At 37.4% G+C, this 144,179-nt stretch overlaps 1 protein-coding gene across 1 annotated transcript; it reads left to right on the forward strand.

Annotated features, from left to right (window-relative positions):
- The first annotated feature begins 28,097 nt into the window (after positions 1–28,097).
- On the forward strand, positions 28,098–104,675 carry RSPO3 (R-spondin 3). The gene is made up of 5 exons (XM_045843409.1): positions 28,098–28,220; positions 58,028–58,219; positions 58,695–58,841; positions 63,355–63,552; positions 102,429–104,675. The coding sequence occupies exons 1-5, from the start codon at positions 28,124–28,126 to the stop codon at positions 102,614–102,616; spliced, it is 822 nt and encodes a 273-aa protein (XP_045699365.1). The 5' UTR covers positions 28,098–28,123; the 3' UTR covers positions 102,617–104,675.
- Positions 104,676–144,179: the final 39,504 nt, after the last annotated feature.

Raw genomic sequence — 144,179 nt, forward strand, 5'->3', positions numbered from 1 at the left:
ATACTTGTAAAAGAGCTACCTTAAGAGAGATTCATCTCTGTTAACTGCTTGAGAGTAAGAAGTGATACTTTAACATTAGTTTGGGATAACTTAAAGGCCGGGCAAACCACTGTATGTACTTCATGTCATGTTTAAATTATATCTTAGGTACCAAAAAATATTGGTTTTATATAACTTTATTAAGGAGCCTATGCATGCCTTTTAAAAATAAACCCATTAATACCTAAGATACATTAAGTACATTATCTATCCTAAATGATAAGATATATCCTATTCCCCGAAATAGGGTATGAAGTGTTGATAACACTGTATAATGCTTAATTGATAAACTTTGAGTTTCACTTCAGTTGTCCTTCATCTCTGCTCCAATTCACACTTAGTTTATATTTGTATCCTCAGGATGTTTAGTACATCTGCCAGTCTCAAATGGTTATAATTTATAACTGAATGATGTCTGCATAGTTTTTTCAGTTATCACATCTATAATATTTCATTTTTTTCCAGGCCAGCACTGTAAGCCTTTTATGAAAAACTGTAGGAAATATGAATCATATCTACATGGTATTCTTTATAGAGCCACCTTGGAATGTTACAATTTTCTAATGTTGTCTTCATTATATTTAAATTAGGGCAGTCATCCTAAAATATAGTTTGAGAAAGATGCAGATAGGATGAAGGATCTTAATATGTAAATATAGAGAAGAAACAAAATGTGGAGACTTAAGTTGAATTTCAGGCAAAGAGGTAAAGAGATTAGTAAATTCCAGAGGAGCCCCTTGATGGGAGGAAACAGAAGCATCAGAGGTGACCCGAGGCAGACGGGCTAGCATACATTAAGCTGATTCTTTTTTATCACTTTAATGTTCCAAACAACTCAATCAATACAAAGGCACCACCCTATTCACTTCAGCAAATCCTTGCCAACACTCAGTAAATTTCAGTTTAAACAATCACACAGATGTTTACATTCAGTAGGGAAATTTGAGAATTTCCACCAGGATATGCAAAAATTGAGTCTGGAAGTTTGTGGTCAAACAAGTCCTCCTACTCAAAAGCAAAGGCAATATTGCTTTAAAGAACAAAAGGTATTCAATGGGGACAAAAGGCCTGAGAAGTTTCAGCGATGATGGGAAAGAGTGCACCCACCCTAACTAATCCATACTATGAATTAAGCTCTCTTTCTGGCCACACCAAATTGGCCAAAACCAGGTTTACGTGCTTACTCAACTTGATGTCACAGAAAAGAGAAATTGTTTATTTCAATAACTACACACTGGAATTCATGGTTTCGGTTTTTTCAGGACTGCGTGATAGGATCCTGGGTAAGTAGGATTCTTATTTCCATTGATGGAAGTTTTCCCGTAGAATTTACCTGGGTATATCTTGAACTGTAATTTTTCTTTTAGTTTATAATTTTTATGCTCCACTATCTATGCAGTAAAAGTCATTGATCACCTACTGTATTTAAAGCATTTCACTCAGCACAGAATACCAAATGATGAACAAAACAAAATCCTTGCCCTAAAGGAACTTAAAGTGGGCAGTTATCTCTGGAAACAGACCATCACAGAAGCAAACACACATTGCCACTCTAACAAAAATATTTAGGTTGTTAGCTGGTTTAACTTGCTATATGTATTAAGTGATTTGACCTATCAGAATAAAAGACATTTTATAAATATTAATATATATATACATAAAATTGTTACTATGCTTTTGCAAAGTTGAAAGTGAAACAAAATTGCAAGTGGTTTGGTTCATTCTTGTCATTAATTTTTTTTAATTGTAAGGTATTAGAAGCATAAAAACTAGCTTGGGTTAAAAAAAAATAACAATAGTAACTTCGGTTTTTCTATAACCATTATAATCCCCATTCTCCAGCCATGCATCTGGCACTTCAACTTGGTCATTCTTTTCTACCTGTGTTAAGGAGCTGCTACATCACTCTCATCTTATTGTGAGTTCACTGCCATCATGAGCTGCTTTTTTAAAAAAGTTGATGCAAAGAAAGTAATCTAAGGAAAGTTTCAGAGAGCATGGCCAGGATAGAGATAATGTAGCCATCAGACAGAATCAAACAATCATCTGATTTATTCATTGTTGGGGTTCACCCTTATGACAGGCATCCCTGTTGTCGTACACAGGATAATTATCACATTGACATGGCATGCCATAAACAAACTGCCACTAAGAAATCTGCCAAATGTCAAATGTCAAAAACATCCACGCTTAACCTGCCTGGGGTCAAATAACCCATACTGTTTATTCATACTTTAGGTTTACAGAATTAATTTATAAAAAATATTATCATGTTTTATTGGTCTAATAACTGTTCTGAGACTGTATTGCCAATAATATCCCTTCTCATCTCGATAGCCTCGCTAGTAACGGTACAGGGAGTGAGATAGTTGGGTTGACACTGACCAAATGTCTCCGTAGATGACTAGGACAGGACCAAATATCAAGAACATTTTGGACAGGACCAATTTCCACTGATCAGAAAACCTCCAAAATGCATCAATACAACAAACCCACGTACTTCCTTCTTAACACCCACGAAATATAAAGAAAGTCATATATTTGTGAAAATTGTAGCCCCTAAAAATGTCTTATTTCTGGCTCCACTTGGGTCTACAGTGTAGCACTTGGTCCCAATCTTGCCTCTCCCTCCTGTTTGCTCATATTAGGCGTTCCAAATTTTCCCACCTTTCCTTAGTCTCTGTGCTCCGCCCCATCCACTGGAGTCCCAGCAGCAGATTTCTTCCAAACTACCTCCCTACCATGTTTTTAGTTGTATAGTGACAGTGAGCTTCCTAAAATGTGATCCTTCCCTCCATTTGCATTGTTGGTGCTCTGGAAACAGTGATCATTTCTTTCCAGGACTATTGCGACTTTCTAACTGATTTCCTCACCTACCGTCTTTCCTTCCTCCGTCATCTGCCCTCTTATACACAACATTATTCATCTACTCTAATCCTTCATTCATATGCTGGTAACTCCCAAACCCACATCTCCTGTCCTGACTGATCTCCTAAACTACACATCTATAATTACAACTACCTTCTCAATATCTCCAAATGGAGTTTCAGCAGACTCCATGTGATTAACATGTCAGAAACTGATTTTTTTAATTCCCTGCCCTGCAATCTACTCTCCCCTGTACTCTTATTGACTTAATAGTGCAAGTTAGAATCTGTTACTTATTGTGAGCCCTTTCCTCTTATTCATCTATCTCCTGCAGACATCATATATAATTTATTGCAAAGCATTGTTACTATACCTCCCAAATATCTCTTGAATCATTTCTCTTCTCTGCAATCCTCTCACTAACATACAAGTTTTCATCATTTTGGGTTAGAAACATGAATCTAGCCTACTAACTCTTTTTGTTTATTCAGCCTCAATCCCCATCAATGCACCTGCCCTAGTGGTACCAAAGCAATATTTTTAATACACACATACACATTTCAGTATAAAAAGGCCAGAAGTCTCTGATAAATCTCACTATTTACCATCTAAAAGTCTATGAAAATATGACATAACACTGGGAATTAAGACTAACAATAATACAAGAATTGAAGAAGCATTTGGAAAAAAAAAATACCAATGAAAAGTAGCTGGCACTGTTCGCCATAAAAAAAAAAAAGGAATATATATTTGCTGATCACCTACCATGTATCAAGTAATCTAGTAGGTACTTTAGGTAGGAAACTAATTCATCACAGCTCGCTGGACAAGAAGTGAACCAACCAGAGGGAGTCCTTATATATCCCTCCTGGTAGGTGCAGGTTACCGAAGCCGGCAAAGGGTTTTTTCCCACTTTCACTTCCCAAGACCCCATGTGGACCTCCCTTTCCACATCTGTTCTAATCCTGCAAACTCTGAGCAACTAGGAAGAGAATAGTGTGTGAGCACAATAGTAATGACACCATTATTTCCAGAAGGTATACTTACTACAAATTAAGTCAGTACAGGTACAGGTAGAAACAAGATTTGTGGAAGCAAGGTATATTGAAGGTTATAGTTTTTAATATGTTTATGTGCTCAAAATGGCATCTAGCAGACAGTGGGATGTAGAAGTATATCACATATTCGATAGTAACACTAGGTTAACAGTTGCAGATAATGAAAACTGAGAAAAAACTCTGTGTCAACCTACCATTTTAGCCAAAAGTTTAAGAAGTAGACTTAACCATCACTAAAGTAAAAAGACTCTGAAGCCAAAGGGTAACACATACATGCAATGTTTTGATAAAACCCAAGAGTGAATAAATAGAAAAATAAAATAAAAGAAAGCTGGATCTCTGAGAAAAAAAATGTAATGTAACCTGTGAAAGGTTACATCAAATTTAAGGACCAATGGAAGAAAGAGAGCTTTAAAAAATAAATATGAAATGTAGGTGTTTTAATTAGGATACAAGATAGTAGAGCATTTGTGAAACAAGAAAAAGCCATAAGGGTCAGATGAAAATCTAGCAGAATCACAAGAACATTGATAGATTTGAGATAAGGAAGTTTTGATTTCTTGAGCTAAAATGAAGGCACAGAATTAAAATCCACACTGCAAGACTTTATTTGATTAAGATGATTATTTTCACACTGTGAGAAATCAAATCAATGATGTAGTGAGTGGACATGCCTGAAGTATTCTCCCAAGATATTATGAGAAAATAAAAAAACCTAAATGATGGATATGTAGGCTAGGTAGCAAATATTTAAATATACAATAATAGTAAATATTTACAAAACATTTTTCAAATGACTTTACATACATTCTACCCTCTAATTCTCTTAAAATATATCCTCATATTTATAGATATACAAACAGTGGGAAAATAGCTAGTTTAAGTTACACAGCTAGAAGGGAGAGAAAAAAATTACAACTGAGGTCATTTGACATAAAAAATTGCAATCAAGTTCATGTAACATATGCTATTACTCACTCTCATTTCCTATTCTTCATTGGTCAACTTTTCCTCACCAGGTAACTTGCCTGAACTTCTGACTTGAATTATTCATCTTATCCTAAGAGCCTCTGAGAAAAACATCTCATGCCCAATTCTCAGTGCTCATCTGAATGCAGAACCCTTGGTAGGAGGAAGAATTGGCCTGAATTTAGTTGAGCTGATGAGCCTGGTTGAGAGACCGCTGCAGGTCTGCCGTCATCAAGTGCAATAGAGCCTGAGTTCTTTCCAAGTGAACGTGAGACTCAAGTGATACTTGGGGAGGTGGCTTCACAGTGTGATGGCCAAAGATCTCCACTGAGCAAGTGGCCAAGACACCAGGAAGCAGATGGGGACACGTAAAGGTGGAAAGCTGTATGAATGTTTAGTCCACCATGACATATTAAATTAGGTAAATACACTAGTTACAGAATTAAAAATTAGAACTAAACAAATAGAAGTTATTAATATATATACTACCTTCAGTAATAAGTAAATAAAAAAACTAAGATTTTTTAAAAAGTATTTTCATCTTACTAGTAAACCACTAATAGAATTAAAACTAGAATGCTAACTTTCCAAATTCTTAGACAAGTAAAAACAAAAATATAGTTCATACAAAAACATGAAAGCATAAAACAAAATACTAAAAAGAAATACCATATATTTAAATTATACTACATGGTTAACTCTCCTATTATGAGACAATGATACATAGTATTAAAGCAAACAAATATCCAAATATTTATTGGCAAAAACTCCTCAGCAATTCTGAGATATCTCAGTGTAGAAACTAAGATATTACCTTCATCTAATGCAAAGTATTCCCAGCTGTAAATAGAAAGAAAGTCCAAACATGCATAGAGTTTGCACATAAAACCTGACAATCAGAGCTGAGCAGTTGGAAGTCTGCATCTAAAATCTTCATTAAATCATTTTAATAGCATCTGAGTTATCCATAGTTGTAGAAACATGACTCTATTTCTGTGTTTTCTAGCACAAAAAAACATCTTATTTTTCTAAATCATGGAAACCACAGTGGCATTGAGATGTTTTCATGGGGTGAGCGAAGGAAACATGAAGGAAAAATATGAATCCTTAAGCTGATGGAAAAGCTCTGATTTACTTCTCTATTTTTATATGTATTGTTAAAAATCTTCATACAATATTGAAGTATAAAGACAAGAAAAATTACTAGTAATAATTCAGATAAGACTTTCAAGAGAGTTCATTATGATTGAGATAAGTTGTTTATTTCTGTGCCTCTGCCCCAACATAGCTATTTTTCCTCCAAAACTTTTTAATATTTTTCTTCATTGTTGTAAATAAAACCTCAGTGTTTTTTCCTCTCTACTTCGAGGACATTTAGTGGGTTTCCCAAACTCTTATCTACATGTTTGAGAGAATTATTACACTATAGAAATGTATATATGCCTTCAAAGTCCTTACCATTAATCCTTAGGAAATTGTGCAGTAAGAGGAAAGATGTTTGTATGATTTTTTTTCTCTTCATTTCTATCCTTGATATGAGCTGCATCCAGAAACATATAAAATATGAAGAATAAAAAACATACACCCAAGATAAAAGCAGCAATGACTACCAAGAGCTTTTTCATGGCTCTAAGTATTCATTTTAGCAGCTTCAAAAAATATTTGAGTTCACAATACATAATCACATCAATTCATACGTTAATCCATACTTTCCAGCCATTAAAAGAATAAGAAATAAATTAAGGAAAAATCAGGAAGGAAGGAAGGAAGGAAGGAAGGAGGGAGGGAGGGAGGAAGGGAGGAAGGGGCAATCTAAAATCCTGAAGTACTGAGGGTGGTCAATTCTATGATAACTTCATAAAATGTATGTCTACTTTATTAATATTGCCATGTGCGTTATACTTTACCACCACTTACATCATTATCAATAGCATAAAGAGGCAACCTGAAACTGAAGAGAAAAAAAATGATACCAACCACATTATAAGAGCACATTGCAAGCCAGCAGATTCTTAGTAGAGCCACAATGGTTTAATACTCAAAATATTCCTGTGTAATTTAAAGACACATCTCAAACCGTGAAAGGAGTTATCAAAGCAGACACAAAAAGTAAGACTCAAAATCATAGCTAATGCTATTATCACTACTATGAAATTCTGTTCAGAGGTTTAATGTGAAGGATATAGTTGTTTTTTTCTGTCACATCAGCAGTTTGATTTTACATGAAAAATCTTCATTTTGCAATGAAGACCATAGAAATTAACCTGGAAGACAAGTTATTACAAGTCCTCTGCAGTCTATGTTTCTGTTAGGTATCTCACACTCCACACTGTTCATATTAATGGTACTCCAAAAGAAAAAACAAAAACAAAACAAAACAAAAAAACAACTTGAACAGAGCATAAATCCAAGGGACAGAACTAAATTACAGGCCACCATGAACTCCTACCAGAGCTCATCCTTGCTGATGACACTTATCTCTAACACTGTATTTCTATTTGGCCTTTAACATCAACCTTTTGATACTTTCTCACTCTGTGATTCATCTATAACCCTCCCTGCTGTATCACAATCAGGAATAAATTTCAGGTATATTTTCAGGTGGGGATAGTCCTCACTCCTGTCATCAGAGCAGTCCAGAGGAGGCACAAAGGGATGGGAGGGGAGAAAAATTAAACAATGTGTCTAAAGCTCTGCCTTCACCTTGAACCAAGCTGGAAGGTGAGGAGGCTTGCACCCAAGTGGAAGAGAGTCAACATGGGGTAGAAGAAAAAACACTCTCCCCACACTGACTGGGAAAGCCATATATAGTCATGGCATGGTAGTATGAATGGACATGATGATGTACAAGGCCTTCCAGTCCCAAAGTCTCAACCCCACCACTTGATATTGTATTATTAGAGGTCTATGCCTTCACAATTACCAATGGAGTGGATCCCACAGTGTAAGCAGATACCCAAGAGGAATGAAATGGCAGCTACTTGAAGATGGAAATACAGAAAAGCTAAAATATGGAATGAAAAGTTTGTGATGAAAAAGGCCACTGAGAAGGTAGGTAACTATAAATAAAACAATAAAGTAAATAAATAAAACAATAAAACAAAAAAATAAATTCCATATATGTCATTCTCCCTAGGTAAAATTCCATGCCCTGGTTAAGGAAAGGGAGCAATAAGAATCAAAGCAAATAAAATAATAAAATATGTATTAGGTACCTAATATATAACTACAATGTAGCTGTGGGCTGTAAGAAATAATATGTAGAAAGAAAAGTAGAAATATAAGAAAAAGATATAACAACAGAAATCAATGTTACAACAATAACTAAGAGACTGTGAGGCAAATTCCAAATACACGCCTTGAACAAAATGTGAGAATTTTCAATTCCATGTTCAGCCCTATCTGGAGACTTCACCCCGCTGTGATAGCATTATAAATTGGTGTCTGATGAGAAATATCCCAGCTACTCCTCATCTCTGAAGGCTACATTTACAAGAGACTATGTTAAAATATTTTTGAACTCTTGAAAATTTATATCTCCTGGAGAACAAAAATGGTGTTGTATGATTTCTTTAAAATAAATATATAAAACACCAAAGAAAAAGATACACAAAATATTGAGCTGGCCAAAAAGTCCATCATGTTTTTTTCCATAAAATAAAAGATATTTTTAATTTTCACCAATAACTTTATTGATTTGGATGTCTTGAGTATGTTGGCTATCTCCCATGTGGTAAAACGTTGATTGTTCTCAATGTCTTGATTTGATCACCATCAACTTCAACTGGTCTTCAACCCGACCATGGAGCATCATCCAGCAAGAAATCCCCAGCATGAAACTTCGCAAACCACTGCTGACACATTCGATCAGTCACAGCACCTTCTCCACACACTGCACAAATCTTTTTGGGTTTCAGTTGCATTTTTAATTTTCTTGAAATAATAAAACATAGGATGCCAAAAATGTTGTGTATTTTCTTTCATCTTCAATATTAAAATGGCTACACGAAAATTCACCAATTTTGATGTGTTTTTTTAATGAATGCTGATGTGGCAGCTGTTACAATACAATCTAACAAAATTGTTTTGAATGAAGTTAAAGACAACTAAGCGGTACTACAGCCATCTTATGGAGAACAAATGAACATTTTGGCCAACCCGGTATTTTCTCCTCCCTCAATTCCTAAAGTGAAAACTTCCTGAAACTATTCCTCACTGACACAGCAGGTGTCTCGGCATTCAAGTGTGCAGCCCGAACATCTGCAATGGGTGATACTAAAAAAGACTCCATGTCTCCTTAAACCACTTTTTAAAAATCATGTTCTTTTTCAATAGCTTTTTTTAATCCATCTGTCAGCAAATTTTTGTTGATCATCTCCACTGAGCAAACCAATTTGCTTAAAGTAAAGAATGTGAAGTTCTGATCACTTGATCCCTTTACTCAAGGAGCTTGAAGATTGTTGAAGAGGTAAGACATGACCAGAAAACACCTATAATGCAGGGCAGAAAATGGTAATGCCAAAAGAAAAACTAAAGCAAAATGCCAGGAAATTTCAGAGGAAGTAGAAATCATTCCCACCACGTTGGGAAGGACAGGTAGTTTTTCGTGGAGAACACAAGCAGTTGTGTCAGGTAGATAGAAGCTGAAAAAATTCCATGGGAAAGAAATAGTTCAATGAAAGAAGCAAATGTGGAAAAAAAACATAAGAAGTTTATGAGGAAATACATGTAGTCCAGTTGTGTATGTTGAGTATATTAAAAATGAAATGCTAGACTTCCATGATTTTCTAAGAGTTAGTGGCTTACACTCAGATTATCAAGACACATTTTTATACAAACTATCGGCTATCTTCTGCTGAAATAACATCATTAAATTTACATCTGGAACCTTCTAGCTCAACCCTCTATTTTAGCAGAATTGAAAAACTGAGTTTTGAAGAGGATAAATGAAATTTCCAAATCCATAAAGCTAATTAATGGCAGCACGGATACCCATATCAAAGTTTACTATTTCAGTCTTGGAGGAAGGATTTTCCCTGGTCCTTGAATACTCTCTTTACTCCATACCCTACTTTTCACATTCTCCCCATTTGTGCCAAATTATGCATTTGTTCACAGGGTAGCCCCAGCAATGTGACCGAGGAAGAGAATATTGTCTGTGTAAGATGCTAATTGCTTCACACAGAGAATTAGTCTCTACCTTGGCCTCATTCGCTGCAGGTTCCAACCAAATCCTTGCTGAACCCTTATTAAAAGGGTCACAAGAATGTTGTGACCAAGGAAAGAAATTTCTAAAAAAAAAGAACCAATAAACTATGAAATGTCCTAAAAAAATTAAAAATGGAACTGCCTTTTGACCCAGAGATTTCATTGCTGCAAATATACCCTAAGAACCCCAAAATACCAATTCAAAAGAACTTAAGCACCCCAATGTTCATGGCATCATTATTTGCAATAGCCAAGTGCTGGAAACAGCCTAAGTGCCCATCAGCAAATGAGGACATCAAAAAACTGTGGTACATTTACACAATGGAATACTATGCAGCAGAAAGAAGGAGCTCCTACCCTTCATGACAGCATGGATGGAACTGAACAACATTTTGCCAAGTGAAATAAGCCAGCCAGTGAAAGACAAATACTATATGATCTCATTTATAAGAGGAATCTAATGAACAAAATAAACTAATGAGCGAAAAAGAACCAGAGACATGGAAACATGGAGCAGACTGACAACAGCTTGAGGGGAGGGGTAGGAAGATAATGGTGGAAAGAAGGGGATGGGACTATCAAAGAACATGTACGAATAACCCATGGACATGGACAACAGTGAGGGACTGACTGTGGGAGTGGAGGTTGGTTAGGCGCGGGAGGGCAAAAAGGGAAAAACTGGGATAACTGTAACAAAATAACAAGTTTTTTAAAAGAATAAATTTTTTAAAAAAGAAGAACCAATAGCAGTTGAAATGCATTAATCATAACTTTCTTAGATTTGACTCCCTCTAGAGTATGTTAGAGGAAAATACTTGATTCAGTGAATTATTTTTCAATAATATTTTAAAACATGTATAGTACTTGCTACAATACTCCCCCTCGCCTGCAAAATCTACCAGTTTTCTTTTGTAAAAAAAAAGCAAAATCCAGTCTTTCTTAACTTTCTTAATGAACAGAGCTGAATGTTTCTATTGAGTAAACTGCAAAGTCATATCCCTTACTTATTCACCTAGGGATATCAGGACCAGAGATCTCTAAAATCAAGTCATTAAATATTGGCTTTGTGACTTAAAGTACCAAAATTCCAAATTCCAAACAGCTTTAGTGTGAGGCAGATAATGTTTTTTAAGGAGCTAGCATTTAATAAATGCTATCAAATCAAATAAACTTATCACAAAGCCTTAATTTCTACAATTTAAAGTTCACTAACAAATTTGGTAAGTTTCTGCTTTTCACATATATAATGAGCATACATTCATTTGTAAATGTGCATATGGATTGTAATATGCTCTTTATGGCAGATACGCATTGCATTAGTTCCATATTGCAAAAAAAGAAAACCAGGGATTTGTTTAATTCTCCTAAAATTTTAACATTTGAATATATTTGAGGGATTTCTTCCACATGTTTTGCATTCTCAACCTCAGGTAAATTTATTCAACATAATAGTTTTCTCCAGGTCACTGAAGCATTAACTACCACCCATCGATAATAATAGAAGTATTTATGAAATCCCTCATAGGAATAATACCCATGCTAGGAGAATCAAATTGCATCACAGTTTTATCCTTTCCCATTCTAGGGAACCTGTATAAAGGATGTGTAAATACACACTTTATAAATGTATATATGTGTACATACATAGGTATAGATGTAGTTATGGATGTAGATATATATTTTTGTGAGCTCTGTTAGTGAGCTTCTGCAAGTCTATGTCAGGTAGACACTATTACAGTGTTATTTTAGCACCTACCCCCTCGAAATTTAAATAATGTATATATAGAAACAGAAATAATATGGAAGAAGAAACCATAAATTACTTGAAAGTAATTTAACACTTCTCTGAATTTATGCAGGAATTCTACTGTACAGAAAAACACATTCCATTTTAGACAGCCCTTATGGTCCAAAATGTATGTCATTCTCTTTCAGTAATGCCAGTTAAGAAAGCTCTCATTAGACTTTAGGTCCCAGCTATTAGTTGATTAGTAAAGCACTTTGGCTTGTCTATTAATATTAATAATTAACTTGATTGATTAATATCTTAAAGGGTCAGCAGTAAGTCATGCTGGTGGGAACCTGTAACAGACTGGTTATTTATTTGAACACTATGGTGCATTAAGAGTTCATTTTGACTTCCTTGAATTCTGTAAAGCAGATAATTGCTCACTTTGTGCAGGATTATCACAAGTTGCAAAATGCAGTGAGTAATCCTTATTATATTGTATTACATAGTTGTGGGATGGCTCCTGATGTCAATAGACCATTTCCTATTCCTTAGACTGGACTCACTTGACTTTCGGTTTATTTAACTGACACTCTTGTTTGAAATTCTGGGTGCTTCTTATCCCTTTGAGTTACACACAGCGTCTGGGAACCTCTGCTCTGGCACTTTTAGCACCTCATTAATTACTAACTGTGGCAAAGTCCTGCTGTTTTGCAACTCCTCTCCCTTTGTTGGGAAATCACAACTGCTTGCTAGAATGAGAAGGCAGGACAATAGTTATCTGCCAAATGTCCAGCTTGGGTGCATATTACAAAGACTAATTATCTCAGGGTCTTGTAATTTTCCTAGATACTCAAACTTGATAAGATAATACCTTGTGTTTCTAAAGTATCTTTAGGTTTAACACCAGGGGAAACCCAGGAAACATTTGCATTCAGCTAACTAATATTCAGAGCAGTCAAATCATTGTTAAAGTTATAAGTGAGAATAGGTGATGAGATAGAACACACTCTCCTAGCCCACACAGGCATCTTTCAGAGGGAGAGCCCAAAGCAAAATACCCAAAGGCAAACACCACTCTCAACTTCTTCATCCTTAGAGTTTACTGTATGAAGCTCCCATTTGGCTCTCAATGCATACTCTGCTCCACTGTTGTTTATTTTTTCTGCATATAAGTTCTGACCCACCCCTTCAATGAATTTTAAGCCTTCCAGAGTCAGGAGCTGTATCCTTTTATATATATATATATATATACACACACACATATATATAATATTTTATATGTATTATCATTAGCAACTAGCAGAGTACTTCACATATTTCCATATGTAGATGTTTAAAATACATGTTATTTTTCCACTATGAAATATAACAAATAAAAGTACAAGTTATTCTATAAATCAGTGCTAGATCTTGAGTAACTGCTAACATAATTTTATAAAGAATCAATATGTTAAATCAACCTGATGACCGATGTCAAGATGGCAGATATAGTGAACAGATGCAGTAGGTGTAATCCACACCAGTATTAGAAATACATTATTGCCCTTCTTAGCACATTTACCAATAAAGAGATTAGACATTTTTGAAATCAGTATTCCTCAATCTGGGGGGTAATTAAGAGTAAAAGGAATCTGAAGGATAGTTTCCCACAGTCCTGAAGAATACCCACTCATTCCTTTCATATTGAGCCCTACGACTCTCAATCAAGTTAACTATTCATATTTGCTCTCTGTCTTTCTCTGAAGTCTTTGGTTATCTTCTCTGAACAGTTCCCTTTTACACCAGCTCTTGCCCAAACAAAGGTTTAAAATTGTCGACAATCATTCACTGATCCAGGTGCAGCACCTGATAAAGGAATGCAGACTGATTTGAGTTCCACCTCCACTTTGACTCTATCAGATATTTTAAACCTTTAGCTCATCCTCTATTCTCTCCTTTCCAAGTGCCCCTCCCTGCTCCGTGAGTCTACATCCTCTTGTCACGTGGTATTAGGATATAGGGGCACTGAGACAAAAATAAACTCCCACCAGGTCACTAGATGAAAGGACTGGGACATCATAGGATTAGCAGTTATTTCATAGGCTTCCTTGTTAACAAAGGGTATCTGGGTTGCTTGTTAGGTATGTAAATGAATAGGTGTCTCACTGGGAAATTAATTTCTAATAGGTGTCTCACCTGGAAATTAATTTCTGATTTGGTGGATTATGAACCAGGACTGGAATCTATTTTGCTAACAAGCGTTCTAAGTGGCTCTTACCTTTACACACATTCAGAAAAGAGTAGAGCAGTATGCTCAGCCCCAATGGTACACTAGAACCTCCTGAGTCACGTTTAAACCATACAGATGCCCAAACACCAGAGATTCTGATTTACTTGTGTTGAAATAGTCTTATTGATCAGTATTTTTAAAGCCCCTTTAAATTATTAGTATATCATTAAAGCAGCTCCTCAAACTTTTATGTGAATGCAAATCACCTAGAAGAATGGTTAGGATGATTCAGTAGATTGTGATTCATCAGGTCAAGGTCAGGGAACTGGCGTATGCATTTCTAAGGGATAATGTTCTGTGGATTCCAGAAGAACAAAAAGGCCAGTTTAACTGATATCTTTGAGAATGGAGCCAAAGCTAGAGCTAGCGCTTCCTCACTCACCTTCCCTCTCCATCTCCCTCTGCCACACACATGCACACACACACACACAGACACACACACATACACACACACACACACACACACACACATTATGTATGTGTTTTAGATTCCAGTGGTGAGTAAGATGAATAGCATGGAAGAGAAGACTGAGAATAACCTCTAACCTACACAGATGAAAGAATTGTCAGCTGAACACGTTGACAACAGGCCATGGTGCCTTGCATGGAGCCTGGAATATGAGCTCTCAGGAACTGCTGTTGAATGTGGATCTGGACATTCTGAAGGGGCACATACACAGAATGGGCCATTCACTTGGTTTCAAAGAAGTGATGGGAAAATTCTAGCCTAGATGTTTCCTTTGAACAGTAGTAATAACTTCAATACCTACCCTGTCTTTTCCCTGTGTTTCTATTAAACATGCTTCAAAATCTGGCTGACCACTCAGGTCTTCAAAGACTGAACTAACCTAGTTCTGCTCATTTTTCTATATTCTGAAGAGAATTTTAGGGATAAAAAATATAGAGCATAACATTTTCATTGTAGATATATTTCCTTATATCTTCTTCATGACTAAATTATGAGTTCCTGGAGAACTTTATCTTTCATTGCTTTGTTGTTACTGTCACAACATTTAAAAATGTATATAGATAGAAAATTGTACTGCAACAACAATTAAAATAAAAAAATGTATGTGCCCATTGCCCACATAATAGACACTCAGCACTCTCCCTAACTGACAGTAGAGAAGCAGAATCCAAGTAATCTATATACATTGCAGTAATTTGAAAATAAATGAATAAATTTCTGCAGTATTAGTATAGGGTAATACATGGAATAAATATGTTGCCTTATTTATTTGAGAATGTTATAATTATTTCTCTTAAGAATGACTTAAAAAAAAAGAAAAGAAAGCTATGGCATTGACTGGTGTGGTTCTGTTGCTTGGGTGTCATCCCACAAAGCAGAAGGTCACTGGTTTGATTCACAGTCAGGGCACATGCCTGGGTTGTGGGTTCTGTCCCCATTTGAGGCATGTACAACTCGCATCGATATTTCTCTCTCTTTCCCCCTTGCTTCCCTTCTCTCTAAAAAGAAGTAAGTAAAATCTTAAAAGAAAAAAGCCATGGCCACTTGTATAGCAAATTCATATTCAAGATCTCTATTATAAAAGTAAATGTGGGCTTCAGTTAAGAAAATGTTCAGAGAATATTAGATCTTCCTTCTCATATATTAGGAATTCACCTGACCCTAGACTTTGCAAATACACGTATACGAAAGTCAATGAAAAATTATTAAACGAACCAGAATTAAAGTATTCAACCCAAAGAAATAAATAAATCCATGGTTATTTTAAATCATATAAAGGGTTCTTCATTTGAAAACGGTAATGATGATCAAAAACAATTCCCAGAAAAAAGGAGTTAAAGGGATATTGGATAAAAGTGAATGAATGAGTTAAACTGGTAAATGAATGAGCTGTTTGCAAACACCATTGATATGAAACAAAAGGTGTGGATGGATTTCTAAAGTAGCACAACTGATGAAATAGTGGATATTGAATGCAATAGCACTCAGAATCCTGGTGTAGTCACAAATATCCTAGAAATGACAGAGATTGAGTTTTAGTCTCAGCTTTGCCAGTATCCCTTCAGGCAAACCATTTAATCTTTCAGATATCATCTACAAAATAAAATAATACATACTGGATGACCTTTAAGTGCCCTTTCAGTTCTAGAATTCTATGAATAGTGCAGGTCAAATTAAGCTAGAACTTTTATTAAGAATCAAAAGTTTTACCAGGTTTTAGACAAAGATTCCAGTGTGCTTTAGGAGTTTTCATTTAGTACAGAATCTTTAGGCTGGCATAACTTGCTGTTGGAGGGAAATGAAATTTGTTCTATATTTCTAAAAGCTTGCAAAGATTGGAAATTCCCTCCTCCAAACGTCTTTAAAAGGAGTACACTTTTGTCTCTCAGGGATGCTTTCAATGTCCTCCTATCTCGAGCCCACATGGAAACAGACCTCTCTATTGTACTCTTGACCCGGTCTACTGGCATCGACAGCAGAGAACCCTGTGTGGGAAGGACCCGGGGCCTCAAGACAGATAATGTGCACTTCAGAGGGAGGGAGTGGTGGCACCTTGACAGAATCTTTGCCAAATGTGAAAGATGCAATTAAATACCAAACCCTTCAAGTTCTCTAAAATGTGTGTGCTTCAACTGCTATTAAAGGTAATCGTTCTTTTACAATAGACATAAAATAAAATAATCCATTCTTGCATTTAATTTTTAAATACTTACTAATTTAACAACAGCAAACATATTTTATTCCAAAAGATCCTGCTGCACCATTTTTCAATCAATCTTACCCATTTTCAATAAGGACCTATCTAATCTCACCCTGTAAATTATCCATCACTTTCCTTCTTTGTTATTTTGGAGGAAATTGTCTATTTTTATTCCCTTATGTATTCTCCTTTGGCCCACATATCTTGATTCATACACTAGGACCTACGTGGACTGATAGAATCAGAATCTTACCTCGGAGAGATCTAGCCCAGTAACTACCAAGTGAATTTATCACTCATGCTGTATGTCCAATGCAACCAGCAGTGGGTGAGGAGTAAGGGGCACTCACCAGAGTCCCACAGGGACTTAGTCCTATAGAAGGTTCATTTTTTCACGTGCTTCTATAACCATCATAGCACCAGAAAGAGAATGTTGTAAACCTGTCCCTGGCTCTTAAAGCTTTTATCTTGCCATGACCAAGTAACACTTCTGCTCTTATTTCTTTCAATTTACATATTCTATGCTACATTTTAAAAAAGGGAGGGGCATGAAAATGAAGTCTCTACAGGTGTCCAGAAAGCATAGTGAAAAGAGACAGATTATTTGCTGAACAGCCGAATGGCCACTACATAAGGCCATGGCAGGGCCAGCATTATAGGGAAAATTCCTACAGTCACTTTTACACATACCTGAGTATTGTACAAGATGCCCTTGAATCATTATATTAGGTCCCACCAATACAGGGAGACATTTTAGTTCATTCTTGAACTTTTATTATAATTTCTTTATAGGCATTGTATACAAAACCCTGGATACCCATAATCGCTCTGCGCCTACTGTATGAAAAGGGACGTGGATGATGAGCTGTGCAAAGGAGACCAGACTATGACTTCCTTGTCCTACTCTCCCACTCTCTTCCTTCCAGTTCCAGAAGGATTCTTTACATCTTCTTCCCTCTGACAAGCCTATCTTTTGCATCTTGATTACTCGCTACATTATAACTTCCAATGAAACCCTGTATTTGGACTGCCAACTTTGGTTGTATGTACATATTTAAAAAAAAACTTTGGCATGTAGAAATTTCTTGTCTCTCAATAAATCCATGGCAAAACTAATATTAAATAGAAATTCAAGAAAATCACCTTTGAAGTTGAAGGCAGAGCAATACAACTATGGTCTAAGTAATATCTGTCCTAACCCCCCAATGATAAATGGTCTTAATTCAATGTATAGAGTAGCTGTAGGGAACATAATAGTCAGAGAATGAAAAATGCATCTGCTTAACATTTTCAAAACTGTTATCTTCAAATTGAGCAAAGGAGAATATTGAACTTCAGGGTTATCATTAAACAAAATGTTTTTCACCAGCAGGGGGTACGTTAAAATGTAGCACAAGAACTAGTACCTAACCAGAAATACCTGTGTTGTCACTGAGGGTTCCCTGTATGAAGTATTTAGAAGTCAGTCATGCAGAGAAATATCCTTTCATACAACTCTCAGTAACAAGTATCAACAATAGTAGCTTTTTCAATAACAATTAATTTTAAAAAGAAAATGGGTGAAGAGTAAAAATGGTACATTGTGTTTTGCTTCACCTTTTTGTGTTTGAAAAGTATACACTCCTCTACTTTCACCCTTTAAATGCACTTTCTGGATAATTTTTCTTCTTTCTCACCTCGTAGAACATGCCAACTCTTAGGTGAATCTACACCAGGGGAGTTTAAATTATTTTTATAACAATCCATTGTGTAATATTTATACAACTTACTCAAATGTTAGGGGAATTGCAATGAGGTGTCTACTTTAGATTTTTATTAATGCTTAACAGGACCATCCCTAGAAAACTAAGTTCACCCTTGAATCACTGACTCCTCCTCTTCTTCTGCTTTTCCTTGCAGCTTCTATTTCTGCCCTCCCGTGTCCACCTCCCATAATTACTCAACGCCCTTATCAGACATGTCTCCCATGACCATTTCAAAAGGCCCTGCACCAAGCAGACCTTTTCCCCTTGCCAAATACCAGGGATCTGTTAAGAAGAAAAAAGTCTAATCAAAGTAATTGGTTGATTCTTAACTTTCTTGGGAGCATTTGCATTTAAAATAAATTTCTAATTGTGATGATTTCAAGTAGTAGTACTTATGTATTAAAATTTATTACTTATCTAAGGCCCTGGCTGGCATAGCTCAGTGGATTGAGTGTGGGCTGTGAACCAAAGCATCGCAGGTTCGATTTCCAGTTAGGGCACATGCCTGGGTTGCAGGCCATGGCCCCAGCAACCACACATTGATGTTTCTCTCTCTCTCTCTCTCTCTCTCTTTCTCCCTCCCTTCCCTCTCTAAAAATAAATAAATAAAATCTTAAAAAAAGAAGTTACAACTTATCTATTACTTAATGCTTGTTATTATTGCTTACCTATTAGAAGTCAGACTGGCTTTGAATTTCTGACTCTTATACCTTGTATCTTTAACAAAACACAAAAGGTAACATACTTTATATAACTTACAATGTGACTAAGTAAAAGGTTGACTCTTATGATCAAAAATAATGAAAACTCACCATAAAGCCATGCAGAATCAATGTATCATTTCTAGGTTAGTCAGAGTATGCATGAACACTAAGGCAGACACCACCACTTTATTCCCCTCCTTTCTTAAACTCTTAAGGTAAATCTATTCTGTAGGGCCAAATTATTGAATCTATTTTATTAGCTCTTGGAATTTTGAAATGTAGTAAGATATTGACTTTATATTTCTGCATATTAGAATGGTAAGTTCTTCTGACCATTTTAATAGCCAAAAATAAAAAAGGACTCCCAGCAAGAAGGCATTTATACAGTAGTTATTTTTAATGAGGAGACTTCTAAGTTGCATTCACAAATCTTAAGTAATGCTATCCTAGCCCTTGAGACAAGAGAGAATGGAGGGAAAATAACAGGCTGAAGTTACCTCTATATTAGGGAAATCCTTGTGACTTCCCCCAAGATCAGAATGCCCCAACAATTTTTTTCTCAATGAGTTCCAAACCATAATGGCTCTCTACTTATGGACTTAAGGCCAAAAATTTGTCCCTGAAGTGGCCTGGAACTTTGTACTGATTTAATATTTTGAGGCCTCAAGACATTACTTGAAACTCAATTCAGAGAAAAAAATTAATCTAGACATGGAACACTCTTCACAGAGGGCCATATGGTAAACCTCAGTATTACTTTCTTGTCTGAATTCACTGTTAGCTTTTTGACTTCAAGGGGTTCAGAAACTTGACTGTATACAGATAAATAAACTGCTTATTAGCTCTGTGGGGGAATACAAAATCTCCAGTAATCTTTGCAGCTCCTCATATCAAATGGTAGAGACTGTTGAGTAAAACTTGGAACCTGGTATAGCCTTGTAACTTGCTTTGATCAACAGAATGTAGTGGAAATAAAACTGTAAAGCTTCCAAAGCATCTTTCAGCTTCCCCTTTCATGTATCTAGAACCCAGAGAGCTCTGTGCTCAGAGCATGAAAAACCACCTGAGAAGAGAGGCCGATTTTTTCTGCCATCTCAGCTCAGTCTAGATCTAGTGACCTGGTAGCCAGCTGATGTAACATATGAGTGGCTCACCTATTCGAGCATATAAGTGAAGCCCAAGAGAAAAATCAGTCAACTCACAAAATTGTGAGCTGTCCTAAGTCATTGACATTTTAAGCCACCAAGTTTAGGGGGGCTCATTGTATTAGCAATATGTAATAGACAGAAGCTCCCTGGGAAGAAAAGTCCTTTGTCTCCCTCCATCTTCTTGTAGAATACTTCTCACTGAGACAATTTCACCCATGAATATAGAATACCACCTGCCAAGTTGGCAAAAGTGGAGACAAAGCTAGCATCCAAGTGTCAGGACCACCAGGCAACCAGAACCTTTTCTATTCCTCATAATGGCTTGAAATTCCCTACCTCTGGGGCACAGCCCACAGGGCAGTGTGAATAAAAATATATTTGTAAGAAAGAAAGCATTATATGGGGGACAAGAAGGAGAGAAGGGCAGAGCTAAGCTAACTCTTCATCACTAACAAGTGAATTAGGGTTAGGTTCCAGAGTAGGGAGCTTCTAATAGTGGGAGGGTTATACACCCAAATGGCTGAGACACAGCAGGGGACTTTTGGATAAGGTTTGATGCACAATAACCGTCTGGGGAGAACAAGTTGCAAAGGATATTAGAATATGTGGGAGAATGGTGGAAGGTGAGGGTAGGCTGGGAGAGTGAAAGCAGCCGGACACCTAGGAAGGCCAACCCTCATTTCTTTGGTTACTCTAAATACTTGTAGGAAAGAGGAGAAATGAACATCGTGTTTTTTTCTCACAGGAGAGGAATTTACTCACAGTGTAGCTAGAGTAAATTGGTCAAATCATTAACTTACATGGACACCACACAGGTATCAGCCATTAACAACACTCCCGCATGGCCAACACTGAGCCACACTGAATTGCTGGAGGAGGAGGAGGAGGAGGAGGCGACCTGATACCACTCCCAGAGTACGGCTGCCTCCCTAGCAAGCGGTCACACAACCATGACCACTGACCTCCACGAAACAAGCTAGAAGAGCTTATCCCTCCACCTCTGAACCAGGGCCAGTCTAAATCGAAGGAAGAAATCCTTCCTTATCTGCATTAAGACTCACCATCAGTCCTTTAAAAACTGTACATCTCAGCTCTTTATCTTTCCCCCCCACACCCAACCATTGTTCGTCTTTCCTCTTCCCACAACATACCACACAGCCTCCATCACGTAGCATTTACTTGTGGAAGCTTAAATGGTTTATATGCCTGCTTTCCTCCCTCCTGAAGGGTGTTCTCCTTGGGGGCAAGGCCTTAGTCTTCATAGTTTTGTACCTCTAGAGCCTAGCATGGTATTTGCCACATGTTCAGTGGCTTTTGAAAGAAGAGTAACTTGCAGACAAAAATTAGCTACTCAAATGCATGGGTAGGGACAAACATAAACCACACTCATAAATAATAAGTAAGCATATAGACGGAGAGAATTTTGTTTTTTTTTTAATACAGCTGCTTTGAAGAGATGTTTCCAAAGCTTATTATTGAGCATGTCCTATGTGCCTCTTCATGCTATTTTATTTCTCTCATTAACTGTAACATTGCTTTTAACTATATACCAATACACCCTATAAAGTCATAATTTCAATATTCTTCTCCTCAAGGCCATGCATAAAACTCTGCTTCTTTGTCTAGCCTGGAGTCACCCATAGTAGGCACCTTCAACAAACACCTGTGAGATCAATGGATGACTGATTTACCTTACCTGCCACCTTTCACTATTCTTTCCAATAAGAAGGTACCTCTTACTCACCTATCAGTTGTGCATGACCCGTTTTTGACCTAGCAGGAAAGAATAAATAAGCAAAAAGTGACTTAGTCCAACAGCCTTAAAATCAGTGTCATCTTTTGCTACTGCTGTATCCTGACTGCATTGTTCCTTCTTTTCCTGTTTATCACCTTGTTTCTGATGCCTGGTTATTATTTTGAACACGAACTTGGCTTTGCTCCTTGCCATTCTGATTCTAGTTATTCACTCTGGCTTAGCACATGGCCTTGCTCTGAAGTCTGTCATGTGCCCACTTCCTTACTGGATAAGCTTCCTAGCTTGAAGTCCTCCAGTCTCTCTAGATCCCTCCCCTTCACCCATCTCAGTTTTAATCAGTGTGTATTCCTCTGGAAAAGCCAGATGACCTGGGAGAAAAAGCACTGGCTTTAAGTCACACAACCTTGTTTCTAGTCCCAGCTCTGGCGCTTATGTGACACTTAGGGACCCAGCAAGAATTTGTGGAAGGCACTTTTATAAAAGGACTACTTATAATAGTGCAGAGTTAAGGGAAACAACATTTGACATGAGGCCCCCAAGGACTCAGAACGGTGGGAAGCCACCTCCGCTCTTATACCTAAAGAGGCGAGAGGGTCAATAGTGGTATTGAAACCTGGTTGGGAGCTAGGCAATAGTTTTTACATAAGCTCAGGCAAGTGACCTCACCTTTCTGGGTTCAGTTGTCTCATCTAGAAAACAATGTGTTTTGAAGGTGTTCTGAGAGAACACATGCAAAAGCAACTGCAAAAGAATTACTCATAGCCCTGGCTGGCATAGCTCAGTGGATTGAGTGTGGGCTGTGAACCAAAGTGTCACAGGTTCGATTCCCAGTCAGGCCACATGCCTGGGTTGCAGGCCACGGCCCCCAGCAACTACACATTGATGTTTCTCTCTCTCTCTTTTTCTCCCTCCCTTCCCTCTCTGAAAATAAATAAATAAAATCTTTAAAAAAAGAAGAATTACTCATTAGAACTGTCCCTCATCTAGCTTCACACTCTACCTCTTACAGTGTTTTTATGTCTTTGTTAGTAACCCTTCAACCTAAAGCTGTGACCACAGCCACTCAGGCTTCACTGCTGATTTTCTGAAGAGTTTCCTGGGGCAGCAGAGAGAAGGATAAAAAGTTTCATCCAAAGATATAGACGGGAAAAAGAAAGGAATAGCAGAATAAAAAGAAAAGTTCTCACTAAATAAAATCCACATTTTTTCCTCACTTAGGATTTCTGATAACAAATGGAGATTAAGCAGGGCCTCCAGGGGGTGCAAAAGGCTTTTTCTCTATTCTCTCTAGACCTCTGCCTAAAATCCGAGATTAACATTTGTTCTTCCTTGTCTCGAAGTCTAAAGACATCTAGAAAGATTAAAATAGTCCTGGACCTAGTCATCAAGAATTCTTTTAATAAGTTAGACATTTCCAGAAAATCAACGAGTTTCTAAGAAGACTTCTAAGCCTGAACCTATTTAATTAAACACTATTCCGTAAGCAAAAGCTGTGATGTCACATAACTAGAAATAGCTTTGATATTTACAATCGCAAATCTGTCTTTCTTTTTTGGATATATTGCCACTATTCTCAGAGTTGAAAGGGACTTTGGAAATAGTGTAATTGAATTCCATCATTTTTCAGATGAAGAAACCTGAAATACAATGACAAATACAGAATAAGGACTCACCTCAATCCCTGGATTCCTAGCCTAGAGCCCTCCTTAATGTAACACACAACTTTTTTATGTTAAAGATCTACAATCAAACAAAAATTTTCTGAGGCATTACTTTTTATAGTAAGTACGATTGGATATTTACTTTGTAAATTTGCCCAGCAATGAACTGATTTGTGAAAACGGAAGTTATTACAAATAGGCACACCAGACAATGCTCACCACAGTTTTATAAGTATCCCATAACTTCATCTCAGAGAAAGAACATTCTTTCTTATTGCCAGAAAGTAATCTATCATGGATATTAATTTTCCCATTTTAATGCTATATAACCATTTAATCATTTTTCAAAGTGCTATAGTAATCCTGTCTCCTTGATTTCTCCCTCTAAAAATAGCAGTTTTTCTTCATCTACTCATTTCAATGGCTTTCCAATGCTGCTGTCTGCTCTATATTTCAGAGATGACTTCTAGCTGCTTCAGTTACACAGACCCCGCCAGCAGTACCCTGTTTGACTTACTCATGTGCCTCCAGATCTGAGTAACTGGAGAGCGGAGCATTTTCAGGATCTGCATGTCAGCTCTGTGGTATAATGACTGATGTCAGCCCAAACTTTGCCAAACATCTCTCATCACTACTAGTTATATCCCATTCCAAACTATGGGGCTTGCTCTCTCTTTCTGGAGCACACCCCCTTTCACATATTTGCAGTATGGATTCAACAATATGACAATCATTTTCTCTTCTTAAAGTGCCACTGCTGCAATGGACAAAAATAACTTGTTACTGTTGTCACTGCCGGGAGGGGGGCAGGGGTGGTGAAGGAGACAGGAGAAGTTTCACTAACTAATCTGGATGTGTTTAATCCACTCTCTTTGTTCAAAACTATTCTATTCTTCTGGCTTGACTTTCTTAAATGCCAGGTTATCCAAACTCCCTGGGACTTGAATGTTTTCTGGAGAAAAGAAACAAGCAAATGTTGACTTCTATGCTGAGTCTATGGTTTTTAACTTGCTTTAAGCTTGGGCCCTGGAAATCATTGGCAGCCACGGACTTCTGTGAAAGTTGCTTTCTTGATTTAAAAAAAAAAGTTGGGGTGGGGGTGGGGTACTATGCTGCACAAAGTAGACCATGGCACGCTTTCCATAAGCTGCTGGGACAGTTGAGGGAATGTAAGGCTCAGCCAGGCAAGTAAACACACATTTAATAGCACAGTAACATAGATCAGGAAAAAGTTCTAAAGCATAGCATCAAGAGAGAAAGAATACACTCGCCGTTTATTTAATGTTTTCCTTATGTTTCCTCAGAACAGCGCTTATTCCTTGACAAGCCTTTCCTGCCCACTGCAACTAGTACTTTTTTTCTGGGATGGCTCAAAAACTACAGCTTCTCCCTCTGTTTGTTTATTTATTTACACTGTCGTTCCCATTCTCATCCAAACTAACATACGTCTGCACAGCACACACAGAAAAGGACATGTCTTTCTTCATGTTTATTTCCCTGAAATTGTTCACCAAATTGCTTTTTTACATCCCTTTTGCAATCTCATCCCATCCCGTTCAAGTGTCCCGGGTGAGAATGGCCTTCTCTGGAGTCCTTTTCAAAGGGAACCTCCCACAGTCTTCAAACCCCCCACATTTTATGTGCAGATATTCAGGATCTGAGGTATTCAGTGAGAAGGAAAGGGAAGCTGACTGTGATCAGCACAGAAAAATCAAGTAGCTTCTTTTCTGGATGAGCATTATTGGAATTGCCCTGTTATCTGTAACTTTTCTGGTTCACAGTGATAAACTCAGTCATTTGCAGTGAGACATTATGCATCAGATAAAGGAGGAGAGGGTGTTCGTGCTTGTGGGTGTATATGTGATGCATACAAAGAGAAATATTCACATGGGAATTATTTAAAATAAGCCAAAAATCATAACCTTGATGGGATTATTACAGTTGTTGTCTTCCCCGTAATATAAAACCTAAAGAAAACTATTTCCCACCTTCCAAATTCCAATACAGGCTTGCAAAGTAATAAATGATACTCAATTAAGGAATTCGCATGGAAAGACCAGCCTCTCCGATTCTCATTTTTAGCCCCTTGAGAAGAATTAATGTTTTATGTTTCTTTCCTTTTGCATCCAGGGCACTTCACCTCCCCAGTCCTCACTTCTGGGGTGTATAACAGCTACACCATTACAGACTTCAGAGGCACACAACAATCTGAAACACTGCAAACTTGCAAAACAGGGTGGACACAGGCAATGACCTTTTTTCTCCTGTCATTTATCAACACATAAATTGAAGGCAATCCAGTAATAAGGGTTACAAATGGACGAAAGAGAGAGGAATGCTAACCTTATTGCTTTCCCCTAGGGCTTTTGCTATTTTCTAAACCTAAATTATTTAAGCATAATAATTAACAAGGTGTCTATGAATCAGGGACTTTTTCAAAGTGACCTCTCATTAGTTCGCGGCTGTGTAAAACTGTGAGGCCACACAGTGTAGTCCTGCAGATATCCCATTACAATACACAGGGCAGTCTGCATTATAATCACTTTGGAGGCTTGTGACTTTTAACTAAACACTTCTTCAGCAACTACTGGAAGCTCGTGGACTTGTGTTACTGGAGAAATGAGCTGGGAAGCTTACCATTGACTAATAACAGCTAGAAGTGCTGGCCCTTGGTTTCCCACCCCTGGGTGGACCAGAGAATGTTATTTTTTCCCTGCCATGGGGCCCCTACCTGCACAGAAGGAAGTAGTAGACACTCCCCTGCACCCTCAAGACCTGAACAATCTTTCCCAACGTCATTCAAAGTCCCCCAGATCAGAAACCAAATTGCACAACATCTCAAGATTGGGAGACGAAGGGTGAGGGCGCCGAGGGAGGGTAAGTAACTAGGAGGGAACTGCCTGAGGGGAGGAGGAATCTTCCAGGGCCGCAGCCAGGCTCAGTCTGGAAGAAAGCCGTAGCATAATTGAATTTCCAAAGGGATGGTCCTGAGCGCACACACCTCTGGGTCCTACCCCTCCGGGCAGGTAGCCCGCGGCCAGGCTGACCGCTCGCGGACCCTGAGCTTCCTCTGGACCACCCGCCCTGCACCTAACTGCAGCTACTTTTATTGAAAGAAAGGGAGCAAAGCAACAGAGAGGCTAAAAAAAGAGGGGGGGAATCTGGGAAGTTGTCAGCAGCAAGAAACCCTCCAGCAATCTGCCAAGCAGTCAAGGGGCAAGCTGCCTAGAGGCCAGTCGTCTCGCGCCGGCGCTGGGGGAGCAGACGCAGAGATGCAGAGCTCTGGGCAGGCTAGAGCTGGGTGCACGCAGCTTGAGACCGTGGAGACCAGCGAGACTCCGGAGTAGGGCGCCCGGGTCTCGCGCCCGCTGTGCGCGTCCACCTCTCCCCGCAAAAGCTGTCCTTTGGAAAGCTCTGCTCTGCTGTACTCTCAGTGCCTCCACAGCTCCCCCCTGCTCCTGTCCTCCCGCCTTCTCTGCAGCGTCCAGAGATGCTCCGCAGCAGACCCGGGACCCCTTAGGCGCCTCTTCCCGTCCCTCTGCCAAATCGCAACGCCTGTACTTTTCCAGCTCCCTCTTTCCCTCTTGAAATTGAAAGTTATTGAGGTCGCTCAGGGTTGTTGCTCCAGCAGTTTCCTTCTCCGCCCCCGAGCTCCCCCCGCCCCCCGCAGCCATACCCCCTCCCCCTCCCTCGCCCCGTCTTTCCCTCCCTCCCTCCCTCCCTCCCTCCTCCCCTCTGGGGTTCTCCTGGCAGTCCAGCCCTACTGGAGCGGCTCCTGCTCTCGGAAGGCAGAAGCAGCTCGGGGTCTCTCCACCGCCCCTTGGCCATGGCCGCGGTGCCGACGGCGCCCGCTCCTCTGCGCTCCCGGGGCCTCCGTCGCTGCCGCCGCAGCAGCCGAAACCTCTGAGCCCCAGGGGCCGCCGCCACCAGCCCGCCCGCACGGATCCCGCCCGCGGCCGCCGCCGCCGCGCACCATGCTACCTGCGGCCGCCCCGGCGAGGCCGCGCGCTGCTCCCGGAACCCTCGCTCCCGGCGTTGACAGCCACCCTTGCGGAGCCGCCGCAGTTCAGGGCTCGGACCATTTGAAAGTACAATAGTTGGTTTCCCTCTCCACCCGACCCGCTTCGTTTGCCATCCCAGCACGCCCATCGGATCTGAGTGGAGAAGTTGCCCGCTGCTTGGGTTGTCTTGCTTTCTCTCTACACGCCTAACACCTACATATATTTCTAAAACATTCAAAATAATTAACAATCAAAAGAAACAAGGAGAAAAGGAAGGGAAACATTACTGGGTTACTATGCACTTGCGACTGATTTCTTGGTTTTTTATCATTTTGAACTTTATGGAATACATCGGCAGCCAAAACGCCTCCCGGGGAAGGCGCCAGCGAAGAAGTAAGTGCAGGGGTTTTTACGCGTTTGCTCCCCTCCGCCCGGTTCACCTGTCGGGTCGCTTTGCCTGTGCGGAGTCGGCTCCCAGCTCAGCGGTCCTCCCGCCCTGCACCCTACGCCTCCGAAGGAGGTAACAGTTTAGGCTCCGGGATTGACGGTGTCCCACGCCTTCCTGTCCACATCCCTGTGTTACTCCGCAAACACGCGGGTGCGAGTCGGGCGGACCGGGCGCTCCTGTGTCTCCCGCCCCCTTATAACTTCAGGTTCGCAGAAAAGTTTGGTCTATGGTTTGACTAGCTATAGGAATTGGTGCTTTTCTTTCGAGACTCGGACGCGGACCTCGAATCCCAGGGATGCCCCTGACCGCAGAGGAGACTCCAGCGGAGGTGCGCTCGCCGTGGCGTCCTCTCACCTTGGGTCGCAGACTCGCGTGGAAAATCCTGGCTAGGACCTCCCTTGGCGATCGGCTGCTAAAAGCCCGTAGGGCAGCCAGGGAATTAGCCAGCAAAAGCCTGCGCGGCCGTTGCCCCTCTCCACGCGCGAGTGGAGCAGGAGGCTCGAGGGGTACTCAGGGTGCGCGTGTCTGGGCGCTTCTGAGCCGCTAGCGGTCCCAGTCTGCGGACTGTGAGGACCTCAGAACCCGCCGCTGAGAGCTCAGTTTCCAGTTACACCCCTGCCTGCCACGCGTGAGCGCGTTTACCTTCTGAGATTCTTTCAAGTGGGTCGGTCCCCTTGGGCAGACAAAAACCGAGGGTGGGTTCCCCCTAAAGACTGAAGCTCGCCTTCTCCCTGTCTCTTCCCCCTACTTCTGTTGCTTGGAAGGTTGGCGTGTGAAAGCTTCTTAAGACAGTGTCCTAGCTGGGATTACATGGGCACCCCAGAGACCCGCAATCCACGCTCGTCTGTGTGAAAGGTGGCGTGTTCCTGAGATGAGGGGACAGAGGTGAGAATGTCACCTCTCCCTGCTCCAGGTTAGCCCGCCGCAAGGGCCGCCCTCCTGTCTGTGCCCACCGTGGCCGTCCCTTTGCAAATAAGCAGAGCTGGGGGCGACCCTCATTTTAGTGTCAGGGGGGTTGCTGGGGAAAGAAAGGGAGAGAGACCTCCTGCACAGAGCTCTCAGAGGCGCAGAGCGCGGTGCTTTCGCCTTTGCCCTTCGGGTCTCCAGCGCCGGGGAGCAAAAACCTGTGGCGGTGCTTGATTGCGAGCGAGACACCCTCCCAGCCACTCGGGACAGGCGCGTGTGCTGCGCGGAGGACACAGCACAGGCTTGTGGAGATGGAGATTTAGTAAACACTTCTTCGCCCCAGTTTGTTTCTGCCCTACCCCTGGACGTGAGGGTCCCCTGAAAGCTGCCTTTGTGCCGCTCGCCTCCGGCAGACAAGGTTTGATTCACCTGAAAATTGCCTTTTAAAGACGTGGCTGGGCCAGAGTGCCAGGAGCCCAGGGCCGGCATCACTGCCTCTGGGATCGCGTAGCAGGGGGCAGGAGGACCTAAGCTAAACATGTCAGGGCATCCGATTTAGTGTTCTTGGCCTCTGAGTGGTTTATAGTCTTCGTAAATCCTCCAACCACCCTTTCACTCAAGCCTTGCGCTCCCGCCTGGCGGCCCCCCCCCCTCCGCCTCTTCTCTCCTGGGGTCCAGCCGTGCAATTAAGTCGCAGGTCCGGGGGGAGAGGGATGTCAGGCATAGGTACAACCTCCTGTTTGCCGTCACTCTTCCAGGCGGTAGCCCACCCGGCGCCCATATTCCATTCCCTCCCGCACCCCACTGAGGACCTTAAGGACTAGAAGCCACACAATTGCTGGGGCGGGACAGGGACCTGAGCGTCGGTGTTTTAAGTGTCTCCGATTGAAGTTTTGGGGCCCCTGTGTCAGAAAGAAGGCACAGGAAAGAAAATTGGCCACCCATTCATCCCTACCTCCCTCAACGAGGATAACGACGCGGGAAGCTGTCAAATGAGGCTGCCCCAAGGCTACGGTCAGCTGTGGGATAGATAGCGCACCCCTAGGCTGGGACCAAAGAGGAATCGCGGAGTGAAAAGGAGAACTGCTTTTCGACCTGCCTTAATGGTCTCAAGGCCAAGTCAAAGGCGCTCTCTGGTTGCGTAGCGGGAATAAGAGAGGGAGTAGGTGGAACTGGGTTGAAATTCCAATTATTCTGTGGGAGTGGGCTGGGAGAGAGCTCCCGTAGCTGGGGATGCTCCTTGCTCCTTCGCACACTCGAGTCTGCCCCAGCGGCTGGGTTTGCTGGAACAATCCTGGGAGAGGGGCGACCCCTTGCGTCCTCTGAGGGGACACGCCAGATTCTCTTGGCAGGTGCAGTATGGTTTTTTGGAGAATGGGGAAGGGGTGGAGGGTAAGGAGAGAGCTTTGCTGAATGTCCAGAAACTCAAGGCCAAATTGCATGTGCACATACTCATCTCTTTGGAAATCTCTGAGAGATTCATAAAAAGCGACCCTTTCTCAAATAAGGACTAGAAAAGTTTTTTTTTAGTGAAAAATAAGGTAATATTCAAGGGTATTTTAGAAAGAAGTGGTCTTTACTGTTTGTTTTTTTCAGAGACAACTAAAGCGAAAATTTAAGAGTATCTCTTCTTAGCCTGTAGTTAAGTAGCTTAACTTTCCTAAACTATTAAAATCTTAACTAATGACCTGAGAAGTAGAAAATGGAAGTGTAAGAACGTAGTGGCCTTTTCAATATTTTAGTAGAAACATGTCTTGCAAAATAAAGATATTCATTTGTAGCACTAAATATTGCCAAGTTTAAAAAGCCATGGCTAATCCTCAGATGGAGCAGATAAAGCCTATCAGGCGTCCCACTGTTGTTCTAAAACAACTGCTAGACCATTTTCTCAGTGTTGTTGAAAACCAGTGATCTTGTTTCCTCTTTTTCACAAAAGAAACATTTTACATGGGGATTTTATACTTTAAAATATATACTGCGAGTTATGGGTGGATAAATAGACAACTTTTTCACCGATTTGGATTCATATCCAGTTCCTAGAGATGGCTAAACTAAATTTGTTCATGATCAAAATGAAATGCAATCGTTATTTAAAAATTCCCAAGCAACAATGTTTTCAGAGGTAAGCCTTAGCTTTAAGTACAGGGTGCTAAATCAAGAACCTGAAACCTAGCGTTTACCGTAATTGATTTCCAACTCAGTCTTCACAACTTGGTACAATCGGCTTCTGAATTCCAGCATATCTGCTAATAAAGGTAGTGATCAAATTTGTCATAGTAATAACAACCACATACCTTACTATTATACCACATTTTCACTTGAATTATTCATTTTTGCCCCTAAAGAGCCATTTGAACTAAAGAGATAGGCTTCAATATTCCCATTTTACAGAGGATGAACCCAAGAAACACAGGCTAAGTAACCTATACAAAGCCATACAGCTAGTTAGTGAAACTTGTCTCCAGCTATTTATACTACATGCTGATTCATGTGCGAGAGGAGCTGTCAGGCATGTTAAATAATAAACCCTATGACCTCCAGACCATCATTTACACAGTATGTTTGGAGAATACGCTGTCTTGGTTTACTGGAAATTTTTGAAATGATATTTGTATGTATTATACATTAATGACCAATATCAAAGAGTTAAATACCTAATAATACTAATAGAGCTTATTAAATATATTATTTGGTTGTTCAGAAGAAATTGTAGGGTCACAGTATGCCAGAAGACTATTGTTAGAAACATTACTTGCCATTATAGTATTCCTTTTCTTTGTCGCCATGTATTAATTCAGTTTTAATTGTTTAGATTTCAGTTAAATGCGAGATTTAAAAAGCCATTGTATGCATAATAACTGCAAAGTATTCACTGACCAAGCTATAAAAGTTTTAAATCTTTCCTAAAGATATTTGAAATAAAGGACTAAGGTACAAAGGAACTATTTCAATAGCAATCAAATAAAAACTGATTTATCAGAATATACTGCTTATTGCTCATGACATTGTTTCAGATATTGAGCCATTCTTTGAGATTCTGATGCACTCTTGGTGGTTACACGCCAATTTTGGAAAATAACAAGTTAACAACAAGGTGGGAAAATCTTTCATTCTGCTATGCATTTTGTAATCATAGTGTTGAATGAAAGTATAGTTTGGATATTGGCTACAATGTGTTTTATCACCTGTCTACTTTTGTTACCAGTCTACCTTGTATTTGAAAGAAACATTGTTTGATAGATGGAGACATGAGTAAAATTTGCTGGAGAAAGTATATTCTGCAACGTATCAGGTAAAATCAAAGCCACAAATTCAAACTAATAGACACTAAGAGCAACATCTAAATATAAGAAAAAGACACTTATTTTTTTCAATTCTAGTTTAAGCATCATTAGACTATCAGAATTCTTTCTTAAAATACCCTTTCTTATGCTATTTTAATTCTTTGATACTTCAATAGAAGGATTTCACCAAGAACATTAAGAATGATATTTTTAAAATGTCACCTGGGGATATGTTTATTGATGAGAGAGAGAAGAAAAAAAGGGAGAGGGAGAGGGAACTATCAATGTGAGAAACATCCATTGATGTAAGAGAGAAACATCAATCAGGTTGCCTCCTATAAGCACCCGACTGGGATCAAACTGGCAACCTAGGTAGGTATGTATCCTGACCAGGAATCAAACCTGCAATGCTTTGGTTTGTGGGATGATGCTCCAACCAACTTAGCCACCAGGCCAGGGCAAGAATGATAATTTTTAAATATTGTCTTTTTAGTCTCAAGTTATTCTCTGTAAAGTACTTGATAATATAAGAATGAGTGTGAAATTGATTTCATGTCATCATTTCAATTGGACTTTAAGCATGAAATATGAACAGTATTTCAGCTTGTAGGTAGATAAGTTTTGCTAATTCATTTTTCCATTAACTATTTCCCTGGCATCTAATATTCTAAAAATTAAGTCCTCAGAAAGCTATGAATGGAAATTACATGTAGTTAAATTTGATATTCAAGTAATTTTGGGGAAACCCTTGCCACACTACTATAAAATAAATGTATTAGTCATCTGATCATTTTAGACTATTTGAATCTGAACAGAGATCTTCAGATTGCTACTAACAGTCTAAAATATTTTAAAATTAAATGGTTAATCTTTTTAATGGAAAAGTTTGCAATTCTGTGTGATGCTGATAGCAGACTATGTTGCGTTGTCCAACACCACGTAGGGTTAAAACCAAATGATCTCTCTGAAGTTATTAGAAGGAACTATCAAAAAATATAACTATTCTACCTATAGTGACTCTACTCAATCATCTTTCCCCTCCTTACCTCTATCCAAATGTTTCATTTTGGATATTGTGTTAAGCTCTTTTCCCACTTCCTTACTATTTACTCCGCTAACCCCCACCCCAAAATCCTTTTACAAGCAGTGAATTCTTGAAATGCCATCAGACTGGGGATTGTGTTTCATGAAATGTAAGAATCAGCTTTGGTTACCGTTAGGAAAACACCACTCAGTTTTGAGAGCATGGTGAGGATCATGTAAGACAGTGTGTTGAAACTATGTTTTACTTGGTTGGGACTATTTCTTCTCTTACCAATGCATTGTACACTGACATTCTTTTGAGAATGATCATTTGAAAAAAAGTGGTGAATCATAAATTACATAGATTTTTTTGGCCTTTGATTTGAGGAATAATGTGGGATTGTAAAATTTTCTTAAGTTATAAAATGATTAGAGTATCTTAAAATTTACCATCTGATGAACAGCTTAGTCAATTTGAAATACTTTGCAGTTATACCTTAACAAAATTATATAAAGTATAAAATATACATCTGCAGAAGATGATGACCGTTTTTCTAGATATTCAGTTCTGCTCATCAGATCTTTCCATTAAGGAGTGTTACTGGCATTCTGATTAAAGTACTCATCCAGCAATTCTGAAAGGAACGGAACGCTCCACCCCAAGAACGGTGGCAGTGCTGAGAATGTTCACCATCTACGTGCCGCTGAGCGCAAAGTAATCCCATTTTCTGCTCCCAAGGTGTTTCAGCGACATGAAACTTTTAAGCAAATCACCCAAATTCTCTTTATATGTGAAAAGTTTGAATGATTTCAAAAATTCATTTCTAAAATCATGGTTACAGGTGCCTCTTATCAGATAAGAGCATTTCCACCTTATTTGTAATCTTGGCAAGGGACCTCGTTACCATCTGCTGTTACTGAAATTCTTCTGGAAGTTTTTCAGAGGAAACTGGTACTGAAGGATATGAATGCCCAATTAAATATGTATTTTATGACTTTTAACTCTTTTTATGTCTCTTGCAAGAATCAAATCCACTATTCAAAACTCTACCTTATTAATGTTCTACATGACCTTCAAGAATTTGATGACTTGTGTCATAAGTTCATGGTAGAGACTGAGACCTGAGCCGCAGTTGGGGGAGGACCCCTAGTGTATGTCGAGAAAAGGAGACTAAGCAGCAGACTGCTAGATCCTGCACTGCTACTAATACCTGGTAACCCAGTCAAGTCCCTTTAGCGCACTAGGTGCAGGTCCTCATCTGTGGCATGAGGTGGTTGGTTAGAAATTTACATGTGATTCCTATAGTCTCTTCAACCTTTAGTCTTTTGGTATGCAAATACACATCATGACTAGGGAGCTAGACAGTCCTTCTGAACTTCGTTTGTCTTATTCAACTAAGTTTAGTAGATAAAGATTAAGAAAGGACAGCAAAGTATTATTTATTATAAGTAAACTCATCAAATAAAAATTAGCTAATAAGTAATTTATCAAAGTACATGCTGAATTAATTATATTCCCCATCCTTCACAATTTCTAGTGCCTGAAAAGCATAGCCCGTAGCCATCCCGTCCATCAGCGTACTCAGTCTTCTGCAGGGCCGTCTTGTCCTGGGACCTAGGGTCACAGGTTTGGAACACCAACTAGAGTGATGCTGCAGAACTCCCCTACCATGACAGGTTTTCAGAAGTGGCCTGTGCTAGGAAGAAAGTGGCAATTGCAGTGGCCCAGGTTTCCAGTAATAAGGCCCCGTGCTACAATAATTACTGATTGAGCAAGAGAGCACAGTGCATACAGCGCATAATCTATGTGAACAGATCCATTGGTCTTGGCAACAAATTGGATATTAAGTGAAACGAGGAAGAGTGCCATATTTGGCACCAAACTTTGGAGGATAAAGACTCAGGTCTGGGTGAAGGGAAGAACGATGATGATAAATGTAAAGATGGGGAGGAAGGAGAAGCATATTTGGTAAGAAATTTGTTTTTCTTTTGCATTAACTTTACTTTGAGGGTCAGCAGGGTAGTACTTAGTAACTCCAAATCAAAGTTTCAGAGAGTGTCAGGGAGTGGAGATCGGTATTTTGGAGTCACTCACATAAAGGGGATAGTTGAATGTATGATACAAAACCCAGTGGTGCCTTGTTATTAAAAGTGCTTTCAGTGCTGATGTGGAAATGAACTCTTATTGGTAGCATCAAAATTAGATTAACTACATTAAGTTACTTTGTCTATTTTAAAGAGTATAACATAATTTTTCAACTGTGGTTTCCCATTTTTATATATGGTACTCTCTGTATTATATGAGAATGGTCACTGACATTGTGAGATGCGATTTTAACTTGCCAAATCTTTAGAATTACCTGTGGGACTACATTACTTTGCCACAGATCATAGGAAACTTGAAAAACTTTATGGTAAAGAAAAATAAGTTTCCTTATGATGTAAAAATAATTTTTAATATAATTCCATTTAAGTCTAGCATCTACTTAGAACAGCGGCATTCTACTTTCAAGAACATTTCTCCACAAAGCGTGCTCTCTTAAATTAAGTGAATTTCAGGGTCAGATGAAACTGGAGGGAATCCAGCTCCTCTATACAGTGTGTGGATTACCTCTGCATCATCCCCACAGACTAACTGTCCAGCCCTAGTAACAACTCCACCTCCCTTTCTCCTCCCATTCTATTTGCACTTTCTGTATCAGAAGCAGGTTCTATTTTCTAGGGTGCCTATCCTCCTAGTTCTCCTCTGAGACCTTGGCATAAGCATGGGATTGGATTTAGTTACCTTAACACATATTTCTAAAATGAATACACAATAATGCAGTGCGCCATATTCACTCCCAAAAATTGTCCTCTGAAAACTAGCTGGTAAGCATATTTATAATTATACCCCAATACAAAGCACATTCCTGAGAGTAAGTGGTAAAGCAGCGCCCATTTTATAACCACATGATACAAACCACCACCACACAATATAAAATAACAGAATTTGTGAGCTGCTTATTTTAGAACACTGTTTTCTTAACATATGCTTGATAAGTTGGTAAGAAAACCAACAGCTAGTTTCTCATGATTATGTTCTCTTCTCGTACAAAGGGAACTCATTGATGTGAACACAGTCATCTCAACAGAGGCTGTCATATAAGGAGAGGACTTGTAGTCACATTTCGCTGATAGGAAAGAGGCAAGATGTTGTGCCACAGTGTGTGCATGCTTCATGGCAAACTATAGCTATTCCTAGTTGTCAGAGCTACTGTTGTCTTTATATACATTTTATCTTAATATGCATTTATCTGTACTTTTTGAAGTGAGTGTTGTGATAGTGGTTATTATTTAAAGAGTTGCTGTGTTTTAACCATCTGTGAGTGCCAGACCCTGTACTCAAAGTTTTTGCAGAGATAACTACCTGTTATCTCAGGTAGTTCTCACACTGACCCTGTAAGGAAGGTGCCGATAGTCCCATATTAGTTGCTTCAGATCAGTCAGTGAAGGTGTAGTGGGACTTGAACCCAGGTCTGACTCTAAGACCCATGTCCTCCCTTGGTTCCTTCTTGTCACCTCCGTTACTGGGATTGGCACTGAAGGCAATCATGGCAACATTTTCCCAAAGTCCACCTTACTCCTTTCCCACCCTTACTCTCTCTTTGCTCATTATTCCTTCCATTCCTTCCTCCGCATTTAACCACAAGTCTCTTTCAAACATTTACTGTAGAGGTTGCTTCTTGAATTGTGATTCTTCTCTCCCACACCTCTTTCTTTTCTTTACCCTTTTTGTCTCTTTCTTTAAGCCTGCCCTGTTGATGGTTTTATAAACATAAAGTGGCTGATATTTTTAATTGGAAAAAATAAAATAGCACAGTTTATATGAAATGCTCTGAGATTCTTCTTCCCATTTACGGTGTACATGTCCAAGAGAAGATTAACTTAGGCATGAGGATGTGGGTGAAGTCTATAATTTTACAGTTAAATATCGAAATTTTTCTATGTAATTTACAACCACAATAGATATTTCACTGGCTAGTTTTTGTTATCCAGAAAAGTTATCTTTATGGTGCTTCATAAAATCTGTTATTTATATTACTTTTACCATGAGCATTAACAGTGACCTCCACTCCAAATTCTTGTTTTATAGGCCTTTGTATGGTGATTTTCAACCCTGATTTCAAATTAAAATCATGTAGGGATCTTTTTTAAAAGGCAAACCAACGCCAGACTCCACCCTCAACCAAATGAAACAATTGCCGGCGCTGGGGCCTGGATATCTGTATTTTCAAAAGTAGTCGTGTTGACTGCAATATGCAGCCAGGGCTGAGAAGTACTGCTGGATCCTTAATTCGAGAACAACTATTGGTGCGAAGCAGTCCTTGAAAACAGTGCCAGTTCATGATGGTTAGATAGATGGCACAGACTTGTGTGGCATGTGATAAGAGATGAGGTTATAGGTCATTTGAACAGATAGTTTAAAATATAAAGCAGTTCGGTAGTCCCATATCGTTTATCAATCGAGTATAGTTACATTTGTGACACTGACTAGTGCAGACCGAGCTGATAGAGAATCATCCTCCGCCAAAGAGTCTAAGAAAAGAGAGCAAAGGCCACCCAGTGAGAGAGTGAGTTTTACAGATACGGGCTTCGGGCTTCATAGAATAACATCGGCGCTGTGGGGCGGAGTGATTGGGGTGAGCATGCTCTCTGCTGAACTCTATGCCATGAGTGAACGGGGAAGTAAAGCGGATGGGAGACAGGGTGTCAGCCACACCAAGAAGCTTTTCAAAGCTACTTGATAATAAGCAAATGTTTTTATGTCTTAGCTGAAAACTGGGTCCTCTTTGTTTTTAGAGAAAACGTAATGGTTAGGAAACTGCCTAACAAGAAATAAACATGCTTTTGTACTTTCTACAACTCCTGACCAATTTTAGATTGACTACTGACAATCAGTAAAACTACTATATAAATCGCATAGTTTTAACTCTATGGAAATGGATTGAGTTTTGTGGTGGGTTATTAATTGATGAACTTCATGTCTTTAGTTCTCTCCTAATGTGCTCTTCTTTGGGCATCTATCTTCATTAAATCTTGTTTATTATTTTTTCTTGCCCAGGAAGGATTTTCAGTCCCTGTCACAAACCAGGGAGAGCTCCGTGCATAGTGAAGTGGAAGTGCAGGCTTCCTGTCAGGCTCGATTTTGCTTGTTAAGGTGGCTTCTTGGGAGAATTTGGGTTCTAGTGAGTCACTAGGCCAAATCCCAATAACCGCAATTGCCAGAAGTAATTAGATTGAGGAAAGCCAGGCTCCTGGGGAGGGGAGTCATCACAGCGCACTTGAGCCATTGCTCCGTGGTCAGGCCCAGTTCGTTGTCCCTAAGGAAGGGGAACAGTCATGAGTTATGGAGAGCAGAAAGTCCACCAGAAAACAATGCTTCCCACCAGTTTTATTTTTCCCTCAATAGCTTATCCACCCTAAGCAAGCAAGAGATGGAACTAAAACATCGGTATTTGTGCACAGTTCGCATCACCGTCCTCACACAGACCACCTTGTCTGCCGGCGTGACTACAAACACACACACATGCAGAATTCCGGCTGCCGCTGCCGTCATTCCACGTTCTCCCCGCCCCTCCTGAGTAGATGAAAGGAACCCAAGGAATGTAGCCTATGTCTTTGTAAAAGAGGCGTCTGACTAGGAGGGAAAGGGAAGGGAAGGGACTCTTGTAAACATCCCAAGGTCAATTTACGCATGCTATTACTAACATAACCCTTGGAAATAAGAAAATAGTAGTACACTACACCCACCAGGACTGGAGTTTTAAAACCTCTAGAGCTAGGAAAAAGCCAAGAGCAAACTTAGGATTTCTTGTACTGAAAAGGATGCCATGTTGAAAGGTGGTACTGTCACTAACCAGGTAGAAATTATTAATAACTTTAGTGGTGCTCTAATTTTAAACTTACAATATGGTAGAAATCAGAAGAGTGTTAAACCTTTCTATAGGCAAATATTCAACTGGCATGAATATATGTAATAAATAACCTAAGTGAAAGTTCACCTTTGAAACTATTGGAATTGCCTTAATACCAAAAAAAGGTACTCTCTCACTTCACAGGTCTTTAATGGAAGGAAGACACAGAGCTCCCACTGATGATATTCTTAATGTGGAAAGCTTCACATTCCTTTATGACTCAGGTGACCTCAGTATATTTCAGTACTTTCATGACCTTAGACTCCTAGTTCTCTCCGTTTCAACCTGTGGACAGATGATATTGCTTATTTTAAATCCACTGACAGGCAAGCAGGCAGATTCACTTTCTGGCCAGCTTTCATTGGCAACTGGCAATCTCTAGGTAATATTTGGCAAATAAACTCTGACCTTGTGCACCGTGTACACCAAAGAGTCATAAGGAACCTGTTGTCAATATATTACCCATCTAATGGAAGTGTTTGTTTTTCCCTTCTTCTTGAATTTGACTATGAGATAATCTAATAGAAGAATCCTAATTTTTGGAAACTCAGCAACAAAACTGTTCCCTGTGTTTACTTATATGGCTACCTTTCCATGGCATGTAATTTCTGCCATGAAATCCTAAAGATATAGGCAAATGCTACTTGGCCACAAACCAAATAAGCACATACAGAACAGCTGAGTATTTGTTTCTTGCAGAATTCAGTCTTGTTTTCCAATTTAGGACCAATTTGTTGATTTAAATCTAAAAGGACTCTCACTACATTTGGTATCAAAAAATGAAGCCCAAAGGTGGTATCCTCAGCCCCTGTGGCCTCAATCCCCCCACTCATTTCCTGCCCTCCTCAAAAAGATAGCTCTTAGCCCCCTCCACACAAAGACAATTTAAAAGGTGCAGTCCCTCTTTCCTATAGCACATTTCTAAGACACCCATCCAACTTTTCAGTCTGTTCAGAGCTTGATGTAGATGCAAGCTTTTAACACAGATCAGTGGGATTCCCTTGGTAGCTGGTGGGCTTGCAGGGGACCATATGGATGGACTCTGGGCCCCAGTGCAATCAGCAGCGTGTGCCCTTCCACTCAGCCCAGAGCCCGGAACCCAGCCCTGATTCATGTGCATTTTCAGACTTGTGAGCATTACATGCTCATACCTCAAAATTTAATTTCTAAGAGAATAAAGGGGAGTTTCAGGAAGAGGCATTCCAAACCACTTCATGTTACCGCTCTCATTTTCAGCACCCTTATGGACATCTCACATTGCAGAAATTCATTATGAAGTATTTGCCTCTGAACTTAATATATTACCCATGCTATACATGGAGAGTTTACAGCCGCAGAAAACTTTATGTAATACTGTTTAACCAAACTACCTAAATCACTGGCTGTTGGCAGAAGTGCTATCATTCATCAAATAACACATTTCAAATGAAAATTGCCAAGATTTTCCAGTTCAGGATATTTTCTCCACCCTTCCTAGCCCAAACTCACTTCTTCATCCACTCCCTGAATGCTAAACCACTACTCAGATGAACTGAACAGTCATGATTTTAGAATCTTCCAAAGAAAAAACAAACACACTGATAGCCGAGTTCATTATAAAACACTGCTGCATTTATCTTGGCAGCTTTTATTCCTCTCCTTGCTAACTCTTGCATGCTGACTCTCGCTCAGCAGGTCATGGATGAACAAGTCATTTCTGTATGTGAAGCACCTTGAGGACCATTACACAGACTGAGTTTGGTGTTGATTCACACTTCTTGAACAGGTTTCTTTCCTCAGATGCAATTTATTTACTGGGTCTCTGAAACCTAAATAATCCATTTAAGTCTGAGACAAACGGAGAGTCATTTTTATAAGAGCAATAAATGAAAGTGGCTGTTCAGATACTTTCCTTGAACTGGTCTGCACACTGAAGTACCTTTTTGTTAATACAAACCCTTGATATTCCAGCAGGGTGCTCCCTGAAATTCTAAGGCTGCTTGGAATGATGTGACCAGTGACCAGGCATCTCCCCTCCCCCACACACCAGCCTCCTGCTTCTGGGAGTGTGCCAGCAATTTTGCAGGATTCATTCTGACAACTGTTCTAGTATAAATATTTAGAGAAATCCTTCCATTAGAGATTAAACAAAGTGTAAGTAACTGTTCCTAAATGATAGATCTTATTAATGTTTGCAACAGCAGGCTTTATGCTATCTGATGCACAGATTCCAGAGTTGCACACTGAAGAAGAGACTAAAGAAAGAGAATGATGGCAGAGATCACATTGAATTGTATGTAATCTGAACTGCAGAATATTATTTTAAGTTATCACTGCAGAGATGACTTATCTTTAAAGTGCATAGAGTATTGGGGAAATGAGTTCATTTAAACTGACAGTAGCAAAAATTTGCTTCTGGTGTCTTAATGGTTTAAAAACAGTGAAAGGCAATTACCATGCCAGTTCAAATGCAGTTCATAGCTAATTCTCCATAGTCCTACCAAGTGAGGTAATATATCTGAGATCCTGTCTGATGTAAGTTCTGGTTTCTACATAGTTATTCAAGAACTATTCAAAGATATAATGAGTGAGCTCTTCATATCAAATATCACTTGTTAGAATAGGGCGGTACTCTCACCTTGAGAGGCAGAAGCTCACCATTGTTCCACTTCTGTGCTTTCCAGGTTGTATGGCATTATCATGTGCTTGTTACATACTAGGAGATCCCACAGAAAGTAGTCCAAAGCATCGGAGACTCGACTGACAGAATTTCAACTTATTTCTGCAACATCAATGATTATTGGGGTACTTGACTAGAACGGGTGCACATCGTCTAGTTATTGTTTCCTCCTCCCCTTGACAATTTAAGGCAGACACTCAAACATGGAAGGCCATGAATTTTAATTCAGCGCCTTTATTCATGTCACAATTTAAGATTTCTCATTAATATATACTGTTTTTTCTTCTCCACAGGAGTAGGAATTCTTATTTTACTTGAGGTGAATTTTTTTTCAGTAGAAAAGCATTTTAGAAAAATAGATGTTAAAATACCTATAGTGGGATTTTCCTTTTCCTTCAAACATATAATGACAATCATTCACTGTTGAGTCTCCCATTGAATTCCACTTGTATCCTGCATTTGTTCATGGTTTTGCAAAGAAAATAATAAAAATAGATTTAAGGGAAATGAAATGGAAACTTCATAAACTTCATCACAGGAGAGTAACACCTTTCTAATTGCCTTCTTAGATTCGAGATCTTCTTGAGTTTGGACTATAGTTAGAGAAATCCCACATTAAGGGGCAGGTGGATTGAGTTCTAATTAATACTCTGCTGTAAAATTTAGACAAATCATTTAGTCTGTAGTTCAGTGGCATTCACTATAAAATAGGACTCATAATTTTTCATTTACCTGAAAGCAGGAGAGTGATCTTGAAGGCCTTCCAACTGTAAGATCAAAGAGCTTTTTGCCTTTTCTTCTTGTAGCATGCTTTAACCTTAGATAGTTGTCAGAACTTCAAGAATGTGGAGTTAGGGCTTGAATTCAAAGGCATAAGTTTCTGTTTCTACTTTCATAGAGTGTTTAGACCATAGTTTTAGAAAGCTAACAAGTGAAAAATAAGTTCTGTTAGGGGTAAAGTCTTGGAAAGACTTGAAATTAAACTTAGTTCTAACTAAAACAGCATAAATTCATTCATTCAGCAGCTGTTTATTGAATTTAGTATGTGCTGGGATTACAGAAGTGGGCAAAAATCACACATGAAACCTCCCCTCATAGCTTATCACAGTGGTTAAGGATAGAAAATATAAAGCCAGAATTAAATAGTATTTGGCTCAAGATAAACTAAAACTGTTAGATACTCTTTATAAGCTGTATCACATTTTTCAAAGGTTTGTTTAAATAGAATTACAAATTAATTGGTTTACAAGTGAACCTAAATACAAACCCAGACTCTTCTCTGGAAAACAAGGATACTAGACAGCACGGGGATCAGGCAGGAAGGTGGAAGGAAGATCAGCTGAAAACACTGAAGTTTATTGGGCCTCCCAGTATTTTCTTGTCTGAAAATTTATGGCAAGTGAACAGGAGTCATCATTTAGCGTGACGTTTGTGACAATCATAGGAAGTGTGCTATGTGCACTGTAAACGTAGTTGGCATTGTTAGGTAAAGCTTGTAATGGACTAGCATAGCTTGTCTGAGCGAATTTCCATTTTCGGTGCATTGAGTCATTGCTATAGTTGAACTTTTACACTAGTTCATTAAGTGGAATTACTTTTACTAAATAAACATTAAAATATTTGATGTTTTAAAATAGTGCATTTTTGTCTATCTCTCTGAGGCATTTTTTCAAATGTTTTATGATAAACCCTTGACCATTACATGCAACATACAATCCAATCTACTTAAAGCACCAGTTTGGCAAACACATATCAACAATTTATTTGAGTTTCTTATGTAAGCCTCTTGATGACATTTCCTAACATCAATTGATAGCTTTAAAGATGTCAGCTGCCAGACTTCCAAGTCCCGAAAAGAACATGATCCAGTTCTTTTCAATGTGTTATCACTAACTGAAGGGTGTTGAGTAAAGAAAGGTAACTATCAGGTCTTTTCCAGTTATTATTTCATGTAACCCTTACAACAATCTCATGATACATTGATAACTGTTTTATAAAAAAAGAAACTGAGGTTCAAAACAATTAAAGAATGGACCAACACAACATAGCCGGAAACAGAACTAAGTGTATACCCACATCTTTGTACCTAAAGCACGGTTTTGCCCGTTCCATCTTGCTTTTCTGTAAGTCTGCTACAGAAGAATGCCAGAGGGAGGTTAAATGATGGAGAGTTCTCTTTGCGCGGCTCAGAGTGAGCTACTAATGACTCCTTATGCAGAAGTGGTTACTTGGAAGTGCACTGAGAAACCTCTGAACTGTTTTTAAAGCAGGAGCCTGATAGGGTCATAACTATTATTCTTAAAAGATTACTCTAATTGCTAAATGGTAGTAGTAGCCATGATAGGAAATGGAAAGTTGGAAGCTCCATTAATTAAAGTTGTAAAATCCATAGTAAAGGGTGATTGGAGATGGGGGTGAGGAGGGCTTTTAGATTTCTGGCTTTAATAACCAGATGGTGTCATTTAGTGAAATAGAAAATATCAGAGAAAGAACACATGTGGATTAGGTGTTCAACATGTTTTAATAGGAAGATTTGGGGGAATAACTTATACAGCATAATCCCCTCATGTTACTTTGCAGGAAAAAGACAGGCCAGAGAAATTTCTTGATGGAAGTCCCTTTGCAGGGGAGCAGAGCAGAAATAACTCCCATGGCCATTCTGTAGCACCGAACACCACCTAGCAGGTGCACGGCTCAAGGACTGACCTTCCAGAGAGTGATCTATGGAGTTGCCGGCAATCTGATTTCTTATTTAGTTAGTGCTCATTTCAAAGAGAATTATCTGTTCACTGGATGAAGATTTATTTCCCAGACTTTTTATTTCCTTACTCCAAGAGATTCAAATCTTAAAAAGTTACTATAACCTGTTGCCTGTTCTAACATGACTCATGACAAGGCACAATTAAAAGAAAATCAGATACACATACTCTCATCAAATACGGATGTCAGTTTTCTCATCAAATGAGTTCTTATTCTATTCTTGGGAATGGTTAGATTCAAATCTGGCCCTGAGTTGTAAAGTATCACTATGCCTATTATTAACAATAACACAACATCATAATTGTATAAAGCTTATTTGATTTTTTCAATACCCTTGTGAAATAGAAAGAGCAGGTTTTACCATTCTCATTTTACAGATAAAGTTCAAAGACATTAAGTGACTTGTATAGTATCACAAAGTTAGTAAGTGGCAGAACTCAGCCTCAAATTTTTTGTTGGTGATATTTGTTTTGTTTTATTAGAAGTTCATAGCCTTTTCTGTATTGCTACTATCCCATTTATCTCCTGTGGAGTTCCTACTATTAGTATAATTCCTTTGGGCTTGACATTAAAAGCAGGTAAAGTAGGGGAAATTTTTGTTCAGGTGAGGTTATTCTTACTGGCTGATAAGGTGGATTGGTGAATTCATCCTTTCCCATTTGCATACCTATGTGTGAGCCCATCACAGGGAAAAGGATATAGAAAGGATAGGGTGCCAGATAAGCTATTTTAAAGACTGAGAAAAAATGCTTACAAATCTAAGAATAATATTTTAAGTCCACCCCTGGTTGGTGTGATTCATTTGGTTGGAGCATCACCCCACAATCCAAGGGTTGCAGGCTTGATTCCCAGTCGGGGCATGTGCCTGGGTTGCAGTCCTATCCTCAATCAGCACTATGGGATGTTTCTCTCTCTCACTTCCTCTCTCTCTAAAAAGCGATGAAAAAAGTGTCCACAGATGAGGATAAAAAATTAAGTGCATGGCTCCTCTAATAGTCCTTTTAAACCAAAAATAGCTTTAAAAAAAGACTTATAATGACACATTATTTTGTAAAATTATTAAGAAAAAAGCCCTGGCTGGTGTAGCTCAGTGGATTGAGCACAGGCCTGCAAACCAAAAGGTTTCTGGTTCAATTCCCAGTCAGGGCACATTCCCAGGTTGTGGGCCAGATCCCCAGTGGGGGATGTGTGAGACACAACCACACATTGATGCTTCTCTCCCTCTTTCCTTCCCTTCCCCTCTCTATAAAACTAAAAGTAAATAAAATTTTTAAAAATCTAAAGTTAAAAAAAAAGAAAAAGACTTTCGCATTTTGTTATTTCGTTGTCTTTAACCATTATTTCTGAACTAGGATCCTAAAATAACCTCCCTAATTAAAATTGGTCGGGGGCCTTTTGGTGATGCAGAGAGTCCAAAGCAACATGTTTGTTGGAGTTATCATGGAAAATGGGCCATGTTGGATCTTTCTGTAACAAAAGGTTTTGGCTATGTAGTCTCAATGTACAATGGTCATTAGTAAGGGACCACAGGAAAATTGGTTTCATCCTGTGGGGAAGATGGAAAATCAGAGGAATTGCTGTGAGGTGTCTCTGCTCCTACTTCGGGCAGTTTTCATGACTAACTTTCCAGACCCTGTCTCCACAATGACTGCTCAGCCAGAACTCAACATCAGGGATTGATCTCAAACAGTGCAAAACACAATGGGATACTGTTGCTTTAAGAAATTAAATTTAGCTCCTGCATTATAGCTCTGTGTGTCTTTGGAGAACTTGGATTCTCAGCCTAAACTAATGCACGCTCAGGTGTGATGGCTGAACTGCTGAGTTGAAAGCATCCCCTCAACTTTGTTTTCTGAACTCCTATAACACCTGAACACCTTTCTTTAAAATCCCACCACCTTTCAAAGCAGCGATGTTGCTTTGCTATCTTTACAGTAAACTTCTTAAGCAGCCTCTTATATTTTGTCTTAACTTTTCCTCCCCTCTGTTTTTCTCCATCAATTTTACATTTCAGTCCAACCACCCAACCAACCAAACAAACAAAAACCCAGCCAGAAGAGTGCCGCTAATGCTAGGTAATCCCAGTCAAGGCACCCAAACCTCATAAGCCTCAGTCTTGGTTTGGGAGGTTTTTGGTTGTTGTTGTTGTTTTTTAATATAAAATGAAGGTGGTTATTTACTCTTCATGATTTATTGTAAGTCTGTTAACGTGCCTAGTCCTGGGCTATGTGTTTGGGATCCAAAGTGGAAATAAGGCAAGTCCAAGCCCTTGGTACCTCAAAATAATCATTTTTACCTGCTTTCCTCTGTCCCTCAGTCAACTTTCTTCTAGTGTGATATCTGAATCCCCTTTTCTCCATTAATTACATTCTTTTGTGCCTGGTCTCCCAAGTTACTCCTTGTTTGCCCGTATAAATTTGATCGTCCAATCCTGTTTACTCTTCTTTGCAAATAACCTTGAAACCCATGCCCTCCTTTTCCATCGATGGATGCTCTTCTTATTCCACTAACAACAATGTCTGGCATAGAACATCACGTCCAGTGGCCTCTCTCAATGTTTAGTTTCTCCTCCATTGATTCTTCTCTCCATCATATCTGAAAACCAAACTAGATTATGTCACTGATTTGTCCATAAATAGTTCCTCTAAATTGTGTATCAGGTTAAACTCAAACACACACCCAGATTCCCCTTACTTTTTAAAACTCAGCTCAAATTTCAGGTCTTCCAGGTGGTTACTTGCCTGCTTTCTGCCAAAGTCTTGTAGATAATGTTCACCAACCTGATGTTCATTTTGTTTATGATCTCTCACCATACTTTGAACTCCTAGGTCTTAAACACCTTTCCTAAATCACCAAGCATTATTTGACAAACAGTCTTAAGGAAAAAAGAGAAAATGTGTTGGGTGCGTTCTATGGTAGTAGAACTTCCTGAAAGACAGGTTTACATTCAATACGGGGAGATGTTTTAAGATGTTCAATATAAGGAGATGCTGTAAAATAATTATATTAGCTACCTCCAAACACCATAATATTTGTTTTACTAGACATGATTAAATACACTGTTCTGCGGAAGATGTTTGAACGAAATTCCTCTGAAGTTCCAAAGGTTTATGGCTCTATCAGCTGGAAGCTAATTGACTGAACAGACCTCAGTGTTCTCATCTGAAATGCAAAAGGGAAGGAAGAACTCTAAGATCCTTTTAAATTCCACAGTCATAACCACCATTCTCCCAAATCTTCTATATGTTTTACACAACCACTCTTGTTCGTAACATTCTCTCTCTTCCCCCCTTTCCATTTTTCTAAGTTATTCTTGCATTTTGAGTCTTATAACTATTCCCAACTGTCTTCTATAGCCTTCACATACTTCAACCATCAGTAATTGCTCCTGCCTCTTAATTTCTGTTGCACTAAATTTGTAGTCTATATATTCGTATTTGTGGCCCTTAGAATATAAAAGGACTATTTTTACTGACTGTACTGTAGTCTTCTTTGTCAGAGGCCATATTGTACCTTTTAGTCCCCCAAAGAGTATTTCCGTTAATCACAGAATACTTATTTGTAAAGATGGCAAAGATGTGATGCAGCGCAGTACTTGTATCACCTGCCTCATGTTCACCTGGGGTGACTTTTTATAAATGCCGTTAGCCTTATTAAAAAGTATTCCAGGTTATTTTACAAACACAGTAAAGTTTTAGAACCACTGGTACGTCCCTTCAGGTTCTGTATACCATTTGGCATCATTTTTATAGCATGCCTTACCAGTTTCAGTCTCTTCAAGCAGGTTGCCGTCTTCAGTGTCGAGTCCCAGAGGACTTTTTGCTCAGGATGCTGTGTGAGACTACCATCGGTACCCATTAAAATCTGTGTACACAGTCCTTAAGAAGTAACTCCTCCCTATGACTATTAATGAGTCCCTGGCTCCCTGATGTTCTAAAGATTTCCTGTCCTAGAAAGAAGCATCAGCATTTGCCCTCTCTGCAGTCTCCTCACTTGAAAGTTTCTGAGTGAGTTATTAACGACAGCAGCTCCCAGCTACCTCTAATGAGTAGACATGGCTTAAGGTACTTCTTGAGTAAAACAAAATGTCTTATGCCTACTGACTTGTAATAAGTGCCTGCAAGAGTGCTAAGGTGCTTACATATGACCTCAGTTTCACTCCCCACCCCAGTATCTATCAAGCACATATTCCCATGGTACAGATGTGGAAGCGTCGGCTCAAAGAGGTCAGTGACTTTTGTGTAAATAAATAATCAGACTGTGAACTCCTGGACACAGATTACTGGTTTTATTCATCTTTGGATGCCCACTAACCAGCACAGTGTCTGAATGTTGCATAATTTAGTGATTTAAATGAATAGTGAGATGAAGAAGTAAATTTTGGCTTTTCAACTAGTAAATGTCAGAGCTCTGTATGAGTCCAAAGCCAGTTCTTCACCACCCAGCCCCTGCACTCCTCTGGGAAGTGTGCGGGGCCCATTTCTGAATAAGGTGGTGATTCAGTGAGTGTGCACATAAGTACAAAAAGGCATCACTCTCACAAAGGTGCATGTCAGCACCTCCTGTTCTCTCAGCAGTTTTGTGAATCTAGTAGAAAAACCCACTTATTTTTCAGCTCATGATTTTAGACGTGACACATAAAGCTGCACTTATTTCATGGTATACCCACTATTTGCACATCTTCTTGTGCCTGTTAAAATACCGCAAGTCCCTTGCCTGCTGTTTGCTTATGCTAAGACTTCAGCCATTAGATATTCTAGTTTAGCAGGCTGTGTGGCAAGAAGATCCAAGTTTATTCATAATATAACAAAGTGGAGTTTGTTTTTAGCACAAACTGAAGTTTGTTCCATTCAAGAATGCGAACTTAGTAGTTATAGAATCACACCCATGCAGATTCATTACCATTAAACTATCACATTTTCTGTTTATGTTGATTTCTAATTAATTCTCTCCTTTAAAAAAAAAAAAGGAATGGCGCTCTCAGCCAGACCAGAGCACATAATGATTCCCACTGTTGGATGAACACTGTTGGATCTGTCTCGTGAAAAATGCTGTTATTACCACCCACTAACTCATCAACAGGTCCTGGCTCTCTACAGAATCTGGGTCTCCGTCACCCCTATCCACACCCTCTTGTCCTCTATTCACCTCCATTTGGGAACATGGCCACTTGGAGAAGGGGAAGCTTTCCTCCCTTAGCAACAGCTGGAGATACTGATTCAGTACCTTACATTTTACACCCATGGCAGAGTGCATTAACTTATGATAGAATTTCTACTTGTGGTTAAGAAAAAAACACTATGTTTGGTTCCACAAATGCTTTTTGTTACAGTTTCAGCTGCAGAATCAACTGTAGCTGTCTGGTAGGTCACTGGAAAACTAATATGGTTTTCAATACTTTTGAAGAATCAACTTTGGAATTAGCCCTTAGGTTATTAACTCATTTGCTGGAAAAAAAAAGAACATGATTTTGAGATTTTAAAAGGAGATTTATTTTAGAAGTGAAACTATAGTGTTGTTCTAAATTATTTAGACTGTGTCAATATGCATCTCTAATGGCAAGAATTCAGAAAAAAGATTGTATACAACATTGCAAATGGTTTTACTTTTTATTCTCTGTATGCATTCTTATAACATTTTATATATTTCATAATTTTCCTGTTTCCCCTCACCACTACCACCACCACCACTATCCCTACACATATTACAGGAAGAGAGAATGAGAATTTGAAACCCCAAAGCAAACTAAAACTACTGCTAGAAAAAGATGGGAGGAACAAAGTGGAAACAAAGTGTTCCCAAGAGCAAAGAACATGTAGCAAGGCACAGTCTCTTCAGAGATTGTAATCTGAATGTAAAACCTGAAGTTGTGGCTAGTTAGAACATTCTCTAATATAAAAATTAATAAGAGAACATGTTTTCATGGAATCCAACATGCTGGTCCTGTTCCATGACCCATAAATTCAACAAAAATTAAAATGAATAAATAAATCAGGCAAAATGTGTTCTTGCCTTTCCTTCTGATATTTACTTAGCAGGGCAGAAACTGAATACGCTTGGTATAGAATTGCAGCTGTTCACTTGGTCCAGGATGGCCAATAGGATCTGGCTCTAACCTTCTCTCACTCCATCTCATTCTGCTCACAGCGCCACAGCCTCATTGGTTTTCCTTGTGCTGCTCCTCATGCCCAGTTCTTCCCCGAAGCCTTAAAATATTTGCACTTCCTGATGTTCCACTTGGAGTACTCCTTCTCAGGTGTTCACGGCTGACTCCTTCTTATTCTGGTCTCAGCTAAAGGGCAATCTTTTCAAAGGAGCCTTCCCTGGCCACTGTATTTAAAGTATCTCCCTAGAGCTACACTCTGCCTTATCCACCTGTTTATTTCCTTCACAACACTCCACAATGTTTAATCAATTATTTGTTTACTTGCTTATTAACTGATTAATTTTGTGAAGAATGGAACTGAATGTTTTTTTCAGTCCTGTATTTCTGCATCATGAGTCATGTTGGGCACATAGTGAGTTATCTGAAATTTTTGTTGAAAACATTAATTGTAGTCCTCACTATGCGGGCTCTATGGTGCCTGCTTTTGTCTATCTTTTATTTTTAGTCCTGATTCTATGGCTTGTGGATGGACAAAGCACAGCCATAAGCCACCAAGTCGGCATCTAGCTACCAAATATTCATCCTATCTTAGATTTCAGGAATTCTGTATCTGCCATCATTTGCTAGCCATTTTCTTAATATTTTGAGCTGGCTTGATTTTAGTGGAAAGTCTAGTTAATTGCTACCTACTGTTAGGTCTGTTTCACTGCTGTGGTTTTATTTAAAGTATTTATAGGATATAAATATTAGACTCCCTTCAGGAAATTATTATTCAGTAAGAGAAAGAGAAAGATTTTCCAAGTTCTGAAAGAAATAGTTTCCATTAAAAACAGTGTGTTTCCCCACATAATAATGGTGGAGCCCTAGCTGGGCTGTATTCGGCAACTAGTGAATACATTCCTCTCTGAGACTGTTAGGAATTTTGTGAAACCATTGGTGTGGGCACAAACTTTCAGAGTATTCAAGGTTGACCGCTGGGACAGAAGATGAGGCAGACTCTATTATCCTAACTGCTTCAGCTCAGTTAATGTCTGGCTCTTGACTTTGATAAAAGATCAAATACAGTGTGAGTGTGTCATGTGTCTTACTATGTTTATATATATACACACATTCATATTCATATGTATATATACATATGTATAAATATAGCATAGGTGAATTTAAATTCATATAATGATTAAAACATTGGTATATTAAAATGTTTAAACCATCAGAAGATACACAGTATGTCAAAAATAGAAAAATTTATATATACATATATATTTGTATATATAAACATGTGGCTCTTTCAACAAATTATTAGTCACAAATAATAATGAAAGAATATGATATATCTCTGTTCATCTAGATATTATTGTTTGAGAATGTAAACATGTGTTATATGCCAGTAAGGAATTCTATTCATTCAAACATCTTTTGATATTTTGCTATCTCTGCCTAACATGCCAAGTTGCCCAAATGGCTGTGGAGATTAGCCATGGTCAGTTCTGCTTGGATGTTTTAACTTAAGAACAAATAAGAAACATTGGCTCTTTTTGTGTTTTGGGGTTGATTCAATAGAATTTGAAAGAGACTGCCAAGTAATTCAAATTTTTAACATTAGATTTTTCACAAAGTGAATATTGCCAAACATTCCAGAGGAATCGTGCATGAAACATCTCTTCCTGTAACCATAGTATTACCTTAAACTTTAAAATGATTCTGTAATAATCAAGTCCCAAAGTGTGATAGAAGTGTGCCGTCCTAACTTAGGCAAGAGAAAAAGGCTACATTTTCTGTAGGTGAATGGCTAATTGAAATAAATAGCACCTAGAAAAGCTTTTGTTGTTTTATTTTGAAAGGTTTATTTCATAATTAAATGTCTTTCAGAGGGTTATGTGATTAGAAGCTTGTTTTTACCAAATGTTCATAGGCACAGCCCACTTAAAATGATTCTTTACATACTTCCTGTTAAGTTTTTATCACTTTGACATTTTTATTATTTAAAAATACAAATAAATAGCTTATTTTAAAATTGTATTCCAATCATCCATTCAGTAATCAAAAATTCTTTAAGAGAACCTATTCAACAAGCAGTTGCCCTGTGTAGAAAAGTTGGAAATTACCAAGAAGGCTATGAAGAAATCATCAAGACAAGCCAGACTTCTGCCTTCATGAAGCTTTCAGTCAATGTGAATGCCCTTATAGAAGCTAAAGACATGGAGGAAAGAACAGGTGTAAAAATAACTTTGATTATAGAATTTCACTGGTCTCTTCTCCCTACCTTGTCTCTTAAGATTATTCCATAGAGCATAGCAGGCAGTGAATGCTATGAAGATGAGAAAAAATAACATTCAATAAATTTGTTAATTTATTGATTTTTCATTATCTTAATTATAAAATCAACAATTTAATTTGATGTATTTAGCATGTCTTTTAAACTTAGTCAAACCAGTTTTATAAGACTAAAGTCCATTGAATTTCTGGAAATGCTCTAGCCACAAAGAAATGATCATCGGAGGTAATTGGCAGCCTGCAACGATGGATCTCTTCCACATAGCAATTCACAGTAGATGTCAGTACATTTGCAGTTGAGCTGTAGAAGGGGGTTACAATGAAGCAAATTCACGAAGCCTTCACTTCAATTGTCACAGAAACAGAACCTAGATTCCAATGATGCAATTAGTTTGGCATATCATAAAAATGAAAATAGCGACCTAAATATTGTGTATTTACCAAATGCTCATATGTTCTTGATGTTTTATCAAAAAACTTGAATTAGCACTCATGATCATAGCCTTCAGGGACTCTTGCTTCAGCCATTCATCACAAGATTTTTAAATTGAGAAGTAGTGGGAAGTCTTCTTTAACAGTTAAAAACAATAATGAAGTCATTTAGAGTATCAAAAGTTCACACACTGGAAAATTATTTGTTAATCATTAATACATACTCTTTCATACTTAACCTTTATATACAGGTTTAAAAAAAATACTTTCCTCTTTACCAATTTTGAGGAAAGGCATCCTAATTTTACCATGTATTTGACACATTTGTAATCAGAAGGTCCCAGTTGAAAGTTTCTGGGAATTCTGCCCATTTTTCCACTTAATAATAACCCATATTACACTTCTAAAATTTACTTACATATACAGGGATCGATATGAAATATCAAAGATCTAGGTTCTAACTTTCGATCTTAAGTTACTACTTGTCTGGTACTTGACAGCATTTCTTTGAGTCCTAGTTTGGGGTTTCAAAATAAATAATTGTTGTAGCTCCTACCATTACCAACAACAGTTACAACAGTTCATTTAGCTTTCTTTGGAAGCAAAAGTGGTACTGAAATACAAAGCAATATTTAAATCAGTGGATTATATATCTTTTTCTCGTATTAAATGTACCTTATTTGAGGTTCTGTTTCCTTTTCTGACATTCTTCAGCACCTCCCCTCTCAAGATGCCTTCTCTGATTAAGTACCTACCACCAGAGACTAACACGTACATCTCAAGCAACCATCACACTACAAAGCTCTATCTATTGGACACTGTTTTCTAGAAAACGTGTAAAATCTGAAAAATCGGTTATCCCAAGCCATGTTTATATTTTCAGGCTTTTTGTTCTACATACCTTGCTCTAAAACTCCAGCAGAAGGTTTTCAGTCCCCTAGCCATCCTCTCTTTCCTATTCAGTAGTTGGAACTCAAAACACACCTTCTCAAATCTTCTTTCTTATTCAGTCCACATTCTGTTGATCAGCACATTTAATTGATTTCACCTCCTAAATATTTTTGGAACATGCATCCTTTTCTCACCCATCACATTGCTCCAGATATATTTTAAGGTATTACCAGTCTTTTACTCGATCACATTAGTCTCCTGGTTTCCATGCCTGCCATGCTGTCAAGGAAAATCACCTTTCCAATACAAATGTGATCATATGACTCACCAGATTTAAATTCCCCATATCTACAGATTATGTCCTTGGCCCACAAAGGGTTTCATAATCTAGATCTATCTACCATGTGCTTCTGATCTCCTTGATGTTCCTCATGCTCCCGTTAACCACTACTTAAGCATCAGTTGCACTGAACTCGTGCCAGTCTCCTTCTTGATGTGGTCGTTGTGGTGTTTCTTCCCCAAACCCCATCATGGCCACTTCCATCCTGATAACTTCAGCTCATTGTCTAAAATTAAGTAGTCTGTGAAACCTCCCCACCACCAACACCTCCATCGATTATATGAATAATAGTGCAACAACATCACTTGAAAAAGTGATTCAAAAATACAAAATGGTATATTATTAGAATGGAACAAAAAAGAAACATGACAAAGTGGAATTCTATTTTCTGTCTTAGAATCATAAGATTTGAAGGTTGAAAGGGTTGTTACAGTCAATTCAAACCAAAGTTTTCTGTGGTTTCCATATAAAAAGTAAAAACTCTTGCCTTAAGATGAAGTTTGGGAAATGTGTGTCTAGTTGTGTAATACTGACTATATAATTTGAGTGATCATTATACAGCTTTCAAGAAAGTAATCATTATGACACTCAACTATAAAAAAAATCTAGAACCTTATAATATGAACTTCATAGTCTCCATTCTTCTTACTTCCCACGACATAATAGTTAAACCTTCCTGAAGGAGTAAAGTTTGCCATCAGATATGTACCTGGTCATACTCGATATTACCTGATTAAGAAAAAACAAACAGGAGTTTCTTTGCCAGTTAGGACAACTATGTCTTTCCTCTTGCAAAAAAGTTATTCTGTTAAACATTTGTGTCTAGAAAGGAAACATATTTTCAAAAAGCAAGCAAAAAGAATGATCATAACACACTGGATGAGTGGACTATGCTGTGTTTCATCAGTAAAAGTTTTAAAGAGGGAATTGGGCACCCTCATAATTTTGGTGCAAATTGTTACCAATCGTGGGACCCATACCGTAATTTCCTGGAAAAGTTTCCAAACATCAAAACTCAATTGTTAAAGTGAAATTTATTTTAATGTTCATCATTGGTTTTTGAGCCTCTGAACATGTGAATCATGTTTATTTTCATAGCGGATTTATCTAAAGTTATGTCATCATTGACAAACATTTCAAGGTGCTCAAAAGTATATTTTGCTTCCTCCAAGCAGCTGCATTTCAGAGACAGGGACAGACTGGTGTGGACCGAGCCAATCCATCCTTGTGTAAACCCAGAGTCACTCAGTGCCCTGGGTTTGGAATGATTTTCTTTCAAATTGAAGTCCACTTTTCCACAGAGTTTTATAAAACAGTTTCATGAGTTGTTTTTGTTTTTAATCTACACCTCTAGTTTCTTAAAATGGGTCAGTTAGATTCAGAACACATGGAGCTCTCTTCCCTCCTTTCCAGTTCAAGGTCTTTTCCCGCTTAAAATACATACACATTTTCTGTAAGTCTCCAATGCTGAGTTACTGGCATGAAAAATTACCCTGTTACTTGGAAAGCAGTCCTCACTTACGAGTCCCCCTGGTCCTATAATGTCTAAACCTCCTGTGCCACTTTATATGTCTGCCCCACCCCACAGAGGAGCATGTGCAGGAAAAGCAGACTTCCCTTCCCCCACACATTTCCTCAGTTTATTTACAAAACGTCTTGGAATGAGAATGAGCTGCTTGTGGTTCCTGTGGCTGATTCGGGGATGGTTTCCTCCAGGCAGAGGGTGCTGGTCAACTGAGTGACCTCTCTGTAGCTAACCCGTGCACCCTGTGGTGAGGCTCATTGGGCTTATGGGTACCCCTTCCAAGTAAACCTGGGGGGATTTGTGTTTGTGGTAAAAGAACTTAGTATCAGAAATCACTGTGAAACAGACTAATGATGGCAAGGTCCTTCAGAGCCTGTCCCTCCCACCACTGACACAAAAAGTTAGAAATATACTGGGATGCATTTATACACTAATGTATCAACCTTTGCTTCTCATAAGGGTCAGGGTTTTTCCCTTCTGGACTCCAGAAAGGGCAATAAAGTTATTAATATTGTACTGAAATAGAGAATATGTTAGTGGACTAAACCATTCTGAATACCAGCTCCATGAGATTTGCCCTAGTTACCAGCAGTTTTCCAACAGCTCACACATAGGTGTCAATGACCAGATAGTTGTAGAAAGGTCTAAAGTTGTGAAGATGTCAAGTAAACATGAGTCTTCCAAGTGTTGGTTTATAATAGTTATGACTTGCTAATGGATAGTCTTATCACACAACTAAATGACTCCTGAAAACCTTTGAATTCTCAGGAATGTGTGTACACGTAGTCTTAGTGTCATGTCCTCACCAATACACATTTCACGGGAGTAAATGGACAATGAGGACACAAACCCTACAGGACTTCTCTGCCAATGCGTAATAGTGTCGAACGTAAGTTCTTTTAAATACTCACGTATGATCCACGTGGAAGTAACAGTATTTCCATTTAAATAACAGTATTTCCATAAATATCAAATTTTCACCATGTATCAGTTTGAACTGATTAAAATTAAACTCATGTGAGTTTAATGCGAGGAGAAATATTTCAGGAAAGCATTGGCAGGTGGGAATCGAATAGCTACATAGTTTCAGAACCAATTAGCAATGGATCAAGAGTAAAACTGTGTACTCTAACAGACCATAGTTGAAAAAAGATATCCTAGAACACAGTGTCCTTCAGTTAAGCCCCAGTGCATGTTGTCATCCGTGCTTGAAGAAATGAGAGACGGCTTATCATGCACCACAAATGAAAAGCAAAACTAATGTGCATTGATTTCAATGAATGAGCACAAAATTAGTATCTCTGATCTGCCAGAGTGCTAGTTCAATTGGGATATACGTAATAATAAACAGTGTGAGGCAATATATTATACTTTACATGCTCAAATTTTAAGGCCTTTCAAATCAGAAACAACGTATGTACATATTAAAAGGAAATATCAAATCACAAAAAAGAGGGGAAAAATCACAACTCATTCTCCCATTACCACCTAATTGAAAATTAATGAAAAAAAAATGTAGATCCTACCCGGAGAATGTCCTTGGCCTTCTCTATTAACAATTTAACCTTCGTTGTTGTCTTTCTACATGTGCCCCCCAGTGCATCCTAACGTCAGTCAAGGCTGCCAAGGAGGCTGTGCAACGTGTTCAGATTACAATGGATGTTTGTCATGTAAGCCCAGACTATTCTTTGTTCTGGAAAGAATTGGCATGAAGCAGATCGGAGTGTGTCTCTCTTCATGCCCAGGTGGATATTACGGAACTCGATATCCAGATATAAATAAGTGTACAAGTAAGTGCCTACACAAAATTATGTTTTTATCTCATCCTTGGGGACTTTCCAGATTTGAAATGCCTCTAGAATATTTGTGGTATTCAATGGTATTCAATGCTATAATAATATTTACCTGGTAATTAGGTAAACGCTGCTTGGACTTTACCCTCTGAAATAGGCAAATGCTGAAATATTTTCACTATCATTGAATATAAGTAGATATTTGGTTATAAATATTCTTGGTAGTAGACTTACTGCCAATTTTTTTTTCATAAGGCAAACAGTACAACAATTCTAAAATCAATGACTTATGTATGTCAACTAAATGACTGAGGGGGAGTCCTTAATTTAGTTTGGCAAGATCATTTTGAAGCCTGAATGGTTGTTTGACACAGAAGTCATATGTGCCAGTGTTGTAAGTATACAGAACTGGCCCAATAATAGCTGAGTGAAAATAATGAAAAATTGTTTCTCACTTCTTTTTCTCTTTCAGAATGCAAAGCTGACTGTGATACCTGTTTCAACAAAAATTTCTGCACAAAGTGTAAAAGTGGATTTTACTTACACCTTGGAAAGTGCCTTGACAATTGCCCAGAAGGGTTGGAAGCCAACAACCACACCATGGAGTGCGTCAGTATTGGTGAGGAGGAGCTTTAAGGTTTACAAAGCATGAGGAACACCTCCGGTGATAACTGAGTCTCCGTGGAAGTGCTTCTCAACGTGGTATTTCAAAAGAACCTGAGGGACCATCCCTAAGAGGTTCTCGCCATCCTCACATCTCAGCAATGTTTTCATGACTTTACCCAGCATGTATTAGAGCACAGTTAGCACCCTGTGCGAGCTCCATTGTTTCTTAGAGACCGTTAATAATTACTTCAACTACCCTTATCAGTATGGATTTGTTTTGTATCTTTAATGAAGTTTTACTTATAGTAATATATATATATTAATATATATATACACACTATATATACACTCTCTATATATTTGACCATACATATATTAGGTCTTGAACTCAACCTTAGAGCAAAAATTTTACAAAACACCTAGGTCTAATCTCATTTAGTAACCAAAGTTATTTTCCAAGGAGAGCAAAAACATGCCCAGTGGGTAGATCAAATACCTAGAGAACTGGAGCTGATACAGTTAAAACTCTTACTCTTTCCTTTCCCACTGCTTTGCTGAAATGACCTGCTACGCAGATATTGGGAAACAAGGGGAGATTTTGGACTTACTCACACTGACGGAGGAGGCAGTCCCAGGGTCTGATTAATTGCAGGCTGAGTTTCCTGGAGGGGAGGTCCCTCAGACAAGTTGTTTGTCTAAATAACAGATCACTGTCAGGCTATATTTTCCTTCTTTTAAATGCTGTGCAGCTACTACAGCTACAAGTTTGACGAACACTTGGGGAGCAGATGCTAAACCAAATGGGAAAACAGCATACTAAATCTCAAAATCCCCTGGGCTAGAGCTACAAGAACCTTTGATGCTGCGCTGATGTTGGCATATGCACACAATGTCCTCCTGATTCAGTACAAGATAGACTCCAGGACTCTCCTGGGGTCCCCACAGACAGATCCATTAGAACCTAGAGTGCTGGCGTAATAACTCTGAAGTGGTGATTTAACCATTTCAGATCCACACAGAACATTTATTTCTAAACAAAGGTTTTGGCAGAAGGAAATAAATGATATGTCAAAGATAATTTCAGAGCATCTAGAAAACAACAGTCCTGAACAGTTCATGACTTATTTTGGCTCTTTCTTTTTTTAAAATTTAGTCAATAAAAACACAGAAAAACACCTTAAAATAAGGTCAAAGTTACTGTGGAAATAACAGGAAACAGTTCTGTGGAATATCGAAGTACAGAAGTTCAAGATGACTTGCAGAGAGTGTGTGATATTTCTCTACCCAGAAAAAGGGCGCCTATTTAGATTTTTCTTAGTTGTTGGAAGCGTAGCATTTAGTCCTTGAAAGGATATTTATTTTAAATTTGTCAATGCTTTCTTATCAGAGAGAGCATTTAACAATTAGAACTATTGGATGAGCCTTTAAAGCTTACTGGAAATTTATCCTACCACCAAGACAAAGACTATTTCTTAACACAATAAAATTAAAGAATTTATACATTTTAGAGTAGGGGTTAACAATATAAAACCCCTTTAGTAAACCTGGCTCATTGACCTGGGACACACTGGCAATGCAAATCAGCAGCTTTGGTTCAGGACTGGCTCTTGTCGCTCACTTCCTGTGAAGTGTCTCCCGTCATGCAGTGTCTCACCTGTCCTGTGCAGGCCATGCCCATGGGCTTGCCCCAGAATTCCATGAGAAATGATGACTTGCTTAATTATCACAAAGGACCATTAAAGCCTATTCCTTTAACAAATATGAAAACTAGAACTCGGAGAGCTGAAATGATGATCTCAAGGATGCAAGTGAGTTATTGTCAGTGCTATAATTAGTACCTTAACTCTAGCTCTCCAGTGTTCACCCAACAGGTTGAAGAATGTGTTTCTCCCTCTCTTTGCTAAAATCTCAGTGTATGGCTTGTTTCTTACCTAGATTTTCAATGGATAAGAAAGGCCATAAACATAGATATCACCACCCTGATAGAGAGCTGGGATAAAAGTCTCACAAACATCCATTGCCATGGTTTACAGGTCAAGTCAAGCACAAATATCCGCTGCACTCAGTTTTATAGGGGAACATATTTCTGCTGCTTTGTACTCCAGATATTTGCTTCCTTTCTGAACTGTCATTCCATTCTCTCATCCTTATTGCTTCTCTTGGAAAGTTGGCGTTGTTAAGTAGTCAAAAAGGGAAGATATTCAGCTCCAAGAGTGAGTAGTAAGGAACTTGCCCTTGCTGTGTTCTCTGTGGAACCATGTAGTTAGCCAACAAGAATGAAAGCAAACAAGTAATAATGTTATAATGGTGTTGTAAGTACTGGTGGAACATCCAGTTCAGCTTTCCTCCCAGTTCAATAATCCCTCCTACCGCGTTCCTGACTGATGATCCACCACAGCGTGGCCACGTCCTGGGACCAGCAACCAGTTATGCTTGGGAGGCACTTGCTTTGTTAGTGAATAGTTAATTTCCTGGACTAAGACTTATCTTCATAGAGAAGATAGAATAAATGCGGAAGTGGAGTAGTCCTGTTTTTTCTTAGTTACCTCTGAACCGAATAGTGTCCTGGGTCTATGTGGTTCATTTAATGACCTGAACAACTTGCTACCCTTGTTATTGTCCTTACATGTTTTCCATTTTTCTCAGAAATGTTTTTGGACACTAATACTATAGATTCCTTCCATAGTATTTCTCCAGGAGAAATTTTCCTTCTCTCAAAGCTATTTAATATACCATCTTATTAGAGCTTTTTACTATCTGAACTCTTTAGTTTTGAATATTTTCCCTCCTTTATCAATAGAATTATCCATTATTAGATATTATCTATTATTAGAATATTATTATTAGAATTCCATTGTTAGAACCATTTGTCCTCTGACTAAGGACTCATAGGTAGCTAGCTGTAATTTTTACAACATTTTTCTGAAGTCTGAGTATACATTTGCCAAGAGCACCTTTGTTATTGTAGAAAGCAACAAAGTTGCTCTTCATTTCCACATCATATACTTTTTTTCTCATTTAGTCCTCTTAGTTCTGGCATTAAATGAATACTAGACAAAGTGATAGCTAATAAACTTTGATTTTTATTTTTCCATGCAGCTTCTTGGAGGTCTTTTTATTTGTTGTGCTGAAGATCCACTGTTTTTTAATGATTAATATTGGGATGGAAGATACTTCCTTAACTGGCAAGAGACCATAATATCATTACGTGACTTTGTTGCTCTAACATTACTATAACAGAGCATGAAGACTATTTTGAAAGTGGTTCAATAAAGTTCATTTGAGTTCATAGAAGCTTAAATTCACTTATCTAATCATTTCCATTTAACTCTGTGTCATGTTCAGATACCTGAGAGTGACTGAAAAAGCATGTGAAAAAATGTGTGCCAAATGGACTTGAATTTCTAAAGCATTTCTGTTCTATCTCTTGAGGATGTATAAAATATAGAATTCTTCCCAGAAGTAAGAATTCTGTGAATCAGAATGCAGTAAGAAAATTTACTAGAAACTTCTTTTTGTGGAGAGAAACTTGTTTTATCATCTGAAAGAGTTACTATTACAAGCTGTTATAGTTGTTGAAAATTAGGAAGTCTGTGGACATAAATATAAGAATAGCACTTTACAGATATTTATTTTTATTAGAAGTACAAAAATCTGACTTTGAAACGCGCTGATTGAAGAGATTAACGCATAAAGGAAAGGACCAACTCTGCAAAAGAAGCTTTAGAGAAAGTACATCAGTTGATCTTAGGAATCACTTGGTCAAGTTAATTCTAGCATCGGTCTAACAGCTGAAATTGACCCAGAATTCACTCAAAATAGATGTTGCCATGTTTGAGCCATACCAATTAAAAATGATAATATTTAAGTACCCAAGATCAATGAAGTAGAAGAGATAGTGAACTGAAGGCTGAGGAACTGATTCTTTTTTTTTTTTTTTGCTTTACAATTCTGTAATGAAGTTATCAAAGCATGTTCTCAGTACCTGCCAATCAGTATTGCATACATTGTTAGTATTACAGATTCTCAGGCCCAGTCCTAGACAACTGAATCAGAAACACTGTGGGTAGGACCTGGGGTTCTGTGTTTTAGCAAGCCCTCCTGGGGATTCTGTTGTGTGCTACAGTTTGAGAGTCAGTTCTCTAGCCCATAATAATGACTATTCTATCAAGTTCTGGTCAGAATCAATGACTATTCTATCAAGTTATGTTCAGTGTTTAGAAATTGTAAAACATCGGTCAACTGTAAGTAATTATATTAGTTGCTGGTTAATCAAATCTAAACTGAAAAGTAAACCTAATGTAAGAATAAATTTACCTGACAATATGAGTACTAGACACCTGAAAACATTCTATTCCTGCCTTTCCCTTTACATTCGTATTAAATCATCTTGCCCTACTTGGTTCTGCAGGGTTTCCACTCAGAACGCTCGGGCACGTATTGAGGGAAGCAAGCCGTTTGGTTTGCATAATGATCTGGAACGTACCTGTGAGCCAGCTGAGTCTGTGTCTGCTGCTCTGTTTCAGTGCACTGTGAAGCCAGTGAGTGGAGTCCTTGGAGTCCATGCACGAAGAAAGGAAAAACATGTGGTTTCAAAAGAGGGACTGAAACAAGGGTCCGGGAAATAACACAGCAACCGTCAGCAAAAGGCAACCTGTGTCCCCCAACCAGCGAGACCAGAAAGTGTACAGTGCCAAGGAAGAAGTGTCAGAAGGGAGAACGAGGTACAGTCGTACTAAAAAAAATGTCCTTATTTGAATCTTCATAACTTGATGCAGTTTTTACTTTATTTCTTAGGACACATTCAGTATTGTCACTCATGTCTAAACCATAAAATGCGTAGCAACCAAATAATATGTTGGCTGTGAATCACAGACATAGATATGCAATTTTTAAAAAGGGAGCCTGCTATCAGAACTTCAAACTACTGTAAAAGTGCACTAATTGAATCTGGGTGAAAAAGGTTGCATCATGGAAATTTAGGCTTATTTGGGGGGCCGGATGCATGATTTTTTCTCCGCTCCACCTTCCTAGTACCTAGAAAACATTTGGGTAGCCTCATGAACACAAGGTCTAATACCATGTAGTGCAAGACCATGGTGAAGAGACACTAGAAAATAAACTCATTCCTTTCTTCATTGCTTATGAATGAAGACAGTGCAATTAGGGCATAAGCTTTTTGTAGCTAAACATATTTTAAAGGTTACACAGGATTTTTAAAATATTTAAATAGGTATGTTTTCAATACTGACTTTTGAGATAAAGAATCAAGCCATATTTTATCAATATAATATAAGCATCAATGACATGTTATCCTCCATTTTTTTCATATTACACTAACTTTGTATACCAGATTACAGAATTTATTAGGTTAGTATTGAATAACTCTGGGTCAGGTCTTGTTCTGAAGTCTTATGATTGCCAAGGAAAAATGTACCATTTAATATGATGCTTTGAGGTGATTAAGTTTCCATCTAGAAGTTGTTGACCTTTAAAGTTTAATTTTTTCATCTTTCTCACTGTCTTCAGCACCACTGCCTACAAATATGTTATATAGGTTTATATAACTTTACACAGTCAACAAATTATCTCAATTAATTTTAACTTAAAGAAGTTTGGCTGCCAGTATAGTTGAACTTCCTTTGCTTATTTCATTCATTCATTCATTCATTTACTTTATGGCCACACTTAGTGCTTAGCCCTAGAGATTCACAACTGAATAAGGTACAATTTGTCAGAGTTCTCTGGAGGTTTGAGGTGTTCAGACAGATTTTCACAGTGTCATGGAGTAAGAGAGATTATATGTGTGTGAATGAGTTCAACAGGGATGCAGAGGGGGTCGCTGTGTGAACCTGAACGTTGCTCGTTAAGGAGGAACTGGAGTTACCTGTATTCCGCGCAGTGTCTCACTGCGCCGAGTGAAATGGCCATCATCAGGATGCATAAAGCTCATTCTTGTTACTAGCAGTCAAGTAGTTAATGTGATAAAATTCTTAAAGACATTGATTATCTTAAAGAGCTTTTGTGAATTTGTAAGAGGTTTTGATTAAAATTAAGCTTAAGGAATGAAAGTTGGCTAGTGACAAAGGTCTTTCTGGCATTTGTTACCAATTAATTTAAAACATCTTAGATTTTAAAAGTTGGATTTAGAAATCAAATACTTCTTTACTATACTTGTAAGTTCCAATAGTTGTACATTTACTTATGTTTACTATATTTTCTTTAAATGTAGTGACTTATAGTTCACTCATATTATTACTTCTATAAAGATTCTACCTTACTAATCAGTATTCAGTACACTTGTCTTTTCAAATATAAGTAAAGAAACATTATCCAATAAAAAATTAAATTATGATACTAATCACTTTTTTTACTTGAGAATATGATCTTCTAATATATTTTGCTAGCATATGATTTAAACATTAACATTGAAAATATCAGTTTTCAAAAACTAAGAATGGATAAGACAAATAATATAACAAGAAGTTTAAAAATAGTAACCTTTGACATAAGCTTGGTTTAAAAGTTACTTTTTCCTCCTCTCTGATAGGATATGGTGACATTTTATGTTTACAAAGGAATACTATACAGCCTTAAAAATGTATGTTTTATTCTTTTTCAAGTTTGATAATACATAATCAAGTAGGAAATATAAATTACATTTATAATTAAATACCAGATTCAGTTCCACTTTTTAATTAATCTTCATTCATCTTTTATTTGTCAAAAAATTTTCTCAAGTAGCCTAAAAATTTAAGTTACAAAGGAAACCACTTCTTTCATTCTTTGCCTCTCAAACCTAACAGTTCTCTTAGCTTCTTTTAATGATAACTTTGAACATGGAGAAACCAAGTGGAAAAGTATTTATAACCTCTAGACAGGCCACTATATTACATCAAAATAATATTACTCAGAATACTTTATTTAGACTCTGAGATACTCTGATATATATACAGTTCCAGCAAAGTAACACCCCTTTTAATTACAAAATCATTTATTACAAAATCATAAGCATGTAATTCTGTAACATAACAATATCATACTCAAGCACACCATGTGACATTTTAGATGAAATGTTCAAATTGCTGTCCATCTCGTGTGAGACATTCACATACCCTACCAACCGCACTCGAGCAAACCTTACTTCTGCTGGACTATATAAATATAATATAAATATAAATATGCAATAAAGTGTTAAGGACAAATACAATAAAGTGATAAAGACATGATTTCTCCTACCACTAGCACAGCTATTACTGAGTTGTTCTTAAATGCTTATAGATTCATAAAATAAGATATTTTAGATTCATGGCTGGAGTATTTCTGCAGAGTAAGCTAAAGGATAAGGTGTTTTAAAATAAAACTTAGCTTCAAAATCTTGAATTTAAACTTACATCTATCATTCCCGCTTAAAAGGTTAACAATAGACAGAGGTAGATAAGTCATATTTGGAAAAGGTGTAGAGCATGTGTTCAGTATTTTTTCTGCTGTGTTGTAATTGCCAAAGGCAAGGTCTCCAGGGAAGAATGATAAGATCCAGAAATGACTTTTCAAAATGTACACAAAGAGGCTGAATAGAAGGAACTAGGTTTTCATAACAGGATGGATTATTCTAGTTGTAAGATGCATATATATATACACAATATATATTTGAAAATTATTAATCTTACACATATACACATTTTCTTTACTAATATTCTTCTCATTCTTGGACTAGTTACAATAAATAAATCTGCAAAGAAAAATGCAATTTCTTCAGTCCCAAATCTGAAACTTTATCTGATATACTCTTCATACCATTTAAGATTATTTCCCTTTACCTGACATGCTACCTTTTAATCAATTTGAATGTCTCCATTAATTACTAGCTTTAATTAGTTATCCCCATTACAATAATTTCTAGCTTTAGCCTGTTTCAATTGAATTGTATGTCTAAAAAGTCAAAGATATATAACATTTGAAGAGATTATAAAGGTTAACATACAGATTACTGTCACATGTGCATTAAACATTGTATTGAAATACAAGTAAACAAGAGAAAATGCACCGTCAATGGTTGTAAACTTGTATTTATTGACTCTTGATTTACTCAGTGTAACCCTCTTAGCTAAGGGGAAGTGAAGCAGGACAATGAAACATACATGTGCCTGCATTTGATGCAAAAGGGTGATTTTTGTGTGTATGCAGGGGTTGGGGGGCACAAAGGAAGGAGGATCACCAAACATGTTCCTTATTCATTTGTATATTTTAACTGAAGAAAATTCCCTATAGATATTGGGTTTTCAGGCAATTTTCAAAGAAAGGAAGAAAGAAAGAAAGAAATTTTGTTGCATGAAAAACATACTAATGTATTACATGCAGTGCATGATCTTAGCGTAGAAAGGGAGGGGAAGAGTAGTCACAGAAGAAATGGTGTCGGGTCTACTTTCTTGACGCCAGCAAGAAACAGCATCCCTCCCGCCAGGGAAAAAGAGCAGGGGAAAGAGAACAGGAATCCATTAAAACATAAATAAATAAAATGTCCAGGGACATTTCCAGGGAAGAAACAGTGTGGGAATTATTGCGTTATTTGGACACATTACAGGTTGCTTTATGTGCCTTCTCCAAATTAGTAAAGTAGTGAAAGTCTAGTAAGTTTTACACAAAAGAAATATGTTATATGTTAATTTGTAAATGGCTATTAATCACATCTTCAAATACCACTATTATAAATATGCATTATGTTTATCATGAGCACTATATTTTATTTTATTTTTTAAAGATTTTACTTATTTGTTTTAGAGAAGGGAAGGGATGGAGAAAGAGAGGAAGAGAAACATCTGTGTGTGGTTGCCTCTCGCCTGCTCCTTACTGGGGACTTGATCTGCAACCCAGGCACATGTCCTGACTGGGAGTCGAACAAGCAACTGTTTGGTTTACAGGCCGGCACTCAATCCATTGAGCCACACTAGCCAGGGCATATCATGAGTACTATATTTTAAACTACAGCAAAAAAAAAAGTTTTAAAAAATCAAGCAAATAAAAAATGAGTCTGTTTCATTCCTACATATCCTCCCGTTTATTAGTTTACTTCTTGAAATCTTTATGACAACTATTCCAGTGATGAATAGTTGAGTTTTCTACAAGAAGAATTTATATTAAATATTCATTCAAATTCAAAACAAGATATTTAGCCAGTATTCTCAGAACAGCACTCAAAATCCAAATAGATGGATTCATTAACTCAAAATTGTAGGATGCCAACTGGCTTAGAGTACGTGGATGATGTCCTCTCCCCACCTTCACTTCATGGAGGAGGACCAGCTGGCCTGCAGGCACTCATTCTGTTTAAGCTTTGGAGGGTGGGAGCCTTCTGCTCCTCCCCTGCACCCAAGCAGTGGACTAGCCCTTTGACATAGGTCAGAGAAAATTTCAAAAAGTACAGAGCTAAGATAATAATGGCATAAAGACTGTGGCTCTTTTTTTATTTTTAATTATTTTATTGTTGTTCAATAACAATTGTACCCATTTCCCCCCATTGTTCTCCCCTGCCCTGCCCCTCCCCCCACATTCAATCCTTACCCTCCTACCCCATGTCCTTGTCCATGGGTCCTTTATACACATTCCTTGATTTGACCCTCCCCGTTCTTCCCCCTGTCATCTCCCTCCTGCCTCCCCTCTGGTCACTGTCAGATTGTTCTTTATTTCCATGTCTCTGGTTCGCTTCAGCTTGCTTGTTTGTTTTATTGATTAGGTTCCTGTTAAAGGTAAGATCATATGGTATTTGTCTTTCACCCACTGGCTTATTTCACTTAGCATAATACTCTCCAGTTCCATCCATGCTGTCACAAAGGGTAGGAGTTCTTTCTTTATGCTGCATAGTATTCCATTGTGTAAATGTACCACCATTTTTTGATCCACTCGTTTACTGATGAGCACTTAGGCTGTTTCCAGCACTTGGCAATTGTAAATAATGTTGCTATGAACATTGGGGATGCATAGGTTCTTCTGAATTGGTATTTCAGGATTCTTAGGGTATAATCCTAGCAGTGGAACTGCCAGTCAAAAGGCAATTCCATTTTTAGTTTTTTGAGGAAATTCCATACTGTTTTCCACAGTGGCTGCACCAGTCTGCAGTCCCACCAACAGTGCACTAGGGTTCCCTTTTTCCCACATCCTCGCCAGCACTTGTTGATGGTCATTCTGACTGGTGTGGAGTGGTATCTCATTGTGGTTTTAATTTGCATCTCTCTGATGGCTGGTGTTGCTGAGCATCCTTTCATATTTCTCTGGGCCCTCTGTATGTCCTCCTTGGACAAGTGTCTATTCAGGTCTTTTGCCCATTTTTTAATTGGATTATTTGTCTTCCTGGTGTGGAGTTGTGTGAGTTCTTTATATATTTTGAAGATCAAACCCATGTCCAAGGTATCATTGGCAAATGTATTTTCCCATATAGTTGGTTCCCTTTTCATTTGCTAATGTTTTCTTTAGCTGTGCAGAAGCTTTTTATACAACAAAGACAGAAAACTATAGGCCAGTATTGCTGATGAACATAGATGCTAAAATGGTCAACAAAATATTGGCAAACCATATCCAGCAATACATTAAAAAGATCATATACCATGATCAAGTGGGATTCATTCCAGGGATGCAAGGATGGTACAATATTTGGAAATCAATAAACATAATACATCACATAAACAAATGGAAAAACAAAAATCACATGATCATACCAATAGACACTGAAAAAGCATTTGATAAAGTATAGCACCCATTTATGATAAAAACACTCAGCAAAGTGAGAGTAGAGGGAGGATACCTCAACACTATAAAGACCAGATATGAAAAACCTGCAGCTAACATAATACTCAATGGGCAAAATTTAAAAGCTTTCCCCCTAAGATCAGGAACAAGACAAGGGTGTCCACTTTCACCACTTTTATTCAACATACTATGGGAAGTTCTAGCCACAGCAATCAGACAAGAATATGAAATAAAAGGCATCCAAATGGAAAAGGAGTAAGTAAAACTGGCATCGTTTGCAGTTGATGTGATGGTGGACATAGAAAGCCCTATAGACTCCACCACAAAGAGACTGTGGTTCTTAACCAGAATGATTTTGTTCCCCAGGGGCTATTCCTGATGATCACAACTTGGGCAAAGGGAATGCTATAGACATCTAGTGGGTAAAGACCAGGGATGCTGCTGAATATCCTATGTTGCACAGGACAGCCCCACACAATAAAAATTATCTGCTAATGCCAAGGAGGAGAAATCCTCATATAAACTCAACAATCTGCCTTCGTTATCCCTTCTTGGGTATCTAGTCAGTTCCTACCCAAATGTGCTGTTAGTTCAGATACTGAGAAGGACCACTTGCCTCCAACAAAAGAAAGTCTGCACATGGTATGAAGCTTTGGTAACAAGGACAAGATGGTGGAACACAGGGGAAAATTTTTTTCTCCAATCAATATAAAAATAATAGTTGTTTATTAAAAATTGATATTTTAATTTAAAACATTTCAGTGTCACACAAAAATACTCAGCTATGTTAAAATCTCCAAGAAAGGTAGTCCATTGCAGTAAATAAAACCTTCAGTGCTCAGAGAGATATTCCCTAATAAAATGTATGCATCCCCTATTTTACAACCCTGTTGTATGTTTTTAAATGTCTCAATCTTAAAGAAAAAGCTCAGAATAAAATAAGAAGCCTTTTATTTCATCCTAGGTGCCATTTTTTATAACTCAACCGTAAGTTCTCTATAACTGATACCAAATTTATATTATCCTATTTTTGTAGTCTTTCTAAGATCTTGAGGACATTATTCATGGTGGTCAAAATTCATGGTGGGAAATACCTGTGTTACCATTGTGGTCCTTTCCTTGCAATGGTGATAGAATTTAGGTTTCTCTGCTGTTGATGTGTACCTCAGCATCCCTATTCTAAAACCATCATATGATAAATTATCCTCATAAATGCCTGTATTTTCTCAGGTTTTTGTGATGTTTATAAATATCTAATGTTTGACCCATAACATGCATGGGTCAAGTTAATAAATAAAGTGATAGTTATAGTATACCAAGCATTGTTCAGCCCTTAAGCAAACAATGATTTTGCCGTTGTTTAGATCCTGTGCATGAAAGTGAAGTTGTTCAGTTAGCTTTCACTGCATAACAAATGACCCCAAAACACACAGGCTTAAAACAACAATAACAATAAATGTGAATGAGCAATTTAAGCGGAGATCCCCTTGCAATTCCATCTGGGCTCCTTCATGCAGTTGGCTGTCTGAGGACTAAGGAAACTGTGCTGTTTCTATCATTGTCAAGGTGGGTAGGATTCTACAAGGTTTGAAGAGGGAGAGGAAAAGCAGTTTCTCTTAAAGAGTACATGGGGGAGGGGTATAGAATGGTGGTGGAAGAAACTTGGAGTAGTGATACAATACAATATACAGGTGATGTATTATAGAGTTATACACATGAAACCTATATAATTTTTTGCCCTGGCTGGTGTGTCTCAGTGGATTGAGTGCCAACCCATGAACCGAAGAGTTGCAGATTCAATTCCCAGCCAGGGCACACGCCTGGGTTGTAGGCCAGGTCCCCAGCAGGGGGTGCACAAGAGGCAACCACACATGCATGTTTCTCTCCCTCTTTTTCTCCCTCCCTTTCCTTCTCTCTAAAAATAAATAAAATCTTTTTTTAAAAAAGAAACCTACATAATTTTATTAATCAATGTCACTGCAATAAACTGAATAAAAAAGTAGTAAGTAAACAAATATTAAAAAATAAAACAATGTACCTATAATGAGAGAAGGTAAGGTCATTTGCAAAAGTTAAGGATGTGTATGTGTGATATGTAAACAATAAACAGAAGGCAAAAGGGACTGAATTGAAGATTTAATGGAAAAAGAAATGCATATAGAAAAGAACAGAAACATAGTGGATTAAAGAGGTTTTGAAGAATTTGCCATATACAACCATTCTGCCCACATTAATAATGATAGCCTACTGGTGCCAGACACTGTGCTAGAAACTTTATGTTTGGATTTGTCCATCAGTAAAAAATACACCTCTTTCTATTTGGGGTCTTCTTTGACAACAATGTATAAGAATTAAACCATTTGAGTGGTGCATTCCCATTCGTGATGCTAAAAGTGACACAGTTTAAAGGTAAACAAGCTTAGGAATGTCTCTGTTTCAATGATATCACAAAATGTAATTGGAACCTGGTTGTATTTGTTTGGTCACACCTCTTGGGAGGCCGAAGGACAAGGCATCCAACCCTTCAGCCAGGCTCGAACAATCTACAAAGTTAGTCTGTAACTCTGCTATGAAGAAGTTGCTGGAGTAGATAAAAGGAGAACAAGATAATGATCTATGGAAAGAATAATTCTTTTGTGCCTTCAAATGTGGGGTGTCTTCTCTGCCAAAGAGGTTTCAGCAACACCAGCAGTTTCAAGGAGTGACTGTGTTAGGGAGGTGGGAAAGAGAACAGGAGCATGAAAGGAGGAAGTGTCTTTTTGCAGGAGAAATGTTTACTTTGTAATTAGCAAAGGACAAGAAGGCCCTTTTGGAAACTATACTTGGGGGTCCAAAATTTAAATTTATGCTGATGCTCTCCCAGTCTCTCTCTAGGGAACCCTCCTAATTGGCAGGGATCTCAGTTGGCTAGAAAAGGCTGCACATGAAGCCAAGGTCTCAGGGTCATTTCTCCAAAGGGCCCCTTAAGTCAGCTCTGTCCCACAGCCACAAGCTGTATGTTTAACCCTACTTAACCATCTTGAAAACACATATTAGCACATCAGCATGGTGGTCACAGAAAGAAATACATATGTTCACCTTGAGACCAAAACTAAAAGTATGCAGAGATATTTTATTTTTGCCAGCATAAACAAATGTCTTCGTAAATGTGCTAGCAAACTCTAATGAAGACGTCAGTTACTGATGGAGCAAATTGCAAAGCTGAAAACTGTCCACACAGGTATTTATTATAAGTGAGCTGATCACCAATGCCCATTACCTTGTGGACTGACATAAACCATGATGCCAGCAGCTCAGATAGAAGATTCATAATGGCAGGGACTTCTTTGTTTCTTTTGTTCATTTTATATCCTAGAAACCTAAGAGTGTCTAGCACATAACTGGTGCTTTAATAAATATTTGTTAAGTGTATGAAGGTACCTTGGCCTGGCCTTTTATTTTTTCTTCCAGTTCTGCCCTTTGCAAATTGTGAAGTATAATAGAAATAATCATTGCATGTGGTTTTACAAAGGAAGAAACAGCACTTGAGATAGGAAGAGAATGTGGAATGATGAGTAATCCCACTCTTTTTAACTTTTGTTTAAAGTGTCCTACTTTTCATGTCCTAAATTGGAAATGCTTTTTTATCATTTTTCTTTCTGTCTTTTCATTTCTCCAAATACATTATTTTCAAATATATGCCATTACTGCTTGAACAGAAAAAGAATATAACAGTATTTATCCCCCTTTGATAATCCTTTTTTTCACCAAGCTCACTGTTAACCTGCCTCTGTATTCATCAGTCACTTAAACTGAAAATGGCAGATTCCAAATTACCTGAAGCAAAAGGAAAATTATCTTCTTCAGGCACAGATTGCTGCAAGCCCTTAAACAATATCATGTGGCCCTTTCTCACCGTTCCCACCCGTCCTGCCTCCGTTCTCATTGCGGATTGGCCGGGTTCTCCCCTGCCGCGCAAAGCCTTTCTCCACTTAAGGGAGAGCTGGTGCTGGGCAGCCCTAGGTCTAGATCCGCGTCGCTCTCAGTCCGAACTGATAGTTCTCTCGCTGAGTTTTCACTCATCGCCTCTCGTGAATGGACTCAGATGGACCCTACAGGGATCCGATGTCCACCCCGAATGAATCACTGGGGCAGGGGCACTAGAGTTCTGTGACTGGTCTGCCGGAGTCCCAGGCCATGGTTGAAGCCAAGGAACATGTGGGTCACTGTGAGTGAGGATTCTATGTGGAAACAAGGGGACTGTGCGGAAAAAACAACAGTGGCGAATGACCTCCTTCCACAAAGAGAGTTCAAAATTTTCGAAATTTAGAAACTTACCCTCCTCTGTAAGGTAATCCTGCCCAATATTATTTAAGGGAAAAATTTAAGTGAGGAGGAGTAACCAAAGTGTTTCTCCATCTATTTTACACTAGAAAGGCATGTCCAGCATAATGCTAATAACATTATAACCTGTTTTCTTTCTGATTTCTCTGGTTTGCTAGAAACAGTTTTATGTGAGTAAACTGGCTCTGAAATGAATAGAGAAAGAACCCACTGCTCAGAGGAGTGGTTTCTGGGATTGATTTGTGCAAGCTTAAGTAAAGACATGTCCGTTTCCACTTCTAGCTGCTGAGTGTTCTGTGTGAAATGTACCAGTGTGGGTAATGACCTTTTGCTTGATTACGCACCAGGCCACTGGAACTTTAAAATTAACTCAAACCTAATTACTGAACTCTTATGTTTATACTGTTTATACACTACGCGGTCATAACTCTAGCCCCTGTGAGCTCAGGCTGCCATAATTGAGAAATTTGCCTTGTAAAGGGTTGTTTTGTTTATTTGTTGTTTCTGCTGGAAAAGCCTGCTTTTCCTATTTTTGCAAAGAATCAAATTTAGGAAGGAGTTTCTGAACAGAGTCCAATTACATTTCATATCTCAATGCAAAACATATGCATTTTAGATATTCCTTTTACTTTTGCATTGTATAAAATCTAGAAGTTTAGAAGCACAGCACCACTTATTTTTTATTTATGTTCTATAAAATATCATATTTTTGGCAAGAAAACATCAACATATTAAATTCACACTTGGGAAAAATAAATAATTGCTAATTCCCAAAGTCAGACAGACACAGCAATCTACATAGACTTAGGACCAGCAGTTCATGTCTAATTAATTGCAACCTTATTACCCCAATTGACAGAAATAATAACCTAGTTTTCCATAATGTGATTAGTAGAATGCTAATTGGCCAGTTATTTTTTATGGAGCACAGACATGTGATAGTGAAATATCTCTCAGATAATAAACACTCACTGTAAACATCTGATATGATACGTATCTGCTTTCCATGCAACACCGACATCATGAAGGAATTTGGTTTTATTTCAAATTTGGTTGTTTCAATAACTAAGACAGTCTACAAAAGTACTTTACTGGCAGAACTAGGATGGATTCACACTTACTCAGTTTGTCAAATTTGGCTCTGAAATGCGCAGGAGAAAGGAGCGTCTCTGTGTCGTTCCTCTCCCTCAGCCCTTTGGTTTCCTTCCGTTTTACGCCCTCGTGCGATTCCTACTTTGTATCTTGTGTTGTCGTCCTTTCCTGCCATGCCTGCAGGTTCTCTCCGTTTTCAGAGAAGTGTCTGCTCATAGACTCATTGTTCCTTTTTGTGTTTAAAATCTTCAAAATATAATGCTTACTACTCACGACATCAGCTTAGTGAAGTAAAAAAGTTCCGAAATAGTCTGAGAGACAGAACTATCTCAGTTCAACTCTGGATTAGCTGTTCATTTGTTTGTTTAGTTTTTTACAGAAGCATTACTTTTAATATCAATAATGGTATACATGCTGTGGTGTATGTAGATACCATAGTGGCAAATATACAATATACCATAATGGCATACATGGATAGTAAATTTTTTTCCTGATTTTGCTCTTACTACTATAATAACAAATCTCTATAATGTTAGTAAATCGATGCACTCACTTTCAACCAGAGGTAAAAGAGTTGATACCTCATAGTATTTAGAATGCAGGTTCTGGACCCACGTACCTGTGTTCAAATCTCAGTTGTGCTTTTAACCAGTTATCTAACTTTAAGCCAGAAGACTAAGTAATTACTTAGTCTTCTTATACCCTGTGTTTTCCTCATCTGTAAAATGGGGACGAGAATAGAAACTACCTCACAGTTATTGCAAGGCATTATGTAGTGAGGTATTTATAAAACTCTTAGGCTTGTGTCTAGCACATGGCAAGCATCCAATGATGATGATACGTAAAATAAATGGAGTCCCAAACATTGGATGGATAAATAAAAGGATGTGCACATTTTAAATATTAATGTATTCTGCCAAATTACTTTCCAAAAAGATTTTAACAGTTCACATTTGTGGCATATCAGAAATGCCTGTTTTCTTATAGACTTGCCAGAACTGGATGTTACCAGTTTCTCAAACTCTTGCTACTTCAATGCATTAACAATAGCATCTTATTGTTTTATTATTGGCACTTTGCTGCTTACTAGTAAGGCTAATCCTGTGTTTGTTAGTTCTTTGGATTTCTATAAGGTAGCTATTTATATACATTGCCTGTTTTTCTACTAAGTAATTTCTGAGTCAGTTATAGTAACTCAGGTAGGTATATTAATCTTTTGTCATGAGTATAGCAAATGATTCTCATACTCTGTTATTTATTTGACTGTTATATTTATAGTGTTTTTTCCTATAGTTTAAATAATTACAGTCTTTCCTTCAGGGTTGCTGACTTTTAAAAAACTTGTTAAATACTGTACTATTAAATGCATGGGAGTTCATTCAACAAACATTTGTAGTAGTTGTGTGCTAGACATAGTGCCAGGCACGCTGGTGTAAGTGTAGTTATTTGTGTGGACATACAATGATTCATATACTGAAGCTATCTTGCCCTGTATCATTCATAAACTCACTCCTGTCTCTACCAATGTAAATTGAGAGAAGATACATGTTAGGACTAACCTTATTTCTCTTGTATAGTAATAACAACATGAGAAAAATCAAAATGAGAGAGTCAGAAGGTATCTTAGTGAAGCAGAGTTCACCTGTCCTTTTTTTTTTTTTTGCAACAAATAACACTAACACCTAAAGAGATTAGATAACTTTGCCAAGTGACCTTATCTCAGTCCTAGTGCATTGCAGTTATCATGCTGCTTGATGGACACAATACTTCCTGTAATATTGTTTACTTGCTTTCCATTAACAACTATGTTGGTGTTACTAGTTCAATGTGTGGAGCTATACAGGTATTTAACAACATATTGCCATACTAACTTTACTTGCTTTCTCCTCTCTTTGAATCACCTTGTTTCAGCCCTATTTTTAAATGGCCAGGGGAGCCATCTATTTCGATGTTACAGTGGAAAAGAGACCATCTCCCTTCAATGAGATATGTCTTTCTTGGTGAATTTGTTCTCATTCTGATGTAGCATAGGGCCAGGCATTCCACAAGGCAGATTTGAGCATTAGGCTAAAAGAGTTCTACCTGGAAATGCAGTCTGGGAAGGGACAGCAAAAGAGGGGACCAAAAAAGAAGAGGTAATAAAGAGATAGGCAAGAGGTTACTTATAGGGAGAAGAGCAGCTTTTTTACTGAGCAGTCTTGCTTTGCTCCTGGTAGTATAGTACTGGGCTATCTACAGATGCTTACAAGATGAGAAGATTGGATGAGAGAAGTCATTTTAAAATGGGTTTTAGTAACAGACCCCTCTGCTTATTGAAATCGTATGCAGAGCTCAATATATAAAATAGATAAAAATAGAAGTGCACTTTGGTGGAGAGGATGTGGAGAAATTGGAACCTCTGTGCACTGTTGGCGGGAATGTAGAATGATAGAGCCACTGTGGAAAACAGCATGGTGGTTCTGCAAAACATTAAAAATAGAATTACGACATGATCCACCAATTCCACATCTAGTTATATACCCAAAATAATTGAAAGCAGGGTGTCAAAGAGATATTTGTATACCCATGTGCATAGCAGCATCATTAACAGTAGCCAAAAGGAGGAAACAATCCAAGTATCCATTGATAACATTAGTTTATTCAGATGAAATGTGATATATATGTGTATGTTTATGTGTGTATATGTGTGTATGTATATATATAATATATATAATATATATGTGTGTATATATATAATCTCCACAATGGAATATTATTCAGCTTTAAAACAGAAAAAAACTGTGTCACATGTTACAACATGGAAAAACCTTAAAAATATGATGCTCGGTGAGAAAAGCCAGTCACAAAAAGACAAACACTGCACGATTCCACTTACGTGAGACGCCCAGAGTCGTCAAATCCATAAATCCATTAGCATCGAACAATAGAATGGTAGTTGCCAGGGGCGGGGGGAGGGAGGAGTGAGGCATTATTATTTAATGGGTACAGAGTTTCAGTTTTGAAGACAAAAAGACTTGTGAAGATGAATGGTGGTGATAGTTGCACAATGACAGGAATGTACTTGATTCCAATGCTGTGGGCACTTAAATATGATTAAGGTGGTATGTTTTATGTGCATTTTACCACAATTTAACATAATTAACAATATAGAAGTGCTTGTATTGAAGTAAGGCCCAATCAACCAATACCCCTGTGCTAGAATACTCTATATAAAACCATGAAAGAAGGTAGTTTATACAATCTCTTTTATGTTTTTTCATTAGACTCAGATAAAACCTGAACTTACTCTTCCTATAGACCCTTTACTAAAGTAAAGTACAGTGTTTTTTCTTAGGGAAATTATTTGAATCTCGGAAGGGAGAAATGTTCAATGTGCCCCCAAGGCATCATTCAGAAGTTATGTCAGATGTCACAGCATATTTCATGCTGTGGCTGTAGGATGTTCAGGGTGACGAGAAATACGGCGCTGTGAATACTAGCTCTCTATAGATACATTGACATGCTGGGCTTTGTTTGTTTCTTTTCTCCTCAAATGCATATTCACATGTATTAATTTATGAAAATGTCACTTCCCCATTTGTCATCTATAGCAGCAACTCTATGGAAAAAAGACATGCAGTTTTGTAGCATTTCATAACAATTACATTGTACATATAACCTTTAACTTGTAGTAATGTTTAATGCATGGCACATATAATTTTAATGAATATCCTTGTTATCTGTCCCACCTAATGCTTTTTTCACTGTTCCTGTCATTTGTATCTTCCTTTTTGATTGCTAAATACAAAACCAAAAAACTAGGTTGCAAGCCATCCTTAAATTGGCCAGGAGCTTAGGAGAATTACTCTGAACACTTTTTATATAAACTCGAAGGAGGTCAAATTTAGAAAAATCTCAGCTGCTACACTTGGATCCCGTGAGCCACTGACCATTTATAATTAATATTAATAAATGGCAGATGACAGATGTTTATTGCTTAACTAAAAATGTGTGTGCAATACTAAATTTTAAAAAATAAGTTAGTTTAAGACCCTAAGGGCTTGAATATATGTATTTGGAATAATAAAAAGAATAAAACTACCAACATGTGATCCAGAATCCTCTAACTGCAAACACCACAGTTTCATTGGAAACATAAAAGTATTTTCAATTCATCATGTTAAACATTGGATTGCTGTGAAACTCTATCCCTTTAAACTAAAATGCCTCTTTTACGAGCCTCGATTACTCTAGAAAGGAGGCTTATGAATCATTAATATGCCCTTAACTATTGATCTCACAGTCTAAAACTAAATTGTTTAACATGTACAGCTTTTATAATCAGAAATTTTTTAAACATAATATCCAAATCTTGAGTTGCTTTAAATCCCAATGTTCCATGGATTCCCACTGAATAGTTTAACAACTGGAAGGGGATTTATTCACCTCTAGACACTAAGAAGTTAAAACACAGTAGTTTAGTTACATAGTTATATTATTTGGGGAACCTAATGAGATGATTAAATTGGAGACTACAATAACTACTAGTTTTGAAGAAGCAAAAATGGCTTTCTAAGGGAATTACATTGGATCCCAAATCATCTTACAAAAAGCCAAAAGGGCAGGAAAATAATTTGCTTGGGTTGTATGTCCTTACTCAAATTCAATAACCATATCCACTGACATAAATTCTTTCCAATTGGGCTGTGATTTAATAATATGATTTGTCTGAAGCTTGGCAAGTTGCATGTTTATCTCATGTAGTCCTTTAAATATTCTGGGCATCTCTGCATTATAGTTATCAACTTCATTTTAAAAATAAGGAAATTGAGGCATTGAGTATGAGTCACCAGGACTGGAACCTGAATTTTTTGTCTATTAATCCAACCCTCTTCTCATGCTGTCTCTTTCAACACTCGGCCACATGACCATTAATTGTTATTTGACCTTTTCTAATTATACCCACTACACATGCGGTTGGCATTAGCCATTATTTCTTATTATTGTTATTGTTGTCACTGATAAATTTGAGAACATTCTATTTCTACCACCAAATCTGCTGTCTTTCTTTGTATTTTACAACAATTCTGGTGTTCAAAGAACAAACTTGAGCTTAATGAGCAAATTGGCCAATGATTCCCCTTTTGCCTCAAATCACAAAGCTGTCTGAAAGCCAAATGGTTTTTACAAATTGCCAACATCATATTGAAATGCAGTAAATAGCTGTTAGCCGGCATCACTTTGTCTAAACAAAGACACTGTCAATCAACAGAGCCAGTGACCTTCAGGCTCTAAGTGCTTTACGCAATTTTCACAGGGTTATGTTTAAATGTGAATCCTAACAAAGATCCTTGCTGGGCTTTGTAAAAGGTCATGAAAATTAAGACACCTTCCAACTACTATAAAATAACATTGAAGACATAAATATGAAATTCACTAAAAAATGTATTTCAAAGGTTCAGATTTTTGACTCAATTTATGAAGTACTGTCTATATGGTCTCCTAAGTGTCATGTGCATCAGTGGATATGCCAGACACGGAGCAAAGTTCCAACCCCAGGAGGCTTCCAAAGCCTGAAGCAAGCTGTAAGGGGAGAGAGTTCCAAGAGAGAACACAATGTGCGTGTGCGAATAAAGCAGATGCAGCATGACTTTTGGTTTGTTCTTTGGGAACTCACAACTATATGGAAAAATCACACACTGCTCTCAGTTGCTGTAGACATCTGTTGAAGGCACGTGAGATTGAAGCGAAGGCAATGGTGCAAAATTCCTCCTAGAATATAATAGCTTAACTTTAGAAACAAGGAAAACTGCTCACTGAGTAACACTTTCATTCTAACATTAGAAATGTACAGCACGCTCCTGGTGTACAAGGTGGCAAACAGAGGGCAGTAAGCTATTTGTTTGCAAAAAGAGGGGAGCATTTGTTCCCTGTAGTAGCATTATTAGATACCTATTTATATAGCCTTTCGTGTGGGATGTCAAGACCAGCCCATTTCTAATGGCGTGTGTGTTTGTAATACCTTGCTCTTAGCAGACTTAAACATTTAAAGAGGCTTGAGGCTTTTAAATATTTTTAAAACATGAAATTGAGCTCACAAAATAAGTTTAATGGCAAGTTAGTCAGAAACACATGGATATGTTTCCTTTAAATTATATACAGATTTTTAGAATTAAGATGTGGTAAAACCTACTAGCAGTCTATTAAGCCTTCTAAAGCACTTAAACTTAATTAAATATTTTTTTTTCCAAATTCAAAGATGTTCTAATGGAAATAGCAAATTGGCAGTTGTCATTTTGGCGTTCCCGATGTATTTTTACAAACACTTAAATTTAACCTTGTCCTGGAGCAATGGATACTCTCCTGTCAGGGAAAGACCTGCCTCTGTGTTCCATTTGATTTTGCTGCCATTGTTGTGTGGGAAGGAGAGGACCTGCACTTTTCAGGTGGACCTCATGGCCACCATCCTGTCTAGGACCAACAGAATGGAACATTTGCCTCAAAGATTAAATATGTGTGTGCCACACAGTATTTAAAAATCATACATTTGGAGTCAGAGAACTAGAAATATAATCACCAACACCTTCTTTTTTAAACAAAGCCTGTTTTATGATCTATTTGTATTCATTATCAGCTACTCAATAAATTTCCATTTGAAGTGCTCAATAAAAATTTCCTAAGCCAGTTTGATGGGGTGTCTGGCAGAAACAGTGTTTAGATTTATCAAGAAGGTTTCTATCTTTGGGCGAGTTTAGCTTAACTTTTTAAACTAGCCATGAAATCATATGAGTGAGGAACTCTTAGATGTCATTTGTATCTCTGACTTTAGACACAAATATATGGAAATTCATTCTATTTTAAAACTTTCTAGTGAATAGCTTGTGAAGCACATTTATATGAAAACAAGATGATTTCCCCAGCTTACCGAAAACACTCAGTGCTCACTTCTTCATTCTCTTGATGCTCTATAACTCATTTGCCTCCTAACATATACATTTTCCCAGTTTACATTCATTAATTTATATTTTTATTCCTACATTTGACCCTCAGTGCCTCTTACCTTCTGCTGTGGCCATTTATTTTGTTTTGTTCATTTGTCTAACTTAAAAAAAAATAGTTTCTCTCTGAAGATAAAGTCCTAAAGCACAATATTTAGATTTTGTTGAGTTGGGGGTTGGGGGAATGAATCTTCCTTAATATTGAAAACCTAGATAGTTCAAAGAAGAACTCTGCTATTGTGAATTATAGTATATATTTGAAAGATGTACAGTCTTCTTACTTTCTTCAACTGCACATGGTTAACCTGTTGCTGCCAAGTACCAGATACTGGTTAGTGAACTGCTTCAGTTACCAAACAACATGGCCTGGTGACATTGACTACTTTTTTCGTAAATGATATAAAGTGCTAGAATACTTTGTACTTTTTGATCATTTAAATACCTCTGAAAAGAACTGTTCATTTCCATTTTACATCTACTTAAAGATCTTTCTTCTCCCTAATGATATTGCAAAGGTCAATTTTAGTGCCCTTATCATGGGCCTTCACAATCGTGACTCCAAATTTGTAGATTTATAGCTGATTTGTTTTAATTACTTAACCTGATTTTTGTACCTCTATACTGGTCTCAGTCTAAAAACTAGTAAGAATAGATCTAGTACCAAATGTGGATATCCTTAAAGACCGTATTCTTTAAGACTTGTTCACCCAATTTTCTAATATTGGTGAGGACACCTTATGATGCATAACGGCATTATTAACTATACTCTAAGATTCAGCTTAAATTGTTTTATTATAAGCATTATGTATTTATCATCAAAAAGCATCACTGTCATTTTAAAAACTTATAAAGTGCCCATCAAAAAATGCATTCTGCTAGATGTTTTGTAATGTTAAGCAGATGCAGACATAAATGGAAAAGCAAATTCCAGAGTATTTTTGTAGCCATGAAACCACCATAAAGAGAGGTTTGTGACCCCAATGTTACCTTAATATTGTCTTCAGCATTTCATATTTAATTACAGTAGATTACTCACCAATATAATAAATATAGATTTATGAGATACTTTAATGTTTTTAAAACAAATGAAAACCACCCAAGAGGAGCCTCACCAAACCTGAGGTTGTCCAGATTGCATTGGCTAAGATTAAGTGGAAGATCTCTCATCTCCAAGGGTCATGCAATTAATCTCAGAGTGGGAGTCAGGGCAATGACTAAGCAGAAAAGGAAGCTGAAGTACAAGCCTGTTACGAAAGCAGTTGGACCTCCAATGTCAGAGAACTCATTTCCTTTTTTGTGAATAGACCTAAAATATCACTTCTGACTCTTAGCTTCTTAGGGCCCTAAAATCCCACTGGTTTGGTTAGCTATTTTTCATGACTATTATTGATATGGCCAAACACATGAAAAGAATAAGTTTTCAAAAGGGAAAATCTGTTTTAATTTCTAGGTGGAAAAGGGCACTTTATCTTAGAAGTCACCAGAAAGTAATTTTAAATGAATTTACAGTAATAGAGAGTTTGGGCAATTGAAAAAACTCAATATTCTATTTCAGGGTGTGTATATGTATTTAATTTCAAATAAAAGTTAAAACTCATTTTCATTTAGCACAGGTGACACCTGTTGAAAGAATGAATTTCTTATTGCTGAATTATTATAGTCTTGATAACCCCTATTATTCCTTCTGGCAGTGAATGTTTATTTCTAATAAATACTATCTTTCCCCCCTCCCTTCCACTTACCAAGATTGTCAAACCGTACATTTTAAGCAGACTCCTTTTGAACTTGGTCCTGCCTTAATGGCAGAGCCTTTCTCTAACTGGGGAAGATTCTGACACAAGTTGGCCTGCCTTTGGGGTTTTTAATATGATGTGCCACAGCTGATGGCTTATTAAGTCTATTGCTCACATCAGTGTTCCCTCTGGATATTTTTCTCATTCTTTGGGAATTTAAAAGAATAACAAATAACCAACAAATCATTAAAAACTATAACATGTTACCCAATTCTTGGGAATAAGCCAATGAGCCTAAAATCTGCTTAAATATCACAAATGTGAATTCCCAGCCTTTCAAGCTACCACATTGTATCAGGTGCTTACCAGTGAGAACTCTGCATCTCAGCTTCACAGAAGAGACATCGTCATATGGTAGCTGCCAACTGCGAGGTTCTGCCCTCTTAAACCCAGCTGGTCATGCAGCAGCCAGGAGTTGGCATTAGCCCCTGAGAGAGCAGAAGGTCATGTCAGAAAGAGGACGTGAATGCAGATGTAATCTGAAATCAGTTTCAGATTGGCACCAAATGTTCCATGCCAGTAGTGAGTGGAACTCATTACAGTCGTAACAACTTTGTATTCTATTAGAATACAATGTGAACTTAATGTGTCATCAGCTATAGGAGCAAATAGAGCTGGGTGAAAAACTAATGTAAGAAAACAAGAATTGAAAAGGTTTTAAAAATGTAGACTGAAAAATAATGTAAACTGGAAAAACTCACAAGATGCCAACCTTTTTTACAAATGTATTTGTTTTTCCTCAAAAGTCAATTGTAAGTGCTATCCAGGGAAGGGAGGCAAAGAGAGCCAAATGGTGGTCTTCAAGTTTTGTTTTTGTTACTGGGGGTTTTTGTTTCCTTTCCCCCAAAAAAGAGAATGGTAAAATAAATCTTATTATGCTAGTATAAGTCTCATAATCTGTGGGCTATAGTCCTTCTCTGACTCATTTATGAAATAAAAATGAAGTATGAAATAAAAATGAAGTGTGAAATGAAACTGAACGAAATAAACATTCATTGAATGTTTATAGGCATTTACTTAGCTGTTCTTTAAGGCTATGCATGTCAACTAATTATATTTCACTGCATATATTTTTAAACAGGTTAAATTGTAGTTGACAAGCAAAGACACTTTGTATACTTTGGGCTACACAACAACTATAAATGTCACCAACAACTCCTTGACTTTCTCTCAGATATACACATAAGCCTTTTAATTATAAAATTCATAATGGACTATACATCTTAAAGCAGTTTTAATTTGGGCCCCTTTTCACAAAAGCGTAGAAATTAATAAGTAAAATTATTAAATTTGGGGCAACTTGATTTTAGTTTTTCATCCACCTCTTCAAAGATTTTTCTACAACTAAGAATCTGATAAATATGTTCTCTTAGCTACAAATACGCTCTGTCATAAATCAGGATAAATAGTAAAATATCAATTTCCTATTAATATTCAAAGAAACACATTCTGGGATAAGAATCAGCATTAACATGATAAATATTTGCTGCCTTGCATTACATATAGTATATAACATAGCAGTAATATTACATACATAATATACATATTCATTCCTAGTCATTTTCCAGAGGATGTTTTTATTTTGTAAGTCTATACAAATGAAATTAATAAAATACATATAGATATGCAAAATATGTATTGTTCTAGATTTCAACTATCTTTTTTCGTATTACACTTCAAAAGAATGTAACTATTTCTGAGAAAGGAGCATCTGTGTCTTTTCACATATAACTTTTCTTGATTATTTCTAGGAAAGCAGACTAAACATGCAGCTCTGACATAATGCAGCATCGCGTTTTGATTTCTGGTGAGCTCAGAAGCCTTCACCAACTGAAAAAAGTCTCTGAAAAAGGCAAAACTTTCTGACCTCAGGAGGTTCTGGTAGGAAGAACTGAAGCAATGAACACGGAGAGTAGAGAAAACATTGGAATAAATTCCCCGAAGTTCTGTAACAACATTGGTGTGGGTGCATGGAGGAAGGCATAATTTCATTCTCAAAGAATCTCCCTGTTTTCACATTCTTTCATTTCTCTCAAAGCTGATCTTGTAGATGATACAGTCCAGATGAATTTCTGCTTAATAGGAATTCTTGTTCACAAATTGTCACTGAGAGTGCATCCACCATATTATCTAAAAATAAGACGGGGTAAATCTACCTTGTCTCAAAATTTGGCTAATCATTTACCAGATCATTTTTTTAAAGCCGCGTTACTTAAAAAAATTAAGATGCAGCTCTTTCTGACACTTTGGCTACTTTCAATGTATTATTTTGCATATGGTCATCAATAAATTTAACTCCTCCAAATTTCCTGAAATAAGGTTTCCAGAAATTAAATTAAGGTGCTTATATTTTAACAGTCTGTGTAGGGAAGTTAGGTGCTGTTCATAGCCAGGGTGATCTATTAGGTGACCTAGGTCATTTGAACACTGGCATACTGGTCTTCGAAACTGTTTTTGTCAAATGTTTATGAACAGAAATATAAGAAAACAATCGCATAGTTAATGCTTGTATTAGTGCTTTATTGCTGTCATAAATTACCAAAAATTTAGTGTCTTAAACAAAAAAAATTATCATCTTTTAGTTCCATAGGTCAGAAATCCAATACAGACCTAAACAAGCTAAAGTCAAGGTGTCCACAGGGCTGGTTCTTTCTAGAGGCTCTAGGGGAGAATCCAGTTCCTTGCCTTTTCCAGCTTGTAGAGTCTGCCAACATTCCTTGGCTCATGGCCCCTTCTTCTCTCTTCAAAGCCCCAAATGGCAGGTTGAGTCCTTTTCACATAACGTCTCTCTGACCCTTCAGCCTCTTCTTCCACTTTTAAGAACTGTACAATTAGACTGGGACTGTAGGGACACTCCCACATAATCTGTCTCAGAGTCAGTTGATGAACAACTTTCATTCTATCTGCAACCTTAATTCCCTCTGCCATGTAAAGTAACATACTCACCAGTTCCAGGATTAGGACATTGTCATTTTAGAGAGGTTGTTATTCTGCCTACCATGGAGCTGTTCCAGAAAAATAGGTTATGCTTCTTAGAAATTTGAAGGGCCTCCCAATCTACATAATGTTCTCTTAATGGACCCTAGGTGAATGGTTACCAAGCCAAGGACAAACATAACTGGCCTTGCTCATTTTTATGAACTGGACACTGACCGTGATGATTTCCTCTATGAGAAATTGTTAACAGATTCAGCTAAGTCTGTCCAGTTCTTTTATTACTCTCTCAGTTCTTCCCTATTAATAATCTTTTACTGATTTAAAAAGGAAAGTTGATTTTTCTCATAAACAAACTGCAGAAAATATTAATAAATCTATCATCACTAACGTATGCATGTGTTTGCTGTACACAGTAATCAGAGGACACACTGCAGCCTAGAAATTGGAAGCTGGAGGCAATGATACTGTGAGGAAGCTTTGCATCCTCACTGCTCCCAGCTGGGATGATGTAATAACACTACGCCTCATATAGATCACATTATCACCAAAAGCAAAGATTCTTTTACAAAGAAAAGCATAAAGAAACAAAGCAATATAATTGTGACATAGGGAAAGTAATCTAATAAAATAAATTGATGTCCAACTAGAAAATTTACTTTTATATGTAAAATTGTCACTAAATTGTTTTGTTGTTTAAGCCTCATGGTGTCACCACTCATCTTGCTTTGCATGATTCTGGTGTTCAAATTCTGCCTTTTCATCCTTTCATTTAACTTTGTATGTTGAGTAACAACGATATGCCAGGAACCATGCTAGATGCTAGAAGTGAAAAGGACAAGGAAACTATACAAGTATGTGTGAGATTCATAACTTCATGCAAGAGCTGGCTGGAAACAAATAAAGGCAAAGTAGACGAATGGGTATGGTGCTCTGCAAACGGAGGAGATAAACTGTTATTGCCTCTTACAGGCCAAGTAAAACTTTTCCATTGAGGAGCAGATTCTAAGGTGCAAAAACAAGAAAGAGCATGATGTGACCAAATAATAGTGAGACATGTAATACATACAAACAAGGACAAATTAGGGAGAGATAATGTTATATAAAATAGGCTGGAGTCAGATTCTGAAGGACCTTCTCAGCCATGTAATCCAAACTGTGGGAGAACTGGCACTGGAGAGATTTAACAACAAGAGATCGGAAGGAAAAACAGACCAGCCTGCTGCCGTAAGAAGGTAATCTGACAGGAAGGTGAAAGGCAACAGGAAGCAGACAAAAAACATCACCTGGCTTTTGCAAAAAGATATTTTGAAGACGACTGAGACTTAACTACATGAGATAGAGAAGGGAATAACACACTTGAGAGATATGTAACAGGTAAAATTAATACAATTTTACTAAAGCAGATGGACTTGAGTGAATTAAGGAATTCCAACAAAAGTCTTAAAGGAATTAAGTACCCTCAAGTTATTACCCTAGTCAGAGTAAGCCTGTTCTATGTTCAAAAGTGATATTTTTTCACTCAACTATTTTATATTTTCATAGGGGCCATCATCATCACTATCATTTTAGGGATTATAATTTCACAGTGCTTTGCATTTTCTAAGTGCTTCTATATTATTTACTCTTCACACCTACCCCAGATAGTGAGAATAACAGGAATCCCCCATTCTGGCTTTATAAATGTGGGAACTGAAGCACAGAAAGGTCTTCGCTTAAGGTCACATTGCTGGTAAGGATTATAATGTAACCAAGTCTAAAATGCACATTTTCCGATACCTATTGCAAACTTTTGACATTTAATGTAATGTCACACATATTTTTAGCATACTTTAAAAAAAAATGAGTTCCTAAGAGTTTAAGTAACCACCCCCAAGGAGGGCCAACGATACATGTTTTAGGAGAGAATCAGACTCATCTTTCTAACTTCAGAATCTATGGCCATAGAGGCTATACTTCACTGCATCCCTCCTCACCTGGTAGAGAATGACACGGAAAACTTCATGGAGAAAGCCCTTCGAGAAACATGTTGTAGAATGTGTTGAATATATAGGCAAAGCGTGATTTTCAAAATATTTAACAACCAGGAGAGTGAAATACATTGAGTCCAGTTATAAATAAAAAATGTTAAATTATAACACATGTAAAGAATGCAACTGCTGACCAAGAGAAAGTCATCTGTTGGGTCATTCAGTGATCTCTGCAATAGTTGCTAGTTTATAGAAATCACTGGTATCATTTTTTTTTGTACAGGGAGATCCATACACTCACACCCAGACCTATTCACATGCAGGGAAAGCTGCCCAGGAGACATTTTGTGCTTAATTCCTCAAGTCCTCTGCAGCTAAAAAGTACCAACAGAGTTTGCAGGACCCTAGAAAGTGCTTGATTAAGGGTGGCCAAGGTGTAATGGAAAAGAAAAGATTCTCCTTCTTATTGGACACAACCCCCAGCACAGCAAAGAGACAAATCTGCCAGTTTTTAAATTCTTCTAATTTCCGTAAGGATTTTTACTCCCCAGTATTTTTAATCACCTCCTAACCACTACCCCCTTTCCTAAAAATTCTCTGGAGATACGAGAAGAGCTATATACAGTTATTGTTCACATATTCGTCTTTCTCCCTCAATATGGTCTTCTGGCACACAGGAAGATTATTCACTTTGCTTGGAAGATAAAAATCAAAACCATTGTTATTGAAAATGATTTATTCCTTTAAAACATTTTTAAAAATTTCATTTGGCCTTTTTATTTCCAAGATCATCTTATTTGACTCTTTAATACTTAACTGAACTTAAAGACTCATTTCCATGGATAGTAACCATGATAGGGTCCATTCCTTCAGGAATTATCACAGTTTCTTTTTTTTTCATTTTCTCTTTGTGGGTTTTATTATTATTTTTAATTGTATTGTTTTTCAAGTATAGTTTTCTGCCTTTTTTCTTAACATTTCAACTCATTTGCTTAAGTCTTTTGTAAGACTTTCTCCCCGTTATTCTATCATACATGTGTCTGTGCCCTGACTTCACCCTCTTGACGTTAGTCTTATCAGAGTACCCAGTGGCCTTTCATTTTGGTAGAATTCCGCTGAAAGCAAGATTCAACAGATTACAACAGAAGCCACAGTCATTCAGAACTCAAAAGGAAACCAGGCTTCTGAGACTATGGTGTTACTTCAAAAGCCCCCAGGTTGGGCCAAACTGAGCCAGGGTCATATTTCATTATTTTAAAAGAAGACTGCATTCCCAACCCTTGCTGTAAAAGGTAATGTAAGGCAGAAAAGGTTATTTTGCCGTCAGTAAACTCTTCACAATCATCCCGAGTTCTTTCCTCTCCTTCTCCTTCCTCTCTCTGTCTCTCTCCCTAACCACCTCTGATTTTCCAGTCTCAGAAATGTTTTGTTAGGCCACTGTTTTGCAGAGTTGGGCTGGGAGATGTACTCGAGTTCACACTCCCAATCTCAGTGAAATTTTTAGAGCCCTCAAATCCCCCAAACTGCTCTAGAATTACAATTTCTTCTCAAAAACAAGAGAAAAAAAGTAGGATCCTCTGTAACCTCTCTGTTGCAACCTGGGCTTTCTAAGCTCTCTTCTTACAGCAGTCTTAGAATAGTCTATATATTCATCTTTGGTTTGGTCCCAAAGGTGATATTCTAGAGCCTGACAAGTCCAAATTATTTCCCCAAGACCATGATGTAGCTCTCTGGAGTAGGCAGTAGCCACTTGAGAAGTGGCTAATTGAGGACTCCACAATAACAATGAGTCATTAAGACAAGTTGTTTGAAATCCTAGGTAATTGTAGCATCCTTGCACAGGTGAGAATAACACCCAAAGCATCTCTCTGCCTGTCCTCCCCCAGCTCTTCCTCAAATAGAATGACAGGTATGAAATCAAGAAAAGAGAGCCTTGATCATAATCATCTTTTTAATTTTTTCAGTAAATATGTATGTATTCAGGAGCTACTGTGTACAGGCTCTTGCCAAAGAGAAAGGCTAAGGGCCACATTCTTTGGAACAAGGATAGCAAATGCTTAACACATATCTGGGCCTTCCATGCTTCTGAAGTTCTCTGTAAGCAAACGGATCCATAACTTACCACTACTACAAGCCCCAATCGTATCCACCTCACTCCACCCAAAATGACCTGTCCTGTGAATTCTATTTTATCTTCTAATATTTTTATAAGAAATCAGAAATAAGGTTGAGTTGCTATAAAGACAAGTTTATCATATGTACAGTTATTACTACATTGTTCTTCCTAGTACTACAAAAACTAGAAATATCATTTAATATCACCTGACAAACTACAAAAGGGCCTATAATATAGATGAGAATTCAGTAGATAATGTATTATAATACATTTAGGGACCCAAACAAAACAATGGAAAGAAATGATCTAGTTAACAGAGAAAGGGGAGGAAAATTGGGCTTCTGATGATAATGTCACTGTGGGGAAAATCCACATACACAAGGCTGAGTATCCAAAGAAAAAAATGTAATTTTTTTATTTCTTCTGCATAAATCAGATATTTATTGTAGGACCATATTCTATTTACCCCACAACACTTTGAAAATGTTCAAAGAATAAAATAGAGAAGATGCATGTATTAACATATAGAAAATATGTTTCATAAGAAAAAGTTAGAAATCATATAACCTAGCAAAGTCTTTTTAAGGATTCAAGTTTCTGGAGGACTCTTGTAAATAGGATGAATCTCCTTTCAGACTTCATTCAAAATTAAATTGGAAAACAGGCTCTTGGTCTTTTAATTGACATTTTTAAATCAACCAGGAAAATAGAACTTAACCATCTGTGGAGAGAAGGGACCTATAAATAAATATGTGCATATGTATTTATATGTACACACCCAAACATACATACACAATTGTTGTACATGTGTCTTTTCTCCCAGCTCTTCCCTCCATTCTAACACGCACCAATACACTGAGAAAGGAAGCACAGTGAAAAGCACAGTGAGAAGCAGTACAATTTTATTAATCTTGTTTAATTACAGGGTTGATATTTCTAGATTATTAAACTTTAAATTGCCAAAAAAAATAAAGTCATTAAATCATTTGTATTCCATTCAAGTACATGTAACCACTATTGATGATGTAATTACAAGGAGCTATCTTGCTGGTTATGGAAACACATGTGGAAAGTATTTCTAAGAACAGATATTTGCACCAACAAATAGAGTAGGAGAAAAAGTATTTTGAAGTTTGCAGTCTTCCATAGGTGATATATTCCCCTTATCATCTTATGTACCTTATGAAAAAAGTATATTTTTTACAGATTTTAATATAGTAGAGACTAAGTGAGATTTTCTATGTTTTCCAATCGAGTTAAGAAATCAATAGTTTGAAATAGAGTCTGCAACAAAAAATAAGAAAGACAATCCTGAAATACCATGAAAACATTTGAGAAAGTAATAAAGGTGCATAAAACTATTAGCTTTACATAAGTAATGAATAGCTAAAAATATTAAATTATAGCTATGACAGTGTGTGACATCTTTACTAAAAACATCGTAGGGTAGTGCATGCTAAGTAAGTGATTTGATTTTTTTTTCCCCTGCAGTGTAATTCCTGATTAGTTCTGTTTTCCCCCCACAGAACAGTAAAAAGCTTCAAAGAAAAGAAAGAGTGGGCCATGGTAGGATAAGAATTAGACAGCAGAGGCAACTAGAGCATAAAATGATGAAAGAGACCAGAATAATATCAACATTTCTTGTACAATCAATCTCTGCAAATGTGTCAGCAATATGAGGCCATCGCCTCCTGTCATTACAACCCAGTGGACCACCGGGGTGAGGGAGGACGTACCGCACCGTCAAACACGGTTATCAACACTTCTTTTTCTCTCTCGGAAGAACACAATTCTGAGACACGCTTTGGAGCAAATGGAAATTTATCCAAATGAAAGTCGAATGATAAGTGCCAAGAAAATATTCTCTCTTTGGAATACTTTCAGTTCTTTAATTTAACCAGCTGGAATGAATTTTCAAGTAGCATTCTGTTCAGCCTTTTGAAATGAAGGACTTTCCTGTTAATTGGAAAGCTATATTTCATCAAAGATGAAGACAGTGCTCTTGGCTTAGCGATTCTCTTTTTCTTTAAAAAAGGTGGGAAGGCATTTGGTGGATATTTACCATAAACAGATCCTAGAATATGAAAGACCGAACTGTGTGCCTACACATCTAACTAAAGAAAAATAGGGAAAATTCAAATACCAGTGTTATTCTTTAAAAAAAACAAACCAACTATCACTGTGCTCTCTGGTGAGAGGAAAATGTGGAATACGTAAGGATGGAAAAAAAGTCAAACAATAGTATTAACTTGCAGAATCAATTATTGATACAAGTGAGGTTTCTGCTTTCTCTAAGGTAAATGAATTGGGTAAGTCAACAAATTTAAACATTCTTTACTAGGTCACTTTAATATGTGTTATTGGGTCTGAGGTAGTAATTGTCAACTCAGATTTAGAGTAAGAAAATAAAAATTCCCCTGGAAACGAATATTTTTAAGATTCAGATTTTCAAAGCAATCTACTTTTTAGACAGTACTTTCAACTTATTTGTTGATTAGTGATGTATTAAATAAAATTGTTACATTTAAATTTTAAATTGACACAAAATTAGGCAAAACTAACTTATCACAAAATATGCTCAAATTATTTTTAAAATAAATAAATATAATTATTTTTTAAATAATTATAATGAAGTATTGAACATATAATTTATCCAGACATCTTAAAGAAGTTGCTTGATACAGGGTCTGAATGACAATTGTGTATTCTGCTTTAAAATAATTTTATAGGAAAACCTATCCATGATACTACTCATATACTTTTAAGTTTGCCAATATGGTATGATGGTAATTTTCAAAAAAGTCTATTTCACTCATTTTTCTTACTAGTATATTACTGAGACCCAATTTTAAAGGATAATATGAAAGAAATGTTTGACATAAACAGTTCATAGACTCACACATATTCTCTACCTTGAGATATAAGGTAGCAGCCAGAGTGAGTCAGGGGTGGGCAGTGAGAAGGAGGACCAGGCAGAATATGAGTTCCATAAAAGATAACTACATTAATTCATCTTTGATACAATTATCGATACTTTGAGAAGACTGGTCTAAACTCAAAATTTCAGGGAGAACACTTGACAAGTTCTGGTGGGTTTTGAAATAGTGGAGGCAGCCGCACAACTGTCTAAAATGAAGATAAGCAGTACATCACACAAGCCTCTTTATTAGAAGTTCATAAGCAGCATATCATACAATCAAACTACAGAGTCATTTTTTCTTAAAGGAACAATAATATTCATTTTTACATCTAGTCATGAGTTTTATGGCAAAAGTAATGAACAAAATTTGATGGATTTAATAGGTGAAATTTATCAACACATGTATGGCAGCAATTAAAAATCAGGATATTACATGCTTATCCAATAGATACAATGGTCTAAGACACAAGATCTAGTGCAAAACACATTATGCAAACATGCTTAGATCCAGAAATTTTCAACACATAAATTAATGTGCATAATTTAGCTTCTGGGAGTTTTGTAATGTAGCCTAATATGGTGGATAGAATTTCAAAGTCAATGTAAGAGATTTTGCATTGAAAAAAGAAGCACTGAAATGACAAACTTCAAATGAACTTTTTAAGCAAAAGGTGGTTGATTCAAGAGAAATAAGCCCATATAAAGAATACTAAACTTTTTTTTTCATAGCACATTGTAGCTGGATTAACTGCTAATATTTTTTAAACAGAGGTTGCTAAGAATTCTAAACTTTAAGCAGTCATGCAATATAAATTATAATGCTATATGTTTTTAAAATATTATAAAATGAAATACAGCATAGGCTTTACTTACAATGAGTAAATTATAAATATTGCAAATTGTAAGAAATCTTTGGGTGCTTTTCCTCTTTGCACTTTTAACTATTTTTTTCATGTTGATTTGCAACAGGAAAACATTCCAGTATGCAATCAATATTCAGTATCTTTTGAACTCTAGTCAATGTCCCTTTGAAAGGCAAGGAGTCCAGATGGAGTTCTGGACAACAGAAGCGATGAGGTGGGAAGCAGTTACCTTGGGTGATAAGGCCATGGAAACTTCTTTCAGGGTACCTGACTTGGGATCGGAAATTCAAAAGTTTAGATCCTAAGGCTTCAATGAGTAATGAAATTACCATCACAAAAAAGGAAAAAAATTCTGTAAAGACTTATGGACATAGTCAATTCATAAGGAAAGTATTTGGTGTGGCAAAAGCAGTTCATTGTGCTAAAGCAGATTATAGAAATATAGATTCTAAAAGTGTGATCATTGATATTTAGGATGTTTGTTTGAAATGAATTGATGGAACTGCATTTAAACCTCAGTGGGTTTTAAGCTTTAAATTCACAACAGTTTCTGTTTCTAATTTTTAGTAATAAGTGTGATAAAATAAAATCTGATAATGTTATTAGGATTTCAAAATGTACTAGTGGTCGTTTAAAGCTAAAATAAAATCTCTAAATTAGGTACTCCACATAGATAATTTCATATTGTGTTTACATTGCACCTTACCTCTGTCTGACGGGTGGAGGGGAGAAATACTGGAAAACAAATGCACCTGTGGTGATAGGAAAAGAAGAAACGGCAAGTGGGGTAACTGAATGGGGCCAACACAAAGTGCTGCAGGGCTCTGAGGAGCAACTCACTGCCCAGAAAATTCAGATTCCAGGAGGTTGAGTAGGTTCTCAGCCTTAATTTTTTAAAAAAGATTTTATTTATTTATTTTTAGAGAGGGGCAGGGAGGGAGAAAAAGAGAGAGAGAGAAACATCAATGTGTGGTTGCCTCTCACGTGGCCCCCACTGGGGACGTGGCCTGCAACCCAGGCATGTGCCCTGACTAGGAATCGAACCTGCGATGCTTTGATTCGCAGCCCACGCTCAATCCACTGAGCTACACCAGCCAGGGCTCAACCTTCATTTTTATAAAATCCATGTATTTAGTAAGTTCACTCCTAGACACTTCCCTTTTTTTTTTTTCCTGTTTGTTTTACTCAGTAACTTCAGTGAGAAATCAAACCAGGATGCCACACCACCGTGCTCCACTGTGACATGGGGTGCAGGTGGGAGAACGCAGGGGCTGAGCCCTCAGTTTCCTCTTCTGTCAAGTGGGGTTTCCGGTGGAGAGTGCAGACACCGTGCTCTTGCTTGGAATTGTGCCTGGCAGATATAAGTGCTTACTAAATTTTTGTTGACATTACCTTCCTATTTTTTGGTGATTTTGTTTGTTGTTCAACTACTGTTGTCTCCATTTCCCCACCACCACTCTCCCCCCACTCATCCCCACCTCCCACCCTTGATCTGACCCCCCTTTGGCTTTGTCCATGTGTCCTTTTCCTATTTTTAAAAGCAGATTGCTAAGTGTGGGCATTATTGCAACAAGCTACTAATTAGAAGTCTATGGGGCAAAGAGAGTAGTCATCCATAAGCTAGTACAGGAAAGGATGAGGGTTGGAGCAAGGGATTGCGAATACATTTTAGGTGATCACATCAACTATTTGGGATGAAGGAAGCCTGTGGGTAGTGGTGAGTGAAATGCAGGGGAGTAGGAAGGGAAGTGTGAGACTGTAGAAATGAATCAAGAGGCTGGGTCACAGAGGGCGAGGACTTAGGGGGCGTGGTAAGCAGCTTGGGTGTGTGTCCTCTCGCCTCCTAAAATTTACCCTGTCTTACGGTCAGGACAGTCTTATTTCAGAATTCCAAAACGAATGGGACACAAATAGAATGCATCTCTTAAATTGGCTCTTTTCAGTGGGTGGCAAAATGCTATTTCCATCTTAATATGTTTAATATCAGAGCTCTCTTTGCAAAAAAATGGGCTCAGGGTAACTTCCAAAATTAACAGCATCTAGTAGAGCATGATGATGATGACATGTCAAACTATTTTTTGGTGAATAATTAATGAGAAACATCTTGGAAGTTAAATAGGAATGCAATTGAATTAATTCATGTATTAAAAATATGGAGTAGATTTATATTTCGGTTTAGGGAAATCAAGTGTACATTTTTAAAGCTATCTATTATTTCATTTCCACTGTATTATTATAAATTTCTGGGTTAAAATAATAGCAAAGAAATAAGTATTTCTATTTTATTAAAACAAACACACAAATGAAAGACAAAAGCTTGAATGCATTTCTCACATCAAGTCCCCTTGGTAATGAAACAGCTTAGAAGGAGTTGAACCTTGCTGACTCTCAGATCTGCTTTTCACCCGGGGTTGATCAAGCGGTTCTGTCTTTCTATGGCCACAATTCAAAGGCCTTTAAATACCCATCTACGCAGTAGATCATAATACTGAAGAGGTTACACTGCAGCAATTGGCCTGCCTTTGTAAATGTTCCTAGTTTTTAATCTCTATACATAAAAATTAGGTCCAACTTTAAATCCAAAATTTATCAGATTAACTGCATTTTCATACTATTTGTACCTATTTGAAGGTATAAAGCAATGGGTTTCCAACTGCATTTCATTCCACACCCAGTAAAGAGAAAAGACCTAAAATTTGTAATTTTAATGGAATAATTATTTAATTGGTTTGAGTTGTAGAGTCAGTGATATTTAATCCTCAGTCTAGAGTGTGGGATTCATGTTCAGCTTTTTGAGAAAGTTTTCTCAGAGGTGGAGCTACTTAAAGCTCAATGGCTCCCCTTAGTGGTGTCTTTCAAAAATTTCACTGAGCAGCAGCTTTTCTAAAGACCAACACGCAGATGTTTCTGAGTCCGGAAATATCATACGCTGACTGTCTATTTTGAGTAATTCTCAATAAATGAATTCTACTTGTGATTATAGGGAGGCAACTTTTTTATTCATAACCTCATTACATTTAAAAGGGTAATGGAGCATTTTCTATAGTTTTTATTTTCACTTGGAACTTAAATGTGTATTATATAACTTAGGAAAAATAATTCAGGATCATTTTCATCTCTCTTTGTTCCATTTTACATGTTTATGCTTTTTAGTTCAAATTTCTATTTGAGCAGGTTTTTAAAAGACAATGTGCAACTAATTTTTATTTTGTATCTAGGTGCCTATTTCAAATGTACCTAATCAGAAACTTGCCTTAAAAATTAGTAGTGACAGGAAGTCAGAAATATGTGCTATCCATTGGGGAAAAACACAAGAAATTAAATGAGCAACTGTACCATGTGAAATGAATTTTGAAAGTCTATGTTTAGAGAAGTTGGATCTTCTATTAATCTACAGCTGTGGTTCTAAAATGTGCTGCATGTCAGAATAAACTGGGGGTGGCCTGTCATGAACTGCAGGTCCCCAGGCCCCTCACAGGAATGACTGTTCGGTCACCAGGGGTGGGGTCTCCCACTCTAAAGCTTTAAAAGTCACTTACGCTTGGAAACCTGGTCTGCAGAAGGCTCTGCTTATATAATGACTTTTTTTTGTTACTATTTTATTTTATTTTTAAATCCTCACCCAAGGATATTTTGTTTATTATTGATTTTAGAGAGAGAGGAAGGAAAGAGAGGGAAAAAAGACATTAATATGAGAGAGAAGCATCAATGGGTCAGAAGCACTTCCCATAGGTGCCCTGACCAGGAATCAAACCCTCAACCTACTCCTCATCAGGTACATACCCTGATGGCGAGTAGAACCCACAACCTTTTGGTGTACGGGATGATGCTCAAACCAACTGAGCCACCTGGCCAGGGCTGATTCTGTTTTTGTCTTAATGGAAAATAATTTCAGAATCCCAAAAGTGTCAGTCGCCTGTTCAATTATGTAATACTGTTTTGCAACAAAAATTTTAAATAATATGTGGCTAAATGGTCTGAACAAAGATGGTATCTACTCTTAAAAGTTGATTTTCAGAATACCAGTCACTGCCTACATTCCCTCTATGGATTCTTATTACTTACAGAGGTGGTTTCTGAAATAGGAAGTAAGGTGATACGTCAAAACATCTTATTGGCCTTTCCCAACTAGTCACAGAAACGCTCAGACTCTCTCCTGCTCTCAATTCTGGTACGTGCTCTTGTCCAGTTTTCAGCACCACTGGTCCTCGGGACAAACTCCCAATATGGTAATCACGTCCTACATGTCCTTCCAGATTCTGGAGTAATAGCCCATATATAGACCCTGATCAAACCAAGGAAGACTCCTTTCAGTTCCCTGGATTTACCATGTCCTTGCATGCCTTCATGCCATTGACATATTGTTCGCTGCCCCACATACCCTTCTTCCCCCTCAGCCTGGTAACCTCTCATTCATTCTGTAAGGCTCAGCTCAAACGTCACCTCGTCGTGAGCAGTGCTTCTCAGTCTCCACTGGCAGAGTTCACTGTCCTCCTTTCTGCACTCCCAAAAGGATCTATTTGAGTATTAGCTTGTGACCGTAGTAACTGTCTGTCTCCACATCTCACTCGGATCCCCAGGTTTTGGCACAATTTTGGGCATGGAGTCAAGGCTTAATCATGTTTGCATAATGAGTTAATAACATTAGCTTTCATTTCCCCCATGATTAATGTGTCTCAGACACTATGCTAAGTGCCTTACAAGCACCTTGTGTAATCCTTACAAGGTTTAACAAGTAGCAACGATTATCCACGCCTTAAGCATCAGACAGTCATTTCTTAAGGACAGCAACCATGTGCCAAAATCACACAATGGGTAATGGCAGACCTAGAATTGGAACGCCATGTGAAGCTGACTCTAAGGCAGTGGCCTTATACACTCCACTCTAGTGCTTCCCTGCAAGGGCTCAGGTAGTACTCGATTGCTTATGGCAATGTCTCTTTACCCAGGCACCATCCTTGTAGCTGGAACGTAAAGAGAAAATGGACTTTCCTTTAATTATAAGAATGGTCCAAGGCCCAATTCCAGGGTGCATGTGCCTGTGCACAGGTATATAATCAGTGAAGGACCGTACATAAACATCTATGTGAGATTGTGATAACTGGACTGCTTGGTTTGCAAAATTACAAAAAAAATATTAAAATAACTATTGACCACATCAATGAAAAGTCATCAGCATAAAAAAAAGAAGTCCCCTCTAATGAAAACCTTGCAGAATTTCCCAAATGGCACATGATTTTTAATGGAGTACAGCCACTCTTCGGCATTTCTATTTTATTTCTTAGACAAGAGGAAAATATATTATTTATGCAAAGCGGTAGTGTTTCCAACCACTAACACATGGCCTGTAAAAAATAATAATCCCCTTTTTCTGTTGTGCAACAGCCCTCCATTGGGCAACAACGATATACAATGTGCTAGTTTTCTGTTCCTTTGCTAGAGCCTCCTCCCCTTTCACTTACTGCCCGGGCTAAATAGCTATTCCTTGGGTAATAAAAGTACAATACTGAGTTTCACACTACTTTCAAAAATGTTTCTGCCTGTCTTAAGAAATAATCCTATCAGTTTGCTAATAAGCAGAAATGCACTGTGAGTTGAGTATGTTGTCACATGTGGCTAAAAAACATATATATCAACCTGTGATCAGAAAAAAGAAACAATGTATTTCTTATATGTTCAGAACATTTTGGTTGGCGTCACCCGTCACCGCTGAAAGGTGCTGGACCATCACGAAGAGAACAATGTCAAACACTGAACTATTGGATAATTTCCATAAAAGTTACATTTTGTTTGGGGTCAGTAGTTTCTATGAAACTTTGGAATGATTTTCACCGACAATTTTTTTGGAGTTGAACTTAAACAACTCCAAAATGCTCTCTAAAATAGAAATATTATGTAATCTAACCTCTGCAGCTGGGTTCTTCTGAAAACCAAACACATACCATGAAAACCAACATTTCTCCCTTTTAATTTGTGAAGCTTTATGAAAATTAAAATATACTATATATTCAGCAAGGTAAATTTACTCTTCGGTTTTCTCTGTTCAGTTACCAAGTGCAAGTCAACACTTGTATAGTAATGAAAGCCAATTTGGGGGAAAAACAAGACAAAACAAAACAGAAACAAAACGTGGATTTCTTCCATAGGAATCTTATCAATCCAGCAGCATTCTTTTAAGTGAAAAGAAAAAAATGGAATTGGTGATTCAGTGTACAACTAGTTCGGCCCTAGGCCTAGTAGTCAACTTCAATATATTTTGTGCGTACCTACATATATAGAACAATTTGATATTTGTTTTACAGTGGTCTGAATTCTCATTATTGGTTAACTATCCTTTAAAGTCCAGAATTTGGAGGTGTGTTATGTTGAGCCCAACAAGGCAGGTTTTCATAAAGTAACTGGAAGCTTTTATAAACATAGTCTCAGACAAAGCTGGTTGTGGCAAAAAATCACCAATCCAAGGAGGCTGTATTGGCTGAGTACATGTATGCACTATTAATAATAATGCTCCCTGGGATTCTGAAACCAGAGCTCAAGAAAAGGAAAGCCAAACCACTGAATTCAATATTTGCAGACTATTTCAGGACATGAAAATATTTTGGTTCTCTCATGCAAATCATTTCCCCAAAATACCTTTGTCCAAAATAACATTTTGTAGACAGAGACTAATATCAAATTTTACATGGCTTAGTAGGTGGGCATAGGAATTATCAGAATTTGTTCCATATCAAGGAATGGCTGGTTCCTGGTTTTCACTTATTATGATATTCAAATAATTAGTAATTTCTCATGGGATATGGGTATTAATGGATGTTACTAAACCCATGCTCTCTGAAATTATTTTACACTGTTGACTGTATATGTAAAATGTTTACATGATGGTAAAACATCCAGTTAATTCACTATTTAGAAATAAATTAAAAAAACAATCCATTCCAGGCTCATACACTTTAGTCAAATTACTCTTGTCTAAAATTCCCAGCCATTCTCCAGTGCCAACAGAAGGAAATTCGGTTCTTCACCCTGGCTGCAGTCTACCTCGCAATATGCCTTTCCACACCAAAACCTTTAAAGTCCTGCTGAAGCTTTTTTGTAAAATGCCTCAAAGTACAAATCTGACTTAGTGCAAATCTATGCCTGAAACCCAGTTTGAAGTCAGAGGTTCCTGTGGAATCCAATACATACACAACAACTATCTGCTCATTTGATTGGTGAAGACACCAAGTCCCCACTCTCGTAGCTCATGCTATGAGGTTACTGATGTTATAGTCACCGCAGCTCCTTCATACAAAGAAATGGCCATGGAAATTATTACCAACATGCAAATGTTTGTGTTACAGTGCAGACAGTCATCCTGGTATTACTCATGAGCCATTATTTGCATATTTTAATGCAAATCAATTCTCTTCTAAATAGTAGATGGCACGCAGATATATTGGCAGATCGCAAATATGTAATTGCCATATTGAGAAACTTTTGAACACAAAATAGTGCCTTAATAAGAGCCAGATAACACATACTCATTAACAAATTTCTTATGTGGCAAGAAATCCATTTGAAACTTTCTATTAAATATCCATAAATATCTATCATGTAAAATATTACCAAACATATCAATAAAAGCCCCTGGAGTTTGGAACTATTATCTATTAATTGCTTCAGCATATTTTGTATGTTTCATGTTTCTATTGCTTGAAATATCATATGGACTTAATAAAGAGTAACTGAGTGAATGACTTAAATAGTAAATATTTGGTATCTATGGGTATAGTATGTAAGCTAAGAAAAATGTAACTCATTTTTAAAAATTTAAGATAACCAAATAAACCCTAATTGAATGCATTTTTAAAAGCATATCTTTTATTTCAGGAAAAAAAGGAAGGGAGAGGAAAAGAAAAAAACTTAATAAAGAAGAAAATAAGGACGCAGTACCTGATAACAAAGGTCTGGAACCGAGCAGAGAAACCCCAGAACAACGAGAAAATAAACAGCAGCAGAAGAAGCGAAAGGTCCAGGATAAACAACAGATATCGGTATCCGTCAGCACTGTACATTAGAGGGTCCCGTGAGGTTGTCGTAGACTCGTGATGCTGCTATCTCAACCAGATGCCCAGGACAGGTGCTCTAGCCATTAGGACCACAAATGGACAACGTGTCAGTTACTGCTCAGTCTAAACAACATTCCAAATAGTTGCTATACCTTCATACAAGCATAGTTAACAACACAGAGCCCAAAGTTCAAAGAAGGGATGCTTTCAAATGGTTATCTTACATGCTTCTGTGCATTTTTAAGAGACAAGAAATTTTTTACATAATTATCAATAGGCTATAAGTTGTAACAACCTAAGATGTCATCTGGAGAATCAACATCTTTTCCCTATTAAAACAATATTTTTCAAGCTATTATTTTAAGAAACAAAAGATAGCTCTGCAAATTCAAAGATACCATATCCCTTCAAAACAAACAAGAGATCAGGGGAGAGAAACATCTTTCAAAGGACAGTGTTGTTTTGTCCAGGAGATCTGGAGAGTGCTCAGATGTTAGGGCCTGGCATTTGGAATCAAGAATTCTCACCATAGAAACAACTATTGTTAAGATTGGTCCTGTTGCCCTCATCCCATCTCGCAAGAAGCATGAGAGTGCACATAGAGTTAAATATACTGTATGGGATTGGAGAAAGGCAAAATGTGGAAGAAGCCATAGAGTTGGAGATGACTTGTGTGCTTTACAAAACTGTGAAGGGTTGTGATCACCTGGAACAGGTCTCCAGTCTATGTTGGCACCGTGTGGTTCAGCCTCTGCTGCCCCTTGGGTTATATAAGTCTGTAACACGTACCTGTAACTTGCTTCCAAAAGCAAAACCATACTTATTAGAAGGAAATTGTGATTTCATATAAAACAGAAACTAGAGCAAGGAGAATATAACAGGTTTGCAAAGTCATGTGTTTTCTTTCTCTACGAGGGAGAAACCATTTTATACCTGCTTAATGGTCCACCTGGAACTCAGAGGGATACTACTTTCTAACGAGGTGTATCTAGTAGTGGAGAAAGCCACCACAATAAATATATTTGTTGATAGTTTTAAAAGTTTGGTTCATTTTGTTTTATTGGAAAATTGTTGCTCTTAGAGACTCATGAATTAGGAGAGAACTCTGTATCCTATGTCATTCAGAACATATTACATTTCTCAGCATTTTCTCTTTAAATCTTCTGTGGGATGTAAGCTCATGGAGATTTACTTAAAGGGTATCAGGAGATATTTATTCAACTTATTTCCTTATTTTAATCAACAAAATTCTTACTATAGATGTATAGGCCTCCCTAAATTATTTCACTGTCCCCCTTCACTGCTTAGAAATGAGCTCCTTGATTGTATGTTGCATCTTGAACACTTGGCCTTTTCTTCTCCATATTTTCTCAGTCTGTGGACTTCTTTTGGGGATTGAAGTCACACTAGCTGAAGGCTTCACCAGTGTTTCCTAGAGGACACAGCCAGCCCAGGGCTGTGCACATAATCTCGCGACCCAACTCAAACTTCCTGCTGTAATGGGGGGGGCATGCCGTGTGACTGCTCTGTCCACCACGCCTCCTCACCCTCTAAAGATCGCTGCTTTCTGAAGAGTTTGCAGTGAATTGGGCTTCTGGCTCAATTCTTGTGGTCATTCTTTCTCTACCAACTGCCCTATTTATATGGACTGATTGGCTTACTTCATTTCCACTTCTCTTTTGCTCTTCCAAAATACAAAATTTTTGAATAATGTTTTCCTGTTTCTTATTCTGGTGTTTTCTTAGGCACATGGGAAAAGTATCTCAACTAAGTATATCTATTTCCAATGTATAAAAATAATTCTATCTTCAACTACAACTTACTTACCAAGGATAACCAGGGCTTTTTCTACAGAAGTACATTCGGTGAAAAAGAGAATATTCCCATGTTTTAGAATTTTTTTCTTGGTTTCAACCATCATCTTTGTCCTCGGTCTTACCTAGTCAAGCATAAGTTGCTAAATTATTTTATGTGTATCTTTTCATATTTATCATTGTCTTCATTATTTCAATAAGCAATTCCTGGGAAGGTCTGTGCCTATATATGTAGTGCTGGGAAAGGGTTAAATAAACCAGGACACAACAATTGTCGCACATGACTATCATGTCTTCTCATGCGCTTTGACTCAAGACTTTTACCCTGTGGTCCTCCAGACAATGCAGTACTTAATAAAAAGTAGATGCAGTGTTTAAATAAAAGTAGAATTATTGCAAAGGAAAAAAAATGAAAAGTAACATTGATATTTACAAATTGGGTGAGGTATAAATGCAAACAAAGGTAGCATCAATTTTAACTCCAATTCTCAATCCACCTGTAGTAGATCTTTAGGCACATGGAATTGTTGTAATCTTCATACCAGCAACCTACTCAACTTTGAGAAAAAGCTCACAATCAACTTCTGGTCACAGAAGGCATTTACTTTCTGCTCTGATTCTGTCTCTAAGATCTGGTAAACTGATAGTGGTAAGAGATGGCTGGTCAATTCTTGGTACAAAAAGGATCAAGAGAATACAGCAACATAAATCTATCTGTGTCTGATCCATATTCTGGATCTGGTCCCCATGTTCTGCTTCCTAACTGAGGGGAGGTCTCTGTTCTATCAGCATATTTAGGCTCCCATCCCAGGTGTGATCCACTGGCAGATTGCTAACTCCTCTGGGTCCCCGTTTCTTAAGCACAACATAAAAGAGTTGGGCTGGAGATGATCACTATCATCGCAGTCAGGGGAGGAGGTGACACTCCCGATAGTTCAGGGTGATGCCCCTAATGAGTCCTCATTTGCGAGAGTGTCCTTTGGGATTCCCCAGCCTTGCTTTTCCCAACCGTGGAAATGTACAGGCTTTTAGGAGTATACAGATTAAACTCCACTGCTCTGATGTTATTGAATTAAAAGTCATCTACACTACCGGTTTTAAAATATTGACATCAATAACATTGAGATAGAAAGAAGAAATACATAAATATGGCAAACAACAGGAATTGAGGCAGATTCCCACAAAGGGAGACAGAAAAGAAATAGGAAATTTATGAAGCCAAAATTAGACAGCCCGCATTAACATCCAGGTTCTGTTATTTGACTGGTTATCACGTGTGTGACCTTCAGTGAGTCATGTGGTCTCTCAGAGCCTGTGTTCCTAATCTGCAAAAATGATGGGGAAACATTGATCTTGCAAGATTATTATGAAAATTAAAAGTTTAATCACTCATTATAACAATAAATATTATAAATAAAAATACATATTGATGGAAAGTGATGATTCATCCCATAAGTAACACATAGAAATAAATTCTATTTGTTGATTAGAATATGCAATAATATTCTGTAAGTATGTACATGTAATAATTCCAAGGAGTAAGTATATATATGAAAATAATGGAAATGAAAGGAATAACAGTAACTAAAATGTAAATGTCAGTTTTGTGTAGGATCTTCTTAAAAGTAAGAAATTACTTTCTTAAACTATGCATTTTTATAAATGGGCATAAATAGACATTCCATCTTTCCTGTGGACATTTTAATAGCAGAGGAACTGAATAGACTATTTCTCAATTTAACTGCTACTATTTATGTGCAAGTCGGGGAGGTGGAGCTTCTTTCTAAGGTTGATTAGTTACAAATAAGCAATGACTTCTTATAATACAAATAGAACTGTGAAGGGATTAGCCAAAGAAGAATCCATAACCCATACACACAAACAACAATGTGGAGACGGCCAGAGGAAAGGGGGTGGAGGCTGGATGGAGGTGGGCAAGTCGGGGGGAACATCTGAAAAAACAATTGAGTTGTCTGAAAGCCAGTATCAATCCATCTCCCTCTGAAAGAATAAGATTAAATGATACTGGTGGTTGTATCAAATGACATTTTTCCCATTGCAAGCAATACTTTATCTCACGAACTTTGTATATATTAATTTTAATTCTATTTCTAGATTTATTAGAAGAGAAATAAAACAAAAACATTGTCTATACCTCCTTTCTGCTAGCCACTTACCATCGACTAAATTATATTATGGAATTACCCCAAAAGCCCTCTGAAAGCATCATTGATCTTCTTGTTTTCAGAAGGAGAAAACCGAGGCACAGAAAAGTGCCCAACGTCACACAGCCAGCAAACACTGAACCTGGAAGTCACTCCCAGCTCTTGAGGACTCCAAAACCCACATTCCTTCCCTACATCATATTCCTTAAGGCCATATTTATTATTAGTTCCAAGAATGCCCATGACGTACATTATGGAGGCATTTTCTTCCCATGATCTGAACCAGACCTCGTGAAGGAGAAGCCTGGAAGTCAACTCGCAGAGGCCTCACCCCAGGAAAATAACTCAAATCTGAATCTGAACTCACATGTGACTGAGGGTGTATGACTGTGTGGGGGTGTTGTGTGTGTGCCCGCGTGTGAGCTCCAGAGGGCCTGTGGGATGGCTGGCGGGGCAGTGGATGGGAAGAGGCAAGTGTGCTTGGAGGGAAAAGGAGAAATGAGAATGACATGCCAACAGAAAAGTTCAGACTCAGAAGGAAAACACATATGACCCCTGGAACAAGTTCTGGATGGCTCTTGCCCTGTGTGACATTGGACTAACTCTCAATTCGGTTCTCTTCCATGTAAGCAGGATATTTTCCAATACTACCATCTTTCCCTTAGTCCTTGTTCAGAATTGCATTGATACAGCAAGAAACATCAACAAATCTTTTTTATTGAAACTGCCAAAACTACTTTGTTCAAATAATGCCTCATTTTCTTCCAGCTATTCCACACAGTTGACACCAGTATTTTAATTGTCACACACCTTTTCTTCTTAATCATTCTGTATCTCAGGTACTTCAAAGAGTAACATATCCATCATCTAAACAGATAAAAAAAATGAAAGAATGGAAAGGAAGACAGGCTAAAGATAATAACCACTTTTTTTTCATGTTGACTAAAATACAGTTGTAAGAGAACCTCTACTAGTAGGAATATTCCATTAGCTGGAAAATTGGTGACATAATTTCAGAAGACAGAATTATATAACCATAAAACAATCTGATGAATAAGCAGTTGGAAGAATATCTTACACTTCTACATCTATAGTTGTATAAAATGGAAAACATTGTTTGAAATGACATTCAGACAGTCCAAGATACTGAATCAGCTACTAAAGACTAAGTTTTACTTTTAAAAACAGAGAATTGGAAAATGCACTTAGAAATACTCTTAAACAAAGTTAAACAATTTAATTACCAATGTTTTCTGGCTGATTAAGGGTTACTGATATACTCTTGAATGATCCCTTTTAAATTTTCATCACAAACAGATTTTAAGCAAGAGCCATATTTTGCAACTAATTTAATAACTCATTAAAAAATTTACAAAGCCATCTACATCTATAATAAAATTTGGAATGATATAATACATTTATAAGTGTTTTGAAATCATAAGGCACAATAAATATAAGCCACTATTATTGCTAGCCATTCACTCACTACAGAGATTTCCTTTCATTTCCCCATTCCTCACACTGTTGACCTCACTGGTGACTTTTTTTAGAGGAAATTATCCATATCTTTCCCTAGAAGGAGTTAATAAAAACACTAATCCCTGAGGTGACCACAAATTTGGGAATGCAGCATGCAGCCTTTCCTTGTGGCGTATTTTCCTGTAGCTGCTGGCATCGGAGACACATCCGTGGTGGAGCAGGAAGCAACACTTCACTTTATAAACTTTGCGGTGCCCAAATAAATAACATAAGCTACCGCTAAATCTTGATATTATACCAGAGACATTTTTGAGTCAATTGATGTTAACAGGCATGCTCTCTCTCCCCAGATCAGGCTCACTCTTGGTGGGTCCCAACCTCCCAGGAGGTAGGGAGTTCTGCAATAGCTGAGCCAACTCCAAGTTCAAAAAAAGGGGGAGGGGAGAAGAAAGGAAGGAAGGAAGGAAGGAAGGAAGGAAGGAAGGGATGAAGGAAGGAAGGAAGGAAGGAAGGAAGGAAGGAAGGAAGGAAAGGAAGGAAGGAAGGAAGGAAGGAAGGAAGGAAGGAAGGAAGGAAGGAAGGAAGGAAAGGAAGGAAGGGGGGAAAGGAAACCCATGATCCTCCTCCAAAACTGGGGTCGGGGCTCTTACTTTCATCTTTACAGCTAGTCAGTGACAACCCTGTACTGCATCTCCTCTACAATGCTATACAAAACAACAAACAAACAAACAAACAAACAAACCCACCCATGCTCTTAGCCTGGGGCATTGGGCTCTCCTGGTGGCTATGTCCATGGACCTGGCATTTGACCTCTTTCCCTACTTTGATCCTGTACTTTGCTTGTTTACGTTCTTTGCTTGGCTAATTGTGGCGAGGGTGGGGAAGATGTACCTAAGGATTTAAAAATTAATCTAGGAGTTGAAGAAACCATTCAGTAAGTTACTCTACTTTTAATGTAAAACTGAGGAAAAATACTGTTTACACTTACAGTAGTATTTTAATAAAACAAAACAAAAGGAAACTAGAAAAACAAAAATAAAAACACTTGGCATTTCACACCCAGGAATTTTCCTTGTGCGGTAACGATTTAGCAGCCGGGCCCATTTGTCACTAAGTTTGCCGTTACTGATTTTTTTCCCGTAGTAAAAAAAATGGTTATGACTCACTTTAGGAGCACACCAAATGCTACAGGAAAATTCATTCTAGTTTTATCCAAACCAGCAGTGAGAATAATTTATGATAGACAAGTAGAGTCAGTTTAGGAAAGTGAGTCATTTTTATGCAAATGAATTCTAGCTTTCCTGATTGCCATCTCCTTTTAAACGTTGGAGTTTCTAGGGTGGTGGTTGGGGTGGGGAATGAATTATTGTGGTAAACCAACAGTTCCGCTTGTTGACTGTGGAATATTTAAAGCACAGCTTAATATGCAACATGTGAAAGGGTCAAGAGAATAGAGCTTAATTTGTATTTCCATATGATTCAATCAAATTCAAAATGCTATTTATTTATAGAAAAGAAGAGATCATTAGAGTATGCCATTCCAGGTCTCCAGATTTTCCAAATTTATTATGAAAATTATCTTTTCCACAACCATCAAAATAGATTATTTGAGCATATACATTCTGACATGCTTAAGCAATTCAAAATTCAGTACCAGTATCAGCTTCCTTGCCTTCACCCTTTCCATACCCCCAAAACAACCAGTCATTTACAAAATAAATAAATATAGACTAAATTGTTAAAGGAGGGTTAAAAATTAATAAACTTTGCCCTGACTGGTGTGGCTCAGTTGGTTGAGCATCATCCTGCAAAGCAAAGGGTCACCGGTTCGATTCCCATTCAGGGCACATGCCTGGGTTGAGGTTTGTGAGGAGCAGCCAATAGATGTTTCTCTCTCACATTGATGTTCCCTCCCTCTCTTTTTCTCTCCCTTCCCCTCTCTCTAAAATTAAAGAAATAAAATCTTTAAAAAATTAATAAACTTAAAGAGAAGTTACTATAGAAAAAGCATCAATTGTTTCAGGTTTAATAAAGTCCCTTTGGGAAATAGCCATAATACCAGTTAGTAGAAGAACTTGCAATCTGTCTGAGTCCAATGGGGCTGTTAGAATAAAATACCAGAGACTGGGTAGCTTATAGACAACACTTCTGGAAGATGGAAGTCTGAAGTCAAGGCTCTGGTAGACTTGGTATCTAGTGAAGGCCCACTTTATACTTCATAGATGCCATTTGCTCCCTGTGTACTTACATGGTAGAAGGGGCTGGAAAGCTCTCTGGAGCCTCTGTTGTGAGTGCACTAATCACAGATATGAGGGCTCCACCCTCATGACCTAAGTATCTCCCAAAGGTCTCACCCCCTACCATCACATTGGACATTAGGATGCCAACATATGAATCAGAGTGGGAAACACATTCAGATGATAGCATCATCCATTAATGAGCTATCATTTAAATAAATAATCAAACTACAGATTCTTCCATCCTTATCATATAGCTCATTAGCAACGGTGCCTCAAAAAGCTACCCAGTTAAACTTAGTATTTTCATATGTAACAGCTACGTAAATATTTTCCTAAAATTTTTGATAAGGTCTCTAGGTGGAGGTTAAAGGCCTTGTATTATGCTGTTAAAATTGCTGCACCAATTCTGGCATCCACAGAAATGTTAAGGTTTTCGAGTCTGTAAAGGTAATAAGAAAATGTATTGCTTTTGTAGTTACATAATTTCATAAGTTTTGATTAAAAAAACAGAAAATGGGAAAATACAGAATTCTAACTCTGTAAGGACACAGTGCTTTAATGATCAGTTTGAAGAAAAATATCTTGGTTTGTAAAAACAGTCATGGCTGAACTACTTACTGAGCTAGGTAGGAAAATTAGGATCTTGACCTGCTCTAGAAGCAATGCTTCCAAGGACTGAAAAAAATAAAATGTACCTTTGAGTAGCATTTCAACTGGAGAAGTAACCAGTGTAAGATGATTTCAGATCTTCAAAAAAAAAAAAAAAAGATCCTATTGTCCCATTTTCTGTTGTGTTAGTTACTTGAAACTCTATACAATACTCAGTCATTAAGAGTGAATTGAGAAGAATACTTCAGAAAACAAATTGATTCCCAAATCCATTCTTTAATTCTGGAAAGAAAAACAACACTAAAGTAGAAGAAAATAATTAAAAGTGGAATTCTCTAGACATTCTGATTTGCAAAAGGAGGCTTCAATCCTTCTGCAAACTGCAGTATTACGGTTCCAGCGACACCACACTGTCCAAGTCCGAAGCTGCTCCCAGTGCTTCCTCAGTCTCACGGGCCCGCGCATTCCCAGCTTCTATTTTGCAATGCCCTGGCCTGCACTCCCACAGACTCAGGCTGGATGTCCCAACAGAAACATGAAGCACACTCTAAGGGGACTCGAGAAGGCAGAGGTAAAGAGAAACAATTTTTGAAAAAAAAAATTCTATGCCAAAATAACTTGCTAAAAAAAAAAAAAAGAAAAAGCTATTCCATATTACGAAAGTGGCATTGAACTAGTTACAATGAGGAAAATGAGAACTGCAGGGAACTTACTCTTTCTGGTTTTTCAGTTTAATATTATTTTATTTCATAACACATAAAGGAAATATCAGAATCTTTCAGTGCATGTGGCCTCCGCAACCTTCATCAAGCCCTAGTGCACAAACACAGCCCCCTGTCCGCTAGCCAGGACTCAGCCTGGTTTGAGAAGCACCAGTGCCTCTATGAGAACAGAACAAAGTGCTCTGTATCCTGGGTGCCTTGGGAAAATCTCACTGCAGCTTTGATGGAAGCCAGATTCGTAAGCAAATGCAGCAGGGCTTAGTCACCCATTCTGCCTTGTGCTTCTTTCGTTTCTGGTCAGACTAACAGTGCCAGGAGCTCAACTCTTTCTCACAAGGTAAATCACGTAAAATCTTAGAGGATTAAAAAAAAACGAGAAGAAAAAACCAGCATCCTCATAATGAAAGGAATAACAGAGAACACGCTGGAGAAAACCAGCCGCACCCTTTCTTTCTAGTGCTGTGTGGCTTTAACCCACACACCCAAAGTGAATTGTCTTCATTTCAAGAAGCTGTCTCTCTATAAATAAATTGACCAATGTATCTTTAAAACATAAGCAGCTCAGATTGTCATAATAAACATTGCAAAATAAATATGAAATAACATCTGGAGGCAAAGCTTTGGATGGGTAGGTTGAGACTGCTAACTTTTCTTAGTTCCGTTAATAAAGTATGAATTCCATTTTTTAAATTTAGGAAATACTTTCCATTATTAACCAAACACAAACCAAAGACATTCTGATTTTACTTTAAAATACCAAAGAATGCAATGCTGTCTGTACATAATGTCTTTTCACAAACTGGGCTACTCTTATTATTTTGATGCTCATTTTCTACTCTTTGAAACTAGGATAATATGCATTGTCACTAAGCCACTTCATCTATATATAAAAATGGTTCATATTTAGCTTTAATTATTATTAGTACTGTAGACAAGAAAATTACCTTCTTTTTGCCTAGGGAAACTAAAATCTTCAATGTAATGTACTAGGAAAATGCAACACTTCCATTGTAAGACAATATTATAGTAATTATTACATTTAATTGTTATTACTCACTGCAGTTACATGCCAAACGACCACGTCTCCTGTGGTTCTCATATGCAACCAACTTATGTATAGCAATCCTATTCAATTAATGTTTATAGAGAGCCTATAGCAACTGGTCAGGCTCTCTTCTTATGCAAAAGAATTGCATGGCATGCTTGAGTCCTCTCAGAAATTGTTATGCAGATACTTGCCTAGGAGTCACTCTGCTTACTTTGTGTAATACTCTAATAAAATATTTGTAGGTAACATAGTAAACATTGTATGTCCAATGCCAAAAACAAAAGCAGTAGAAACTTCTATCATTTGTGAGTAAAAAATCTGTATGTCTAATTTATAGTAAATAATTATAATCAGTTAAATTATTCCAAACTTATATACTCTCAGTTATTTTTATCTCCAGTTTATAAAGTTTGTTTTTTAAAAAAAAATGAAACAAACATGTTAATTAGTAGTAGGATACACAATATTTCTCATTTAGTCAGATTAGTAGGAAAGGACATCTAATCTTATACAAGTGTTTTTTAAAAGTGTCCTTAGCTTTCTTCCCATAGGGAGTAGCTACTTCCTATAGGGAGTAGTCTGGGCAGAGGAAAAGCACTGAGATAGGATCTGAGATGCTGTCTCATCTGCTAACAGTCTGTTCCTCATTTCACATGTTTGCTGCATTTCTCACATGTGGCCTAACTATACAAGCAAAATGGGGAACTCGATTTTCCTTAAAAGAAAAAAAAAGGTTCTCTTTTGAAAATCACAATCATTTTATGCCATTCTTTCTTTTTCTTTTTCTGATTAACCGAAATGGCAGTTATAGCCAAGCTGCATACAGGATCTTCTAAATGCTAATGCTAAAATGTGCATCAAATATTGCAAAAGTTGGAATTATTACAAAGGTTGGGGTAGGTCCTATTTACCTAGGCTGCAAGTCATAATAAATTTAAAAGAACCATCCTCAGCTTTGATGACTAATCATTTCCTCTCTTTCAACAAAGATTCATCAAACAAAAACAAAACTTTATTCATATTACAAGTTTCAGAAAGAACATTTTATTTTCATATTACAAGGCTCTAAGTGACAAAATAAAACATATTTAGCCAAAAGTAAATATTTCAAAAAGCAACAGAAAGGAAGGGAAATGAAATATGAGGGGAGAGGCACGTTGGCAGCCCGTTATGCATATCCATTCACTGGTCCCCCAATTTCCCTCTTCTGGGACCCCTGGCTCTGCCTCCCTCCCAATCAACATACCCCAGTTGACTGTTTCATGGAACAATCCAAATGTGCTTCAGAGGAAATAGCCAAGATGAATAATTAGAGACATCATTGGAGAACACTAGAAGTTTGGTCTGGGGTTGCTGCCTTATTGAGTGAAAGTTAGTAGAGAGCGCACAAGCTTTGGAAACAGGAGTTTACATTTAAATCCCTCCACCACTGGCTAATTGTGCAATCTTGGAAAAATAAGTTTGTGATTTTCAGTATCCTCTTATTTAGAGGGAATATATTATTATGGAACTGGATAGAGTTGTGAAGGTTAAAGAAAACAAAGCACATGGCATGCCAGGCACATGGTGGATGGTCTTAAATTGGTGCTATCATTACTAGACTTTACATATGCTTTGCTTTAAATATTTGTATATGATTTAGACACATAACACACACACACATATATATCTACACAGAGATCTCTAACACAACACATATACCTCCCTCTATAACTAATCTTCTTATATATTCAATTTAATAAAAGAGGAATTACTGTATACCTACCCTTTGCCAGGTGACATGCTTGATACTGCTGATACAAATACAGAAGACAAAATCCTTATCACTGAATCGTCCTAGTGGAAGAAACACATTCACTACTCACATGCTATTAATATGTTTTTACCTAGATACATGCTTGGTGGTATAGAGGTCAAAAGGAACGAGCCCTGATCTCAGCCTTGGAGAGCACTGTCAGGGGAGGCTGAGTGGCTAATTCCTAAAGTGTGAGTAACTCTTTGCCAGCGAAACCAGTTAGGAGAGGAGTGATGGCATCCTTGCCCATGAGGACGGTCTGGCAGGAAAGAGCATATGCTGTTTGGGGAACTTTGAGTAATTTTTGTGTACTGTGGCAAGAGATTTGGGGGACATATGGACAGGGAACAGATGACAAATGGCCTTACATGATCTGCGAAAAACTTTGGACTTTATCTGGAAAACAGTGATGAGTCTGTTAAGGGTTTTGACAAGAAGGAAAATTATTCAAATGAACTTCTTGCTACCTAGTAGGGAAATTTTACTAAGAGAAATTTAGACCTAAGTATATTTTATATGAAGCATAATTTTTTTTGCTTCATATTTGCTTTCCTTTTTCAAATACATACAACTACCTACTATATGCAATCCAGTTTGATGACACCTATTATATTTTGTTATAATTTATAACTGTCTTTCCCATATTGATATGGGTTCAGCTATGCAATTAAAAATTAGATGTTTTATTAATGTGTTCAGTTGCTGATAGGAAGCATCCTGTGCTTAGCATATTCATCAGAAACAGGGCTAAATTGTCTCCATTAGGTTATTTGATGTCTGAAACCAGAAACCTAATGTCATGCCTGTAGTGCAGACCCAATGATAAATGTAGAATGCTATCTGTGTGCCTGATGGAAACTCAGATAATGAGTAAAAATCACGTATCTTTACAGTTCCTTCTAAATAGAAAAGGAGAGAGAGATACTTGATTTCCAGTCAGATTCCAAATCATAAAAGCTGGTATAGAAGGATCAGAAAAGCAAGCAGTTTTCTAATATCTGTTGTATATCTTTTTAAAAAAGACATCCATAACATTTTACTACCTCCTGAAAACTGCTAATTATTCTTAAGACATTTATTTTTTGCCTAAATAACAGGGCCTGCCTTGAGGAACAAATGAAGGTTATGAGGACTACGGTAAAGTTGTGCATTTATAGCTGACAAAATTAAAAAATGACTACTAAGCTGTTGATGTGGAAGCAAGAACAGACCTGGCTGTCAGAGTGCACCGCGCCGGCCCCGGCGTCACCACAGCTCTCAGACCCCAGGCTCTGCCTTGCGAATCACACTTTCCTGTCATGGTTCTGGGTTGGGAGGTTGGTTTTTTAAAACAGTTTTTAAAGTAATAATTTAGGGAAATTTTATGAACCGTATGTATCTTGAATTTAACAAAGGAATGACAGAACTTCTGTGCATATTTTTATAAATAAAATTTACAGAAGTGGCTACAACTAGATGGATCTATGTCTAGCTGAGCAAACCCATGTAAGAAATATTGACAAACTTACCCGTGCCGAGCTGCAGGTTCTGAAATAATGCACCAAAGCTTTTGCCCTTTGTTCTTTACTGTTGCTTCATCTCACTAGCTTAGAAGAAGCTAAAGAAAGCATGCTTATCTAAATTTGAATTAAAAAAGACAATGCTAAGAGAAATAACTGATACTTTGGATGAGAACATAAAAATCGTAAAATAGACAAAGAGAATGGAAGGGTGGACTAGGACCAAAATAAAATCAATAAAATGAGAAAGCATTAAAGTCCAACAAATGCCAAGGAGAAGAAGGAAATTAATCATCACTGGCATGGGAAAAAATCAACTCTTAGAGACAAGCTTAACAGAAGGAGCTAAGAGTCTGGACAGGTGCCTGGAGGAGCCGATGAAGCAGTCCTGCTGCAGGCAGCTCCTCATTGTCTTCCCCGGGGGGTTGCTGGACTTCCACCTTGAGGTCAGGCCCTGGGAACCAGCTCGTCTGGGTGTCTGCTAGAATTTCTTCAGAGGCCCCATAATAAAATCTCCTGTCAGTTAGTTTGGGACTTTGCAAAGTGACTGTTTACTCGTGCTCTCTCAAGTTCACCCCTGACCTCTGTGGGGAAATGTGAGACCAGTGAGTTCCAGAACAGGAGGTGGGATTTTCACAGGAGGGGACAGGATTAATTTGCCTAATTAAACACTTAAACACCAGTGCCCCTCTCCAGTTTACCCTTGCCTTTGAGAGAATTATTTAAATTTCAGTTAAAGCAAGGAAATGGAGAGCTCAATTTACAAAGAGTTTGATAATGCAGGGTCCATCACAGATAAGGCCCCAGTTTTATTTCAAAATCTTTTATTACAAAATCATAAGCATGTAATTCTGTAACATAATATCACACTGAAGAACATCATATGGCATTTTAGGTGAAATGTTCAAATTAAAACTATAAATCATCACACCCATATTATTACCCTACCAACCACACTCAAGCAGGCATCACATCTGATGGACCCTGTAAGTTGGAATCTAGGTATGGGTTGGGAGAGATGAAAGTAAGGAGTGAATAATTCAGATTTGAAGCAACACAGATTAAACAAGGAAATAATACAATATGGGGGGGAATGATCAGAGATGAGAGGAAGGTACATGGAGGAAGAAGACCAAAAGAGAATGAGACTTTCTGTCAGTGTTTTTATACCTTAACTTCTTTTTTAAACTCAAACATCTAGCATCATCAAGCTTTATATTTGCATGCAACTGTCATTGTGACTCCCTACTCATTCCCTTTGTGCTTATCAAAGACTTGAGCAGATCATTTGTAAAGACAGATATGTACCCTTATTTCTACTATATCTTAGATAACTGTCCCATCTGTGCACACAGTATTTTCAACACTCCCATCTCATTATCTATATATCTCTATATGCACACCCCAAACCATATCACATCCCAAATTCTTCCAGCTCTGGATTTACAGTTTATGAATCACCATACTCCATAGTGATTTCCTAAATTTTCTGCTCTCTCAACCTGTAGGTCCACAAATAAAATTCTTCAATCTCATTAAGAACTCTAATCTGTGGTCATTTGATTTATCTTAATCTCTCATCCTCTTTCTGATTTCATTAAATTATTCAACTAAGCTTCATTTTCCACATTTGTAAATGAAATGTAAATCATATTTGATGTGGGGGATAAAGATAAATTACATAAAACACAACATTTCTCTTTACTAAGAGTAGGCACTAAACAACCATTGTCAACTTGGTCCTCCTACACTTCATAATTTATTATCTAAAAAACATCATTAGATGAGTAGATGAAAAAACAGCAGTACATTTAAACAATGGAATACTACTCAGCAGAAAGAAAGAAGGACCTCCTACTTTTCCTGACAACATACATGGAACTGGAGACAGACTATCATGCTAAGTGAAATAAGCCAATTGGTGAAAGACAAATACCATATGATCTCACTTATAAAAGGAATCTAATGAACAAAATAAACTAATGAGCAAAACAGAACTAGAGGCACAGAAACATGGAACAGACTGACAGTGGCCAGAGGGGAGAGGGGAGGGAGTGGTGAAAAGAGGAAGGGACTAGTCCAGAAAACATGTATGAATGACCCATGGGCAGGGACAATCATGCGGGGATTGACTGTGGGAGTGGGGGGTGGACTGAGCAAAGGAGGACAAAGGGGGACCAATTGGAACAGCTATAATAGAATAACAATAAAAGAACTCTCTTGCCATAACCATCAATGTCCTTGCCCTTTATCCTTCTTCTGCACCTAATTAGCAAAACTCTAGCCCCGGATCAACCAGAAGTGTGTTTTGCAGTCTCATATCTGGCTGCCAAGCACTGCTGAAAACAAATGCCACAACTGTATGGATTGATGCCACTACAAATTCATGGTCTCCCACATCAGTTGAACTATTAACAGTACACAGTAAAACTTCTAACTATGCCTAGTCTGCTTCCTTTTTCATTCCGCACAATAGTGTTTGCAGATCTTCACCACTCTGATTTTCTCCATCACTCTCAGAAAATGAAGTCTACTTTAGAGAGAATATACAGACCATTATGGAAAAATGATCTTCACTTCCTGTCTCTCCCCAGAACACCAAAACAATATATAAATATATTTAGACCTTCTCTTCCTATTTTAGTTAAGTGGTTGTTTTGTATTTCAGATGTTAATCCTTCCATCTGCTTTTTGAATCACATATGTCCATTTCTTTGGAAACCTTACTTAAATCAAGTGTATCTCCTCTCTACTCTATCTTTAACTTCTTTTTTTCTTTCAACAACTCCCATCTTGTCTCTTGTTTCCTTCTAGTGATGATTTTACTTTTCCTTTCTCTCTTATAGCCATGTTTCTCCAAAAGCAACATGTACTTACTTTTGTCATCCTCGCCATCCCATTTCTTAAGACTGATTCAGCCAATGTGCTTTTTTAAAATGCATCATTAATTCCAATCTTACAAATGTCTTTCTAGTTGCTTAATATAACAGACACGTTTCAATCCTTACCTTACAGAACTTCTCTACTTCTAATGGTGTTGTTTACCATCTTTCTTCCTGGAATTATTTTCTTCTGATGGTTATGATATCAGTAACTGTTGATTTTTCTCCTTTATCTCCCATACAGAAAATCTCATTGATTTCTTGATTTTAAGTGCCATTTAACTTTAATATTCTAACACTTAAATTTGCAATCCTGGTCCACTCCAGATCCATGTAGATGATGGGTAATTTAAGAAAAACAAACAAACAAGCAAAACTTCTTGACTTGAATGTTCTAACTTATGTTAGAATTTCAAGCTTATGTTATAAATTGAACTCACCATCTACTTCCTACCTGCAAATGTGCTTGTCTCCTGTTCTTCCTGTCTGGACACATGACCACTTCCCATTCGTTTTCTCAAGTCAGAAATTACATTCGAACTTCACATTTGTCCAGTGATTAAGTCCTCTTAGTTTTTTTCCTTAATATTCCTTAAATCTGTTGCTTTGTTGTTATTTTTCTTCCATGATCACTGCTGTACACTTGGCTTTCCTTGTAGTTTTCTACAAGACATTCCTCGTTGTGTCAGCCAAACTTCACCGGAGCTCCACACCACTGCCAGGTATCCCCCAATCCAAAATTACCCACCCCTCCCCTGATACTCACCATTGCTTTAAAAATTATTAAAAAGTACCTTTTTCTTAAAAAAAAAAACTTATTATGGGCCTCTTTGCCCAGAAGCCTCTGGACAGTCTCAGACTCTAAGGGACTTCCTCTCTCATGAAACCCTGCCCAGGCACTGCCCACTAAAGCTTGCTGTCTGTTACTACCTCTCATGGGTCTACCTATTCCTTTGACGGGCTCAAAATCTCTTGAACATTAACAGTGGCCATACTATACTCCCTCCAGGATAAAGTCCAAACTTCTGGGTTTTTTTTTAATTTTTAGTTATATTTAAAGAGAAGGGGAGGGAGAGAAACATTGATGCTTGAGAGAAACATCAATTAGTTGCCTCTTGCGCACCCCCAACCAGGGACCAGCCCACAACCCACGCGTATTCCCTGACCTGGAATGGAATTGGCAACCTTGCAATTTGCAGGATGATGCCCAACCCACTGAGCTACACCAGTCAGGGCAAAAATCCAAACTTCTTATCATAGCATATCAAAAATTTCATCATCTGGTCTCTGTCTGTTCCTCCAGCCTCATTTCTTAAAGACATTTTTCTTTGTACTTGATACATTTCAATAGTAAACTATTAATTGTAAATCCTCAAAAGGCCATATTCTAGCTCATCTTTGGACTATGATAAATTATTTACTGGGATAATTAAATAATATCTATACATAACTAGAAAATTTTAAATCAGCCAAAGTTAATAAGAAGTTAGATAACTCTTTATGCTATAGTCCTCAGAGGCAGTGTAAATCAATAACCATTCATTTATTCCGTCAACAAATAGCACATACTTATTCTGTATGTGGAATTATTCTAGGTACTCAGGGAAAACCCATGACTAAAATAGACAAACACACATACACAAAATCCCTGTGCTTGTGAAGCTTCATTCTGGGAGGGTGAGATGGCAGTTGGAAATTTTAGAAGACTGGACAGAAAAGCTTTCAGGGAGGTGGCACTTGAGTGAGTCTGGGGTTTTGTTCTGGGATAAATGGGGAGCCACTGAGCAGGTTGAGCAGATAAGTGCCATGATCTAACTAATATTTCAACAGAATCGCTTTAGCTTGTAGATTGAGAACAGACTTCAGGAGACAAGGAGTAAAGGAAGCAATGAGAAAATGTGGTCTTAGAATAGGTTGATAGCAGAGAAGCTGGTGCTAGAAAGTCAGATCCTGGGACTATTTTGAAAATAAAGTCACCAGATTTGACCATAGGTTATAAGTAGGATTTGAAGGAAACAATGGGATAAGGAATGATTCTAATATTTTTTTTGTTCTGAGTACCTAGAAGGATGGAGTGGCCATTAACTTTATGTGTAAGATTACAGTATGGTCTTAGTGTTCATTCTTTGACTTCAAACTTAACCTTTCTCCTTAATAAACAGTAATTGTTATTACACATGGTGAGCAAAAGTAGGTTTACAGTTGTAACACAAATAAATAGCAATAATTAATAAATAATAATACAATAATAAACTCTGTTTTGTATACACACAACTGTAAACCTACTTTTGCCCATTTCTGTGTATCAAAGTTTTGAAGAAAATAATGATCCTTGGAGAAAAAATATCTGAACCAAGCAATCACATTTCAAATGTCAAAACAGAGTAAAGAAAAGTTGGATGGTTCAGTGTGTTCTAGATATTCTGACATTCCATATGGTCTAAGAATAGTACAAGCCAAACTGCATCTGTAATAAATGAGTCACAAACAGGAACTGTTTAAGAATTGCAAAAATACAATATAAATACCAAAGTGAGTTTTAAGATTTATTTTGAAAATCTATTATTCTTTTGTTTTATAACCCTTCTTTTTTTCCTTCCTCCTCTTCTTCACTCTTCTTCTATTACCTTCAATTTTGTTATTCTTTTCTTCTCTGTAAACTGCATTTTTAACTTATTTCCTCTTTGGCCCTTTAAATTTTCAAGGCCTTGGTTTTATTCTGTAGCTGAAGTGTGATTTCTGGAGCATGTATGTGGATTAAAGCTTATTCAAATCCATCCAGTTTTATCTTAATCAACCTCTTCCTATTAGCAATGCAAAAAGATCCAAATCTACTACAAAGTTTAATTGGTAACAGAGGAGAACTGATGAGTCTTTCATCGTGAGTAGGTGGAATACATACTTGCCTCATGATTTGTCTGAGCAGTATATATACACTGCTGTAAAAATAGAAAGTCCTAGGATGAAGAGAATTAAATATTTATGTGAGACTGAAAATAAGGACATAAATTTTAAAGCCAGGAGACTTGGGAATTACGCATGATATCTCATAAACGGAGTGACTTTGGGCAAGATATTTAACCTCTCTGAGTCATAATTTCCTCAGTTGCTGTCACGAGCGTATGTTTGTGACATAGTCTTTCTTAAAAGTCAGCCTGGCAACTGCTTGGCTAGCTGTCTGCTGAGCAGCCCGGCACCAAGGAACAAACAATAGTCACACACAGTAACTATGCTATTCACTGAGCTTTCATTAAATTCAGGTTCACTCAAAGTAGAACATCAACCTATATTAATATCCTACTCACACTCTAACAATCTAAGAGAAATATAACACACACACACACACACACACACACACACACACACACACAGAGAACAATCAATGGGGGATAATGAATCCATTTCAGAGTCTCAGAGTTCCAGAATAGTTAGACCCAAGGAAGCACACACCGAGGCACAGCATAATTACATTACACAAGATTAAAGATAAGGAGAGAATCTTAAAAGCAGCAAGAGAAAAGGAGAGAGTTATCTACAAAGGAGTTCCCATAAAACTGTCAGCTGATTTCTCAAAAGAAACCTTGCAGGCAAGAAGGGGCTGGAAGGAGGTATTCGAAGTCATGAAAGGATGCAAAGACCTACAACCAAGATTACTCTATTCTGCAAAGCTATCATTCAGAAAGGAAGGACAGACAAAGTGCTTCCCAGAAAAGATCAAGTTAAAAGAGTTCATCATTACTCTAGCCTTTATTATATGAAATGTTAAAGGGGCTTATCTAAAAAATAGAAGATCAAAACTATGAACAGTAAAATAACAACAAACTCACAACTATCAACAACTGAGCCTAATTAACAAATATAAAACCAAAGTAAGCAAACAACTAGAAAAGAACAGAATCACAGAAATGGAGATCACATGGAGGGTTATTGACAGAGAGGGAGAGGGGAGAGAATAAGGAAATGGTACAAGGAATAAGAAGCATAAATAGTAGGTACAAAACAGACAGGGGAAGGTTAAGAATAGTATAGGAAATGTAGAAGCCAAAGAACTTATAAATATGACCCATGGATATGAACTAAGGGGGTGTGGAATGCTGGTGGGTGAGTTGGTGCAGGGTGGAGAGGGTTAAAGGGAAGAAAAAAAATGGGACAACTGTAATAGCATAATCAATAAAATATACTAAAAAGTGATATCTACCATATTTATAGTTTCACCCACACTCATGGGGTGGAGATTATACAAGGCAATAGGTCTTTGGGGGTGATCTTAGAATTCTGCCTGTTGTAGGTGATACACCATGATGTCCACTCCCCATAACTAAAACAATTAAAACAAGATTTCATAGGAAATGCTATTTGGTTTAATGTTTTTCATATAGGAGAATCTTGACTGTAATAATCAACTCAGTCTAGGTATATTATAGAACAGTGTTACCTTGAGGCTTTCTCGAATCCATTAATTTTTTCCTTTATTCACCTATCTCTGCCATTTATTTAACAAATACTTGTTGACTATCTACTACATGCTATCCGCATTGCTAGGCATTGGTGACAGGATAAGACAGGCATGGTCTCAGGCTTCACAGAGCTTACTGATCTTCCCAAGAGAATAAAACAAACAAATAAAATCTCCGAACAAGTAAGAAAACAAATAAATACAATCGTTGTTAATTGTGGTAAGAGCTTTCAGACATTGAAAGTCTTTTAGCAGGGTAGTGACATTATTCAGATGGCATTCTTAGAAAATGTCAGTGAACAATAATATTAAGAGATTAATGTTTGCTGAGAATGACTAAACCCGTTCATGAAATGAGAATTCAGTACTTTACCACACAAAAACATAACTATATTGGCCTCAGGGAGAACTCGAGCCTCATTCATAAATCTACCACAAATTCTACAGACAATAAAAAAGAACAATTCTAGTTTAAGTCTTTTCTCATGTGGAAAAAAAAAAGCTTGAAGATATGTGTTCCAGGGTGTGTAGGGGGTTCAATGATGTCACAGATCCAGTTTCCATTGACCTTAGCTCATGACTTCCACCTCATGGTCCAAGAAAACTGGTCATTCCCAACTGGCTTGCATTATGGCCAGCTGAAAGGGAGGCTTGAAGAAATGGGGCAAAGAGCATGTGCCAGCTCATCAAAGTAAGGAAGCTATAAAAACAAAACAAAACCTTCTGCTTACATGCCATTCATCTCGTTTACCAGAACTTAGACACATAGTCATATCTTGCTCCCAGGAAGACTAGAAAATGGAGCCTTCTTTCCAGGCAACCATATTTCCAACTAAAACTCAAGGTTTCCATTACAAGGAAGAAAAGGAGAATGGAAACTGAAATAAGCAACTAGCCGTCTCGGCCATGTGGTAAAAGCTAGGAAGTGAATTTGCATGGAGCAGGCCACATCCACCACATGCGGCCAGTTTTTTTCTGGGCCTCTCGAGCTAACCTAATGTAGACAAAGGCGTCCTCTACATGGGCCAGCCTCAACAACTAGAGTTCCCAATACAGAGTGTGAAGCTGAAGCCCCAAGTAGGACTAGTATAGCAAACTGTAAATGTAAAGCAAAACAAACTAACACAAAACAACAGAAGGAATGAAAGTGTTGGTATATCAGTCAGGACTATCAGGCATATGTAACAGAAGCCCATCTTGAATGAGCTGAAGCAGAAAAAGATATTTTATTGGTAAGATATTTGTCTAATGCTCAGAACTTAGAAAATTACCAAATAACAAGGCTTCGGAAGAACAGGTGTTGAACTAGCCTCAGGGATAAACCAGATACTGAATGGATCTTCTATATATGGTAATATTCTCACCATGCTCTCTCTACTTCTTACCTGTTTTAAGGATTGAGGGGACTCAGCTTTATTTTCTTGGATTTTCAATTTGGTCAATACATGGAATGCTTCCCAACTACTCAGTTGATAGTTTCTGACCAGGGAGGTGATAGAAAGAGATGAAATTCCTGGAAGGGGACTCTGGTTTGTCCAGTGTGCAGGATATTTCCATGCATGGACTAATCATTGTCAGCCCCTAACTGAACAAAGTGGATGAAAACATGGATGCGTGGGAGCTGTACGTGAGGAAGGAGGAAAGCTACAGAGCAAACAAACTCCACAGAGGTCTGTTAGACTTGGAGCTGATATACTAAAGCTTCGGAATTCCTGAACACCAGCTCCAACAGCAGAATAAGAGGCAAAAACAAAATAAATGTTTCTAAACATATTTTAGAATTTTTAAAAACTTTTCAGAAATAAGAGTAAGATCCATTTAAGGGATTTATCATTTCTTCTGGGAACAAAGGATGTTCTTGATTAAGAGAAGAGATTCATTTTGTTTAGTTTTATAGAGGGAAAACAGTTTTCAGACACTTTATATTTCTGGCCTGATCTAATTGAGCTAGGCTTTTATCTGGTATATGTTGCATAACCCTGGCTAGTTCTTCCACCCAGCTGCAAAAGAAGAGCCAAGGGAGCTCCCTTGAGCTTCTTTCCCAGCCAGCCTGAAAAACACAGGGAACGGGAATCCAACCAGCTCTGCCCTATGCCGTGGGCCAAACACCCTCTTCATTTTCTGTGCTTTCTTCCACTGTTTGTTGCTAGATGGTGTGCTTTCCTTGACTCAAAGAGAGCTGACATTCAGAATTTAGACTTAAGTTTTGGAATAGAAGCAAATAAAGCAAGTAGGCCATCCACTGAACTTTGGTCCTATGCCTCTTAGGCCCAAGAAACTCAGACGAAAGAATCGGTGTGTGGTTGAGGCTAGCCCAGCCCCCTGGAGCTCTCTATGGGAAATTGGAACCAACCCCAGATAACAATAAAGTGTTCCATTGTTTGATTTTGTTTTTTTATGCGTGTCTTTTTTTTTTTGATTTGTGTGTATGGGAACCTGTTAAAAATAGAATTAAGGTCCTTGTGATATTCTGTTTTGGCTAGCCATATCTCTTTTTATAAAAATTTCTTGCAGTTCACACATACATATATATGCATACCCACACATATACTTATCACAACTAAATACATACATACATATGTGGGGTTCTGATATACTAATATAGTGTTAATTCTTTTTTGCTAAGGAGCTTATGAGACTCCTTTAGCCAGTGTAGATAAGGATATATTGTATCAATACAGCTTAAGTCTAGAATCTTCTTATACTCTCTTCTATGACTGTGATAGTTTTTATCAGGCCACCTACATTGGGATGTGTCTCTCTCTTATTTAAAAGCCCTCATTACTATTTTCAGAGTAGTCTTCTTTTTGTCATATCTACATGTGCAAATTTCACTATCAGTTGATTTCTATACAGAGTCAACTTCTCTAATTTGTTCCATAAAATACTTCCAGCCTGCTTTACTTCTTAACCTTGAAATTCTCTCTTTCTGTCTCAGATGGGTGGATGGATGGATGGATGGATGGGAAAAAGAAGAAAGTTAGGAAAGAATTTAGGAAGAAGGGAGGGAGGAAGGAAGGAAGGGAGGGAGGGAGGAAGGAAGGAAGGAAGGAAGGAAAAGAGGGAGGGAAGAAGTTCTCAGAGAGCATTGGTATTATACTTCATAAACAGCAAAAAGATTTATCCCTGATTAGGGTAATAACAACTTTCACACTGACTAACACATGAAGATCGTGTTATGACATGTCCTATGTCACCACTGACTACAGCAGTTGAAGATGTATCTATTTAACAATTTCACACAGAGCACCACAGAGATTACAATAAACATAGTTAACTTAGTATTGGTTTCCTCTTTTGGTAGAGGATATCCACAAAGGTGACAGGTTCACAGGAATCCCTGAGGGGGTAAAAGGAGTCTCAGAAAAGAAAGATTGTGGGTGCCAAATAAACATTTTACTACCTCATTGCTTAGTATTTTCTGTGCCTTAAACAAGTCAGGGAAAAGGTCTGTTAGGCCTAACAGTGGGTTTAGGAGTCCATTTGGCACCTCTGAAATAGGAAATCCCTAAGAGATCCCCCTCTTTTAACTCCCATTGTTTCATGTTGGGCTGGGTCATGCCAAATTACCGAACATAGAAATTAGATATTACTGCTTCATTTAGAAGTTTTTTGCCCTGAAAGAGTTAATAAATTTGTGATATGGATTCACCTAGTAATGACTCTTTTTCTCTCTTACATCATTCTTACCTGTGCTAACTTGTAAGTACAGTCATAAGGGAAATAAATTTAAAATAAAACATAGATATTCTATAGTTACTATTTAAAAAAAAATAAACTAGTGTCTAAGCTAGTCAGATATAAATTGCATTGTCGTGACATGGTTATAACAACCAGATGGGGAGGATAGCACCTGCTATGTGTTGAAGCACCAACACTTATGATTGACTTGTTTTTAAAAGTAAATTTAAATCTTGAGAAAGAAGAATATAGTTGGAGGTATCACACTCTCTAAACTCAAACTACACTACAAAGCTATAACAACCAAAACAGTATGGTACTGGCACAAAGACAGACACATAGATGAATAGAACAGAATAGAGAGCCCAGAAATAAACCCTCATTTATATAGTCCACTAATCTATGATAAAGTTGGTAAAAAAAAATACAGGGTCTGGCAGAAGTAACTCCTACTTGAGTGTGGTTGGAAGGTAATAATATAGGTGTAATAATTTGTAGTTTTAATTTGAACATTTCACCTATAATGTCGTATGTTTTGCTTAAGTGTGATACTGTTATATCACAGAACTATATGCTTATGATTTTGTACTAAAAGATTTTATAATAAAAAAGGGGCATTATTTGTGCTGGACCCTGTACACTGGAATAATGACAGTCTCCTCAATGAATGCTGTTGGAAAAAACAGATGGATACATGCAAAAAATGAAACTGGACCAATCTCTTACACAATGTACAAAAATAAACTTAAAACGAGTTAAAGATTTAAATGTAAGGCCCAAAAACATATAACTCCTAGAAGAAAACATAGGAAGTAAACCATCTGACATCAGTCTGAATATCTTTATGGACACATTCCCTTGGGCAGGGAAACAAAAAAAAAAAATAAACAAGTGGGACTATATTAAGCTAAAAAGCTTCTACTCAGTGAAAGAATCCTTAACACAACAAAAGACAACATACTGACTGAGAGAAAATATTTGTAGATGATATATTTGATAAGGGGTTGCTATCCAAAATATATTTGCTCAACTCAATAACAAAAAAATAAACAATCTGATCAAAACCAGGCAGAGAACATGAAAAGAAATTTCTCCAAAGAAGACATACAGATGGCCAACAGACGTACAAAAAAATGCTCAACATCACTAATCATCAAAAAAATAATAATCAAATCCACAACGAGATTCCACCTCACACCAGTCAAAATGGCTGTTATATAAAAAGTGAACAAATTGCATGTATTAGGAGGATGTGGAGAACCTGGAATGCTGGTGCAACTTTGACAGAACTGCAAACTGGTGCAGTCTCGATGGAAAACAGTATGGAGATTTCTCAAAAAACTAAAACTAGACATACCATACGACTCAGCAGTTCCACTTCTGGGTATTTATCCGAAGAAAATGAGAACACTAATTTGAAAGGATGTATGCACACCTATGTTCATTACAGCATTATTTATAATTGTCAACATATGGGAGCCACCTAGGTATCCATCAATAGATGAATGGATAAAGAAGTTATGATATATGTACATAAACAGAATATTACACAGCAATGAAAAGTGAAATCTTACCATTTGTGGCAACATAAATAGATCTAAAGAGTATTGTGCTAAGTGCAATAAGTCAGACAGAGAAAGACAGATACCATATAGTTTCAATTACATGTGGACTTTAAAAACAAAAGACACAAATAAAACAAAAACAGACTCATGGAAACAAAGACCAAAGGAATGGTTACCAGAAGGAAGGGGGTAGGGAGAATGGGTGAAAAGGGGAAGAGGAATATAAGCAATAATATTGTGATAAGTTCATATGGTAACAAATGATTACTAGAATTAGTGGGCTTATCAGAGTATAACATATAAAAATGTCTAAAAACTATGTTGTACACCTGAAACTCATGTAACCAATTATAAGATTGTATACCACTATGCTTAAATAAAAAAATAAATTTAAAAAGAGTAAATTTGAACCAATTCAAATTTTATTTATAAGATATTTCACTCTCATTCTTTTCATTCCTTGTATTTTGATATGTGTAGGGCTGGGGACACTCTCAGTGTTTTGTCTCTGCGTTGGATCTTCCATCAACTTACCCACCTTCCCCACCAATTTCCCTCCCTAAGTTTCTGGCCTGTGCCAAAGACTCTTAAAAACTGCCTGAGGAAAACTGAAGCTGTTTACCCACAGTCTCAGAGCAAAACTGCTAAAGGTGCCTGAGGGTTCAAGTATCTTCCACACCGCACGACCCTGCCCCGCCCCCCACCGCCCCTGCCTTCTGGCCCTCTGCCAATTACTTACTGACACAGAGGTGTAAATGCCCGTTTTTTTTCTCTTCCAATCAGGAAAGGTTAGGAGGTAAATTTCACATTGCAGAGAATTTGACATTGTCCACGACACAAGTCTGGGTCTTCTCCCTGCATTGTTTTGCTTCCCTGACCTGCTAACCCTACTCTCTTCCTGATGTTTCCTGTGTACACTTCTTTTACATATCACACACCTGGGGGTTTGTACGCTCTGAGAAACCTGGCCTAAGACAATATGCTGTCTTTATCGAAGGAAAATTATAACCTTCGAGACACTCTGTCAGAAATTGCACAGATTGCACAGGGCTCCAAGTCCGCCCACAGAACTGTCCTTCACGGGAATATAGGAATGTCACCTGTCAGATGTGCAACTCCAAAAAAAAAAAGTTGGAATTTCTCCCTAAATGAAGCCTGGAAAAGTAATATTTTTATATATTCAGTCTTTTTACCTCAAGAGAAAGAAAAAATAAGTCAATATCTATACAAGTTTCTTATATCAATTTAGGATTTTTTTAAAAGACAGAAATGTATTACAATCTACTTATTTTTAAAAAAATAATCATGGGAGTGTTGAATTATACAGGTTTATTTCAAGAATAATTTTCATTTCAGTTACCTTTTTAGAGAAAAGGAAGAAATAGAGAAGGAAAATAGCAGTGGATGGGGGATGGGAAGAAAGACCCAGTGAGAATCCAAACACACAATCATGCCTAGTGCTCAGAGAGTGCTTATTTTGAGCCAAGTATCACTTACATACACACATACAGATGTGTGTACATACAACGTATGTCCAGAAAAAGTTCCAGCCATTATTAATATAATGAGAATGGTTTGCATGACATTGATACGTAACCTGGCAGCCAAGGAGAATGTCCGGAAGTGTTCATGTGTGAACAACAATGACTTCACTGTGCTAGTCAGAGGAGGTGGTAGACACCATTGAGTGAGCAGGTGTACGATGTGGCCATCGCATCAAAATGACTGAGCAATTAGAGCAACAAATCTGCATCAAATTTTGAGTTATGCTTGAACATTCCTCTGTGGAAACTATTCAGATGATTCATAGGGCTTTTGGGGATGATGCAATGAGTGCAGGGCAAATAACCCAGGGCACAAACACTTCAAAGATGGTTAGAACCTGTGGAAAGTGATCCATGTTCTGGCAGGCCTCCAACAGGCAGAACACCTGAGAATGTTGAACGTGTATGGGCTGCAATCAACAAAGATCAGCAACTGATCTTCATCAGTTGAGAGATACAATACTACAAAAATAGCCACAGCTATGGGCAACTGGTGATTGGCAGCTTCATCACCACTCTCACACTTCATGTCTGGTGTAGAGTTTCTTGGCAAAACATCAAATCATCCAGGTGCCTCAGCCCCCCTATAGCCCAGATTTGATACCCTGAGACTTCTGGCTTTTCCCAAAACTAAAATCACCTTTGAAAGGGAAGAGATTTCAGGCAGTTGATGAGATTCAGGAAAATGTGACAGGGCAGCTGATAGTGATTCCAACAAAGGATTTTGCAGAGTGTTTTGAACATCAGAAGAAACACTGGGAGAACTGTGTGAGGTCCCAAGGTGTGTTCTTTGAAGGGGACTGAGGTGTCATTGTCCTATGTACAATGTTTCTTATATCTTGCATCTTCTTCAGTGAATGTCTCTATTTTTCATAGTATGTGGTTGGATACTTTTTGGACAGAGCTTGGTGTATACACATGTACATATAGATTATATAGGCATATGTATGAGTTGGGGACTATTATCTTCATATTTCAAAGGAAATAAATTGTAATGCTGAAATATTAAGTAATTTGTCCAAGTCATCACACAATATGTGACAGAGATAAGGTCTGGTCCCAAAGAATCTGGCTCCAGGGTCCAGGCCTAAACTGCTGTGATGCACTGCCTGTCCTGGGGGATAGTGAGAGAAATGAGTAGAAAGAGGCAGAAACTGAAATAGAAAGATGGAAAGTTAATTGTCTCATCTGTAATTTGATCTATTTTTATGCTTTCTTTTAGATCAAGTATCATTGTTTATTCTATTGATTCCTACCATTGACTTATTTATTACCTTTTCCTTTTTATTTGTTTAGTGATAGCTTTAGATGTTACAATATAGCAACATTACAGTCCACCTTCAAAAATATTTTCTAACTCATGTATAGTCTAAAAACCATAAAACTGTATATACCCATTCTCCTCTCCCGTTCTTTGTGCTATTTTTGTTATAATTTTATTCCATTAATGCTTTAAACTGCACAACACCTTGTTATTCCTTTGGCTTTAAATAGTCATTATATTTTAGAGATGTAAAAAATGAGTTAAAAATAAGATATCCACCTTTCATCTATTTAATATTTCAGATTCATTTCATTCATTAAACTTCAAATTCCCTTTATTATCATTTTCCACTTGCCTGAATAAGTTTTTTTCTTTCCTTTCTTTCTTTTTACATTTCTTGTCATTCATGTCTGGTAGCAATGAATTCTTCCTACTTTATTAGTCTGAAAAAAGTTGTATTCTGCTTTACTATTTGAAACATATTTCTACTGGCTAAACAATTCTAAATTAACCATGTTTGATTTTAGTGCTTGGTAAAGAGTACTCCATTCACTGTCTTCTGGCTTCCTTAGTTTGTATTGTTATTCTTGTATATATTTCATTATATAATTTTTTTCTCTGGCTACTCTTAAGGCTTTCTCATTATATCTAGTTTCCTGTAATTTGATTATAATGTGACTTGACATGGCTTTCTGAGTTATTTTACTGATCATCTTGGATCAGTAGCTTCATAGCTTTCATCAAATTTGGAAAACGTTTACTCATTATACCTTCAAATGTTTTCCTGACACTCCCCACACCCAACCCCTTTCCTCTGGGGTTCCAATTACATATAGATTAAACTGCTACATAGTCTTCTCCCGGATATTGATTGTTTTGTTTTTCAACCTATTTTTTCCTCTCTATGCTTCATTGTAGCTAGTTTCTACTGCTATGTCTTCGATTTCACTGATATTTTCTTCTGCATCTAGTCTGTTCTTAATTCCATACCATGTACTTTTCATTTCTGATATTGTATTTTCATCTCTAAAACTTCCACATGGGATGTTTTTATTCTGTCTATATAAAAGACTCCTCTCCTCATCATTTCATGTTCTGCTCTACCATCTTGAACGTTCAGATCATATTTGTAAGAGCTGTTTAAACATTGTTGTTAATTTTACCATCTCTATTATTTCTGGATCAGTATCTATTGACTTATTTTCCTAATTGTTATAGGTCATATATTTATACTCATTTGCAGAAAATTTTTAATTTTAATTTTGATTGGTATTGGATATTGTAGACTTTATAGTATCAGTTATTCTATATATCTTATTTCTTTAAATTGTGTTGAATTTTTTCTGGCATGTTACTTATAAGATGTAAATTGTAAGTTACTTATATAATCAATTAGATCATTTTGAGTCTTCTTTTAAATTTTATTTAGTGTGTTTGCAGTGTAAAAACTAAAAGTTCAAGCGCTGCCTTAATATCTTTGACCTGCACATGGCCCACATGTCTAACTGTGAATTCTGCTCTCCTGGAAGGAAAGGCTGCCACCTGATTAGTTCCCTTATCAGCTGTAACGGCTATTCTATACCTTGTTTTTCAACCTAATATGTTTTATCTCATTGTCAGCCCACATAATTTTGTCAATCATAGTTTTGTCAGTACTATATTACATATGACAAGTACAAGTCAATCATAAAATCCTCTCAGAACCAAGGGACATGTCTTGTTATTTCAACTCTTCCAATGGCCCCTTTGGAGCTGGTTTGCTTCCCTGTACAACCTCCATGTGGCCCTGCATGACATATGATGTCCACTCCCAAGCTATGAGTATATATGGCCAATAAATTGCTGCCAATCTCTTCTGTTCCATGTTGGGTACCATGTGGTTGGCTGTCTCATATTATTTAGGGTGGGAACTCTTCCTTCACCAACAGGGTAAGTAGGACATCATTGAACAATGTCCATAGCAGCCTTCAGTCTAAGGCTAATGTAGTCCCATTAAAGTGATACTCTTTTGAGAATTCTATCTGATGAACATATTACATGGTCTTTATATATCTGCTAGTAGAAAAAGTGAACAATTCCCAGTATTATGTGATTCTTAGGAATTCTTCTGCCTATTTCTTCATGGTGGTTTTTTTCTGTGATCTTTAGGTAGTTTTTCTCTTATTTATGTATAGATAACTTCTTAGCTACGACTCAAGAGATCCCTCTAAAAATCTTGAGAACTCTTTTTTCTGTTTTGTTTTGTTTTTTTCACTGGCAAATTCTAGTCCACTCAGCCTCCCTGAACTCAGACTTTTTTTTTTTTTCCCATTAACTTAGTAAGATTCTTGGCCTCTGTTCAGGTTCCTATACCTGTACCACAGTGTGAAACTGTCTCCAAGTACTGAACCACTAAAGTCATTCCGTTCCCATGGTTTATTTCCCTTCTCTCAGGGGTGCAGCCTATACTATTTGCTGCCCAATATCTGAAAACGTTTATTTCTCAGGCATTTGTTTCTGTCGTTGTTTAAGGCAATGGATGTGGGTAAAGTCTAGTCCCCTTCATCTGAACCGGAAGAGACAGTTTGAATTTGAAATGTAAAGTATACTTTTAAACAAATAATGGTGTCCTCATACATTTTTTAAATTTTTATTTTTCAAATATGATTAAAAGCTAATTTCTCCTTTTAAAATTAAATTCTCCTTTGAAAATTTATAGATGTGTGAAGAACTTAGTTTTTAAAGATTTACTTTAAAACCCTGGCAACTGTTGATTCTCACCATGAGGTACATGTTATTCCTTGGCAACATTTCCTGTTTTCCTCAATTCTGTCCCTTTCAATCATTTATTGCTAGATTAAAATAAATTTTTCCTCTCTGATCTATCTAGCTCCATTCTCAGCCCCATTTTAGAGGTCTTGCCCTTCAATATCAAATGGACTGTTTTTTACCACTACCTTCACTGTATTATCTTTCTCAGAAATGAAAGATATCCTTCAAATGCTTCCATAATTAACTCAAAACCTTTAAAATTTGAACTGTTATATAAATTATAGCACAAATAAATGTTATTTATTAGTAAAAGTGTACTCTGTGTACATTAAAACCTTAACTTTTACCTCTAATAGTATGAGTCACAGGCTTAAAGACATTAAACTGGGATATGTTTAGCTTCCTGTTTTGTTTATTGTTAATTTATTTGTCAGTGTTTGAACGCTACTTCAGATAAGAAATTCTCCACATTTTTGGTACAATATTCATTGATTTAGCACTATTGCTAAACAATGTTTATAGCACTATTTTCCAAGTGCTATATTGCATATGACAAATACGAGTACATACACAAATAGAGAATATGTAACATAGAGTTATATGCCATATAGTTGTTGAGCACTTTACATGTAAAATAGTGTTTAATTTTAACACAATCCTCTAAAGCAGGTTTTACAACTATCTTTATTTTATTGTTAAGGAAATAGACACAGCAAGTGTGTAATACACAGATCTGAGATGTATATATGGTTTTGTGATTCCAGAATTGATCATCTTAAGCACTATATATAAATAGGCAATGTACATGTGTATATGTGTGTACATATATATGTACATATATATACATACTTACACACATTTAGCCACACACATAGATATGTAGAAGATTCCATTTTTATTTACTTATGGAATCTGGAAATAAATTATAATTCAAGCAAAAAATATAAATAGAAAAGGAGTGCTACACATTGATAAAGAGTAAAAGCCACAATGACTGTTTGATAGTAATATAACTTTATATACCATTGTATCTCCTTTTTACACAAATACCAGTTTTTACACAAATTTGTTTAACTACCATTTATTTAAATATCATTAAATTCTAACACAAAAAATTTCAAGAAAACATTTTTAGAAGCACAAAAGAAGTAAGGAAACATACTATGTCATTCTCAGTTTATGAATGGTCACATAAGTAAAAAATTGTAAGTATAGAGTTTAACCAAATAATCTCTCAACAATAAGATTTATATAATTATGTATCAGTTATATTTTACATAAATTATATGACCTTTTTGTCATATAATTGTAATAGGCATTCTTGTAATAGAGAATTTTTTTATTGCATAATTTTGTACAAATAAAGCCTTAGTAAATTAAAAAGATATGCAAAAACAAAGAACAGTGCTACAAATAGAAACTAAGAAGAAGATATTCAAAACCTATACCTCCTCTTAAAATTTTCTTCAAAAGTCTTAAGTACTTTTATAAATGAAATACAAAATAATAACAAGAAAATAAGGGGTCCAATCCAAAAGATTTAAAAAAAAACAAAGTGTAAAAAAAATAGATATAGGTGTAATAACTTAATAAGTTAAAAGTTGGATGTTATATCATAGCAGGAAGGAACTAAAGACAGAATTGGAAAGCAGAAGAAGAGCATGAGCAAACACACTGAGCTGAGCTGGTATAGATGGCTTCCCATTGACTCTAAAGAAAATGTTAGACATTTTTTAAATGGGTTAGTATGACTCTTAGCTTGAAAGAAGGACAAACACCAGAAACCACAAATATAAAATAAAACAATAATAAATGGAAAGATAAAGCTGAAGTCAGAGCTCATGGAGTATTCAACCAGATATATCTATCAGGACGGACTAGGATTGGGTTGTAAGGCAAATAGGAGGAGTAATGTATGACAAAATATTGACAAAGAAAATTGTAACACACGTCCCTCCACAACTGATAGTCAAAGCATAGTTACTGATAATTAATATTTATACAAAACATTTTTTAGCCCTGGCCAGTGTGATTCAGTAGGTTGGAATGTCATCCCATACACCAAAAGGTTGTGGATTTGATTCCCAGTCAGAGCACATACCCTAGATTACAAGGGTACTTACGGGAAGGCTACCAATCAATGTTTCTCTCTCACATTGGTGTTTCTCTCTCTCTTTCTCTCATTCTCTCTCTCTCTCTCTCTCTCTAAAATCAATAATCATATTTTAAACTTTTTTTTTAAAATGTGAGCAACAATATTAATAATTTAGAGAACAATTAAGAAATGTACATCCTTTTCAAACTCAAATAAGGTATTTTTTATGGAAGAGATATAGGGAAAGGTATGTGGGAAGGGGGCATGGAACCTCCATGGTCTCTCCAGATACAAGACTCTCCCAGCATCTCTACGTGTTTAGCAACCTGGAAGCTGCCTGAACCATGTACATGTGGCATTTTGTAGAGGCTTCGTTATGTAGGCATGATCATTATCAGCTTAATTTTCAGCCCCTCTCCACTTCCTGCATGATTGGGGATGAGGCTAAAAATTCCAAGCTTCTAATCATGTCTTGGTCCTTCTGGTGAGCAGCCCCTGTCTAGGAACCCACCCAGAGCTACCTCGTTAGAATAGAAGACACTGCTACAACCCAGGAAAGTCCAAGCGATTTAGAAACTCTGTCAGAAACAGTCACCAGACACTAAATGTTAGAACACAAGATGCCCTTGGTGCTCTTGTCACTTAGATAATTATAAGGATTTTAGAAGCTTTGTGCCAAATATATATATATATATAATATATTATGTCACATAGATTTTTGCCTTAGACCTGTATAGTCAAAGAGGCATTTTAAATAAGTCTAACACAAAACATAGGCATGTCTTCCCCAAAGATAAATTCAATTTTTGACCCCGTAACTCAGGAACCTTAGCACTGATTATATCTGCATTGGCCTATTTATTCCTATTAGGTGGCAACAAAAGGGGAAAAGAGAACCTCCACATCACTGATCATCACTTTCATTCATTTTCTTCTCTTTTCACCAGAGATTCAGAGTACTTTTGCTTTGAAGCAATAAAAAGCAAAGAGGAAAGTGCTATAATTTTAAGATGAGTCATGACAGTCATTTGACCTCAATAACCACATTCCAGGCATGGTCTGATCATAGCCCCATCCAGTGGATAGATCCAGAGTCAGGAGAAAAGTAGACCAAACGAACAATTGAGGTTGGTAACATTTAGGATTCTAGCACAGGTAGGTAGAGGCAACCAAGTAACATGAAATTTGGAGAAAAAGCATACTTACATAATATGAAATCATAAGTAGAATTTGTAGCAGTTAGAATTCTTTAGGAGCAAGAAACCAAGATCAACCCAGTCTAGCAAGTACAGAGGAATATATTGGAGGACTGAAGAATATGAGACATCTTTATATAATCTCAGAATCAGTCTTGGAAAAGTAAGCAAAGTATCTACAGGGAAAATGGAAACAAATGGACAGTCACAAGCAGATGGGGTGGACCAGCTCCAACTACTTTTTCCACCTTTCTCCGCATTCTACATCAACTTCAGATTCCAAGGACAGGAAAACATCTGATTGGCATAGCATGGGTCACATGCCTATCCCTTGGCCAGGGGAAATGGAGACATCTTGATTGATAGCTGCATGGTTGTATCCAATAGTAAAGGAGTAGTTTTCCCAATATAAGTTCAAGGCTCCATTTCAAAAGAAGAGGAAATGGATTTCTGGCAGACATAAACAACAGATGTCCACTGCATGACTGAATAACACAGGTTTTGGGAAATATACCAATGTAGAACAACATTTTAATTGCCAGTTGAATCTTGGTGCAAGACCATGATTTTATACATACATATATTAGAGAAAGGATATATCAAGATTTATCATTCTAGGAAGTGGTTGATACTAGAGTAGGAAATGAAGGTAGACCTCTGTCTGGAAGAGGAAGGGTCTTTCTTCAGTCTCTGGTATAGGGGCATTATAAATGACACCAAGACATTATTCTGGAACTACTCCTGCCTGTGGTAGCTCTTGCGAATCTCTGCTTGCTCTTCGAGATGCAAGAGCAACAATGTAGGGAGAAAAGCTATATTCTGGAGCTTCCAGTATCCATGAGAGTGGCTAGGAAATTCTCCCTTGTTAAGGAAGGTATCTCTAAGTGAGTGGTGTATAACAGGTACATAGCAAAAACAAAATAACACCCACACATACCTTGCCATCTCCAATCACAAAACTAAAATCCCTAGTCATTTGCAGTACAGGAGAGTTTTCTTTGCCTAAGATCAGGATAGGGTTTCCTCCGTGGTGACCAACAGAGGGTCTATGACCAATGGAGTAACACTAAAGGTAGTCAGCTGTGCTCTGGATGGTGTGGCTCAGTGGATTGAGCACCCACCTGTGAATCAAAGGGTTACCAGTTCGATTCCCAGTCTAGGGTACATGCCTGAGTTGTGGCCAGGTCACGTCCCCAGTGGGGGGCTCATGAGAGGCAATCACACATTGATGTTTTTCTCCCTCTTCCTCCCTTCCCCTCTGTCTAAAAATAAATAAATAAAATTTTTTAAAAAGAAAAAAGAAAGGGTGTCAGCTGCATCAACATAGAAGTGAAGCAAGATGAGGATGCCAGAGTGAAATAAACTGCTTAATCTAGAGCAAGCATATGTTCCTTACACATTTAGTAAAAATCCATATAACCATTCTTACATAAGAAGGTAACATAAAAGAAGACAAAGAAGAAAACAGAAATGCCCACATATATAATATATAATGTACATTTATATATATGTAGGTATATACTTTATATATATATAATGGAATATATTTCAATTAGAAAATAATTGCCACTAATACTTCCAATAGTTTTTCATTCCCCTTTTAATTTAAGGTATTTTTGATGTACAGAACCCTGCCATTTTTATGACATCACATATTGCCCTTTTCCTTTGCAACTTTTTCTAATTCTTTTATGGTTAGGAAGTGCTTCCCACAAAAGACCAGTATTATGGTGTCTCTAATTCACTTTAAAGAACTCTGGCACAGACAGTGTGCTATTATATATATATGATATTTGGCTTAAGCAGTGTGTTATGTGTGGTAATTTGCCCTTATAGGTTTTTTCTCTCCAAAGCATCACCAGTTAGTGTCAATCAGAAAGGCCACACTCCAATCCAAGTAGGAGTGCTTCAGCTGATTTCTCTGATCACCAAGGAACTTTTGCTAATCAAAACATGAATAGTAGAAAAGGGTCTTTGCTGATGAGATGGGTTCTTATTAGTAAAACTAGTGGCATTTGAGATATGCACATTGAATAGAAAAATACAAAGGCACTTATAACTCTTGCTTGAACAGTATACAAGAATTTAAAGAGCCTGCTATCTTGTTTGCTTAAGGATGGCACCAAAACTTGATCCCTAATGAAATATTTTTTTGTACTTTCTAATAACAACTTGATAAATGGCTTCATGTGTGGGAAAATTTGGTCTACAAGTTTCTTTCTTTATAACCTGATAGAGGTTGTGTGGAAATAGGTAATCCTAACCCACCTCTAACTATTGGAAACTACTGTTGACAAAAGTAATGTAAAAGCTGCACAAGTTCAGTTGGCTTAGGCCAGTTCATAAGAGCCAGTAAAATAACCAACAGTGTTTTCTTCTAATTTATTTTATTGTTTTATCTTTTCTGCCTAACTCCTGGTCCATATGGAGTTTTTAGTCACAAATGACTACAGGAATGGAGCCATTCACATCAATGCATGAGGCAAGCTGGCACAATGCGGGAGGTAGGAAGAATTGTGCCAAATCGTAGAGCACTGGGGGACCCATCACTCCGGTTCCTGCCAAAGCTTGTCATCTGGGAACGTAGGTCCATTGTTGTTACACCTGCTGAATTACTTTTCCCCCCAGCTTTATTTTTTCAACATTTAGATTTTGATAAAGTTTTTTTTTTATGATTTTTAAAGTACCAGTATGGTTTTGTGGCCCTGTTCTGATACAAGGGTGGCCCGTTTGCAATCTTTGCTTTATAGTATGAGAAGTGGATGCAACATAGTCTTTTCTCTGGGTAACCAACCTCATAGGGCATCCTTATCACAACAATAGCCTCTCTTGTTAAGAGCTTATTCTTTTCCCACAGAATATTGCACTCTTGTTTACTAGTGGTTATTATCTCTTGCACATTGGGGTAAATTTAAGAGTAACTTGTGCAACTCCAATAACATCCTTTCAGATTTTCATTTGAAACTTGAATTTCAAAATAAGTCCTTATTAATTTAAAAATAATCTAAATGTTAGTATTTATTTTAAAATAAATTATTTTAAATAAAACATTATTAAATGTTTTAATAAAACATTTAATTTTTGTACATTTATTTTGTATCTAAATTATTTGACTTACATTTTTTCTGGTTGAGAATTTTATAACTTATTCTTTTGGGATTTCAACAATAAATGTATAATTAAATAACTGGTCATCATTTTCAGAGCTATCAAACATTTTATATAACATGAAAAATTTTGTTAAAGCTTGAAAGGCCTCTAAAGTAACTGTTGTGCTTTGGAACTACTTTTTTAAAGTAATTCCATGATTATTGGATATATGTTTTGTGATTCTTGTCATTTTTATTTTCCTAACAAGTTTATTTTATTTTAGACTTTTATTGATACCAACTATGTGACTGTTTTATGAACATTGGACAATAAAGACATATAATGCCCCTTTTCTCAAGGAATTACATTCTCAGAAGGCAAGACAGATAATAAACCAAAAATAAAATTTTAAAATATCAAGAAAAATGCTCTGGTGAAATTAAGAGTGTGATATGGTAGGAAGTGACAAAGCTGAGGGATCTTGAGGAATCAGTTACTCAAGAAAAAAAATAAAACTTCTAAAAAAATGTGACATTTGAGTTGAGACCCCTTGACTGAAGAAACCATCAAAGATCCAGGTAAAGAGATTTGTCTTAGTCCATTGCTGCTTCTAAAACAATAAACCAAGACTAGGCAGCTTATAAATAACGAAAGTACAAGGGCTGTCCTGAAAAAGTCCAGCCATTGTTAATACAACAAGAACCATTTTCAAGACATCCATGTAGCCTGGCAGCCAAGAAAAGTGGACTGGAATGTACATGCGTGAACAAAGACTACTTTGCTGTACTGGAGGAGGTAGTAGATGCCATTGAGTGAGCATGTGTGCTATGTAGCCATTGCATTCAAAATGACTGAGTAAAGCAAAAAATCTGCATCAAATTTTGTGTTAAGCTTAAACATTCCTCTATAGAAACTACTCACATGATTCAGAAGGCCACAGCTATGGGCAACTGGTGATTGGCACCTTCATCACAACAATGTGCCTGTTCATATATCACATCTAGTGCAGATTTTAGGCAAAACATTAAATCACCCAGGTGACTCAGCCCCCTTACAGTCCAGATTTGGTGCCCTGAAACTTCTGGCTTTTCTTAAAATTAAAATCACCTTTATTTTTTTTTTAAGATGTTATTTATTTATTTTTTAGAGAGGGAAGGGAGGGAGAAAGAGAGAGAAAGAGAAACATCAATGTGCAGTTGCTGGGGGCCGTGGCCTGCAACCCAGGCATGTGCCCTGATTGGGAATCAAACCTACGATGCTTTGGTTCACAGCCTGTGCTCAATCCACTGAGCTATGCCAGCCAGGGTTTCTAAAATCACCATTAAAAGGGAAGAGATTTCAGACCATCAATGAAATTCAGGAAAATACAATGGGGCAGCTAGTGGTGATTGGCAGAATTGTGTAAAGTCCTAAGGTGCTTACTTTGAAGGGGACTGAGGCATCATTGTCCTATGTACAATGTTTCTTGTATCTTGTATCTTCTTCAATTAATGACTCTATTTTTCATAGTATATGGCTGGATACTTTCCGGACAGACCTCCTTGTATATTGCTCAGTTCTGGAGTCTGTAAGTTCGAGTCCAGGGTACCAGCATAATGGGCAAGAGTCCTTTTCCAGGTTTCAGAATTTTCTGTTCTCATGACCAAATCTCTTCCCCAAAAGCCCACCTACTACTACCATCACCTTTGGAAATTCAGGACTGCAGCACAAATTTGTAGGAGTGTGGAACACAAACATTTTGACCATAGCAAAACTCTTGTAGAAGGCACAGTTAATCCAATGTGTAGGAAAAATTTCTTTGTATACAAAAATTGGTATGTTCCCAGTTACTTGCGTTACTGGAACTTTCAAATTTTTAATATAGTATTTCTTAGTAATGTTCACTTATTCCATAACTATGGTTGTTTTTCTCATTCTTAATAATGCTTATTTTTTATATTTTTTTCATAATAAAATTTGCTCAAGATTTATGTTATAGTGTACATTTATTTTTAAATCAGGCAAAACTTTTGTATTATCAATTCTACTTTGATTTTTCTGTTGGGTTGGCCAAATGATCGTTTGGTATTTAAGTACAAATAAAAGACACATTTTTCATTTTCATCAATAACTTTATTGAACAACATATCCACCCTTTTGTTCCCCTACCTTCTGCCATCTTTCAGGCAACTTCATAATTCCAACTTCCCAACAGTTTTTGTCTTTTTGAACAAAGAACTGATCCCGGTGCCTACTGCAGTCTTCCAGGGAATCGAAATTTTTTCCATAAAGAGAATTTTGTAAATACTGAAATAACTGGAAATCCGAAGGTGCAATGTCTGGTGAATATGTGAGAGAATCAGAACTTCCCAGCCAAGCTCTAACAGTTTTTGCCTGGTCATCCAAATAACATGTGGCCTTGCATTATCCTGATGGAAGATTATGCATTGTCTGTTGACTAATTCAAGATGTTTCTTGTTTAGTGCTGCTTTCAGTTTGTCTGGTTGAGAGCAGTACTTGTTGTAATTAATTGTTTAGCTTTCTGGAAGGAGCTCATAATAGACGACTCCCAATCCCATCATATACACATCACCTTCTCTGGATGAATATTGGCCTTTGATGTGGTCAGTGGTAGCTCATTTCACTTGCACCACTAACTCTTCCATTCCATATTATTATAAAGTATCCACTTTTCATCACCCATCACAATTTGTTTTAAAAATGGCAGGCTTTTATTATGTTTAAGTAGAGAATCGAATGCAGAATTACGGTCAGGAAGGCGTTTTTTTTTTTTTTTCCATTAACTCACGTGGGACTCAAACATCAAAGCCAGCAGTATGATTAACATAACCACGCTGGCACAAATGACTTTCTACACTTGGTCCAGGTATTTTGAGTATGTCATCTATCTGCCGTGTGGTGTAATGCTGATTGTTCTCCTTAGTGTTTCGATTTGATCAACCAACTTCAACCGACTTCAACTGGTCTACCTGACCATGGAGCATCATCCAGCAAGAAATCTCCAGCACGAAACTTCGCAAACCACTGCTGACACGTTCGATCAGTCACAGCACCTTCTCCATATACTGCACCAGTCTATTTTGCATTTCAGTTGTGTTTTTACCTTTCTTGAAATAATAAAACATAACATGCCAAAAATATAGCTTATTTTCTTCTATCTTCAATATTAAAATGGCTACACAAAAATTTCACTGATTTTGATAAGTTTTTCCCAAAGCACACTGATATGACAGCTGTCACAATACAATCCAACAAAATTGTTTCAAGTGAGGTTAAAAAACAACTAAGTGCTCCTAGAGCCATCTTACAGGTAAAGAACAATCTTTTGGGGCCAAACCACCTCAAATATCAAACTTTTTAACCAACCCAATATTTAGGATTTTATTCCTGTATTCTTGTATCCTATTTTAAATTTCTAGTTTTTATAATAAATTTTAAGACTATAAAATTTTCTCTGATGTACATTTTGCTCACATTAAATGTTGGGGACCACCCTGCCTGGTATCAGAAGCTGTGACCCTCACCAAGGCTAAGGTTGAGGGAGTGACCTTGGACCATAAGCCACTAGGCCATAAGCCAGCAAGGAGACAAAAGCTTATCTCCCTGGCAGGAGCACTGCTTCTGCTGCTTCATTCATAACTGACCCCCAATGCTTGGTCAGTTAGCCAATGATGGGT

The sequence above is a fragment of the Phyllostomus hastatus genome, unplaced genomic scaffold, assembly GCF_019186645.2.
Source record: "Phyllostomus hastatus isolate PE091 unplaced genomic scaffold, TTU_PhHast_1.1 phas_contig_40, whole genome shotgun sequence".
Lineage (NCBI taxonomy): Eukaryota > Metazoa > Chordata > Mammalia > Chiroptera > Phyllostomidae > Phyllostomus > Phyllostomus hastatus.

Bases quoted from the DNA above. Each gene is read 5' to 3' on its own strand.
- RSPO3 (XM_045843409.1), top strand. From the start codon at position 28,124: ATGCACTTGCGACTGATTTCTTGGTTTTTTATCATTTTGAACTTTATG. The intron at 28,221-58,027 runs GTAAGTGCAGGG...TGTGCCCCCCAG, and splicing joins GGGAAGGCGCCAGCGAAGAA to TGCATCCTAACGTCAGTCAA. The intron at 58,220-58,694 runs GTAAGTGCCTAC...TTTCTCTTTCAG, and splicing joins AGATATAAATAAGTGTACAA to AATGCAAAGCTGACTGTGAT.